This window comes from Tachypleus tridentatus, chromosome 10 (assembly GCF_004210375.1).
Source record: "Tachypleus tridentatus isolate NWPU-2018 chromosome 10, ASM421037v1, whole genome shotgun sequence".
NCBI classification, from domain to species: Eukaryota; Metazoa; Arthropoda; class Merostomata; order Xiphosura; family Limulidae; genus Tachypleus; species Tachypleus tridentatus.
Window position 1 is genome coordinate 185362640 of NC_134834.1, and position 120450 is coordinate 185483089.

Below are 120450 nucleotides of genomic sequence, written 5' to 3' on the forward strand. Positions count from 1 at the left end.
TTATTTTTAGAAGAATCATTAATTTTGCAAAATTTTAATTTCAAAAAAATTAATCGTTCTGTGGTCGTTTGATAATTATTTTGCCCATTGTTAGAGTATAAATATTTGTATGCTACATGTACAGTCTAGTATCATTTTTATTCATGATATTAGGCCTAAGAATATTTTTCTCTACTTTAGTTGATATATTAATATTACTGATACTAGGCATGCGCATGGGTAAATTATCAAAATATTTCTGCACAGTTGCTATGCGCCTCCATCATTTTTGTTAAAATTTTATCAGCTAGAATAAATTTTCTTCGAAACTCAAATATTAATCGCAAATTTAATTTTTACAACAGAAACAGTTATTTCTGAGTATCTTCTTTAAAGTGTTTACTGTCTTAGGTATGTGTATTTTATTGTTTTTGTATATCTGTATTCCAACGGTTGCTACCATGCACATTTTAACTTGTATAATAATCTATTTTGTTTCACGTGAAGTATTTGATAAATGTGCCATAACTAAACCAACAATGTACGAATTTTAAACCAACTACGTCTTATTTCATTGTTTCAAAGTAGCACGTAGGTGCATATCTAAGTTATTGCTTATTTGTCTGTTTAAGAAATAAAACTTGATACCCAATGAATCCTGCGTTGTTTTATATATTTGTGTATATTTTCTTAGTAATAAAAGTTTTAAAAAATTGTTATAGTATATTTGGACAATTTTAACTATGTCCATTTTCGTATAATTTTAGAGACAACTCGTTTCGAAAACATTATAGAATTGCAATCATATTATTAAAATATTTATTAAGACTAACAGCATTATCGTTACACGAATAACTTTATCGAGCCTCAATTCCTTTAGAAAGGATAATTACTTTTTAAAATATGTGAACATCAATTCCTCCCCCCCCCCCCCCCCCAAATCAATTTATGCTATTGTCTGTTGATTTTTCTATAAAACTATTACAAGGCAACTGCTCTAGACGCTCCAAATTTTGAAACGATAGAAAGTAACTAACTAGTCAATAACACCCACCGTCAACTCGTTTATAATGGTGTTTTACCACCACTTTTATAACGCACCCACAGCCAGGATTGCGAACACAGAATCTAGTCCGCAACGTGATCTGTCCCAGTTTATTCATTATTTGACTAGATTGTCACTGACTGATATTTAATAACGATATAATGCATAATAAGTAACACTTATGAATATTTATTCAGTGGATCAAACTGGGAAATTAGTTCTGCTGTTGTGCCACGTGATGAGTCAGCGTTAATTTAACAAATTTATGACGAGGATTCTACTTTGAAACTCTTAAGGTTTAAAGACGGCTTGATTGGGTAACAAAGATAACTTTATTGTGTGCTTAACGCTGAAACGTTATGCATTTATTACTGTAATAATTTTTTCTTTACCCCTTCAAACCGTCTTAAACTTTATTAAAACGCTAAAGTCCAAGGCTCAATTCCTCTCGGTAGATAGACAAAGATAGATAGCCTTTTGGATAGTTTTGCTCTAAAAAACAAAACAACAAAGTATCCTCAATAGCCGCAGCACTAGAAATTATTTAAGATAGTATTAGAGTAAATTAATCAGATTTTTGGCATAGCCGAATACATCGATCGAAAGAGTTTGATCTCCTGAGTCCAAATTTGTAATTGGATCTCAAATAGGTCAATAGATGACGAAGCTATAAGTTCAAAGTTTATACTTCAAAAACTGAGCCATTCTGTGAGCCGCTACACCACAGCTAAGAACATACTGTTAATAAACGCTTCGTAGGCTTAACTCGCTTTAAACATAGATTGCACTTTTTACTATGCTATAAATATTGTTCATTGTTCTTATTGACACCGTCCACTTTTAATGTAATTATGTGGTTTTCGTTACACTTATTTTGATCTATTATAGCTATTTGTCGAAGTGTGTGGAGCAGAAACTAATAGGATATTTTTCTCATGTAATATGTCTGATAATTAACTATCTTATCTACATCGTAGTTAATATTAAATTATCTTTTAAATTACTGATTAGAAAATAAAATATTTCTAACGTAGAACAATGAAATTTATTGTTTGTGTTTTTCTTGTTCTGTTCGAATTTCATTTTTCAGGTCTGTTCAGGAGCGTAGATCCTAGGGGTATGGGGGTATACATCCCCTCCTTCATTTTAGGTGGGGGATATGGTGAATACAATCATCCCCCCCTACAGTTTGGTCTGTTGAATTGTTTTATTGCATCACAGGCCTACAAATTGTGTGTTTGTTCTTGTGATTCTCGTGTTCTTACCAATCGAATTACATAATTAGGCCTAGATGTAGGCTTTTTCAGTTGCCGAAATGTACATCTTTAATATAGGCGTGCTTCTAAGCTTTTCGATCAAAGTTATAGTTCGTAACTTCGTAGGTATCAGTCAGTAGGCCTAAGTATACATGCAAGTGTCGTGGCAACAAGATTACTCTGTGACTGCATGTTTACAGCTTTCAGGTTCACGTAATCAGATATCACCAATTTGCAAATTGAACAGTCCACATAAGTGGTTGCAAAAATCATCCCCTTCCATCGGGTGTAAAAAATCTACGCCCCTGGGTCTGTTACTCCTAAGTTAGGAACGTGTAGTTTAAAGCGAAACTCAACAACGACTTTGTCCTTTCTTTTTACATGATGGTTAATGAAACTTAACTCCCAAGGAATATTTTTTTACTCTTATTACTTTGGTACGTACTTTGTGAATACGTTTTCCTTTACGTAACTTATTGCAAGTGATCAAAACATACGCAATGTGGCGTGGAATTTTGGTTCGTCTTTATTCAATATATTCTATTATCTTCTCTCTCATATACAAATTGTTAGGATCGTAAAATCCACGTGTGATCTTGATGATAAGTCATAGGATGTAATTCCTGAATCAAATATTTTTATAGTTTCTCATGCCATCAATCATTTCACGTGCGATGAATCTGAAAACACAAAACCACGCATGCTCAACTTCATCCGTCATCTTCTCTTGTAAAGCTTCCTTTAACGAGCCTCTCAGTGATCTCCACAGTTTCTGTAAAAATTACAGTAAAAGTACAGTCATCCAAACATCCTACATAATCACTATTTTAATACTTTCGATAACAACAAGCCATTGTACTGGAAGTAATATTCCAAATCCAGTTAGTACATTCACATTGTTGCATTATTATAATCCAGTTAGAGTTCACACTGTTTCCAACCTATAACCCAGTTAACACTTTCAGCCTGTTGCAAACTTATAACACAGATAACACATTCTTACTGTTTCAAAATTATTTGAAAGGTGTCTCACAACAAGGAACTTAAGGTAAGAACGGTGTTAACATAAACTAAACTGTAAAAATAACCAATACTAAATGTTTTTTTAGAAAAGAAACAATTTGATATATCGTAATTTTAAAAAAGAACGAGTTTTTCGGAACTATTTCTTTCACCTTGATTGTTATTTAAATATTTGTTTCTTTGTTGTTAAACACAAAGCTACACAATTAGTTGTTTGCCTCGATTTTTAGCGTTATAAGAGACACGTGTGTATTTTTGTAACAGTAAAACAATTAACACACGCATACACACATACATATATGTATATATATATGTATCAATTACATGTTACGATTTTCTGTTGATGTTAATAGAACGGAACCGTTATAATAAACTGTAAAACCTTAACGTCCTCAGACGGAATTTCCTTGACAATTATTAGTAATTTTTATCTCTTTAGCCGTCGACAACAAATAGTTGAAGTAACAGTAAATTATAATTATTTTATCTAATTTTCTTTCTCTGAAGCAACTGTTTAAAATACTTCATGAAAAACAACTGTTTCTGAAAGCTTGATGTAAAGGAACTACAGTCTTGCACAGAAATTTTGAAATAAACCAGATGAAAGGGTTAGCTTTGTCAACAACACTATGTAACACAAATTTTGTTCCTAGATAGTATATGTTATTTCTTAATTGCTTATGTTGTAAAAGTACAGAAAATGGCCATTATTTTCTTCAAACTTTGTTTTTGTGACCTGGATAATGAAATTTAGAAATTAACCTATTTTCTATGTAAAAACGGGCAAATTTGCACATTTTCATTTACATAAGGTCTGAATAAAACAACATATGAATCAAGATTTACATGTATTTATACGAAGTTACACAAAAATGGACAAAAATGTTTGGAAGTGAGTAGTTTTTCGAGATTTGCGACTGAAATATAATTCACTTTCACCAATCAGCCCCCAAATATAGTCTCCTATCATGTTTTCGTTATACGCTCCTTGGTAGCGGCGTTCAAAGTTCGGTATATCTTGGCGGAAGCGCTCGCCTTACTCCTCTGAGTATAATCCCCTGTTCTTCTTGAATTTATCAAGATGAGCGTCAGGGATATGGACTTTCAGGAACATCCTGCAGTCCATTTTTCCGTAGTTCTTCACCAGAGCCTCCACCATCGCACATAAAATTGGGTCTTATGAAACAATTTGTCACAGCTATTGATAAGGAGTCTGCAGCCTTCAAGTACCTTTGAGACTTATTTCCTAAGCTGCCTGAGGCAAAGGTCAAAGCTGGTGTCTTCGTTGGACCACAAACAAAGAAGATTCTGGACTGCACAGAATTCCCCCAGAAGCTCAGTAAAAAGGAAAGAAAAGCTTGAGACAGCTTTGTCGCAGAGGTTCGAGGCCAGTGCTTCCTGTTGTAGTGGGCTGCGGTATCTCTGCTGTCCCAAAGTCAAAGATAACAGGGAAACTTGGTAAAGCTCCTTGGAGACCCATCAAGAATGAAATTGTAATCTGGATCTTCAACGTCTATCTCCTCTTCTGATTTGCTTCTCTTTTCTGAGGATGGCTGTTTTCTCTCTGGCAGAGTGAGTACAGGGTGCTCAGGGTAGTGTGGCACTGAGGCGATGGATGATGGAAGGTCCGGATACTTGATAGCAGATGCATTCTTGCCACCCCGACGTTTGGAAGGGTCCACCATGCAGAAATAGCAATTGCTTGAGTGGTCAGTGGGTTCACGCCAAATTCTTGGAATAGCGAACTTCATGGCTCTCTTTTCTCCTCTGTACCATCCTCTAAAAGAGCAAAATAAAATTGTTATTATGAAAAATAAATTTATTTCATCCACAACTAATGTGTAAAAGGTTCATGCAAAATATTTTGTGATATTTTTTCTATACTATTGAAAATTAAAGAAAAATATATTTAAACTTTCAAAGGTCTAAAATTCGTATAATCTAAAATCTTACTATTCAAGCAAGCAAAAATTGTCTGTCTTACCTTCTAGAGTTTTTTTTCAGTGCTCCCAGGTAAAACGAGGTGCCCAGGGTTTGTCTTGATCCCCGACATGCATGCCGAAATATACCTTGTAGGCTTCACACATTTTAGCAGATGCTGTCACAGTGTACTTTTTCGCTCTTATCTTGATAAATTGGCCACATACATAGCAGAATGTGTCTGGAGAATTCTTGCAACTTTTTGACGCCATTTCTGATAAAATGAGACAGGTCGATGTGTTCACTTAGACAGCTAGAACTAAACTGGAGTGGTAAGTGGTGAGCCCCTGTATATATATTACTATGGAAAGTTCTAGAAATTTTTAAAAGGTTCTTGAAAATTATCATAAGTTGTACAACATTCCAGAAAGTTTTTGAACATTTTTTTAAAATTCTCTATCAGCTACTCAGCACTGAATATACCTGGACTGTTCTGTAAAATGGGTAACTTTGAAAATTTCATTACATAGGTCACAAAAGCAAAGTTTGAAGAGAAACATGGGTCTTTTCCATTTACTTTAGGCATAAGCAATTGGGAAATAACACTTTCTCCCCAGGAACATGAAAAAGTAAAAAGTTTGTTACATAGTGTAATCATATTGAAATTTAATTATACTAACGTGCTGCCATCTATTTACAGGCTGTATCATTGATAAGAAGTAAAGCGGTTTTGTTAAACTTAACTTACTAACTGGCAAACAAAATCGTAAAAATAACTTTTGGTATTCATCCTACATATTCATTTTAATTGTCTCGAAACTAAAGTTGCTGAATTCTGGAGTTATATATTCCATGAGTTTACATTAATAATCTTGTATTAAATTATATAAATTAATTACATAAATTTAACTTAACTAAAAACATAATACACCAGTTGAATAATTACCTGTTTGTTTACATAAACCAAAGAAGAACCAAGGGCTCTACCTTTAACAGATAATCATTACGATACTGGTGTCAACATTAAAACTATGTGTAAATTATTTACTGAAAAGTATCCCAGAAGAATAGAACATGTTAACATGTTATTTTAGTAGTCCATAAATGTACATGTGTGATATCCAATGATTGAAATATCTAATATATTATTGTTGTAGAGAGTTATTTAAATTGCTAAATACCATGAATGTATATAGAACAGTACTTTACTACAATAAAACATATCTATGATAATTTATATCTAGCTTCCCCTTACACTGTTACAACAGAATGATGACTTGAAGGTTTTTCATTGGATGTTTGTGGATTTTATGTGAACAGTCATGGGATTGTTTAAGCTATATTTCATCTAAGCAGTCATCGGATTGTTTAAGCTATATTTCATGTAAACTTGCTTCCAGATTTAATCTCACAGCACCTATTCTTTGTAAATTGTGTGGGGAACATGACCCAAGACCTCGTAGTATTAGTATGCTTTGCATGTTGATTGTGTTTTGTTCAATGTCTGTTGGTTTTTCATCTCACAAATTAGAACCCCGCTTTCAAACATTCTGCATATGGGCCTGAATGTATGCTGTTTTTAATCTATCTGAACATAATAAAATAAGACAGTTATAGTACTGCCGTCTTCTACGAAACACAATAGTTGTTTCTTTGATCATACAATGTAACACAAATTTTGTTCCTGGATTGTGTGTGTTATTTCTTAATTGCTTGTGTTGTAAAAGTACAGAAAATGGCCATTATTCCCTTCAAACTTTGCTTTTGTGACCTAGATAATGAAGTTTAGAAATTATGTAAAACGTATTTTCTATGAAAAAACGGGCAAATTTGCACATTTTCATTTACATAAGGTCTGAATAAAACAACATATGAATCAAGATTTACATGTATTTATAAAAATGTTTAGAAGTGAGTAGTTTCTCGAGATTTGCGACTGTAATGTAAATCACTTTCACGTATCAGCCTCCAAATATAGTCTTACATCATGTTTTCGTTATACGCTTTCAAGTCACAAAAGCAAAGTTTGAAGAGAAAAATAGGTCTTTTCCATTTACTTTAGGCATAAGCAACTGGGAAATAACACTTTCTGCCCAGGAACAATAAAAAGTAAAAAAATTGTGTTATATAGTGTTATTGAAAACAAGAGAAACAGTTCAAAATGGAATTTTGATGGTTTATTTACAAAATTGGTCAACTAACAATGAAAGGATTTCACACAGTGTCACTTAAGCTGTAGTTGTTTGTAATTAAGTGAGTACAAAGCTACATAATGGGCTATTTATGCTCTGCTCACGACCGGTATCGAAACCTATTACACGTTTCTAGATAGCACAGTGATTCTTAACCTTGTTGGAGGTACTGAACCAGACCAGTGGTTCTTAACCTTGTTGGAAGTACTGAACCAGATCAGTGGTTCTTAACCTTGTTGGAGGTACTGAACCAGACCAGTGGTTCTTAACCTTGTTGGAGGTACTGAACCAGACCAGTGGTTCTTAACCTTGTTGGAGGTACTGAACCAGACCAGTGGTTCTTAACCTTGTTTCGTACTTTCATTCACTGAACCCTTCGTAACTGGAAAAATAAAATAAGATTTTTTTCAACTTCAAAACATCAGTAGTCATTTTATTAGTGCACAAAATGAACCATGCATCAGTTGCACACAATATCACTATGTTCAAAGAACAAAACCAACAAAACATGAATTTCACACAAAAACAAAAACATAACTCAATGAATATTTACTACAAATTAATGTGACTTTTGTTGTTGCCTTTCAGAGACAAGTTCAGAAATGCGCGGCTTCACCTTGGCAAGTGCCATTCTCATATCATTTTCGCAACAAAGTCTGTTCCTTTTCTTCGTTTTTATGTCTACCATCCTCGAAAAGTATTGCTCGCAAAGATACGTTGTAGCAAACGGTAAGAGTATCTCAAGGGCTTTCTTAGCAATAAGAGGGTACGCTACGATTTGGTGACACCAAAACGTTGGGAGCGTTGTTGTTCTGAAAAGTTGCTGTTGAACCTGGCTCTGCTGAAGTTCAATGGTTTCGTCAAGGTATTCATCATTGACATCTGCTGTCGCAACACTAAACGTGAACAGCTGTCTCACCCATGCTGGATATGACTCTCTGGTGAGGAAGTATCCATCGAGAGACTTTGCTTGCTTCAGTTCCCCGGGTACAGAAATGTCTCCGATTTCAGACACATCTTCGATCTTACTTACACAGTCTCCAGCGGAGGAAAGTTTGCGAAGTTATCATTTTCTGTTCGTCGTTTCCATAACGGTAGCTTTGTTTGAAAAGCCTTCAGGTTTTCTTCCGCTTCGATGATGTTGACTCCACCGCCCTGCATCTGTTGATTGAGATGATTGAGAGCATTGAAGATATCGGCCATGTACGCCAAAATGAGAATGAACTCAGATTTTTCGAAGCAATCTGCATGACAATGTTGGTGCTCTCGCAAAAAACAGGGGTTATTCCACACGCATGACAAAAACACGATTCAGCACCTTCCTTCGGGATAACCACCGAACGTTAGAATGGTACAGAAGTACCTCGAATTCAGAGCCCATTTCATTACACAGCTCTTTGAAGATGTGGTGCTATTTCGCACAAAGTTCACACATTCCACTACAATTTTTAATACTTCTGCCAGTTTTGAAGGCAAGGTTTTTGTTGCCAACGCATGCCTGTGCAAAACACAGTGTGTTACAATGATGTGTGGTGCATCGGCTTTTACCAACGCACCAAAACCAGAGTTTCGTCCCAGCATGACTGGAGCTCCGTCCGAACAAACTGCAGAAACCATATCCCACGAAAGATCGTTGTTTCTGAAGAAGTCATCCACAAGTTTCTTCACATCGGCTGCCTTAGTTGTTGTTGTTGTAAGAGGCTTACAAAATAAAAAAATCTTCTTTTATCTTGTCGTTCTTCACATAGCGCACGAATACAACAAGCTGACTTAGATTGGAAATGTCGGTGGTCTCGTCGAGTTGAAGGCTGAATTTTGCTTGGCTTAAAATCAGATCTGCAACTACTTGAGCCAAGATGTCATCGCTCATGTCATCTATTCTGCTGCTGATGGTGTCATTTGAAAGAGGAATTTGGGATAACTTATTTTCAGCAGCTTTTCCCAGCGTGATATTCGCTATCTTAAACGCAGCTGGTTTTACGAGTGCTTCACCAATGGTGTGTGGTTTGCCCTGCTTTGCGATCAAGTACGTAACTTCATACGATGCTGTGAGGATCGGTTTGTCGATGGGTACAAAGCCGAGAACAGACAAAGTAACCTTTACATCGAACCTGGCTCTCTTTACCTTGAATTCAGCAAGCGTTGTGTTCTTGTATTTCCCATCTCCGTACAGCTTTAGGGAGAGTTCTCTTAGTTTTGCCGGTGCTAGACTAGAATTGCTCAACTTGGCATTGCAAATCATGCATTGAGGACGCTGACTCCCATCATGTTCCGTTATACACGTGAATCCATATTGTACGTATTCGTTCGACCACTTTCTGTTTTTGCTCGACATAATTAGTGTGAAGGGATTGAAAGATTAGGGAAAAAATCACAAATGATGCAAGATTACTACAGTCACAAGTCTACTACTAAGCGCACGAAGTTCTCTACAGCACAGATATTAAGGCCAAGTGATGTGACGTGATCAGCCGCAGCTAATGATGGCCAAGTGAAGCATGACGTCACGAATCATACGAGTGGGATGAACGGAACGGACACACACACAGTGTGTGTGTCTTGACCTCCGCCAAACCCCTGAGACTAACTCACCGAACCCCTGGGGTAGGATTGAACCCAGGTTAAGAACCACTGAGATAGCGCAATATTTATTATACACTATTAATATGACACATTTTTGCAAGTTGACAAACTGTTAATCTGCACATTAAACAACTTAAGCCACAAAGTACATGGAATACAGTGTTATTATTCTGAAATAACCTTATTTCTTCATGGCTGAACTAAACTCATATTTTTCATTCCCACGTGTAGTATTATTGCATAAAATAACTTCGTAGTAGTTTAAATGTAAAGCTATACAATGGGAATATTTGTTTTGTTTATCGATTGTTTCTTTTATAAACATCCCAAATTTAAAAAAAAAAAGGTTCGTAACTGTTTCTAACTGATAAGTAATTGAACTTGCAGGACCTTTTCAACGAACTCCAGAACATGATAAGACATCGAGCTGGTTATGAACCAGTTGTTAGAAATGCGCATCTCGATACAGTGTCTAAACAGAAATGGTTTCCACACATAAAATTATGTATAAAACCTACAGATCGTTAAGATATATAAACCACTCTATAAAGTACAGGGGCTTAAGCTGATGGATTATTAACGTTTTTATCGTCACAAAACAAAGGGTTTATCTGACAGATTATTAACGTTTTTATCATCACAGTACAAAGGGTTTATCTGACAAATTATTAACGTTTTTATCATCACAGAACAAAGGGTTTATCTGACAGATTATTAACGTTTTTATCATCACAGAACAAAGGGTTTATCTGACAAATTATTAACGTTTTTATCATCACAGAACAAAGGGTTTATCTGACAGATTATTAACGTTTTTATCAACACAGAACAAAGGGTTTATCTGACAGATTATTAACGTTTTTATCATCACAGAACAAAGGGTTTATCTGACAGATTATTAACGTTTTTATCATCACAGAACAAAGGGTTTATCTGACAGGTTATTTTCCCAACAGGTACCTGTCTCTAATAATACAACTGATTAAAGATAAGACAGCTATTTCACAGGTTTTACTATCATATCCTGTACTACTTTAATGGAATGGTAGGATTTGACGATCACTCTTGTAACGCGCTCACAACATCAAAGTGCGAAGAGCGATTTTTTTATTGTTTTTGTTGTTGTTGGTAACTGGACGTGAGCTACGGACCCTTTGAATTTACAGTGCAGCTCGCTAACCATTAGGGCTGCTTCCCCCAACACAATATATATACTTGAAAATTGTAAATGAATACAATTAGTCCCAAAATGTGTTTTGAACGTTGTTAAACACGTGCCCTTCTACCCTTACTTTTAAATCGCGCAACAAACTCGAGTTTAGCGTTCCAAACCGGAATAAATTGAGTTTATAGATAAGATTGGTAGTCCTGACAGCAGTATTTGTTGAGTCGATAACAGGGTAAAGCAGTCATTGTGATCAGGGTACTTCTACGGTAAGTAAAATGAAAATTAGTAACAAACCCTTTAGTGCTTGCTAGAAAGGGACCACCCCAGTGGCTCAGCGGTATGTCTGCGGACATCCAAGGCTCAAAACCGGGTTTCGATACCCGTGGTGGGCAGAGCATAAATAGCCCATTGTGTTGCTTTGTGCTTAATTCGAAACAACAACAACAGCTAGAAATGAAGATTTTTTATTTCGCCATTTTATAATATAAACAGCAAAGACCAGCAAAACATCTGTAGTCAGATCAGTATCTTTATTTCAAAAGTACTTTTTTTTAATACAGGTTTTCTAGAAAACAAAATAATTCTGATTGTAGATACCGAAATCTAGTTAGTTAGGCCTATATTCGGATTATATTCGATAAAGAGATAAATTAACACTGTAACTTTTTGATATGAAATCTATAACATTTTATTTGAGTTTAGTTGGGACATAACTTTACCGTACCTTCTACTATTAATAAACTCTATAATGTTATTCTACGACGTAACTTTGGACGTTTCTTTTCTGTAGTTTTCATACGTTTTTTTTTTTTTTATATATATTGTTGTACAAAATGTCTCCTAAATTACATTTACATACGAATTTTGTTTAAACCTGTTGATATGAGATGCGTGCATACATGCATTTAGATAGCAAAGTAGCGCGCGCACTTTCAGGACAGACAAAACTCGGTATCATTATGACAGACGTTTCTGACTCGCACACGACAGAAATATATGAAAACAAGCGCTACACTGATAATAAACCCCAATCGTATGTCGTAATACATAATTAGTTCGATTTAGGTTAGATCTGTTAGGATTAGGCAGGCCTAGTATGGCCTAATGGTTAGGGCACTCGAACACCAAAATGTGGGTCGCGGCTTCAAATAGCGTCTCCTAACATGCTTGTCCTTTCAAGGCGTTATAATGTCATTTATCATGATAATTTCTTTTGTTGCTAAAGATTAGTCCAAAAGTTGGCAATAGATGGTGCTTACTTCCCTCTAATCTACCAATTTTAAATTGAGAATGGTTAGTGTAGATAGTGCTAGAGATGCTTTTTTGCGAAATTCACCAAACAAAACAAAAACTGTCAGGACTATTACGTAACAGAGAAACGTGCTTCTAAATTGAGCACGTGAATGCACGACGAAGATTAATTTGATTCACGTAATTTCGTTAAATCCTATAATTGTGTAAATGTGAAACAAATTTAATAATTAAAAAAGTATAATTCAAATTATGTTATTAGGAGCATCTTGGGTGTTGTCTTGTTTGTTCACAAATGTTTAGAGTACAGTAAAAACATATTTTTTTATGTAATATATTAAGTAATTGTTATATTTATATAAAATTAGGTTTCTCTGAAATAACAGTGGTAAGTCCATTCCCCAGGGTGGATACAGCAAGTAGCCCAAACAAACAAGCAGTCTAAAGTTAATTACTTAGGACAACTTTACAATAACTTAAACCAGCGTATAATATTTACAGAATTAGTCCATATAACTAAGATAAAGTGAATTCCTTACATCAAGCATTGGCTCTTGAACGTTGTAGCGAGCGTGTTTCTGTCCCAAGTCAAACAAGATGGTGGACAAAAGTTGTGTATTTTCCAGGTTGTTTACAGCTCCCTCTATAGCTTGCATGACACCTAATGCATGGCGCTGCAGCCCTTGGTCTTCCCAAACATACCTTCCGTCATTAGCTATATCCACGAAAGGAAATAAATGACACAGTTCCGGATACTCCGTCAGAAATCTGTGATAAATAAAGACGCAAATCCTTTCATTTGTTTTTCTACCAAACTTATCACAATACATAGCACTCACTGTCAATTATTTGCTACTTTAATCGAATATTGGGGTTTTACCGTAACTCTTATAACGCACTAACAGCCTGACAGTGTGGAACGTGATTTTGTTAAGCGCGAAGATGCCCAACTATTATTAAACGTATTTTAATTATTATAAACCTCCGTTTGATTTATTCGTAACAGTAAATATTTCTTTTCGTTTTGCTACACTGCATTGTTTTCATTAATGAATACGTTTTTTTCTTTTAAATTGTTTTAATTCTAACTTATATAGTTATCTTGCCCTTGATCACGAGTTATTAATAATAATACGTCTTAACTATGTGTATAAAATATTTGATGTGATTGCTAATAACTATATATTTAAGAACTATTAATAATATGACAGTAATTCACCTGTTAAAAATGAATATTCCAGTTGCTGTCATATCTACAGATAATAATGTCCACGTTTCTCTCACTAGCTTCATCTGTCGAGGAGTTAAGTCTTCACTTAACTGAGTTCCGCTGTTTCTTCCCAGCACCGATGTACCACTGACAATGCATCCCATGTTGAACGTATCTTTAAATTCTTTTCTTAAAGTGAATTTTAATTCTAGTTTTCTTTTTTTGTCGTGATTTCTAAGCAGTTGAAACAATTTTGATGTGAAAACAAAGATTGGTGGCGCTTCTCACTATAATATTCCTGGAACGATAATATAGTTCAAATAACTAAAAGAAACGTTTTTGTCAACTTTACCCTAACATATTCAGTTCATGTCGGACTGTACAGAACTTATTTTAAAGCTAAATTTTTATGAACAATATTTCTCTGTGGGAACAGGTCTCAAGCTTCGAAAATTTTGACGACAAGTGTTACAAACTATCAAACTTCTGTAGGCTAGAAGAATAGCTTTATAAATTGTTGTTGGTGAAGTCAGCCTTTCGCAGTCGTTAAAACTCCGTCTGAAACTATTAAAACATTTTTAAAACTTATTAGATAAACATAAGATGTGGAAGGCGTCTATCAAGAAAAATACAAAAACCATAAACAAAGATACATCGTTTATTCTTCACAAGTCGCTTGTTACATGAGGAAGGAAATTTATTTATTACAAGCTCATTAATGAATCATAAACACTAAACAACCTATTGCACTTTCTTTACACTGAGTTTTGTTTGAATCATAAACACGAAACAACCTATTGCACTTTCTTTATACTGAGTTTTGTTTGAATCATAAACACGAAACAACCTATTGCACTTTCTTTATACTGAGTTTTGTTTGAATCATAAACACTAAACAACCTATTGCACTTTCTTTACACTGAGTTTTGTTTGAATCATAAACACGAAACAACCTATTGCACTTTCTTTATACTGAGTTTTGTTTGAATCATAAACACGAAACAACCTATTGCACTTTCTTTATACTGAGTTTTGTTTGAATCATAAACACGAAACAACCTATTGCACTTTCTTTATGCTGAGTTTCGTTCGAAACCTTATCGACCTCTATTAAAATATTGCGTTTTTTGAGATTATAATTACATTTATGAAGCATAATTTGCATTATGAATTTACTATACGAATTTAGGATTAACCCCAGTTTTCTAAACTGGCTAAATCTAATAATGATATTGTTAGAATTATGGCCAAAAATATTATTAACAACGAGAACACTTAACTTATTATTAAGTGTATCTTAATTACTATAGGTTTTCGTTTTGATATCTTTCTAATGTTAGTTATTTTGTTATACTGAATTGTTTTTATTAATGTAAATGAGAAACCTAATCCTCACTTGTCTGCATTAATTATACTGTAAGTACATAATATAGCGATTTCAAAGTATTTCATCACACACGTAAACAATAACCAAACCCGCTACAAGCTGTCCAATTACTTACAGTTTAAAGCAGCCACTGTCACGTGAATCACGCAACAATAACTGTTCGATTTGTAATCTCGCTAAGAGCATTGATTTCCATGTTTTTGAAAACATGTTTCCATGACAATTCTTGTTTATCCCGAACACGTGTGTAAGAAGAAAACCATTTTATTTAGTTGTACATGTTATATACTGATTTGTACTTTCAGCCCCTTCCTGATAGCTGATCAATAAGTCCAAGGGCTCCTTTCGCTAACTATCGGGTTTCGATACCCGCAATGGATAAAGTACAGATAGCCCATTACTTAGCTTTGTGATTAATAACAAACTTATACAATAGGAATACATGTAAATAAATAAATATTTTAGGAATAAATATAAATAGATAGCAGACATAGCTATGGAATTAGGAAAATAACTTTCAAGAAATTGACATAGAGCATAGAACGTGTCACATTTTCTTCTAACGTTTCATCTTTCCGGGAAACTGAAACCGAAAGATACAGATTGACACATCAAAAAACACCTCAACTGTATCACAAAACAGCGAGAACTTTTCTGTCGCCTTGGAGCTAGCCTCTTCCTTTGTTTTGTTTAAAAGGAAGGATAAATAGATGGTGGAAATGACAAAACTGGCTCTAAAGAAGGTTTTGGTTCATGCCATTAAACATTAGCACGAAGTACCTCAACTTCTGAGCACAGATAACAGATGTATTAATTTACTTTCCACATCTACCTATCTAATCACATTGCATCCTGTCTAGAAAAAGTGGCACGTGTGAAATATGCTTACAAAATAAAGTATGCAGTGTAGAATGTTTTAAACGAAGTCGAACGTGTTTTAAGAACTTAAGACGTTTCACTCTAAGGTCATATATCCAACACGTAGGACATACTGCATTATATAAATTTATGCCAAGTCCGTATGTTGCATTTAAGAAATAAATGTGATACATTTCCTGATCAACCCTCCAGTTATTTGTGGATACCACCCGAATAGTAAATCAATAAACCTGAGGGTTTTTGTTGTTGTTTTCGAATTTCTCGCAAAGCTACTCGAGGGCTATCTGCGCAAACCTGAGGGTACCACACAATATTGACATTACATATTTGTATGAAATTGTTCTCTATTCTTTCTAGACTGGGAATTGCAAAACGTAATAATGTTTATGCAAGTTATAAACTGAAAATGTAAGAGGATTTTGACTTCTGGGATGTCTGTTTTATATCATCTATTTACAGGAGCGAAGACTTTTTACACCCGATGGGGAGGGATGATTTTTGCAACCACTTATGTGAACTGTTCAATTTTCAAATTGGTAATCTCTGAACCTGAAAGCTGTAAACATGCAGCCACTGAGTAATCTTGTTGCCACGATATTTGGATGTATACTTAGGCCTACTGACTGATACTTACGAAGTTACGAACTATAACTTTGATCGAAAAGCTTAGAAGCACGCCTATATTAAAGATGTACATTTCGGCAACTGAAAAAGCCTACATCTAGGCCTAATTATGTAATTCGATTGGTAAGAACACGAGAATCACAAGAACAAACACACAATTTGTAGGGCTGTGATGCAACAAAACAATTCAAAAGACCAACCAGAGGGGGGATGATTGTATGCACAATACCCCCCACCTAAAATGAAGGGGGAATGTATACCCTCCATCCCCCCAGGATCTACGCCCCTGTCTATTTAACACAAAGTCACTGTTACAAAAGTGAACAAAGCGTAGGCTTATACATTTTTGTTCGTTTAGCAAAAGCTAAAAAAAATTAAGGTAGCCCCTGTAAAACAGTCTTACCGGTTGAACTACTGAGTTCAGGACAAAAACTAATTGTTCCCGAGAGTCATAAAATAACGTAATCTAGATCAAACTTTTACTGATAAAAAAAACAATTATAAACTATCCTAAACAAGCTTATTCGTTCTAGGAAAAGAACTTGAAAAATCAATAACATATTTATTGTAATTTAAAATTAAATACAATATTTTCCGTTACCAGTTTTATATGAATATATAGATGGAAACCTTCATATGTATGTATTATTAAAAAGACATTAGAACCGGCGTTCTAAACCGCTAAAAATTCTAGTTTGAGAGTTTAAAAAAAAATTAAAGCAATTTGACAAGGAAAACTTAGCTAGAAGTTTCTCTTCCTAGAACAGTGGTTCCCAAGCAGGGGTGCTCGCACCCTTTGGGTGTGCGAGATTTCATTCATGCATGGATGAAAATTTATTTTTTTATAGGCCATGTAGGGTTTATGCAACTTTTAGTTTGCTGTAATATTTTTTCTTTTCCAAATGCTTCGGTTTTGTTTATATGTCATTAAAAACTAATTATAAAAATTTGTTTTGGCCACCTTCACCTTTATTCTTAAATAAATAATTACTGTGAGGGGTGCGAGAACATATTAAAATTGTTTAGGGGTGCGGGGCATGAAAAAGGTTGGGAACCACTGCACTAGAACATCTGAAACACAAATACTGGAATCCATATTAGTTAAATGTCGTTTGGATCATTAATGGACTGTTGTGGCTAATAGTTCGATAGGCTTATTCACCAAAGAAAGAAATCTCAGGAGATACTTAAAACGATTTTCCATTTCAGTTATTTTTTATTCATTCCTTAAATGTAATACAGTAAAATATCAAAGACGAAAATTATCATCTTAATGGTTTACGCGTAAGATTTGGAGTGAAACCATAGGTTTCTAACACCAGATCTCTGCTAAATAAAACTAGAATTGTCAGCAGAATTATAAACAAAATAATGTGAATAAAAACTTTGGAACTAGTTAATAACTAGCAGGAATGTATTTTTGACGTCGTTCCAAGTGTTTATTGATAATAGAATAATATATAATTTATAAAACGTAATCATTGCAGTGAAAAAGACATCTATAGAAAGTTCAGCACGTTACATTAAAATAATTTAAATATACAAACCAGAAAGTCACGTGACAACTGCAACCTATATATACCCTTGTGCAAATTGATTAAAACAAATGGTCATTTTACAATATTTTCAGCATGGCGGCCGGTGTAAGCTCCCTGGACCCGCTAATTTTCTTTAATAGTCATTTTTAAAAAAAAGACGGCGTCATTAGCCGTGTTTTGCAGTACGGTTGATCTATTTTTGGGATATATGACAAAATTTTGAGGAATATTATGTCATTCAAAATTGCGTTAGAAAGACAAGGAGACCAGTCAAAAAACAACTTCTTACCAACTCAATGAAGAAAAAACGGTATCAATGGGGTCTGAAATACAAGAACTGGATGCAAGAACAATGAAGGAAGGTGTTATTCAGTGACGAGACTAATTTCTTCGTACAGGGTCAAAGAAGTCTGCATGTTTTCAGATCTCCAGGTGAGAAACTTCGAGAATCTTACATAAATCAGTTCGTAACACATCCCTTGAAAACAAATGTTTTGGGGCTTTTTCAGCTACTATGGCGTCAAAGGCTTACATATCGTAGAAGGTATGATGCGAGGACCACAGTACATCGAAGTTTTACAGGGAAGAGTCGTTCCAAAATTGATAAAGAGATTTCCAGATGTATCTGGCATTTTTCAGCAAGATCTGGCTCCGTGCTACCGATCAAAACTTGTGAAGAATTTTATGACTACAACGCGAATAAAGGTGCTGGACTGGCCTGGAAACTCTCCGGACTTAAATCCTATTGAAAATCTTTGGGCGATTTGTAAAGAAAGACTTCGGGGAAAAGATTGTACTACGAAAGATAAGCTAATTGAGGACACAACTGAGGTGTGGTACCGCGATCCAAAAATTAGTAAAGATTGCAGTCAACTCGTGGACTCGATGCCAAAGCGGATTAATGATCTTCTGAAAAATAAATGCGGTCATATCATGTGTTAATTTGTGAGTAATTTTTTGGATTCTCAGAAATAAAACGTAAAAAATTGAAAAAATCGTAATTTTCCGTCTTGTTTAAATTGATTTGCACAAGGGTGTAATGTCGCGGTGGAACTGAATGTATTAAAACTGACTACTAACATTGGTCTCTTGTCCGTAGTATAATTCCACCGAAAACTGATCGCTTTTGATAATGGTGTAGAACAGTTCTTTCCATTGATTCAAATCATTAGATCATAAAGATGTGTTCACATCAGAAACCTAGAATATCCTTGTAGTCAAATGCATTCGAAAATAAAATTTTTGGAGCACCAGGATTACCCACAGAGAAGCATGTGAAAAATTATATTCCATCCGTGGTGGGCGTCTGGCATCGCCATCTGGTTAAAATGCTCGACTACTAATGTGGGAGTCGCGAGTTCGAATCCCAATCACACAAAAACGCTCGCCCTTTCAGCCGCGAGGGCGTTATAATGTGACGGTTATTCCCGCTATTCATCGGTAAAAGAGTAGCCCAAGAGTTGTTGGTGAATGGTAATGACTAGCTGCTTTCCCTCTAATCTTATACTGCTAAATTAGGGACGCCTAGCGCAGGTAGCCCTCGTGTAGCTGTGCATGAAATTAAAAAAAAAAAAAACATTCCAGCATTTGTAAGCAAAGTATGGCATTTTCTAACAGATGAGACTCTAAGAATGCTAAAGATGGGGGCAAAAGGCTGTTGACGTGCTCCAGGGAACGATAGACAACACTATTAAAAAACGACATCTCCTGGTAAAAGTCAACTTTATATAAGTTGCTTCCACGACACTTCCACTCAACTGTAGCACAACTGAAGAATGAAAAGAATATCCATGTTATTACATTTCAGACGATCCCTATCAAGTACCCAGACGGATTTATGTGTGTTCGAATTGATAAAATGTGAAACCATTTTCCTCATACACTAGATGGCGGACCCGGCATGGTCACGTCGGTTAAGGCACTCGACTCGTAATCTGAGGGTCGCGGGTTCGAATTCCCGTTACACCAAACATGTCCGCCCTTTCAGCCGTGGGGGTGCTATAATATGACGGTCAATCCCACTATTTGTTGGTAAAGAGTTGGCGATGGGTGGTGATGATTAGCTGCCTTCCCTCTAGTCTTACACTGCCAAAATTAGGGATGGCTAGCGCAGATAGTCCTTGTGTAGCTTTGCAGGAAATTCAAAAACAAACAAACACTAGATGGCTTAAGGAAAGCATGCAGGGAGGTGTATGTTTACCAGACAACTTTACAACTGAGCCCTTTGCAATGAAAATTACTATGTAGGGTTATTGTCAGGATGCACGGGCGTCGGATAGGTCATGCCTGATGTAACTATATGAAGTGTAACGACGTGACGAGGATATGATCCGTTTTAATATGACGTACTCAACCACTGGTTAATCATTGAAGTTAAAATTGAATTAATATGTAATGCACAAACAAGTAATCATTGATATAGTGGAGACATAAATAATCATACAAATTAAACCTAAACTACTTCATAACATACAAACAAGTGATTACTTAGATATTAAAGTTATATATATATATATAACCATAGAAGTTAAGCCTAGACTAACTCATAACATACAAATAAGTGATTACTGATATAGTAAAGATATATATATAACCATATAAGTTAAACCTGGACTAACCCATAACATATAAATAAGTGTATTTTCCAACGGTGGCTCAGCGGTACATCTGCGATGGGCTGAGCACAGATAGTCAATTGTGTATTTCTCTGCTTCTCAGTAAACAAATAAACATTGTAACGTGTCTCAGAACGGCTGGTATGGATATTAACCCTTTATTGATAAGCAGAGAACAATGTTTTGACCTTCCGAGGTCATCTTCAGTTTAATCAACCGTTTTTCATCAAGTAAAATTATAACGGGTATATATTTTTTGTTTTATAATATTTAACCTTTCTTTACTTGTTTGAAGTTGAGCGCAACGGGCCATCTGTACTGTACTCACCACAGGTATCGACACCTGGTTTCTAGCGTTGTAAGTCCGAAGATATACCGCTCTGCCACTGGAGGGGGGGATATTTATACTTATCACAAAATTAAACAGGCTATTTTCCGCTGGCCATAATTCTGAACTACTGGACAGAAGACAGGACAGTCAATGAGTAGCATTCTACTATTCATGCTAAAAACTGACTGTCACTCTTATAACGTGCCTACAGTTAGAAGTGCTAGAATATTTTGTGGTATCGTACAGATTACTCGCTAGCACCAAAATTCAGAGCTTTACCACAGGGCAAAACCCCACCCCTATTATTCTTTTCTCATTACTTTAGAAGAACCGTGTATTCATAGTTACTATACAAACAAATGTACTAAACCTAATTTCTGGAATACTTATCGCCGCCTTTAGAACTTCAGACCAAGGTCGGTTAACATCTTCAGCCAAATAAACTGATGCTTTGTATTGATATTATCAGAAAAAAACAAGTGAGTTTCCGTCCCCTGATTTTAAATAACAACGAACACCATAAATTTATCTATTTCAGCTAAAAAACAAATAAAAATTATTTCACTGCCTTAGTATTTCCTTTGTACACATTTGTACTGAAGTAAAACTTGATAATTTTCAAATCTTATGCGATTTAGCTCAACTGTACAGTTCGTATGATTAAAACAAGCAAAGATTCGCAGTAATGCTCTTTAAATGTGTTTTCTTTTTAATTTTAAAGATGACAAACACTAGTAAGTCATGCTTTAATATTTGAGGTTTAACTTTACCTGATAAATAAAACCTGTAAAGTGGAAGTTAAGAACAGCGTCTCAACGTCTCGTGAACAGAAGTGTAGCTCGTGCGGATCTGGTGAGAGATTTAACAAGTATGAAAGGTATGCAAACCACGAAACTGGTAAATCTATACCATCTGGCTGTTTACACTGCCAGTGGACATGTTGTAAATTGAGAACATCAGCTGCGAACGCCTATCCTTCAATCTATTAAGTAAACTATGAGACACCTATCCTGTAACATCTATATATTTACCGAGGTATAACGAAACTCACGTTTTCTTCTATAGCAGTTAACTTACCGTGTGCCAATGTGTAATGGTATACGCATCTCACTTTTAAGGAATTCTGCGCATGAGCCCCATCAACCAATCACCTTCATAAATCATGATTTTAACAAAAAAAAACATGTACTTAGCATAAAAGGTAGGTAAAGCGCTCTACAGTTGTAGAACTAGTTATTCCAAAAATTGTCTGTTAAGTATGGAGCACGATACAGAGACTAAACCAAGTGTCTCCTGTCTGTTAAACATGAGAAACTAAAACGCTGAGCTTATTAAGTATTGAATACGACACAGAGACGAAACCAAATGTCTCCTGTTTGTTAAACATGAGAGAGACTAAAACACCGTTTCAATTAAGTATTAAACACGAGGCAAAGACTAAAACAGATGTCTCCTGTTTGTTAAACATGAGAGAGAGATTTAAGCACAGTTTGTACTAAGTATAAAATTCGTATTAAAGTATCAAACGGAAAATCAGATAACCCTACTAGTCAGACGTTTTTCTAGACCTCGGCACAAATAACAGTTTCTTCAATATGTGTGATTTTTGTTTCCTTCGTAATACTATGGTAAGAAAGGTAATAAATTCATCCAGTCATTATTGGTACAGGAGAAGCAACACCAACTAACAGTACTGTGTGTGTATTTGGTACAAAGCATAAAGGAAGGTGTCATTTTCACTAATATGGGAAACAAACATACAAGCCACGCGCGAGAAAGCGAAATTTGAATATACTTATAAAACGAATCACACTTTCTCTTTGTGGTTCTTTTTTTTTATTTTTACATAAGCTTTAAATATAATCATTTGGAATATTCTAAAACAACGACATAAGTAAACATATGGATATGTTTGAAGTGCAACTTCAGCTGTGATTTTCTGGGTCAGCTCCATTTCAGTCATAGGTGTCTTAAGTGACTGAACACCTACTGAAGGACCCTTTATATGTTGCTTTCTTACTGTGTTAGTGTAACACTGATCTCAATACCACATTATCTAGTAAGAAGAACGTGTTATAATATGTAACATTAACCTCAATACCACATTATAAAGTAAGGAGAACGTGTTCTCTTGTGTAACATTAACCTCAGTACTACATTATAAAGTAAAGAGAACGTGTTCTATCGTGTAACATTAACTTCAGTACCACATTATAAAGGGAAGAAAACGTGTTATATCGTGTAACATTAACCTCAGTACCACATTATAAAGTAAAGAGAACGTGTTCTATCGTGTAATATTAACATTAATATCACATTATAAAGTAAGGAGAACGTATTATTTTGTTTAACATTGACCTCAGTACCACAGTATAAAGTAAAGAGAACGTGTTCTATCGTGTAACATTAACCTCAGTACCACATTATAAAATAAGTAGAAAACAAGGAATCATTTTGAGGAAAATGTCTGAACTTCCATATTACATTTTCTGCAAAACAACAGGTTTTTATCCTTGAGTTAAATGTACAAACTTCCTTTGATCCAGTGTTCACGTTTGACCGTATTTCTTGATGATTAAATTTGTATCCGTACTCTACAATATATTTAAAATAATAACAACTTAAAACTGAATATTTTAACAGCATTCATTGACTAGAAAGTTTCTCGCTGGACAAAATTACTTTTTATTGGGTAACAATTTATATTTTCCCTTGGATTTAAAATCAAACATGAAGAGAAACACGCACCATTACAGCTATGTCTGTTCCTACATGTGTTCCTAATTTGTGGGCTTCCTTTAATAGAACCCTATATTATAGTTGGAATACGTGAGACTCTCAATCTAAGCTCAGTAAAGCAGATATACTCTGCGAGTTTGTCACGCCATGTTGCATGACAGTGTATTCTATACTATTACGATTGGCACACTGTATCTCTCAATTTACCTGTCTGTAAATCAATGAATCATTGTTTAATCAATGAAATGTCGTAATGGAAGGCTAAGCTATAATTCTGCACTACCAACACCTAAAGCAGAAATTTGATAACAGTGTTCATGTAATATATGGTAAGAGTGTTTGTGTTATATTTGATAAGAGTGCTGGAGTTATATTTGTTGAGAGTGCTAGTGTTACATTTGATAAGGGTGTTGGTGCTATATTTGGTAAGAGTGTTGGTGTTCTATGTGATAATAGTGTGGATGTTATATTTGATAAGAGTGCTGGTGCTATATTTGGTAAAAGTGTTTATGTTATATTTGATAAGTGTGCTGGAGTTATATTTGTTGAAGTGCTGGTGTTACATTTGATAAGGGTGTTGGTGCTATATTTGGTAAGAGTGTTGGTGTTATATGTGATAAGAGTTTGGGTGTTATATTTGATAAGAGTGCTGGTGCTATATTTTGTAAGAGTGTTTATGTTATATTTAATAAGAGTGCTGGAGTTATATTTGTTGAAGTGCTGGTGTTACATTTGATAAGGGTGTTGGTGCTATATTTGGTAAGAGTGTTGGTGTTATATGTGATAAGAGTTTGGGTGTTATATTTGATAAGAGTGCTGGTGCTATATTTGGTAAGAGAGCTGGTGTTATTTTTGGTGTTATATTTGGTAAGGGTGTTGGTGTTATATGTGATAAGAGTGTTGGTGTTAAATTATACGAACAATTTTCTCGTTAAAAGAAAATACTTAAACGATCAAAACTGTTTCGGTACATTATTCTATATATATATTTACTGTTTATTTAAAGTTAGTTTGGAAAACACGATTTTATATTTTAATATGGAGAATACCTTTGTATTAACATTGTTTTCATTGAATTCTTGAGAGAAAAATCCAGCAATTAAAGAACGTGTTTTATTGTGCAACATCAACCTCAGTATCACATTCAAAATATTAGAAGAACGTGTTATACTGTGCAGCATTATCACAGAATTAATATACGACAACTGACTTACCAAACCGTTAAACTAATCATTAACTGAGTTGGAAAAAGAGTTTATAGAGTTATCGTGTCAACAAATGGTTGTACAAATCGTTTTCAAATCAAACAACAACAAAACAAATAAAGGCGTAGAAGGAACGTATGAGATTCGAATACTTATTAGAGCATTGTATGTACGTGTGCTAGAGTAAACTCTAACAGCCCTGACACAAAGACAACAATTCAGAAGACCGAAAATTCGGTCAATTAGCGTTTTGTTAGTAACAATTCCCTAACTTGTTCTTGCAGGATTGGTTTTACGTATTTACCTGATTCGAAAACCTACTTCACCGTAAACGTTAACATAATAATACTTATTATCTGTTCGAACCTTATCGAGAGAAATTCATAATTAAGTAAAGAATATGACAATAACGATTTCTTAAGTTTTATCTTTCCTTTCAATATTTACATTAAGAATCACCGCGATCACTAAGCTTCACGGCAATAATTTCGAACATCTTCAATGACACAGTGCACGTGAAGCTCCGATTATGGTTAAGTACTGTCAGATATAGAGTAAATTCATAGCTGTTATTCGGAGAAGTTGGAGAAAATGGGAGAACTCTAGGTGCTGAAGGAAGAAGACCTGCCACATTTATATAAGAACTTAGACGGTCATCTAAGTGAATTACACTCCATGGTTACTAGATCCAAACAAAGAGGTCTGCCTGATACACTTATTCACATTGCTGAACCACCTTCGTACCACAAATATTCATTATTTTACACACTGTGGAACCATGCTGGTGACACAAATATTCATTATTTTACACACTGTGGAACCATGCTGGTGACACAAATATTCATTAGTTTACACACTGTGGAATCATGCTGGTGACACAAATATTCATTAGTTTACACACTGTGGAATCATGCTAGTGACACAAATATTTATTATTTTACACACTGTGGAACCATGTTGATGACACAAATATTCATTATTTTACACACTGTGGAACCATGCTGGTGACACAAATATCCATTATTTTACATATTGTATAACCACATTGGTGACACAAATATTCATTATTTTACACAGTGTAGAACCATATTGTAGCATAAATCATCATTATTTCGCATACTATAGAACCATGTTGTAACATAAATCTTCATTATTTCGCACACAAAAGAATCATATTGTAACATAAATCTTCATTATTTCGCACACTGTAGAACCATGTTGTAACATAAATCTTCATTATTTCACACACTATAGAACCACATTGTAGCAAAAATCATCATTATTTCGCACACTATAGAACTATATTGTAACATAAATCATTATTATTTCGCATACTATAGAACCATGTTGTAACATAAATATTCATTATTTCATACACTGTAGAACCATGTTGTAACATAATTTATCATTATTTCACACACCATAGAACCATGTTGTAACATAATTTATCATTATTTCACACACTGTAGAACCATGTTGTAACATAGATCTTCATTTCCAAAAACATTATTTTTATATTAAATAAGTAAATACAAGATGGTTTTAACCCTGGAGCTGTTAACAAAATATCATTTGCAGTAAACGTAAGGGTTTATAACACTGGAATTCGGAATTCGTTTGTTTTTACACAATGGACTATTTGTGTTCTGCCCAATAGAGGTTCTCCAAGCCCGGTTTTTAGCGTCTTAAGTTCGCAGATACACTGCTATGACATTGGTGAGCTACTCGATTCGAAGACACAAATAGTCCACTTTGCAGCTTTGTCTCAAACCAACGAACCGAACAAATTTGTGGTTTTACGTTTGTCCTGAAAACAAAAACAAAATTACATTTAACTTTTCAAATTTATTTGTGCTGTGCCTGCCACAGGTATCGAAATCCGGTTTTTAGCATTATAAGTCTTACTTACCGTTGAGCTATTGAGGGATTAATTTTTAAGGGAACAAGTCGGGGTAAACAAATATGTTTCAGTTGATGATACTGACGTCTTACCAAAACGAGGCTCTCTCAGCCACCTATAATTTGGAACGTATAGACCAAAAGAAAAGAGTTTATAGACCTGGTCCTCCGACAGGTAGGGCAGCTGGCCAAGAGCCAGGACGAATGAAACCTGGTTATATCGTAAATCCTGCAAGTCACCTTTAAGCTATAGCTTCATGTAGTCATAAAAAGCACAGCTTTTGGCTTTTATTTGTATATAGACGTTTGCTACATTAAAAATGATTGATATAGTAATAAACGTAATAATTAATATACAGTCATGTGAAAAAGTTAGGACACCCTATGAAAGCCTGTGTATTTTTGTAACATTTTTGGATATATAGATATTTAATCTAAATTTTAACAATACTGAGAAATTATAGCAATATATCTAAACAATTAAAACTGAAGAAAAAACTTTTCTAGATTTTATGTAAATGTAATTCTACAAAAATGCACATGTAATTAGTCCTTGTTTGTCAGTTCCTTGCTCTCTCAGTTTAGAACCTGCTTTTTGAAAAGTTCTTTAAACTGTTAAAAAGGTAGAGAGAAAAAGGGGGCTGGAGAGAATGTTTGCCCTGGGGCCCGTGTAGAGAGAAAAAGGGGGTTGAGAGGATGTTTGCCCTGGGGCCCGTGATGACCTTGTCGCTCCTGTCGCCAACTCATGCATTACTTTTATCTGGACATTTAGTGGGATTTGGTCATCACTGTTTTAGCGCTGCCGTTGCTCTAAAGTAATGATTTCTAACCACAACGAGACGCGAACTCTTAATACGTATGTTTATATTGCGGGCACATTAACTACTACGCACGTCTAACCCTATCAAATAACAACTTATTCTTCCTATTGGAAACCACATCAAAATAGTAATGGAATTTGTGGGTGACATTATAAGCCCACGTAGAGATAAAGTGTCCATGTTTCATACATTTACAATTTGAAATATTTCAATTATTGTAGTTAGAAGACCTCAACATCCAAACTAATTCAACAGCATTTCACTATAAACAGTCTGTGCCATCTATTAACAGTTATACGAACAAGCAATAGGTCTGCACACCTTCTTTGCGTAATCCTCCGGTGGGAAAGTGGTAAGTTTACAGAGTTACAACACTAAAATCAATAGTTCAATTCTTCGTGGTAGAAATCAAATTGTCCAATCTGGCTTTACTCTAAAGCAAACATCACTTCAATATTGTAGCATTTTGATTTCTAATAATCAAGTTTGTTATATTGAAAGAAATAAAAATACAAACGATTAAAATGTAACATAAAAATTTTCAAACCAGAATTTAAGACGAATTATTTTTTCACTCTCTTTGGCTTATCCCTCATTTGAATCTCTCCTTTTCATGTCTTATTTACCATCAGCGTAATTTAATTTTTTTTCTATTAAATGTTGAAAAAATTTATAGTCAGAATAACGATATTTCAGACTGTTAGTGAAAATTAATGGTTTTTTGTTAACCGATTATGGCTGTTAAGACTTGTTCACAAGTTTAAATTCAATGCTATTACCTTACGGGTAATTTGCGTTAGTTTATTGTTTGAAAATTGCTTCACACGTCAAAAGTAGCAATAATATTGCAGGTTATCGTAAAAAAGCATAAAAAGAAGACCATTTTTAAATGGAATAAATAGGAGAAAAAATAAAATTTTAACGGAACTGTAATCCGCATGGCTATATTTAGAAGTCAAATTTGTCAACTAATGTAGAGACGAAAAACCGTTCTAAAATACATCCAATTAGTATTACTTGACTTGTTGTGTACTTTTTATCGCATCATTTATTTTGTTTTAGATTTTTCTTATAGAAATTCTACAAATAATCAACCATCTTTACTTTCTGTTAGAATCTTTAAGTTTTTGTTTCCTATTTATTTGTTCAGTTTTATAACATTTATAAATCTTCAGTATATTCTTGTCACTGATAGATATAACGTTTACCATAATCAAAGCTCCAATCCCAAATGTGTGTGTTCTTATAGCAAAGCGACAGCAAGCTATCTTCTGAATCCACGGAATGGAATCGAACCCCTAATTTTAGTGTTGTAAATCCGTAGACTTACTGCTGTTCTAGCAGGTGATTATTCACAAATTTATAAAATGTAATCACTACTAAATTAGGGACGGCTAGCAGAGATAGCTCTCGAGTAGCTTTGTGCGAAATTCAAACAAACAAACAAACCTTTCTTTGGACCTACAGATAATTGTATAAAGTTGCCAAAGTGGCGAATTTGTGAATCTGGTTTCAATACTTGTTACATTCCCTTTTGAAGCAGAATTCCTACCTCACTTTAAAATACATAATTTTTAATACTCTGGTTTCTTTACTTTTTATGTTATACCTGTACGTACTTTACCTTTAGAAACTGTCGCGTATGTATCCAACGATATGTAACGCGATCTGTTGTTGTGAACTGGGTTTAAAAGATATTTAAGTACATGCATGATATGTTTACCATTTATAAAAAACTTTGTGTATATTTATCGGAATATTAAAAGTGAATGCCCACAGACTAGTCAAATAAGCTGAAGAAATCTTATAATGATGCTTCGAACCTTCTAGGGGCTAGCCCCGCTGACGTAATCAAGCAGGTAATTAGAAGAAATTTTTGAATTATTCTCCCGAATAGCGGCCTTTTTAGTGTAATATTAGTTTGTTTTAAATTTCGCGCAACGTTACACGAGGGCTATTTGCGCTAACCGCCCCTAATTTAGCAGTGTAATACTAGAGGGAATGCAGCTAGTCATCCAACCACCAACTGCCAACTCTTGGGCTACTCTTTATCAGCAAATATCTTTGACCGTCACATTATAACGCCCCCACGACTAAAAATATGAGCATGTTTGGTGTGAAGGGAATTCGAACCCGCGACCCTCGGATTACGAGTCTAGTGCCTTAACCACCGGGCCATGCTGGGCCCGTATTATTAGGATATATGCGTATAATATATTGTAAGAAATTCCTTAAAATGTCTGTTTTCGCTTGTGAGTTCAATAATATGTTGTTTTTTTGGGGTTTTTTTTCGGTGTGTGAATTATCTGGAAACTTTGCTCATCCATACTTTTCAATATTACTGTATTTAATTATATATAAAAATGCTGTTGCCAAAATCGATCCTAAGTAAAAGTGTGGCCCATGCAAACTTTGTATTCGGCATCCCTTCCCATTTACAATTGACAAGAACTGGTGATTGCATTGTCGATTTTGATGAACACATCAACCACACCAAGGGCCGACCCTGCCTGCTGTTAATAAGGCACTTGATAAGAAAGTCTTAAAAAGATACTAAAATCTTGAATGCCAAGATTTAACTATACAGAAATTATTTTTTTAAATATATTTTATCGCCCTGCAGAGGACACTAAAGACCTTGACATAAAATTTGAAGAGATATATAAGATGGCGGTTGTTTTCTGATGGTATATAGTCAAATCAGTAGTCGATATTATATTTGTTTTGTAACCAACCGCAAGGCTCGTTAATCCGTTCCTGAAGAAATACATAGTGTTCTTTTAAATTATGAACGGATTGATTCTTGAAAATAATAATTAATCATTTATGATGCTAACATAAATCATGTAATGTTAAATAATACGTATTCTGATTGTGGTCCCCTGGAGGAATAAATGTTAAGGCTACGAATTTACAACGCTAAAATTGTAGGTTTGATTCCTGTTAGTAACACTGTAAGAAGTCGATAATATATATAGTGTCTCAGCAAATATAATGTATTTCTCAGCTAGCTTAAATAATCCTGGAATTGGATGAAAGACCCCTTCTGCTCAGATATAGTATGATTAACGTTATTATTATACATTCTTCCTTACTTTCACTTTAAAAACATTTAATAGTGCACAGGATACTGCACCATTATTTTATATGCTACTTCTCTAACTGTTCTGTAGTGCACAAGGTACTGCACCATTATTTTATCTCTAACTGTTCTGTAATAAAGATGACCAAAACCTACTAGTCTTTTTGTTGCAGTTATTTCTTAAAAGTATTTTTAAAGAAACTGAACCAGTATAAAATATTTGTGGTTTAGCACGTGTTCCTTAGACAACGATACACTTTCTATTGATGTCCACTAAAAGTTATAAGTTTGTTAACTTCATCAAAAAATACTCAAAATTATAAAAAAATAGTTTGATTTTAAAAACTTATAAATACTTCTTTACTCAAAATAAACCAGAACATAAAGCAATTTCACAAATGGGAAGTGTTTCCCGAAAACTAATAAAGTAGATGTCAACAGTTCAGTCAACAAAATTAAAATTTGGCAATAAATATAATTTAACAACTAAACGAACATAATAATCTTGTAAAATACAAACACCGAATTTAGTTCTCCTGTAACTCAACAGTAAGTCTGAGGGCTTATAACACTATAAATCAGACTTAAATACCTGCAGTGTGCAGAGTACAGATCGCCTGTCATGTAGATTTGTACCAAACAACAGATACTGGACTTATTTGTACAAGAACTTTATAGGACATTTTTGTAAGGTTGTCCTGGCTAAGACTAATGTGATGATTTTCATATTTAGTACTTTGGTTTGGTATTACATTTTTTTTTTATTAATACGCACTCGGGTCCCATTATTCATAACCTGACTTTTAAAAAAGGAGGAAAATCACCTTAAACTTGTAAATATGCAATCAACTATTTAAAATTTACAAATACTTCTAAATTACATTTTGCAATTCTGTGTATGGCAATGGAACCCAATTATCGATTAATTATCCTTTACTTTTTTAGCTTGAATTGAAAATAAATTCAACTCATTTATAAACATCAAATAAAACAACTGTTTCAAATGAACACGAATTCCTAGTAAAATAAAACTCAGGGCCGGCATGATCAGGTGGTTAACGCACTCGACTCGTAATCTGAGGGTGGCAGGCTCTAATCTCTGTCCCACCCAACATGCCTTTCCTTTCAGCTGTGGAAGCGTTATAATGGATGGTCAATCCCACTATTCGTTGATAAAAGAGTAGCCCAAGAGTTGACGGTGGGTGGTGATGACTAGCTGCCTTCCCTCTAGTCTGACACTGCTAAATTAGGGACGAATAGAGCAGATAGCTCTCGTGTAGTTTTGCACGAAATTCAAAAACAAACAAACAACTATCCGTGATGACGAGAAAATTCACTTATAGAGAAAATAATATATGTAAAAACGGGTGGTATGAGTAGAGAAAGCACTATATAGGTGAAACTGACGACGACCGAAGAAGGTAGAAACGTTGTTTGCTCCACTACATAATGCTTTTTCCAACCATACCAGCCGTTTTTACATATATAAACAAACAACTAAAACTCATAATAATAAAAAACAAAGTATGTGGGTAGTTTATCGACATTAAAAACAAGTAATTATTGATAAATGCGGGCATAAAAAATCAGTAAACTACTTAATAATGTTCAATTATTTTTCTTCAAAAAGCATAATAATAGTATAAAACTAATCGCAATCCAACATACTTATATTTAACTCATTTTTATGTTACAGGCCCTCTACGAAGTGACTCTTAAAAATGTGTAATGAAACTTCAAAGTGCTATATCTGGAACATGTGAAGATACATATATATGAGGTTTTATTGTATTAATATTTGGTCACGTATTGCAGTGTTGATGTAATACTTTAAAACTGTATAGGAAGAACAGACATATATTTCTCTGGCCCCTTTTTTTACCTATGTAAGTAAATTCTATGTACATGATGTGAACTTTTGAGAGTTCTGTTAAGTGTCAAGTTTAATTAGTTAAGCTAACACTGTTAATGTTTACGGTTGCAATTAGTTGAATTACTAAAAGTTAAAATAATATACCTATTTTTATCTAAAGACTAAAGTAAAGTTAAAAAAGTAAAAGATAAACATACGGAGTCCTGTATATAATAAAATATAATCCAATTGCTTTCAAAAGGTGGACCTTTCTCTATCAAACTGTAGCAACCGGATATCTGAGTTAGTAATACTAATAGTAGTAATAATAGTAATTAATTTAACCTAACATTTTGGGACAGCATGGGACCTTTTGGTCCATCTCAGCAGTACCATCTTCTAAACTAAATGTATTTATTTTTAAATCTTAAAGCTAGTCCTTATCATTCATATACTTATCAAGCATTTTCTTAAACTCAGTTAAACCTCCTACCTCTAAAACATCAGAAAGCAACTCATTCCAAAGGTCAACTACTCTGTTAGTAAAATGAACCTATCTTAGCTGAAGATGACTCCCACCCTGTCAAAATTTATACTTGTGCCCCCAGTCCTACTGTTCTAACTGTTAAGTATGAAAAACAATTATGCATGAGCATTATCAGTTCTCTTTACAATCTTAAACACCTCAGTCAGGTCCTTCTCAATCATCTTTTTTGATGAGAAAACAATTTGAGATATTTCAAGCTTTCCTTGTATGACAACCCTTCATCCCAGGCAACATTCTCTGAACCCTTTCTGAGAGTTTGGTGTCTTTCCTAAGATAAAGAGCCCAAAACTAAACATAATATTCTAAATGTGGCCTAACCAGTGGCCTGTACAATGAAATTACAACCCCTTTAGACTTGTATTGAATAGTTTTGTAGATATAACATACAATTCTATTTGCCCTACCACTAACAACAGAACACTACTTGGATGTAGTTAGAGACCAATCAGTTATTACACCAAAATCAATTTCTTTTATAACACTGATAAGGTTATACTTATCCAAATGATACTTATAATTCAAATTATAATAACATGCATGCAATATCTTGCATTTATTATAATTAAAACCCATCTACCATTTATTCACCCAACTCACTAAATGATCCAAATCCTTTTGTAAATCAGGAGCATCCTCTTCAGAGTCAGCAACACCCAAGATTTTAATATCATCAGCAAACTTATAATTTATTGACTATTCCTTCTTCTGTGTACTTGAAGTAAAAAAAGAGCAAAGGTCCTAATACTGAGCCCTGAGGTACTCCACTTATGATATTAGTCTAGTCTGACTGAATTCCATTTGTAACAACCCTCTGCTTTATTCCATCCAACCATTCTTCTATCCAATTTCCTAACTTATCCTCTACACCTATATAAATAATGTTAATACAAGCTTTTCATGTGGCACCTTGTCAGTTGCTTTCTAAAAATCCAGATACACCAAATCTATGCCCTTACCCTCATCTACAAATGCAGAAACCTATTCAGAGAATGTCAAAAGATTTGTAAGGTAATATTTTCTCTTAGTGAAACCATGTTAACTATCCAATAAAATTTTAAACTTTGTTATATGAATTTGGAAAGTAGCTCTTAACACTTACCAAACCTTTTCCCATAACTCACGTAAGACTAATTACTAAGACATTTTTATCACCTTCCTTGAAAAGAGGAATTACATTAATTTCCAATCCTCTGGTACCTGGCCACTTTTCAAGGACTAACAAAAGTAATAGTAAGTGGCTTACATATCCAATCTTCAACCTCCTCCTAAACTCTTGAGGAATTATTATATCAACCGTTCAAGATGTGGAACACTGCTTAGATTTTCTCTCGTAAAAACCAAAGAAAATAGCAAAATTTAATAATCTAACCATCAAATACTATCCTTCCTTTATCAACCCTCAAGGATCCTACCACCATTTTAACATTTTCTTTACCCTTAATGTATTTAAAGAAGTCCTCACTGTTATATTTTAAATTTCCAACTTTTCTTGTACATCTTTTTTAATGTCCTAATTTCCTGTTTCACCAATATTTTTGATATTTTATAATCTTATATATTTCCTGTCGTACCAGTCAATTTAAATTTATAATACTTTTATCTCTTAAATTCTTTGCAAGCCAACTTGGTTTTTTACTTGCAACTACCCTATTCTTTCAAAATAGTACAAGGAATTTGTTTCCCTTGAATATTTAAAACCAAACAGTGCCTCCAAATAATGCAGTTCAACACAGATATTTCTTGTTGTACCTCTTAAACATTTGCTTTTTTTAAAATTCGTAACCAAAATATGATTTTTTATCTCCATATGTAACAAAACATTGAACCTAATACAACAAGGATCACTTACAACCAAAGGTTCCCCACTTTCCACCCTTTCAATAATTTCTACATTAGAAGTTAACAAAAACCATCTAGAACAGTTTCCAAAAACCTTTCTCCCTCATTGTTTAGCCCTTAACATTTAATACTACTGCTAATATAAATACTGTTGGTGTTAGCAAATGGAAATATTAATAGTGTAAATACTGTTAGTGTTAGCAAGTAGAAATATTAATAGTATAAATACTGTTAGTGTTAGCAAATGGAAATATTAATAGTATAAATACTGTTAGCGTTAGCAAATGGAAATATTAATAGTATAAATACTGTTAGCGTTAGCAAATGGAAATATTAATAGTATAAATACTGTTAGCGTTAGCAAATGGAAATATTAATAGTATAAATACTGTTAGCGTTAGCAAATGGAAATATTAATAGTATAAATACTGTTAGCATTAGCAAATGGAAATATTAATAGTATAAATACTGTTAGCGTTAGCAAATGGAAATATTAATAGTATAAATACTGTTAGCATTAGCAAATGGAAATATTAATAGTATAAATACTGTTAATGTTAGCAAATGGTAATATTAATAGTAGAAATACTTAATCTAACTCTTAACTTAAGTATTAAGTAAGAATCAGATTCAAGTCTTACCCTTAACATTTTCCATACCACTTAACCTAGAATAGTCCAGAATTCCAATTTACACTTTACAGGTTTGAAAAGCTGGTTGAATAAATCATTTTGCATAACCAAATAATATAACATTAAAAATAGTGTTACTACTTGACAGGGCTCAGTATATGTTCATATTTCCACCTTTCTTATAATGCCAGCATCTTGCTACTTTTTAAATATTTTTACGTAATGGCCACAATACACCTACATCCTTGATTGATATAAGCATAAAAGAACATAATTTTCTCTGTGATTGTTTTCCTTAATTTAACTCATAGTATGTATATGCACTGCTGGCCAAAATCTTAAGGCCAATGAACATAAATAAAAAATATACAAATATACATTTTGCATTGTTAGACTCAACCACTTATTTGAGTAGAGCTTCGAAAGATGAAAATAAGAAAAGGAAAAATAAAAATAAAAAAATTTTTTAGCATTTAATAGGGAAAATGTAAACACTATGAAATTAGCCTAAATACTAGCTGGTCAAAAGTTTAAGACCATACTGAAATGAAGCATTAATCGGTGAACACATAACAAAATTTAGTCATTTGTGTTCAAGCATTAGTGTTGTCAACATCTTCCACTGACATCTCCTGTGTTATATTGGATAAAAACATGGTAAAGGCTAAAAAGTCGACAGAGTTTCAACATGGCAGAATTGTTGAGCTGCAAAAGCAAAATCTCTCTCAATGTGCCATCGCTGATGAGATTGGGTATAGTAAAAGTGCTGTTGCAAGTTTCCTAAAAGACCGGAATGAGGCCAGCGTTGAACAGGAGGATTCAATGGGTTATCTGGCAAGAAATCAGCCGATCATCAAACCAGATTAAGGCCCTTACAGACACAAAATGCAGCTCAAGAACAATAAGACTACATCTACAAGAGAAAGGCTTTATAAACCATAAATGTGTTCAAAGGCCAAGCTTCCTTCCACACCACGAAACAGCTCGGTTAAACTTTGCTGAGAAGCACTAAACATGGGATGTAGAAAAGTGGACGAAGGTCGTGTTTTCTGAAGAGAAAAAATTTAACCTGGATGGTTCAGATGGTTTCCAACATTACTGGCACGATAAGGATATCTCATCGGAGACATTTTCTACATGAAACAGTGGAGAAGGTTCCATCATGATCTGGAGTGCTTTCTCCTTCCATGGAACAATGGAGCTTCAGGTTATACAGGAGCATCAAACAGCAGCTGGCTACATTGGCATGTTAGATAGAGCATCCTTATAGACTGAAGGCCCTTGCTTGTTTGGAAATAACTGGATCTTTCAGCAGGACAATGCTTCAGTCCACAATGCCTGTAGGACAAAGAACTTTTTCATGGCAAATAATGTGATTCTTTTAGACCATCCAGCGTGTTTGCCAGAACTGAACCCCATTGAAAATGTTTGGGGTGGATGGCAAGGAAAGTCTGTAGAAATGGACGTGAATTCCAAACAGTGCATGATCTTTGTGAAGCCATCTTCACCACTTGGAATAACATTCCAGCCAGCCTTCTGCAAACGCTTATATCGACCACGCCAAAGCAAATGTTTGAAGATATTCTCAATGACAGCTGTGCACTTACTACTAAGACCTTGTTGGTCATTTCTTACCCTGTTTAGGACTTCCTTTTGGTATGGTCTTAAACTTTTGACCAGCTAGTATTTAGGCTAATTTCATAGTGTTAACATTTTACCTATTAAATGCTAAAAAAATTTTTATTTTCCTTATTTTCATCTTTCGAAGCTCTACTCAAATAAGTGGTTGAATCTAACAATGCAAAGTGCATATTTTTTCTTTATGTTCATTGGCCTTAAAATTTTGGCCAGCAGTGTGTGTGTGTGTGTGTGTATATATATAATCTAAAACAGTGGTTCCAAACCTGGGGTCTATGAAGATAATATAATCTCATTAAACAAGAAAGTATTTAATAATGTCTTTTTTTAATTATGCACTCAGTTGTATATATTTTTTATTTGATAGTGAAAAATTTGAAAATGATTTAATTATTAATAAGAAGAAAAACAGTGTGTTTGGTAGATGGAATCTTTCAAAACATGGGATTTGTAGGGAAAAAATAACAATAAAAGGGGTCTTTGATGGTGAAAAGTTTGGGAACTACTGGTCTATAAACTTGTGAAACTAATATTAAAATCTATTCAGTGGACATTTATGAGAAAATGTGTTTAGACCTAATCATGATAGTTTGTTCAATGTCTAACAACTTGTTTTTTCAGATTTTGTTTATTGTGTCACATGATCCTGTAGGTTAAAAACAACATTAAAATGTCTCATGCTTTTAAGGTACATGTTTATTTTCTAAACAAAAAAGTTATTTTGGTATAACAAGAATTGATTTTTCCATCCAATGATTTCTGATACTTCCATAGATGTTTGAGTTCATCTATGTCTTCTGTGACTTTACGTAATACATTGATCTTTATTTTAAAAACACAAAAGGCAAACCCAGCATTTCTTCTGTCCTCTGGGTCCAAAGCACAAAAATAGAAGGACTTCAGACTGGTATTCCACACATTTTTATGGAAAGAGAAAGTCCATCATTTCTGTTTCTTTTCACTATAAAATAAGATCTAAAGTAATTTTCACTGGATCATTCATCTTATGAAACTAAGTTATAGTTGTTATAATAATGTGATTAATTTCATTTTTATGCATGCACTAATAAATATAACCTTCATACAGTCAGTGTGAGACAAAATACCAGCTACTTAATTATGTTTAAATGGATAAAAAACATTTACACAAAGAAATTATTTAAATTGTGTTTATTCATTTTTATACAGAGTGAATTATAGCAAACCCTCCATAAAAGGAAATGAAACTTCATCTAATTTTCATCTAATTCTTACAACAAGTAAGATATGTCTGATGCACAGGTGTGACCACTGAATCAATCTAACTTTACATAAAATTCATAATGTTCACCTCTATTATTCTCACAGGAACTGTTTTATCTTTAATATCTCTGTTGAGGTATTTGTTTATGGCCCACTCTGTATTATTTTGGAAATTATTTAAAATATATCTGAAGTACAAAACAAGTCATTATCTCCACAACCTTCAAAAAAATCATGTAATTTTTCTACTGTTATAAATTAAACTTTAACAAGAAAGTTCACACATTTTTTGTGGGTTAATTTGTTTTTTGTGCATTTATTATTTTATGAAGAGTGCAGATGAATAACTTACTATCACCTTGATTTCCAAAGTAACTTGTATTTTCACTCTGTGGTTAGAGCTGAGCATCTTGGGTAGTTGACTTGGGCACTGCAAAGGGGCTCTCAGATAGCATTATGTGTTAGAAATGTAACAAATGAAAATAAATATGTAACAACAGTATCAAAATCATTTTAGTGTGGTTTTTTCTGATATCATGCAAATAGAGATAAAAAAACAAATTTTGGAAGGAGGGGAGAAGGTCTCACCCCACTGATGGGGCTACTGACATATTGTGGCTTCATTTGTGTTGTTGAAAAACAAATTTGGTGTTGTCAAGAAAGATTGGTTATGTCACGACTATTTATCCTGCTTGTTGTGGACCTGGAAAAACTACAAGTATCTTTATTTAAATGTTGATTAGGTATAAATAATGTGTAATAAAAGATATGATTTAAGACCTGACTTACCTTCCATTTAATTAATAACCCTTTTTTTTCTTTTAACGGCTTCCAATATTGTTGACAAAATGAATAAGTTCATGAATCTACTAAACTCTAACCCTCTTTGGATATCAGAGGACCTATTAGAATTTTGTTTTTTAATTCTTTTGTTTGCCACAGAGGCCAAATGGTGGTTTTTAAGCCAGATGTAAGTATTAAAAACTACTATAGTTTTATGGTTAATTTCCTAATATTCATTCCTTTTCATTTATCCAGTTACCATTTCATATTATTCCAAAAATACTTTTAGCACTATGCCACAAAAATCCTCAGATACAGAATAATTCTTTTGTTTGTGTCCACTTCTTTCATGGATATTTAAATTCAATGTTTTATTTGGTTCCTTTCACCCAAGCTCTCCATGGTAACTATATTAGTTATGTCATCATTTAGCTTGTGCATCCCCCTCCCCTTTTGTTTTGTTTTTGTAAGGTCAGAGTGTTTAAGAAAGAGAATACAGAATCTGTATATTTGTGCTAGTGATGTTCCTGTGTATGTATTTAAAAGTGACATTATACATGTTTGGTTTCCTATATACCAACATGATCTGCATAGTAAAGTAAAGCTATGTGTGTACTTTGCATAAAGTAACCTATCATATTGATATGGTATATTGACACACAAGTTCACATTGCAATACAGGATAAAGATCTAGTAAGTTGGTTAAATTAGCTTCAGTGAAGTAACTAGTTGAATGATTCTACAACAAGTGTCCTCACATACTTAATACAAAAAAATGCTGTTAAACACATGACAACATCTAAGCTTCATTGTTCATCAGTTCAGTATTAATTTGCATCAAAGACCAAAATATCTCTTTATTACAAAAACAACTGTAAATCCTTAATGTGCCTCATGGAGGTTTTGATAAAAATGTTTCTTTTCCTTTCATCACTGAGCATGAAGAGACTTGACAAAAGATTTTCTCATTAAAAACCAGAATGTTGGTGTTCCCTGAGGACACACACTTGGATGGTCACATAGTGGGCAGTTGTGTTTTGTACTGAGGACACATTACCATAAGGCAGGTAACCAAAAGTTATCCAAGCCCAAGACAGTTTACCCAACTGCAACACCTTCCCTCGAATATAGGCAGCATTGGTTATCTCCAGAGATATTTGTTCTATGAAATTACAGTAATGTGTTCATTTTGTCCTGGAACTGTTTTCATCGAGTGAACTTACTTTATAACTTTTCTTGGCTGAAGATATTGTATATCACTTTATTTAATAGAAGTTGTTTTTCTTACACTTAAAATCAAAAAGTAGATAGTTCTCTGAGTTTCTTTATTTAGAATTAAGTAGAATGTTCTTTCTTCAGGAATGGATTTTACATGTCATGCCCTGGATATCCTACCTTGGAGTAATTATGTAAGTTTTTACACAAACAAGACAATAAACTTGACCTGCACAGTTTGTGTATTACCATTTTCTCAAACTGGTACTAAACTTGCGGATAGTTGATATTTCATAAGATATAGGATAAAGTTGATCCAGACAGTTATTCAAATGTCAGTTTAGTAGTGTTCGTCCTTTCTTATCTTGTTGATTAGAAATTGTATCTTAGATTTTACTGTGGATGTGTGAAGATTCTTGAATATCTCATGTGGAAGTGCAGTAAAATGAGCCCTGGTATAGGATTGCACTATACATTTACACCATACAAAGTGCAAATATAAATGTGGTACTTAAATGTGGAGTTCTAAACATTTGAAGGACCACACACACACACACACACAAGCTTGGCATCTCTCATGTTGGTAATCAAACAGGATTGGGTGCATACAGTAATATTTGTATTCATTGTAATCCGTACAGTAAAATTGTGGTATAAATGATGATAAAGTGCATATTTTGTTTTTAATGTATACGCGCACACAGTTGCTTACGTAGAGGTTTAGTAGGAAACTTGTTATTAGATTAAAGAAACGGTCAATTAAAATGCCTTGCGAGTTAAGTTGAGAGAGGAAACGTGGCAGGTATTTCGGTTTAAGATTTAACAGGCCCCTAGGAGGAGATCTGGGTCAGAATCAACCGGGGGCGCTCAGAAATTCACTTTCTCTTCGCCCCTTTCGTGATTGGATGTTAGGTCAAGCCACGTGAAGAAAAAAAAATGTACATACATATATAAATACCCACGTACATCACTGGCACATGCATTAATAACCAAACTGTGGTTATGGACGGCAAGTAAGCGGCGAAGAAGTCCTACAACAGGCATCTGTTGTATCTTAATCGGAGATTTATATATGAAGCTGGGCGTGACCGAATGGTTAGCGTGCTCGAGTATGAATCCTAGTGTAAGTAGCTCATATCCCTTTTCCATAAAAACACGATCTACGTTATAGAGGGCGTACCATTGGAGTGATGTTCCGATCCCATACTTTAAGATCAGCCACGAATTCAACCCAAGTGTTAGCGGTGGGTGTTATTGACTACTCGCAGTTAGACGACTACTGTGCAGATGATTTTTCACGTAGCTCTACGTAACATTTTAAAACAAACTTAAGTTTCAATGTACAGTTTCGAGAGTATGGAATAGTGAGATGTTTCAGATTCGAGTTGGCGTCAGTGACGACCAGAAAGTAAACAATATTCGTTTTACGAGTTCGCCTTCTTTATCGTGTTTTTGGTCTTAATGACCAGGAAGGGTCAGGCTTACTTGGACCTCTCCTCCTGTCATTGCTATCAATTTGTTTGCTGTATGATGTTGGTGTTGAAACTAACTGCAGGTCAGAATATATTGTACTTGCTCCGACCCCTTTCAGGGTGAATGTCCACGTATGTTTTACCTTTTTACTTAATAGTATCGTTTTACTAGTAAAACACATAACACCACATGTTAATTTGCCTCCTAAAGTTAAGTTGTTTGCGAATGGGGAATAAATATATCATGATTTAGCTATACGTAAATAATAATAATAGATCTGCTTCTCATCGCAACGAAAACTGAAAGTTTAAAAACTTCTCTGAAAAAGTCAAACGCACAGATTCGATTAGAAAAAAATGGAAGTTACCATTATTATTTGGAGAGCGCACGCCATTCATTACTGGTAGTACTATTTTCGCGATTTTAGCGCGAAAATTAAAACTAGGAAAATGAAACCGTTTGGTACATGCGAACTAAATATCGAAATACTTCAAGACACAAGGGCTGACACTTTTGGACATTTTAAAGGACGCTATGTTTTCAAACTATGTTGGGCGTAACGAAACACAATTTTAGACTCACAACCTATACAAACATTGAACATGTAATGGTAATTTTAAGCAGTCAAGGTTGTAGAAAGTCAGGAAAATCTTCGGTTTTATGTGTTGTAATGACGTGTTTTATTGATCGAACGTACCGTACCGTCCACGTTGTCTAAGCCACGTTGGCACTACTATTGATCATTTCAGGCGTCCAATGTCCACCTGTTTCGGTACCACACGATCTTATCAGTCAGTTGTTGGGGGAAGGTTTTGTCTTCCACCGTTTCACAATTGAATTAATGAAATTTCTTTCTGCTCTGGTCTGTTGTGGCTCAAGGTGTCGTATATGATCATTTTTGTCAATATACCTGTTTTTCCACTTCAGTTAAGATTCACATTTTAGCAGACCAATACAAGTAGCGAATCCTGGGAACTGTTACAGGTAAGGGGTTTTCACGTTAATTCATATCGGTGTCATCGGGGACATTGGCTGTTCGTACCTCAGTAGCGTATTTAGGTAAGGGCTAGAGGGGGCTCAGCCCCAGGATCCATTGATAATTTTATTCTATGTAAAATTACATGGGATATAGGGCCCACAACAAGTATTATTCCCTGGGCCTACATAACCTTAAATCTGCCACTGGTTGCACGTGCTTTCTCAAGCATTGAAAGAAGCTACCCTCCCCAAAAAAAAAAAAAAAAAAAGTGGCGCAGCGGCAAGTATAAGGCTTATAACGCTAAAAACAGGGTGTCGATACCCGTGTTGCAGAAAGCACATATGGCCCATTATGTTGTTTTGAGCATAGGAACAGACATTGTAAGAAAATCTTAATATGCGTTTATCTCACGGCAACACAAATATTTACACCACCGGGTGGCGTTGACACGTATATCTCTAGGACACGAAACCTGGAAAATGAACAACAAATACATATCACAGAAAGATCTGTCAGTGGCCAGGAAATACACTCCCAGTCAGAGATGTGTGGTTTGTTGTATCGATATTTAAATCTAATGTTTAGTCGTTATATAATCTTTATATTATAAATTAACTCGATACTTGTAGTTTTACAAATGTTTTCAAGCAGTGGTTACTTTTTATTCGTAATGATTGTAAGTAGAATATTTATATTTTAAGTGTAACATTTAGCCCTTAAATTAACGACTACTTTTTGATGCTGTTCAATATTAGTGAAGTCTGCGTATTGAGTAAATTATTCTTTCTGGATGGTGTTTTTAGTTGTACTTACCACGGTGGGCCTGTATTTATATATAGTTTGAAGACTGTTCAGGGTTGATGCTACCTAGTTATTATTGTAACACTAAATTATTTAGCTGGAGGTCAAGCCGACACTAGATTAACCACTTGTCAATCAATTACTTGTGTTGGATTCAGGAAGTAACTCCCCATCAATACCAACACTCGTTATGAAGAACTGACCAAACAAATGTCCAGTTGCTTAGGGTGGTCGACTCGGGTGTCGCGAGTTCGAATCCCTGTCACACCAAACATTTTCGCCCTTTCATCCATGGGGCGTTATAAATTAACAGTCAATCCCACTATTTGTTAGTAAAAGAGTAGCTCAAGAGTTGGTGATGGGTTGTGATGACTAGCTACTTTCCCTCTAGTCTTACACTGCTAAATTAGGGACGGCTAGCGCAGATAGGCATCGTTTAGCTATAAGCAAAATTCTGAAACAAACCAACCAAAAAGTATAGTAAGAATCGTTTTAAGTATATTGTTAGAGGGCGTTTCTTTATGGCTGAGGGAATGTCTCACGCTCTTACAAATTACAACTCCTCCCCACATGGAAAGGGTACTGGACTCGCCCTGTTTAAAGTTATGGGTCTTATCGTTAATATTTGCATTAGAAGTTTCACAACGAAAGACTATAAAAGTTATGATTTTATTTTAAAAAATTTTCTGTAGTATTTATCTGTGTGGTCGTCACTAAATACAGCCTATAAATGTTGTACACTCATATTAAAATAGTTCGTGTTGTATTTTCTCAGTGATTAGTAAATATAACAGCATTGTTAAAATTAAACTTTGGAAACATAAAGATGTTTTAAGTTTAATTGACGTCAAACTTAACACCATAAAAACTGACTTTACGTTAAGTTGTAGCTTATACCAGGGGTTACCAGATTAGAAGGAAATGCTAGTACTAAAAATACCAGCTGTGTTTCTGTGGGGTCTCCGAAAGTGTTTTTCAAAAGTAAATAAAAACCAAATTAAGAGTAACAAATATTATTTCTTGCTTTTGAAGTTCATATGTCATGTTGTGTTATAACCTGGAGAGTGCATAATTATTCTCTTGGATTATGGCATGCGCACGTTTCACTGAAAACACAACACTACAAATTGCAATGTTAAGCGTCCGGTATGTGAGGTCATTTTATTGTCTACTGACTGCCTGAAAGACAACACACTACTGTATCGTGATGCGATTGGTTAAAACAGGTATAACTCCTCCTAAAAACCTTTGGCCCCTTTTTGGAGAAACAGTATTATGGTACTATATATTTTTTCTCTACATGTGGGTTTTCTCGTCATCACTGATTAATATTATGGTACTCAGTATCTGTAGACATACTTAAGGTCTCTGTAAGGCAATGGAATGTTCCGGGGGCCTCATGTGAGAAATTATGAAACCCATCGCTCGGACAATACGTTTTATGCCAAACTGGAATTTTATTTGTGTTGTATATGTGTACCCAAAGTGTAAAATTTTGCATTTCGTTAAACCTACAAATTTTTCTGACATATATATTGTGGTAGAGAATTATTAATCATGTTAGGTTATTTGTTATAATGATTTATAATAAACTGTTGCGATTAACATTGGTAAAAACATAAATAAATGGAAAACTATGAATACAGCTGTGTGACGTTTAACCTTCTAGAAATGTTCGTTTAGCCGTGATATCAGAGTGTTTGGAACAATGGAATAAAATAATTCGAATATGTCAAAATATGGAGATAAAATGTTTAAGTGATTCTCTATCGATGCTGGGCATGGTCTGTTGGTTTCTATGCCCGGACTTTTAATCCGATAATTCTGTTTTCAGTTATACATAAACGCGCTCCGTGCTGTGTGTACCTAATAAGAATGACTGTCAAATCCTCTATTCGATCACACAATGATTCGCTACCTGTATAAATCACGGTTTAGGGCTGGCTGTACACAAATAACTCCTGTATCTCTTCGCGCGAAAAGTAATATTTATACCACCTTTTATATTTGTATGCCTATATTATTCGTGAGTAATGTGAGTATAAATTATAGTAATTAACTGATAACAAAGGTTTGCAGCAATAAACTCTTGAATAGTGTGTGCGTTTATTATAAAAGTACAACTATGTTCAATAAAAATGTAAATGTTAATAAAATTTTGAGATTTTGAAAGTATCGGATGAAAAATATACTTTTAAATGTGATCGTTAAACCTAATTTAGTATTCACTCGTTTTTTATTGGTTGAAAGAAATTAAATTTAGAATATTTAATATCAGATTGCTATCAGATTATTTAATTAACCTTAACACAGGTATGTAGGCCATACCTGCTGAAAAGGAATTTCAAATTTTACTATTTAATTAAGTAGTAGCATGGCTGACTCCAGTTTTTGGTGCGTCCTAAGACTTCGAATCTGAGAACGTGAATGTCTGCAAGTGTTTGGGTAAGAAAAGTTCATACCTTGGAGGGTCAGGTTCTCAATGACCTCTTCCTCCCCGTACTTATGTTCTTGACGGATTGGTATTTATAATTGTAGAACTGAATATTATTTTGATCCTTTTCAGGGCAATGTCCATGTATTGTGGCTCGTATATAGTGATTATTTTATTATATCAGCAGAATGTCAAGTTTGTTGGTGGTATTTTTTTTATTATTATTATTTAATACATATATATATATATATATATATATAATTTATTATTATTATTTATTATTTAATATATATTTTTATTATTATTTATTTTTATATTTAAAATATAAGTTAACTGGAGAAAGATATTTAGGACTAGCTTCATCATGTATGAGGTATTTGTCTAGTTCGCATAGTAATTCGTTTTTCATCCAATTCTTATTAAAGTACATTATTGTACTATGTAGGAGTCTATCTGGTATGGTTAGTATGTTTGAGTATTTGTGAATGAACTGAGATGATATAGTTCTTGGAACTCTGTATGCAGTTGTGAGGAGTGTGTTTTGGATTGTTTATAATTTGGTTTCAATTATTTTATTGCTTACAGTTATCCATGCTGGAGCTGCATAATCTATTACTGGTCTAATATATGTTTTATAGATTTTTAGTATATTGTCTATAGATGCTCCACTGTTTTTACCAGTTAGACTCCAAGCATAGTTAGTTCTTCGCCAGACTTTATTTTTAATTTCGTTCACATGATTGATCCAAGTTAGTTTTGAATCATAGGTCAGACCTAAAAATTTTGCCGATGGGGCAATCTGGAGTAGTGTGCCATTCATATATAATTCTGGTTGTTGTTTTTTGTGTTTTGTCAATTTTGTAAAGACTACGAGTTGTGTTTTTGGTGTGTTTTTATTCTTATTCTATATTTTTGACAGTATTCGCTTATTCTATTTAGTTGCGGTTGTATGTTGGTGGCTGCTATTATTGGTTGATTGATTTGATTGATTGATTTAGTGTTTTATGGCACAAAGCAGCGAGGCTATCTGCGCCAACTATTATTGGTGTTGTGGCACTTTTCCAGACTGCCACATCATCTGTGAACTGTGAAGAGAATCCATGATCAGGATCCCTCAGTGGCATATTGTTTACATACATGAAGAGTATAGGGCTAACCACCCCTCCCTGAGGGACACCAGCTTCTGGAGTAAAGTATTCAGAAAATGTACCCTCAACATTCACTCTACACTTTCTATTTTCCAACAAGTTAGATAACCAGCAAATAATCCCTCGTGGTAGTTCCATTTCATTCATTCTGAAACTTAGACCATCATGCCATACAGTGTCGAATGCTTTCTCGATATCAAGGAAGCAAGCGACAGTACATTCTTTTTTATTGAAGCTATCTATTATGGTTTTGGTTAATCTGATTAGGTGGTCTGTCGTTTGTCTAAATTTCCTGAATCCATTTTGTTCTTTTGGTAATTTTGATGTTATCTCCAAGAATGTGGAGGGTCTATTACTGATTATTCTTTCAAGAATTTTGCCTACACAGCTGGTCAGGGTGATTGGTCGGTAGCTATTAGGCTTATTTGCTGGCTTTCCTTCCTTATGGAACATTAATATATTTGCAAGTTCCAAGAAACTAAGATGTATCCTGAGGATAGAAATAGGTTAAAAAGTGAATATAGGTGGTCAAACAATTTCGGAGTGCCCTTTTTCAGAAGGATAGCTTGACATTTCATCATCACCTGGTGCTTTGTTTTTTGTGTTTTTTATTGCTTCGAGTAGTTCTTGAAGGGATATTTCATTTGTTAGTAATGTGCTTGCATAATCTGTGTTGGAACTTGTATCAGTTATGTTTATTGGAAAAATTGGTTCAAATTGATGTTTATTGTTTAATATGTGATTAGTGACTTTATTGTAGAAATATGTATCCATATCTGGATCAGTGTGAGTTTTAAAAACATTTTGAAGTTGATCTTTGAAAGCTTCGGCTATTTCTTTATTTGTGTGTGCTATAGTATTATTATGTTCAAGTGAAGGATATTTCTTTGTGTCTGTATTTTCATTGGTGAGTCTTTTGAGATGTGACCAGAATTTTTTTGGGTCAGTTTTATCATTTAGTTTTGAGCAGTAGTTGTCCCATTTATCTTGTTTTTGTTGTTTTATTTGTGTTCTGATGTGATTTCTAATGTTGTTTATTTACGTTTTGGTTTCTCTGTCTCTTGTAATCATGTACTGTCTTCTTAATTGTCTTTGTTTTTTGATTAGATTGATTATTTCTGTGGTGGGTTTCCATGTGTTGTTTGTTGTTTTGGTATTGTTAACTTGGCTGCTTTCTTAAGGCACTCCATAATTGTTTGACAGTAGTTATCCATTTCAATATGGGTTTTAACTTCATTTATAACTTTATTAGGTAATAGGTTGTCTAATTCCTGTTTGTAGTTTTGCCAATCTGCTTTTCTGTTATTAAATTTTTCTTTCCTAAATGTTATATTTTTGTGGGGGGCGAGATCGAAGACACAATATATTGGAAGGTGATCACTGTCAACATCCTTTCCCACTTGAAATTTTATTATTTTTTGGCTCAGATTATATGTACACATACACAGGTCTAGTATGTCACTGGAGTTAGTGGCATACGCTGTATGTGTAGGGGTGGTATCATTTAATAAGACTATATTGTTATCATCTATGAATTGTAATAGACTTCTACCATTGTAGTTTGAGCTCCGGCATCTGAAGGTAATGTTTTTACTATTTAAGTCGCCCATAACAATGGAGTTTTGGTTGTGGGAAAAGATGTTGCTGAGTAATGCTATATCTAGTTGTTTATTAGGTGAGCAGTAAATTTTTGCTACGGTTACTTTTGTTTTATTTCTGTGCAGGATATCGACAGTAACATGTTCATTGTTACTGCTCAATTTAATTCCTATAACTGATAGCTCCATTTTGTAGAGCAGCATAATGCCTCTGTTTTCATCATTTTTATTTATTCTGTCTTTCCTTATTGTTGAATAATTTGGTATTTTAAATCTATTGTTATTGTATATCAGAGTTTCACTTACTATGATAATATGGGGGTTAGTTTCATGTATTAGGTCTTCGATCTCATGTTTCTTGGAAGCTATTGCACCTCGGATGTTGATATATACTACTGTGAACATTATGCTGTGAGCATGTAACCAGTAAGTGTTGATATTATGTAGGATGTGTGGGTGTGATGTGTTTTTGGAGATATTAATCAGTAATTCGAAGCAGTTGTTTGGTACGGTTTTGTGTATTCTGTTACAAATTCTGTAAATATGTTTTTGATTATGGTTGTGAAAAGGCTTGTTTTATCTGGTGTGTTAGTATTCGTTTCTTGGAAGGTGGTGCTGTTTTCTTGTGGCTTTTGTGTTTGTGTTAAGGTGTTCTTATCCTGAGTTATAATGTTCTGTTCTTGCTGTTTGTGGGGTTCTTTTCCTTTTAACATTTCTGCATATGTGGTTTTAGTTTTATTAAATTCTGTTGATATGTCTGTTTTTGATTGTCTGTTTGTATTTGGTTGATTTTGTTCTGATGATGGTGTTCTTATCTGATAAATACGTTGTTTTATTTGTTTGTATTTATCACATCCTTTATAGTTGACTGTGTGGGTTTGACCACAGTTACAACATTTCGTGTTTCTTTATCTTTTCTGCACTGGTTAATATGATATTCCCCGCCACAGCTGCAGCACCTCGGTGTTGCTAAGCAGGCTGCAGAAACATGTCCATATCTTTGAAAATTGTAATATTGTGTTACTACAATTGCCGGCGTTTTTAGCTGTTTTAGTTGGTATTTTTGATACCAAAGCATTATTCCATTATTTATTAGTTTTAGAATGTTGTAACTGTTGTCTATGTCTATACGTATAAGATTAGTGGGTGCCTGTGTTTTTTTTTTTAGATTATTCGCTGTATATTAGTATGTGGAATGCCTTGTTCGTCTACAGCTTGAAAAATTGATTCAAGGTTAATGGTTTGGTGAACCCCTCTTGCTACAATGGCTTTAGGCTGCAGCTTACTTCCTGGCAGGTGGATTTTAACTGGTTTGAAAGCATCTGCTGGCCACTCTTTTACTAATCTGTTTAACCTCTGTTGCAAGTTGGGTTGGTTGTACTGGCCTGGAATACCTTTTATAATGATTGAGAATTATGGTGGTTTTGTTTTTTGTGCCATATTGTTACTTATTTTCTGTTCTTTCTGTAATGTTTTTTTTTTTCTTCTTGATGTGACTGTAATAAAGCCTTCTTTATCTTCGGTGTCTGGCTCACTGTCTGTGGTATTTTTCACAATATTATTTTGAGTGTTTTTGGTAGATCTATCAACATCCATGGCATTTATTTTTACTTTATTTCTTTTACATTGTTAGTTATTTTAATGTTACTTGCAGGGGAAGCGACCTCTACCTCGGTATTAGTAACAACTGCTTCTTCTTCATTTTCGGAATTTTCCGTAGAGTTAGTTTAATAATTTTTCTTTTGACTTTTCTTCTTTTTCTCACATTATTTTCGTTTGTTTTTTCTGCTGTACTAAGTTCCTTTTTAGCTATAGTACATAGCACTAATAATGGTGAATTAGTTAAATTACTTTTCGATTTGCCACCAACAAGACTTGACTTACTGTGACTACTACTCATCTGACCGAATAATGTAAAATGACCATCATTCTTATAATGTTCTCACAATCAAGATATTTTTTTTTTTCATTTCACAAATGGGACATGAAAAAAGAGGTATTTCCTACACACCTTTTGAACAAGGAAAATCACTATTCTTAAATACTTAAATATTCATAAATAACTTAAATTTGGGTAAGATGCATGTTGCCCACAAAATATAAAAGGAGAGCAGAAAACTATGCAACATGAAGCTTTTGCAGTATTAAAATAAAATATGTTGCAGTTCTATTATGAATGCATGTAAACGTTTTTGTTGTCTTTCAAAATTTCTAATGCATATTGGAAGGCTATACGAGGTCTGTTAAAAAAATACGTGGACTGACGTCATAAAACAAAATGTACTTTATTTAGAAGTTACAGGTCTGGGACCCCTTCAAAGTACTCTCCTCCCCAACGCACACACTTATCCCAACGGTGTTTCCACTTGTTGAAACAGTCCTGGTACGCTTTTTTTGTAATGTCCTCCAGCTCCTTCGTCGCATTTGCCTCAATCTTAGGAATCGTCTTAAATCTTCTTCCTTTCAAGGGTCTTTTGAGTTTGGGGAACAAGAAAAAATTGCAAGGAGCAAGGTCAGGTGAGTAGGGGGGGTGGGGAAGAACAGTGATCGAGTGTTTGGCCAAAAACTCACGAGTTCTGAGGCACAAATTTCGCAGCAGCGGTGCATCTTCAATTTTTCGGTCAAAATCTGTAACAAGATCCAACTGATATCCCACACTCTTCAGCAAGCTCCTGACAGTCAGGCGTCGATTTGCCGCACCAGGGTGTTGATTTTGTCGGCGTGTGGGTCGTCAGTTGGCGTGGAAGGACGTCCAGGGCGGTCATCATCTTCAATGGACTGTCGACCATCCTTAAAGCGTTCATGCCATTTGAAACATGCCGTACGCTTCATAGCAACATCACCGTAAGCTGTGTTAAGCATAGCAAAAGTTTCAGTCGCAGATTTTCCAAGTTTAACACAAAATTTCACAGCAAGTCGTTGCTCCTTCAGGTCATTCATTCTGAAATTCGCCAAACGAAAAAATCGCACTTCACTTAAAACCGCGTAGCTAATACACAAATGAAGATATCTGCAATCGGGAAATGGCGTCGTAATCAGCTGATCTGTGCAAACCTAGCGACACCAAGCGGGTTCCCCTGGAACCAACTGGAGCCGCACAATTCAAACAGTTTGCGTATTTTTTTGAACAGCCCTCGTACACATTTTGATAAAAGTTAAAAGCGACCCTTACATTCCAGATAAAAAATAAAATATTTTTATTTATGTAGATTAACCCTGAAGAAGCCACAAGAGTTAAATATTGAATTAAATAAACATATTTTATATTTATCTGAAATGTAAAAGTAATTTTTCATAACTTTTATGAAAATGATTTTACAGCCCTTCTGACATTACTTTAGAATGACCACTTAACTTGGGTAAAAATACACATCTTTTCAGAAGTTATTATACTATAATTTTTCTTTATATTTTAAAGTATTTGTTGGCACGTATTATTTAACAAAATTTAATAATAATGCTTTACTGATAAATCCTATATTTTATCAACATTTTTTGTCATATCATGAAATTTTGGTTAACTTATAATAACTTACATTTGTCAAGATTTATTCTACTCAAATATGAATTAAATGAACTGAAATATATCTATATCTGTATTTATTTTGGAGAGCGAGTCAATTTGTAGATTAACCATATTTACAGATTGTATACATTGTATATTGCATTCCAGTAACATAAAAGAAGTGTTGGCTACAGATTGTTTTATATAGAAAAGTTTATCTCTGTCATTATTTATTCATCAGTAACTATACACACGTTAATTTTATAATTGTGCATGTAATTGTATAGATAGCACTGAGATTTCATCACTCTTTCAAATTACAAACGAACCATGTTGTGTTATTATAATTACTCAGGTATAAATTACTCAGAATATCAGTCCTATGACTTTTTCACAACAGAGATACTAAAGCAATTATTTTATCTTCTCAAAGATTCTCTTGATCAGAAACTGGTTGACTTTAAGTTTACTCTGAGTGACATTCTGTGATTGAGAGTGACTCGCTCTAAACTTTACAGTAATAAGCAAACAGAACAGTGTAAACAGTTTGTAATGTGTTACAACTAAAAATATAAACAGTAAGGGCAACGATGCACCTGTGTATTTATGTTTGTCTGATCTATCATTGCTGTTACAGACACCTTGATACCCAACCATGTATTCATATTTGTTTCATGTATCATTGCTGTTACAGACACCTTTAATACGTAATCATGTATTCATGTTTATCTGATGTATCATTGCTGTTACAGACACCTTTAATACCTAATCATGTATTTGTGTTTATCTGATGTATCATTGCTATTCCACATCTTTTAACTATTTAGTTACAGAAGAAAATCCTGAATGAAATATTTCATGTAATTTTATAAATTGAAGATTTTCTGTGATAATGTTGCTTCTTTTTGTACATTAATAGACAGTTGAATACAATCCACACTACTATTTTCTGGTAGTTTCATTTGACTTGAAGATATATCTAGGCTGACATGTTTAAAAACTTCAACACACATCTGCACTTAATATTCACAAAATTCAAGTTAACTGTAATTAATGACAGTGTGTTTACATGTTTAGTTATGAGAACAGCTTAGAGAGGTACTTTTCCAATGTAATTCCCCAGAAGTGTCAATTATTGACATAGAATTACCTTGTATCAGAGAATTTCAAAGCCTTTATCATATATTAGCATATAAGAGGAAATATACACAGACAGACACAGACACCATAATTTCTGATAATCAGTGATAAGTGTAACAAATGTAACACACAAGTAACTCACCTATAAAGTAATTAAATCAGTACCAAAACAGAGAATTAAAGTTTGTCACCACGTGCTCAGTCAACTGAGACAATTAAACATCCAGGTTTGACACTGTAGAACACATGGCAGCACACTTGCAGTTTTGGTGGTTGTTTCAAGTAGAGGAGGATATTCCCCCATGTCATAGATGGAAACTTTCATTTTTATGGCCACCCATGGGGTAACTCTGCATTTTGCAGTTAGTGTATATAAGTGTTTATTCAGATATATCCAAACTATGTAGCAAAAGGGTTTATCTTGTTTGTTTTAAGAGTTTAGCTTCTCTTGAACTGCAAACAACACATATTCAAAGTCTTTATTAAAGATCAGATCTGATATTTGTTGAATTGTTTCACATCATAGGTGTAACTGAAGAACTGTTGTTATGTCAACTTTGAGTCAGAGCTCTGTCCTGCAGAATCTTTCACTCCCTTATTGTCAAGCAGACAGTCCTCTGACTTTATGTAGAGAAGGAAAGTCAGGAGGAGAAAAAAGTGTAAATTATTATGGAACATTTGAGAAAGAGAAGTCAGCTCGAGGAAGTCCTTTCTCAAAGGATGAATTCTGGGAAGCTCTTCAGTCCAATTATGACTACTTGATGGATGATGAGCTTATAGCTACATGTAAGGTGAGTGTTGCATGATGGGAGAATTATGGTGGCAGTAAGTGTAATGTGGTCATGTAAGGTGAGTGTTGCATGATAGGAGAATTATGGTGACAGTAAGTGTAATGTGGTCATGTAAGGTGAGTGTTGCATGATAGGAGAATTATGGTGGCAGTAAGTGTAATGTGGTCATGTAAGGTGAGTGTTGTATGATGGGAGAATTATGGTGGCAGTAAGTGTAATGTGGTCATGTAAGGTGAGTGTTGTATGATAGGAGAATTATGGTGGCAGTAAGTGTAATGTGGTCATGTAAGGTGAGTGTTGTATGATAGGAGAATTATGGTGGCAGTAAGTGTAATGTGGTCATGTAAGGTGAGTGTTGCATGATAGGAGAATTATGGTGGCAGTAAGTGTAATGTGGTCATGTAAGGTGAGTGTTGTATGATGGGAGAATTATGGTGGCAGTAAGTGTAATGTGGTCATGTAGGTGAGTGTTGCATGATGGGAGTATATGGTGGCAGTAAAGTGTAATATGGTCATGTAAGGTGAGTGTTGCATGATAGGAGAATTATGGCGGTGGCAGTAAGTGTAATGTATGGTCATGTAAGGTGAGTGTTGCATGATAGGAGAATTATAGTGGCAGTAAGTGTAATGTGGTCATGTAAGGTGAGTGTTGCAGTAATGATGGAGAATTGTATGGTGGCAGTAAGTGTAATGGTCATGTAAGGTGAGTGTTGCATGATAGGAGAATTATGGTGGCAGTAAGTGTAATGTGGTCATGTAAGGTGAGTGTTGTATGATAGGAGAATTATGGTGGCAGTAAGTGTAATGTGGTCATGTAAGGTGAGTGTTGTATGATAGGAGAATTATGGTGGCAGTAAAGTGTAATAATGTAGTCATGTAAGGTGAGTGTTGCATGATAGGAGAATTATGGTGGCAGTAAGTGTAATGTAGTCATAAGGTGAGTGTTGTATGATGGGAGAATATATGGTGGCAGTAAGTGTAATGTAGTCATATAAGGTGAGTGTTGCATGATAGGAGAATATGGTGGCAGTAAGTGTAATGTGGTCATGTAAGGTGAGTGTTGCATGATAGGAGAATTATGGTGGCAGTAAGTGTAATGTGGTCATGTAAGGTGAGTGTTGCATGATAGGAGAATTATGGTGGCAGTAAGTGTAATGTGGTCATGTAAGGTGAGTGTTGCATGATAGGAGAATTATGGCAAGCGCAGTGTAATGTCAATAAGGTGAGTGTTGCATGATAGAGGAGAGTATGGTGCAATAAGTGCAATGAGTCGTATAAGGTAGTGTTACATGATAGGAGAATTATGGTGGCAGTAAGTGTAATGTGGTCATGTAAGGAGTGTTGTATGATAGGAGAATATGGTGGCAGTAAGTGTAATGTGGTCATGTAAGGTGAGTGTTGTATGATAGGAGAATTATGGTGGCAGTAAGTGTAAATGGTCATGTAGGTGAGTGTTGCATGATAGGAGAATTATGGTGGCAGTAAGTGTAATGTGGTCATGTAAGGTGAGTGTTGTATGATGGGAGAATTATGGTGGCAGTAAGTGTAATGTGGTCATGTAAGGTGAGTGTTGCATGATAGGAGAATTATGGTGGCAGTAAGTGTAATGTGGTCATGTAAGGTGAGTGTTGCATGATAGGAGAATTATGGTGGCAGTAAGTGTAATGTGGTCATGTAAGGTGAGTGTTGCATGATAGGAGAATTATGGTGGCAGTAAGTGTAATGTGGTTATAAAAGTATGGTGGTTGATGTATCAGTTAATGTCGTGTGGTGGTTGGCATATAAATGAGCATTGTGTGGTGGTAGAAGTATAGTGGTTGATGTATCAGTTAGTGTCATGTGGTGGTTGACGTGTAAATGAGTGTCGTGTGGTGGTTCATGAGTGTTACATATTAACCATGTTTAGTTACATGTAGGTGATTGTTATTTAGGTTGTATCATATATGGAGTAATTAGATTAGTATATTGTTTCTATTTTACAAGATCTAAATATAGTTGAGAATAATGTAAGTTTAGTTTTTAAAAAAATGAAATAACTATAAATAGAATAATGGGAATTGAGATATGACCAGAGAGCATAATTATAATAATAATTTGTTTGTTTACTGAATTAGAAAATAACCTTTTCAACTAAGTACAGAAGTTGTGGGTATATATATATATATATATATATATATATAAAAGATGGGTTTTTTAGAATCAACATTTTAATGTTAGTTTTTCAGATGTTTTGTAATGCAGATTCTAAAAACCCCATCTTTTTAAAAGATAAGTGTTTTTGAGAAAAACTTGTGCCTTCTTTATGCATATAAGTTTTTTCAAAAACATTTCCGAAACTTTATGAAATGTTTAACTTTAGTTTGCTTTCTCTTTTTTGTAATATACAAGCTGCTTATTTGCAATTAAACACAATTTTACGTATATAAAAATTATTGTTAAAGGAAACCTTTAACATTTGTTCACATTATGGGATAAGAGAGAGTAAGTTTTACTATAGTAAGCAATAAACACTTTATATTCAAGCATCTTAAGAATTAAACAAAACTTTATGTATATAAAAAAGTAGTTATACAAATATGAAATGTAATTATTCCAAATACAGAACTTGTGTACAGAGAAAGCAATTGTATGAAATGTAGTTACACAGATATAGAACTTGTATAAAGAAAATAGTTATACAGATATGGAGAAACAAGATAAAACATTGTCAACTACAAATGGATAAAAACGTTTGACGCCATAAACCAGTACAGAACAATAAACATATATTTAAAGTGTCCAGTACAACATAAACAGATAAGATAAATTATACTATTTGCCAAAAACTGCAAAAGGTATATTTCCAGAAAGCTAACCATGACATCCCATCTCTTGTCCCTTTGATTCATATTGTAATCCACAATAAATTTATTGTCTAATTTTATATTATTTATATTATATTATAATAAAGATTATTGTCTAATCTTTATTGTCCTTTTCATTCACATAAGAGAAAGAACCAAGCCATTTAATTGTTTGAACCAACTTTGGTAATTCAGTTAAAACAATGTTATTAGAAAGATCTTAACTTTTATCAAATGTTAATTATTATTTTTTTAATTTATTTATCACAAACTTATGTTGTTGTATTTTCTGTTAGGAAGCCACTGGAGATTTGGGTCAAGATGATAAAATCTGGTATTCTGTCACTTGGTCCTTCACAGAGTTCATAAAGCACTTCAATCTTCTACATGATGGATTACATAAACTCCAGTTTCTTATACCTGAATGTGAGAATGAAGAGAACCGATCTGTTTTGACAAAGGTAGGTAACAAAACACAAGACTAACAGTGTACCTGTGCTTTATCAAAATGTCTAAAATGTTATGAACTGCTAAGAAAATATATGTAAAATATAGACTATAAGCCCATATTTAAAAGTATACAGCCTATAGATGTAGACTAGATAGATATTGTGACAACAAACTGACACAGCCTGAATATAAGAGAATAAAATGTTAAAACATATTTGTTTGTTTATTGTATGTATGCAGCATTTTACGAATAGATTCAACTTACCTTCCATTTAGGCTTGAAAAACACTGTGTGTGAAATAAATAATAATAATTCCATACATTTAAGTGAACTAATACACATCACTGGTAGAATAAACAAAGTTTGCATTACACAGAATGCACTGGGTTATTACTGTTTATGTTATTGTAGAACACACCTACATCACAGCCAATTAGTTTTACAATAGCAAAGGTGGATTATATTTTAAAGATGTCTTCTGAACTGAAATATTAATATTTTAAAACATTTGTTTAAATTCCAGTTTCTTGTTCATTTTGACTATTTTCTTTTTGGTTTTCATGAACTGAAAAAACTGGCAGAGGTATATTATTTTTCGATAATTTTCAATTGCTATTGAAATGGTGTAGTGTGTTCCAGCACTTCTCTTTGTGAGCACTAGTCATATCTGAAATCCCAGCCACACAAAGATGTATGAACAGGAAATGAAGCAGAAGTTCCATTGTATTTTCTCCCAGAACTGGATATTTAGACCTTAGTTTGGTACAAAATGCCACAAGTGATGCTTCACTTAGAAATGGCATTTTTAGTCTTTTGTCACTCCACAGTTTTATGAGTTTGTCATCCAGAAACGGTTAAATTACTTTCTCAAACTGTAAAATTCAAGTCGTACTATCCAAAAGCATAAGAACTTACTAGTAATGTCCTTCAAACTTATTATTTCAAGTTGTTTGTGAATGTTGTTGATAGTTGATGATAGATACAAGAACATGTTGAAATACGCTTTGTGAGTACTCAGTTCCTTTATACCTGTACCATCTTTTTAAATTTGTCAACCCTACCAGTCATACAAAAAACTGTAGAAATTCTATCTAGCAGTGAAATATTTAGCATTAAGAACATCTCAAATAGACCAGCTTGGCAATCCATTTGGCCTCTTGGAAGAGTTTTGCCCAATCCTAATTTTATTCTATCATATTTAACTAAGCTTACTATAAAGCAGGTTGACACTTACCCACAGACCAATGGTTGAAATAAACTGTTGTACTGTGATTTTTTTAAACTAAATATAGCTGTAAAACACAATTGTTCATTTCATCATTAGGAAACAAATTTGTAATAATTTCCTTACAATCAAGAAGCTTCACCATAAATTTATTGTGATTAAATCAGATTAATAATCAGTTATTCATTTTTCATAAGTTAAACATTATGTAGTTTAACAGCACTGAAGTGATTATCATCTGTGTCCAATAGAAAGTTTCATGGCTTTTACGTTTGTGACATTTTTGTTTTATAGTCAGTGCAAGAAGAACTTGAAAAGAAAGGTCTAAAGCTAAAACTGTTCAACGACCAAGCCCAACAGCTCGGCAGCCGTTATCCAAACATGAAAGATGAAATCCATCGTAGGGTGAACCTACTACATAATAAGTGGGAAGCTGTCGAGCAGACGGTAAACCCCCACAAACCACAACAATCTCAGGATGGGATATTTCAAGGTAGGAAAACTAAGTGAAAAAAACGTGTTGATAGAAGATAAGATAAAAGGTTTGCTATTCATATTATCACAAGGGCAACAGTTTATTTTCCTTTCTTCATACTGATTGCAGTGAGACCTAAGGAAGCCTCCAACAGGAGAGGTGAAAGTTTACCAATCAAAAATAGTTTGTCCATTTGTTGTGAGGTAGCTTTTGATATTTTGAGACTAAAGCAAAAATGAAAGTTTATGTTTGAATAGTGATATATAGGTAATTATAACGATGATGGCAGAAAAAGTTAATGTAATCTACTGGGATTTAAAATAAGAAACTTGATTTATACACAGAGGTGGCTCACCAAATGAAATGCTTGCGTCGTTGGTTGAGAGAAGTGGAGAATAAACTTTGGTCTCCAGCTGTTGGTCTTAAATGGACATTATCAGACATTGAAAATAAATACAAGGAGCAGCAGGTTAGTATGGGTTGTTTATGTTCCTGGTATGTTACTCAAGTTTAATTTCCATAATAGTTGAAACTGTTTCCTTGAAAGTGAAAATACAAAATTCCCTAAGTTCTGTGGTATGATAAATCTGTTTGCATTTGTATAAAGCACATTATTCAGTCCTTGCACTTGTTGTAAACTATAAAATTTTACTTGTTGTAAAATTCAACAGTACATAAAGCATATGTCATAAACACATTTGTTTTTCACCTTACCCACAGTGATGGTGACCGTTCACGTTCACAGACATAAATAATATCTTTGTTTTTCTTCAAATCTTAGTCCTTTCAAGCCTTTATGTCATTTGTTTGATCCTTCTTCTTGGGCCCTCCTGTTAGTACAGTGGTATGTTTACAGATTTACAATGCTAATATCGGGGGTTTGATTCCCCTTGATGGGCTCAGCAGATAGCCCCATGCGTTTTGCTATAAGAAAACAACTAGCGTGTTGTTGTTTAAAGATACATCAGAAGACACAACAAAAAGAGCTTGGACTGATGGGGAAAGATATTTTTGTTGATAAAAATGATTATACCTCCCACCTGTTTCCAACAACATCACGTGTGTAAGAGAAAATTTACAAAAATAGGGCTTTACAGACAAACATTTGAGGCACGTGTGCTGGCTCTCCCCTTTGTCAAGAATTTTCATTAACCATTGGTAAGGTTGGTTTAAACATATCTTCTTCTTGGTTTTCACCAGTTGATATCTGGAAGCAACTGTTACATGCAGAATAAGTTGAGATGATAAGATGAATAGCCTTAAAATAACATATGGCAAGTCCCCGTAATAACAGTTGTGGGACAAAAAACAATATTGTAATTCTTAATAGCATTAAATCATGTCATATCCTTGTCACTTCTCTCATGCGAAATACTTACTGTTGTAACAATATACAGTTATTTATTTCAGTTGTGAATGTAGTTTTTATTTATGGATTTTTGTATGTTATAGATGGCCCATTATCTATTTTTATCTTGGAGTGTTTTTTTATTTATTTATCCCAATAGATGGCGATACTAAACTAGATTTGTTCAGTGCAGGTGAAAGTATGTAATTTTACACAAATTTTGGTAAGTATATAACACCACAAAATATACAGAAATGATTAGCTTTTGATTCACAAATCGCACTGAAGTAATTGTAAACAAAACATTGACAAACTGGTCAGAAGTTATGTATTCAAAAAATATTAAATGAAAATTAATAATCCTTTTTTGAAAATCTAACTGAACTACAAACCACCAAGTAAAGCCATAAAATAGATTTAATATTGTACATCAAAGGATGTTCTAAACAGGTAAAACATATTCTTTCAAAAATGGATATCTGGATTACTTTAAACCACAAAAAAAAATGTACAATTTCCCCACTACTAGGTGAAATGTGGCACTATCCATTGCTACGCAATGAGTAAGTATTATCTAAGACTATTTCAAGTGATAAATGTGAAAAGAAATAAAAAATCAATGATTTGGAATGGTAAGTTCTAAAGATTATCATACTTTAAATGAAAGCCCTACACTTACTGGGAGATTTTGTCAATTGTTTAAGAATCTAATTAATCTGAATAAAAGAGTGAATGTTATTCTACAATAACATCGTGTTCAAGGTTCATGCATGTATTTCCAAAATGAAGCCCAACATTAACGTGCCATAATTCAACAAAATAAAATCGATAAATTCAAAAGGAAAGCACAGTTTCTTAAATTTACAGTTACCAAAGTCAGATAATACTTATAAGAAGATTTAAAATATTGTAATATTACCATATGTAAAAGATGTAATTTGTCAAATAACCAATGAATTCAGCTAACAAAACTTCCTTTTTTTTTGTTCAACGAAAAATAAAAATATACTTCCTAATTCTTAAGATAATACGGTAAAATTTTGAATTGCATGTCAATTTGATATTGAATACATCAGTCAAACTAAAGGTAAATCAAAATATTCACTTAACATAAACAGTAGTAGAATGTAGTAGAAGAGATATCAACTTCTCTTGTTGAATGTGCTGTCAGAATGGGACACTTGCTAAGGTAGCACAAAATTAAAAGTTTTATTAACTTTTTATTCACATTGAAGGTAATACAAGAAAATCTTTTGAAGTTTTATATTGTAAATTATTAAATTTATTGTTGAATAAGGATACTAATGCGCATTTACGAGATGAAATGTTAGTTTCCTGTATAGAATATTTCTATCCTTAAAGCTTATGATGAGTTAAACCCATGGATTGGATTTTCTTCTATTTCCAGTCAGTGTCTCAGAACTTAAAGATTTATAAGTTAAAAAGTAAAACACTTTTTCCATGGTTTGTTTGTTTCAGTTTAAATTTTATGTGTTTAATTTGATTGGTTGTTCATAGCTTGAGCTGTTTTCCTGTGGTTTTATTAAATGACTGTAGCTGAGTGATAATTACGTGATTGTAATAGAGGATTAATGCTTATTATGATATTCTATAAGGTTTTTTTTCCTTGTATCTGATTGTATTTATTTTTTCTGTAGTTTATCAAGAGATTGGATGTAGAATTTCTGTGCTCTTATTTGATTGGCTATTTGTAATTTCATTATACTTTAAACAGCTAGTTGGAGGTGAAATGAGTTCATCCAATGCCTCATTTTAACATTGTCAAACATTTGACCTGAAGGATACAATTACTTACACAGACTCAACAGCTTTTAGTAACCTAAAATCAATTAACCTTTAACAAGTAGTTGTATGCAACTGTTGCATTTGATTTTGAAAGAATAAGTTTCTGATTCTGTTGGCTTAGCTTGAAATGACACACTGTGTACACCAAAGATTCTTAATTTTTTTATATTTAAATTTGTTATTTTGCTGCTAAGCCTAAGGGGAGATGTGTCTCGTGAATGTACAGTTCATAGATACTTAATTCACTCCTGTTCCTGATCATACCAAATTGCGAAGGATTCGTTAGGAACTGGAGAGTTTTCTGTAAGATGCGACATTAAAACCAATGCTTAAATTAACTAAAAAAATAATGTAAAAAAATGTTGTACAAAAGTCCTTATATAAAAAAAATTGGTATTTGGACTTCAACGCATTGTACTTTTGACTTGATGTGAACAATTTTTGCAAGCACATATAGTTTCACTGGAAGCTTTATTGAAAAAATGATTTCATTTGTGAACATTTGGTTTGCCATGTACTTGCTAGAGAAAATTAGCTGAAAAAAAGAGAAGTTTGTTTTCCAGGGTTTATTAAAGACATTTATAAGATTAGTCAAATCACTGCTATTCATGTGAAATCTTCTTTGGGTTAATAACTTGCTGTTTGTATGTGTATTAATTAAGTTATGATGTGGTGTTGATGTTTTTGGATTTCCACAAAGTTAGTAGAAATGTCAAATAAAACATAGTTCCTGGCAAAATATTAAATATTGTTGTTAAAACTGTTAAGTATTGTTGGTAAGTGTTAAAACATTGTTGACATATTTGTGCATATATATATATATATATACACACACACACACACACATCATGTATCAAGGTTTGTTTCACTGTCCATTGTACTAACAAATATGTATAAAATATTACTCAAACTATTTCCTTTGTGCAATATTGACACATTAAACTTCCAAATTTGATGGCCTAGGAAAAAGTAGGTCGAGTTCTGAATATCCAGAATTCTGCATGACCTGATGACGTACAGAAGCTAGAGTTTCAAGTTTTTCAGAATTTCCAGAAATGTCACTGACCTTTGAATAAAATCTCCATTTTGATTCATTCTGGAACACGTTTATGTATTCAGAAACACCTGACTAAACTTATTTATTACTCATATCACACATTCAATTCATTAACAGTATTTGCTGTTATTCACAAGTAGTTTAACAGTATTTGTTGTTTACTTACAAGTAATTTAAGAGTATTTGCTGTTAGTTACAAGTAGTTTAACAGTAATTGCTGTTACCTACAAGTAGTTTAACAGTATTTGCTCTTACTTACAAGTAGTTTAACAGTAATTGCTGTTACTTAATGTAGTTTAACAGTAATTGCTGTTACTTAATGTAGTTTAACAGTAATTGCTGTTACTTACAAGTAGTTTAACGGTATTTATTGTCACTTACAAGTAGTTTAACAGTATTTGCTGTTACTTACAAGTGGTTTAACAGTATTTGCTGTTAGTTACAAGTAGTTTAAAATTCCTGACTTTTCTGGAACAGCACTTTTGCTGGTTGTTACTGCCAGTAAGCAGGTAGCAGCTAGAACTAATCAGATCAGCATCTGTCTGACTGAAACATATATAGTAAAAGTCTGAGGTCAATGAATTGTACAACTGTATCAGATCAGTACTTTAACATACCACACCACCTTGTTGTTGTGTTTGGTTCTTTACTTTAAGCCTGTTAAATTTGGAATAGTACCCAATCTAAATGTCTTTATTTCAAGATTAACACTTCAGTACACTGATCAAAGTTCAGTTTTAGTCTGAAACCAAAGCTTGAGTAGTCATAAACTTGTGTCAATGATAAGGGACTCCTGGTAGTGGTCAAACAACGTTTTCTTTGTGGATACCTTGTTAGTGGGTCCAAATCTGACAGTAAACCATTTCAATATGGAGAAATCCATCCTTGACAACATTTTACCTGTTATTAACCATTTTAATGTTCTGTACGTCAAAACTTTTGACGTAGGTGTACACTGACCTGTCTTTTGTGACATATTAATACTGAACAGTATGCTAAGATATTCAGATGTGTATATATGTATATATCAGTTGCAATCCTAGCAGACTTACCCTTTTCAAAAAATTATGTAAACTGTGTTACAATAAAGTTTAAAATCAATGCTAACAGAAAAATACCATTTTCCTTTTTTTTTAATTAGTGCATGTTTAATCTTTGTTGTAAATTAGTTCATGCAGTATTGTATATTCACCATAATTATATAAAGTATATTATTGTGGATTTCTTGAGAGAAGTTCCAGTAATTACTAACATACTTCTATATGAAGTGATGTGGAAATGAAAATTTATTTTTTTCGTTTTAGATTTGTTATAATTTTCAAACAGGTAATCAGCAATCTGTTGTTGTTGTTTTTTAAATATGGGTCTTCTTGAGAAAAGACATGCTTTATTATTGTTTTGAACATGACTACTGTATGAAGCTGATTAATAAATACCCCCTTCGTTTTTATAAACGTTATTTTTTTCGCCTAACTCTGTAGCAGAATTATTGTCCCGTTTATTTAATGAACCATTACATTAATCGAAACATTAGGCATTGTTCGCCGTGGAGAGTCCACTTGTAAGATTAGTATTTTAATTTTATAGAAGAAAATTCTTGGTATGACCGATTTATATCTAGGGTTCTGTTTTTGATTTTTATGCCTGAACACTGTTGCTTTATTTTTATTTTTTTCGTAGCCGATTTTCCCGCAATGCCTTGGGACAGGTTTTGTCGGTTCTTCCGCCAAAACTTGCACCAGGTGAGGGACAACAATAGCAGTTGGACTGGATGCTTCCTGTTGAATGGTCACGTGGCTATGCTTGTCGTATAACCACTAGAATCGAAAGTTTTTATATATCCTCTTGTGAGGAATGACTGGTGCTACCGTTGTTGTAATACTGAAATGTGTTTTGTTTTAATGCAAAACTTACAATAGTCTCGAATTTCAGAAGTAAAAAGTTAAAAAAAAATCTAAAGATTGCCCAACACCCGTCACGTGGCTTGCTGGTCGCGAGTTATTAACGCGTGAGTGAGTTTCACGTTAATTCGTCGCTGACCGTGTTAATAAAGTAAGTTTTCAGTTTTATAACGAGCCTGCCTAGTCTTACCATCTTTCTGTCGGTTGGCCGTGTAAGTACGAAGTAAGGTCCGTTATCAGTTTTGTAACGAACACGCCTAATTTTGCTGTCTGCGGCAGCTTTGACTTGCATTTACCGTTCACATCCAATAGGTAAGTTAATACATTTTACGAGACAAATGTTTTCAGTTGTTTTGGTCTATTAGCGTTGATTATTGATTGTGATAAAGGGCAACGAAAATACATTATAATGTCAACATATCTCGCAGATCAAATGGTTAATCTAGTATAAGAAAACTCGAAAACAAATTCATCGCATCCACCAAACGACAAGAATCTGTACAACAAAACCGTTGAACCAGATAAATGACAACTGCTAACGAACCTTAAACGACACGGTTTCAACGTTTTTTAAAATGTTCTGAGTGAAGGTTTTGTATGTCTAATACTTCGTTTTTTATTGTCGAGATGATTGTTTATCTATCGTGATTATTAGAAAGTAGCTTAATATATTAACCTTAGTATATACTAAAGAAACTATCTATTTTTTTGGAAATACGTGTGTGAAACAGAGGTAAAGGTAATAAAGGGTAGAAAGAATAAATTATACTACAGGATCCTTGAGGTCATAAGGCTTACCTCGTGGTAGTAATGTATTGTTGTAGGCTGTATTTTTAATATTTAATTTGGGCATTTGCATTAGAGGAAGTCTTTATTTCGATTATGTCAAGAATCCAATAACTTCGGGCGGTATTTAGAAACAGGAAGACATTGTTTGTAAATATGAGTAACCAGTATGTATAAATATTGTGTTCAATGCGTCAGTTGTCACAAAAGTCATGTTAAAAGTGAAATTAATATATTGTATAAGTAAGAAAATTCGATAATTAAGCATATTTGTGAGTAAGGATATATTGCGAGTAACTATATATTAAAGTCTGTATGGAATAAAAACCGCTCTTAGGGGATACTAGAGCGAGCTGTAATTGTTGGAAATTTGGTCATTACAACCAAGACTGTAAGGAATCAACAGGTATTACAGAACCAAGAAAATATCCTGATATGTCAGAACATAAACAGATCAAAGGGATAGACGGATATATATAACAAAAAGAGACGAGGACTAGGTTGATTTATGGGGTGAAATACAACTGGAAATACTCCATGTACCTCAGATGAGAAGTTTGTTATTTCAGAAAAGGTGTCCATCAGTTTATTGGTGGAAACTTTGCAGTGGATTGTTTGACATTGGTTCTACATCTACAGTTGTTCTTCCTGATTTCTTAATGAGAGATGGAACATTGCCTCCAGAGATGAAGGAAGAAGAGCCATAAGTGTGAAAAACAACTCGACATCAAGCTTTAGCAAAGAAAGTTGAAAGTTACCCATGCTGTGTGAAATGTATGTACAACTTGAGATGCGTGGTTAATTAACACTAAGAAATATATAGAGAGAACTGACTTCACGGAAGGCATGGGTACGAGGTTAGGCTAGCTTCAAATGGTTTTGCAGTCTGTGACTAAGAAATCCCAATGTACTACATGGCATTTACTACGCCAGAGACTAACGTTCCTGTGACAACAGGTGGGGTGATCGTGATTCGAACAAGAAGTGAAATACTCGAACTAGGAATAATTAGCAATGGTTCTACTTCTATTGAATGAAGTGTACTAGAATAAAACAGTCTAGCATGTCGCATTAGATTAATGATTGGAAAGACTCTCATCGATATGAAAAATAAAGATTTCGTACATAACTTTAGCCGAGAAAGACTTCGCTTTTGATAAATTTAAAAGTTGCCATGATGTTAATGGTTCTAAGATCAAAGAAATGGGTGCTGAAGAGGGTCGTATGTTAGTTTATAAATAACCAGTGATGGGTTTACAGAATCCAGACCAAGCCATCATCCACTGAAGTTGTCTTTTGAAAGTATATTCGTGTGAAAACAGCAAACTGAATAAGTGTAGAAAATATTAACGCGTGGAAAGACAAACTGCCATGGATCCCAAATATTCTGTCGAGATCACTTCTAAAGGATCACAAAGATAGAACCACCAGTGGAGTTTTTTGTCCATCTGCACAGAGAGAACTCTCCTAGTGACAAGGGTTATACATAAAAGTAGGTGGCAGTCTCCATACCATATAACCCTCGAAGAAGAAAACCGTCAAAAAGACTTGGTGAATGGAAAGTGTAGTGAACTCTTCCGTTTCGGTATTAAGATTGCTCAAGGGACTTAACAGTTCACGAAGGGTATTGTATTTTGTCTGTTTGTTTTTTAATTTCGCGCAAAGCTACACGAGGGCTATTTGCGCTAGCCGCCCCTAATTTAGCAGTATAAGACTAGAGGGAAGGCAGCTAGTCATCACCATCCATCGCCAACTCTTGGGCTACTCTTTTACCAACGAATAGTGGGATTGACCGTAACATTATAACGCCTCCACGGCTGAAAAGGTGGGCATGTTTACTGTGACGGGGATTCGAACCCGCGACCCTCAGATTACGAGTCAAGCGCCTTAACCACCTGGTCACGCCGGGCTGGGACTGAATGAAGGTTTAAACCGGTTGCACAATTTGTAATATCTACGCTTCAAGAAAAATTTAAAATTATAGCATTTTGAGAGTACGAAGGGAAATTCAAGTAATTCGACACCTGCAATGCTCTATATAATATATAATAGTACTGTCTGTTGTATGTACAAAGTTTAAGGGGTTTACATTCCAGAATTTTGCTAGATTAAATATTTGTATCAAGATGTGTTTAGGGAACGTTTGTTGTGCTTTAGGCAATACAGTCTATCCTTTAAGCACTTAAACTTCAAACTATCTAGTATATATACTGTTGTTTGTTTTAGTATATGATTTTGTGATTGATTTATATGGCGTTTATAAAAACAAGGTAGCTAGTGAACTGCGAAGCACTTTAAGTAGGAATGTATGGCAAAATATTATAAACGTATAGTATTGTTTAACATGCAAGAAAATAACATTTCAGTTACCTTTGTTTTAATAGGTCTCTGGCAACTAGGCCTATTTAGTCTTATATTGCACATTGTAACGTACATGTAACACTTGCATCTGTTGCTTAAAACACATAATAAATAATAGCGTAAATAAATAAATCATGGAATTATTTTTTGTTGATTCGTCAATTTAACAGTGTAACTTTAGATAACTTGCCTTCTTTCTATTTTGTGTGTGTGTGTGTGTTTGTATGATGTAGGCCTACTTAAGAAATTAAATATTTCTACCGTATTTGTATTATGCACGCAATAGTGGCAGTATCAACAGTTAGGCTTGTTTATTCGCTATACTTATACATAGTGTAAAAGATGTTATAACACACAATTCAGCAAAATATAAATTATTTTGTGCCGAAAAATGAAGTGTACTGTAATAATTTTACCGGTGTATTTTAAACTTTTGCGATTTAAATAGACAAAAACAAATGCGTCGTTACAAATATATAGGTGGAACTTTATGCGCACAATGTATTAAAAATCGTGTTAAATTGACTAATGAACAACGTAATTATTAGAAATATCGCAATACTATGGATTTATCGGGTTTTATTTGTGATGTTTTATTAATTACGTAAATACAATAAATAAAAAATGAATATCATATACATAGATAACACCAATAGTTTCATAAACACTGAATATTTACTTAACGTGTTGGGCCCGGCATGGCCAGGTGGGTTAAGGCGTTCGACTCGTAATCTGAGGGTCGCGGGTTCGAATGCCCGTCGCACCAAACATGCTCGCCCTTTAAGCCGTGGGGGCGTTATAACGTAACGGTCATTCCCACTATTCGTTGATAAAAGAGTAGCCCAAGAGTTGGCGGTGGGTGGTTATGACTAGCTCCCTTCCCTGTAGTCTTACACTGCTAAATTATGGACGGCTAGCGCGGATAGCCCTTGTGTAGCTTTGCGCGAAAACAAACAAAAAACTTAACGTGTTTTAATAGTGTTAGAAAATTATACGGGACGAAAGAGTTAGACCTAAATTTAACATATCGGTTCCCGCGACGCTACGATCAAATGGAATGTTTCTGAATTTTAGCATTTGATGACAAATATGGTAAAATATTTTTTTTTTAGTTTCTGCTCGGAACCACTTGATTATCTGTTGTAATTACGGTGGTGATTGTACGTAGATATGAAGTTCTTTCTTATATCTATTATTACTAAGGGACGGTACAGTTTTCTTGTAAAGCTTGGCAAGAGATATGATCACGTGACTAACCAAAAGCTGGCCTTGAAAGAAAAGTTGCGTTGTCATGACTTGGGTCATTAAAATAGGGTTGGAATGTTAGATCTTTTGAATAGAAGGGTGAAGTTCTTGTGAATTAGGGTTATTAGCTGAATTGAAAGACAGCTCTAGAACAAAACTATACCTAAGTCGTGTAAAAAAACATTCTAAAAGACCTCCGGTATGGAAGAAATATCCTTGTTCGTGTTGATGTAGTCTCTAGTTCTGTTGTTGGAAATCGTATCACATATAATGTTTAAAAAAAAACAAATACTGTCTACACAGATACTTAGTGTTAATAGAATTCAAGGAAGAAACGAAAGAAAAGTCTAATTCGTCTTCAAAAATGCATGCAACTTAGGTAAGAGTTATAATCAAAGTAAACTGTTTAATAAACGTTATAACTCTTACAGCAAGGCCCGACAGAATAATTTCAGGCTTAGACACTGTCTTCCCATTCTCATATGCTTCCATTCGACCAGTTGTTTTTCTTTTTCAAATATTGCCCCTTACTAACCTAAACTTCGATACCTTTTAACATTACAAACGTGTTTTTCTTTATAGTTTTCCTTACCATCCTAAGCCTTGATGCTTTCGTACCAGGTGAGCTCCACGTGGCTTGCATTACATCTAGTACTGTGTTACAAATTTTGTTGTTCTCAGATTCCGGTGAATTTTGGTACTACGCCTACTGTGGTATATCGGTGTTCAGTATTTGTTTACCTTTGCATTGTTTTTTCATTCCACTACATCTTAATAGGAGTAAGGGTTACGCATTATCGGCACTGCAAACGGAAATTACGTTATTATACACTTTCCTACGTGTTAATTGTTAATACGAATGCACTTAAGTGTACAATGTATCTCACAAGTATATTTTGATATACATATAGATGTACGTAGTTCTAAACTACGTGGTTAATTCTATAAACACTACAGCGGAAAACATTTATTTTAGAATTATGAACTTGAAAAATCTTTATTTTAATTTACTTAAAACTGTTTTTTAAAAAATATGTATAATACGAGAAACTAATTGTTTGTGGATGAAGAAACATAAATATATACCTATAATGACTTAAATTTCCATAAATACAACGTGTTTTTTGTGTGTTAATTGGCTAAAATTCTTAACAGTAAAAACACTGGTTTTTATTGTAAATTAAAAGCTTATTTTTAGCAGGAAGAACGAAGGTAAGGTAGCACCGGGTTGCACTGCACAGGGAGGAAACCCCACAGTTTACCCTGCGGCTCCAGTTCTGGTTTGTTCATTTGAAATATTTTCGTTTTGTTCATGTGATTCACGGACTGACTTGTCGCTAGGTTCGTGAACTGAGGAATGGGAAAGACCGTTCTTTATGGCTAGAGTATAGAAGGCTACACGCCTGTTTCAGCATCGTAACGTGTGATCTTAAGTATGGGGCTAATGGCAAAGTTGCGTGATTGAATTAAGTTTTTAAGATCGCTGTTTTCGTCGGGTGTATGTACAGCGAATGCTCTTAAGAGAGGAAGTTCTAGCTGATGACAATTCGTCATTTCTATGTTAGCATTTCGTAACAGTCAGGTAATACCAACTTTTTTCAGAGTCAAAAAACAAAACCCTTAATATTTAAAGTTCACACAAATGTTTAACGTAGATTCTTTATTTACAAAATAAATGATTTTCTATAAGCGTGTTTATATTTCTATATTACGTAAAACAGCTAGTGTACTTTTATTTTTAACGATTATTCGATGCCTCGCGAAGAATAATTTGGACCCGAAACGTCAAGAAAGTTGACATCACATGTTGAGTTGTTTTTAATACGATTTGATGCTACTGGGTATACTTTAAATGTTAAATACTAGCATGGACGTGTGTCAACAGTCATCCAAGTACTAAGTCAACGATAAGTTTACGGAATTACAAGTTAAAACTCGGAATTTGACCTGCTCACCACTACAGACACCTCCAACGCTAGAAATCGGGTTTCTGTAACCGTGGTGGACATAACATAGGTAGCCCATTGTGTAACTTTTTGCTTAATTGCAAACAAACAGCTTGATTCTTTATGTTCTGTTACTAGTCACTTGGCTGTAATTTAAATTGTAAGACACCTTGATTCAGTGTGTTCTATTACTAGCGACTTGGCTGTAATTTAAATTGTAAGACACCTTGATTTAGTGTGTTCTATTACTAGCCACTTGGCTGTAATTTAAACTGTAAGACACCTTGATTCAGTGTGTTCTGTTACTAGCTACTTGGCTATAATTTAAACTGTAAGACACCTTGATTCAGTGTGTTCTGTTACTAGCCACTTGGCTGTAATTTAAACTCTAAGACGGTTTGATTCGGTGTGTTCTGTTGTTAGCCACATGGCTGTAAGTTAAAGTGTAAGACAGCTTGATTGAGTTTTATGAGCTAAGCCTAAGTCACAGCAGCAATCTGTTGGAACAGTGGGAAGAAATGTCAGTTCTTTGTGATTGGCTGCCACTTATAACCTACTGCTTTCGTTATTATTCTTGTTGTTGTTGTTTTGAATTAAGCACAAAGCTACACAGTGGGATATCTGTGCTTTGCCCACCACGAGTATCGAAACCCGGTTTTTAGCGTTGTAAGTCCACATACCACTGAGTCACTGGGGAGCTATTATTCTTGAAAAATACGTTGTGATTATCACTATGACTTGTATAGGTATATGTTTGGATGGTTTAGTCAACTCGTCAAAGATTGTTAGTGCTCTTGAAACGTTTTTAAAAGAATGTCATGTAATTTTTTCATCCAGTAATCTCTGACTTTTGACTGTAATCTGATATAAAGCGGACGTTTTAACGATTACTCATTTTTTTCTGTATCGTCTGCGTTTTTGTGTACGTTATTTGTGAGAACAACTACTGTTTGTCTTTATTTTCAATGAATGTGACACAAAAGATAGAAAGTCGAAGTGGGTGTACTGAGGTCTAACGAACGAGTCACGATATGCTCTAGTATTTCAGCTCTAGACCGCCAGGTCAAAGAACCCAAAGATCATACGTACCCCTTCTTATTTAGGATCCGTTTTCTGGGAGACATTCATCTATCTACCAACTTCCCGCTACCACCATCAATTTTCGTGGTTACTCTAACAGAAGAGTAGGGTGTTTGTGGATAGCTCCGAAACGCTGATGAGCATGTAGTTCTCTCACCTGTCTGTTTAACCTTCATGTCCATAAGCAACTATCCAAGTTGAAAGCAGCTACCAAAACATGCGGTTCTGTAGATTTGTAATAAATATGTTTCCTTGAAATCTGTGTAAAAAAAGTCTAATCTTTATACACCAGATATAGGTTTTGAAAACCAGTTGTTTACTTTTTCAACGTAATAAGTACTTTCCGGTTTGATATTGTATATGCGTACATTTTACCTGATGTTCTTGACTAAAGTGGTACTTCTGTAATCAGTCGTCACGAGGTCCCATTATTCTTAATTTCACTGTTTTGTTCCATTTGGAATGAACTAATCTCTTGTGTAACGTACCACGTTTTGCGATGTCTTGAAATGAACCAATCAAAGTCTTTAATCATAGATTTGGGAATATTTTTTTCTGTGTTATATCACCATGTTCGTTGACAAAATAATTTTAATGAAAATCAGTAGTACCACGTTTATTTGTAAGTCATGGGCCAGTGAGGTTATTGGGGTATTGAGTACGTCAAGATGTAAAGAAATGGCGGATTGGTCAGTACAATCGAAGTCATTAAACAGAGAACACTGACCATAGCAATGAATGGTTCAGACAGGAAAGGCGTGACTGCGTGGAGGAACATGTGAAAAGATTGAGGTGTCGTGTTTGATATTAAAATTGTCGAATTTACAGGGGAAACCTGGCATTGAAAAATTAAAGTATTTATCGTAAAGATAATAGATATAAAGTAATTGATAATGTATTAGAAGTATCAGAAACTCGCAAAATATTTGCGATTAACTTAGTATCTTAATTTCAACAGTGCTTTTATAACTGCAAAATTTCTATAATAATAGAGGAATTGTGATTGTAGATACTTAAATCCACGAGTCTACATGTCTTATGCATAACATTAGAACAATTATCAAAGAATATGGCCTATATTTGAGAGGAAGAAAGAGATCAACACTGTAACTTGTGTACGTTTTTTGATTTAGTTTAATTAGGGCTAAACTTTACCTTCCATAATACTATCAGAAAATGAGTTTATAGTGTTATTCTACGACCCAACTTTAGATTTTTTTAAAAACTTTGATATATTTTCCACTAAAGTATACTTCCATCTTCCTTCTGGTTATATTCCGTTGAAATTAAATGCATGCGCATGCAGGTAGTAAGGTGCGCGCGCATTTTGAGGACAGGCGGAAACTGAGTATTAATGCTATAGCTCAAATTAAAGTTTGTTAGAATTTATGGTCAGTGCCATACTACCTGGTCAAGAACTGAGAAATGGTGGCTGTTGGTAACATCCTCAGCACGTACATAATTAAAACAGCCCTCAAGTGTCTGTAACGATTATGTTTTTAACGAAAAAACTTACGTAACTAGGAAATGTATAATTTTTCAGTTTCGAAATACCCTAACAATTATTATCTTGAATACTTTCATTTCTAGATACGTATTAACGTAGGTTCTTATACTTGTTACAAACCTAGTAACTAGCGTATCAAACTGTTGACATATTATGGTCCATGGTTCGAGTCCAGTTCCTCCAGAAGAGTGCGCTCAGCACTTTGAGATCATTGGTGCATTATGAGAGTAAGCAGATCTCACTATTTGATCTGAAAAGAGTTGGTAATAGGTGGTGTTAACTTGTCTCTAATGTTATCATCTAAACTTAAGATGACATGTCTCAATAGCTGTCGTGCAGATTTGCGTGAAATCTAACAAATAGTTTCTTGTTTTGGTTATTTGTATATGTGACAAATCTACTAAGTTTATCTGCCACTGTCACTAATTTTTAAACTACTGGCCAGAGAAGAAGCGATCGATTAGTAGTACCCTAATATCCACGGTAACAGGTTGAATGAGTAAGTGGGTTGGGATACTTTTTTGGTATCACACAAATTCGAACTCGACTCTCCAGCTAAAATTCCAATGCTACGTCACAGGGCTTTAAGTGTAAATAAAACTTACCGTATGTCATTGTTATTAATGTAAAAACAATAAATAACCCTGTATTTCACGTTGTAACGTGCGAGTAACAAGTCTTTGTTATTTTAACACACGTACAAGAGCCTTAAATCTAGGTGGCTTACCAATTTGTAAGTTACTAAAATAAATTTCGCAAAAAACGTTTTTGTGCAACGTGGATATATTTAAGTAAGAAACTTAAAACATTTTACCCGACCGTATTATGATAATACATGCAGCAGAAGATTAAATGAATACAGAGGAAGTTAGAATTCATAAATTGTTACCAGATATTTTTCGGCCGTATCGTAATTAATATAGTAAGTATACGAAACTATAAGCAATTTCAACAAAACTGACAACGGTAAATGTGCGTTTACAAAGTCTTGTTAAGCTATTTCAGTATAGCGTTCACACGTAAAAAAGTAAAAATTCGGTTGCATCTGTTCTTCTTTCATGTAGATATATTATTGACTGTTATTCACTATTTGAAAAACACGATTGTGGTTCGTTGCGTAAATAGTTTTGAAATTGATTCTGCTACACAGTAACTGCGCGTGAATGTTACGTATGCTCGATTAGTTCCGAATTTTCCCTTCCTTATTCTGCCAGCGTCTTATGGCTTAAAAAAAAAAAAAAAGTCTTCCTTTCTTCCTTACAGCATAAACAATTCTTTCTCCATGGAAACAAACGTTTGTGTTCAGGTTCCTGCACTATATCATCAACTGTATTGTGATTATTTGTATATTTTTCTCCTTGTATACGTAACGCGACGCCTAGCGATTTGGTTACTTTTCTGTCAGTAGCCAATCAGGAGTGTAGCTTTCAAGAGTCAAGTACAGATCCTGATTCCAGACTGTTATTTGTAAAAAAAAACCTGAAATGTCACGTGTAAAGGTATTTACTTTTGACGTCACAAAACTGTTGTGTTCGTGTTACAAATACACTAATCTTTTTGTATGCTTATATTACATTAAACAATAGTTAATAAATATGTAAATATAGGGGGTTATTAGGGATCAAACAAAATTTAGGGGGGTATTAGGAGACACAGTAAAATACCTAACTATAGGGAGGTTATTAGAAGGCATAATAAAATTCCTGATTGTGTGGATTGTTAGAAGATAGAATAAAGAACCTAGCCTTGAGGTGGGGTTTACTAAAAATGAAAACAAAGGCCATAAGGAGGCGAGATGTAATCGGTTCTAACCACCGATATTTTTTGTTTCTCTATCTGTGAATATCTAGAAACTTTTTAATGTTCAGTGATCTCGTATTGTTAGAAGAATGGTCAAGTTAAACGCATAAAGTACTATCACTCCCTTGTCTTTATACACAGAGTTGATAGTGTGAACAAAGTGGTTACGTGTGTCTATTATTTTTGTTTCGGATATGAAGATAAAAGGATGTGTGAATAATTATGGATAATTGAAATCTTCGCTTGTAAAGTTATCGGAGTTTAGTTAAAAAAACAATAATTCTGATTCAGTCTCCATCACCATGTACAAGAGGATGTTGACGTCACGTTTGCATTCTGTGTAGCCATGTGTAACTTAACAGGGAGTTGGGTGACCTGTTTGAATCATGAAATTACTCAGAAATGTGTAGTTGGAAAAACTGGAAATTCGGCTTTGTGTTAATGCGCACCAAAACTACAGCTAATCTGGATGAAAATATTAGAAACAAGGCTTTCGCAATGCGGGCTAATCAAGGATAGTTCCTGCTAACTTCACGTGAACTTCTCTCTTGTTGATAAATGTTTGGACAAAAAAATTCAACCTTTAGAACATTTTTGATGTTCGGTTCTATGACCTGGGATGAATGTTCTTGACAGGATTTTACTTTATGGTTGGGAAAATTTAACGTAAAAACAACGCAATTTGTTAAACTATGTAGAATCATGGGCAGGTAGGTGGTTAAGACACTTGACTCGTAATCTGAGGGTCGCGTGTTCGAATCCCCATTAAACCAAACGTGCTCGCCATTTCAGTCGTGTGGGCGTTATAAGTAACGATCAATCCTACTATTCATTGATAAAAGAGTAACCCAAGAGTTAGCGGTGAGGGTTGATGACTAGCTGTTTTCCCTCTAGTCTTACACTGCTAAATTAGGAACGGCTAGCGCAGATAGCCCTCGTGTAGTTTTGCGCATAATTCAAAACAACTCAAACCAAACCTTTTCTGATTCAACGAATTGTTAATCACACGTCAACGTAGACAATTTTTTGTTGAGATGTCAGCTAGATCTCCGTTTCTCCAACGCTTGTGTAGAAGATTACATTGAAATATTGAAGGCTTGTTTTGTACTGAAAGCAACAGGGCGTTGTTTATAGCCTTCTCATGCAAAATTAAACAAGTCTCTCTAAACCACCCCCTAATTTTAAACGTATATACGGGCAGCGAACCTTGAATTATCGAATTCACAGGTCGGGCACTCAGAACAAAAGGCCACGTTTGATCCGAGAGAAAGCTCGGACTTCCCGACTTGGGTGAGTTTAAGTACAACTGTTATCGACTTCTATAAATATTTGTAGAAGTAATAACGAAATAAGAACATAGACGATTGCCTTGTGTGACGTAAGCATCTGCTGTTTGTTGGCTTCATTGCGCATGGGTATAACTAACTGACCTACAGTAACCCAGAAAGAAGGAAACAAGATGAATATATATATATATATGTGTATAATATATATTCATTCCACAAAGTAAATCAACTCGTCTTTCGATATGCGTTGTAACACAAACATCCATGTTTGTTTTGTTTGGCCTATTCGTTGTGTTTTATCAACTATGAGATAAACTCGAGTATTGAAAGGTGTCGTTTTACTTCGTAACGATAAAAATAACGTGCACAGCCACAAAATTGTTCATTGTTCTATTCTGGTTGTTACATAAAAAGCACTTTGTGAATTTCTGTTACCACATGCTCAATTTTTCATTGACAAAACGTGTATTCTAGTGGCGCATATCAACTACGTAGCATTTAACAAGAAGGAACCCTCAGTAGCCGTGGCACTTGAAATGCTTTTAGCAGGATTAGAATAAATTAATCTGCGAGACTTTTATTTTAATTAACTAAATTGTTTTGCGTCAGTAATAACAAGCGTGGCGCTCATGTATACCTGATTCGATTTTAATCGTCGTCAGGATCTTTACCAGACTACTCTCAAATAGAAATTATTTTAGGCAGGATTAGAGTGAATTAATCTATGAGATCTTGAGTGTGGTCAAAACATCTGTTGAAATGGTTTGACCTCCTGAGTACAAAACTGTAATTATATCTCAAATCGGTCAAGAGATGACGGGGCTATGAGCTAAGAGTTTGTACATGAAAAAAGCGATGTAGGCTTAACTCACTTTAAAACTAGATTGCACTTGCTATTATGATATTGATACTGTTAATTTGTAATAGTTTTCTTCGTTACCCATTCAGTCCACCTCCAAACTATTATCACAAAGCTAAAATCCAAGGTTCTACCCCTCCCCCAGTAGATAGATAACAGATAAACTTCAGTATAGCTTTGTGCTAAGAAAATCATGTGAACCAACACAAATTAGGCTTAACTCGCTTCAAATCTAGCTTCAACTCGTTCTCTTCTAATGTAATTATATCAGTTTCATGTTACTACTTTTGATCTACAAATTGAAAAAACTTTTAACAGTCTACTGGAGGTTTCTTTGTATTTGATGCAGTAGTTGTTGTTCTGGTTGTTATTATATATGTTAAGTTCAGCTTTTTATTTAACGCAACATGTTCTGCATAGGTTGACGACTGCGGGTGTGGAAATGTTTTATTATTAGTGTTATAAAGTTACTTTGTTGTTTGTTGTAAGCAAGTTTTAGAAACGTTCCATTCCTTTGTGAGACAGTTCACACATTTCTCTTAGTTATACAGGTTTTAGTTTTGAAACTATAACTGAATGATATATTAATTCGGGTATTTTCTCGTGTGTATAGTCACGTGATTTACCTTGCTTATGTCATGACTACAAGGTAGGTGTTTGAAGTAACTCGAGTGTTTAGTAGAGGTTCGCTTCATAACAGACTGTGACGAGATTTTCATACGAAAGGTTCAACACAGAAATTAACAGGTGTTGTTTTTCCAGGTATAGGGTTTGACTCTAAAGATTAATTTATATACACTGTGTCTCCAGTTTCACACTGAATAACACTGGAGACATGTTTTCGTGTTTAGTGTGTCCCCAGTTTAACACTGAATAACACTGGAAATGTCCTTCTATAGAAAGTGTTCTGGTTAGTAGTAACTCCATGTTAACTATAAAATTGGCTGGATACATGTACAGTGCATCGAAGCTCAGATTAGAGATCTCCTTTCATTCATAGTCTATCTGGTTTAACAGTAATACAGACTGGATCCTGATTAATGCTGGCACTGAAAACAGTCACACAGTCTTACTTATTACTGGATCAAAATACTTTTTGTTTTTTTCTTAAGTAGATGACCTCTCGCGCGAGGTTTCTGTCTTTTGTGGCAGTGTTTAGTTTTGTTATTTGTGCTAAACAAGTAATACTGTGGTCCGTATTTTAAATTGTATGATGTATATTCATACACTCCTTAGGTTGTGCAGAAAGAAATTGAATCTCGAGGAAAGTATGTGTCTTCGATACAGAAACTCTGTGAAAGGCTGGGTGCAGGGTCGTCAGAGGGAGTGTTAGTCTGGGATGGTCAACGAGTCCGGAGAGTGGCCGCAACTTTAGAACGTCGGTGGCACGCCTTGTGGCTGCGATCCTTGGAGTGGCAATGTGTCTTAGAAGAACTGATTGACAAGTATAAATCTGTAAGTTTTCGTGTGATTGTAATTATTTTAGTTCGAATTTGAAAGTAGTGGTAAAAACTTATGTTACTGAGTAGAAACGTCTGTAGTGACAGACGTGTACAGTTGAATATAAAAAACTATATCTTAATGGTTAAATCAGAGGTCACTTCAGTGATAAATATTTGTTCAAACAGAGACTACGTCACCAAATGTACAATCTTTTGAACCATCTAAATACAAATGAAGTGTATCAAACAACAGTTTTGGTGACTCAGTTTCCCACTAAATTATATGTTTAAAAAATCGTGGATGGTTTTTATAAAGTGAAGTTTCACGTGTAACAGTTACGTCACATATTATGTTATCAGCAGATATTACAGTAACTAAAAGATCTTGAAAAAATGTTAAATGATTTCGCTGAAACTTTCATTATATCCATGGGATATCTTCGTAGTTTTCTCGATTGCTTAGAAAACAAAACAAAACTTATTGATACTTAAAGTACAGTTTTGTTTTCCTAAAAGGTAAAATTTCCAATTTGTTTTTTTTATCAGGAAAACTTGTAGGAGTTATAAGTAAATCCAATTTCTTCAGCCTGTTTCTCTTTTAAGTTGATGGATTTGGTGGTAGATTTTAAAGTAGCTATCCGACAGCCTTACTGGGTTCGAACAGTTAACACTGATACTTAAATTTGTGAATTAAAAGTTACCGTCTGTAATCTGACAGGAAATTTCAGTTTCTGAAACGTATCTAAAGGGCGACATTCGAACCGATAAAAACAACTCGGTAAATGCATAAATAAGTATTTATTGTTGCTTGATGATTAACATCGCAATTTTACACGAGTTTGTTTATTGTTTGTTTTTTCTTACCCAAAATTTTCACAGTAAAAATGACCTGATATTTTTGTAACGCTGTAAACAAATAACAACATTGCTGGAATCACCAGTTTTGTAAGATATGGGACAGCAATGAAGAATTTAAAACTCGAACTGTTAGAAAGCGTAACGACAAACCAAACATCATCTTCTGTTTAGCAATTAGGGGAAGAAAAATAGTTTTGTCATAATTTTACTGTACTTGTAACGATTACAGTCATTGGTCTGTTATAAGATTCGATGACCTATTCTTTACGTAGTTTATGGAATTCCAAACCAGTTGTTTTTCAACCCGATTTTATATAGAGTGCGACGAAGTTTTTCCAGATAAGTTTTTTTGTTTCTTATTTGTGATGTTTTTGTAATAGGTTATTACTTTCAACAGTAGTAGAAACTCAGGGTGGTAAGAACAAATAAGATAGTACATACTGGATGTATTTCCACAGGGTCTCTGAAACCGTTCCTTTTCAAGAATAAATAAAACCAAAATTAAGATAAGTAACAAGTTCGTATGTCATACAGTATGTGTGTAATTCTTCTCGTGATTCATGGCATGCGCACGATTTATCGACGTCACAGCAGTACAGATTGAAAATGTTGAGCGTGCCTTATGTGACGTCATTTTGGGATCGACTGACTGTGTGACAGACAACACACTACTGTATTGTAGTACGAATGGTTAAAATGGCTGAACTTCCCAAAAGACTGAAGCAACCAACTTCGAATAAAGAGTTATGTGTCTAACTTCCATTCCTATGTTTACATTGGTTAATTACTTTTACAAGAGTGGTATTTAATCCATATATATTGTACAGGGTGTTCGGAAAGTCACTGTGCAGTTTTGTCTGTTAATAAATATATAAGTGCACAGTGACTTTCCGAACACCCTGTATAACTCATGAAGTGCGTAAATTAATTTATTCTACTTAACAACCAATTACTCTGAGTTAAACCAAACAGCGTTACAATATATACATGTATGGTTTACGTAGCAAGACTTCAAAAGTGCAGGTTTATGCCCTTACCTTGTTTATACTACTATTTAGTGGTTTTATAGCTAGTTCATGAGTGAAACAAGCCAGTCACACCACGCTCTCTGTCACGTACACGAATCAGCAAGCTGTTTTATTGGTAATACTTCTATAGGGTAAGGAGACACGTCCTTGTCTTGAATAAGCAGAGTGCTTTATATGTTTATATATGAAGGTATTGTTGAATCGCCAAAGGATATGAAATAGAATTATTCTTATTGGTCCTTCATTTTGTGAATTTAGAGTGTCTGTTGTTGAACCGCCACACGTCTCCAGGATACCAAATAAAATTAATTGCACAGTTTTTATTACTACCTACTACTCGAGTAGCTTTCCCCGGGAAAGTTTAACAAATACTACCCACAATAGTGAGGTTTGTTTTTTGCTTATCTTAATGTATTCCTATTCTTACACAATAAACGTTCGTGTTGCAACGCGGTGCAGCCAGCGTCTTTATATTTATTATGATGGTATAGATTTGTTAACAGAAGCGCTGTAGCATAAGTCAGTATGGCCTTTCAGGGGTCGAGTTTTGAAGGGTATTTTTTTTTAACAGGATGTATGAAGTTTTAAATCAGCCTTATTGTTAGTCAATGTCGTGACACTCGTGTGGGGAACCGCTTGAAGCTAACATCAGGGTTTTGTGTTCTCGTGGGTCCTAATTACATAGGAACAAAAGTAAACCTGACGAAGTAACCATATCTCAAGTGAAGGAAGGTGGTGCCTCTGTGGAAAATCTATTAAAGCACCAGTTTTCGTAAGTTTGTTTTGAATTTCGCGCAAAGCTACGCAAGTGGGAAGGAAGCTGGTCAACACGACCCACCGCCAACATTTTGGCTATTCTTTTACCGACGATTTCGTAAGTATTCTAAGCAGTTGAAGTCGGTTTTTATCAACCTTCTTCAAACGATTCAGTTGGCTTATTTTTATTTAACATGATAGCGACCCTTTTTAAATATTTAGTGTTTAATTGAAGCGGCCCCTTAAGATAGATTTAAAACAAACAAACAAGGTGGCTGGCTGCTTTGTTTCTTATTTATTACCCGTGAACTTTCCTTGTACTCTCAAATACATCAATACAAGTTAAAGACAAGAAGGGCATCGCAGTTTTATCTGATTGCCACGATAATTTCGACGATTGTAAATAATAATTATTGGTGGGAAAATTGAGGAGTCAGAAACGCCCACTTGATGGGCGCTTTGTATTTTGCAATAAATGGTTGGTAATGAACGTAAATACTTTGTACAGACAGGTATATTTTTATTACTTCTAAGTATAGAAAGTACTTAATATGATGATTTAAAGATGTAAGTCTGATTTAGGATTTACTTCATTCACAAGCCCCCAGTGGCATAGCGGTATGTCTGCAGACTTACCACGCTAGAAACCGAGTTTCGATATCCATGCTGAGCAGAATACAGATAGCCCGTTGTGTAGTTTTGTGCTTAATTCCAAACATCCAAACAATTACGTTCACAAGGCCCGGCATGGCCAAGCGTGTTAAGGCGTGCGACTCGTAATCTAAGGGTCGCGGGTTCGCATCCCCATCGCGCCAAACATGTTCGCCCTTTCAGCCGTGGGGGCGTTATAATGTGACGGTCAATCCCACTATTCGTTGGTAAAAGAGTAGCCCAAGAGTTGGCGGTGGGTGGTGATTACTAGCTACCTTCCCTCTAGTCTTACACTGCTAAATTAGGGACGGCTAGCACAGATAGCCCTCGAGTAGCTTTGTGCGAAATTCGAAAACAAATTACGTTCACAAATTGGGACCCCTTTAAAGGGGGAAGAGGGTAAAGTAAGAAATGCTGACTGCATTTCCCGTCTGGTCTTTGGAATTAAACTGGAATAAATGTTCCGTTCCTGTCAACATGTTGTTTCGTTGTCTAATAATGTAACAAAAAAAATGTAATATTGGATCTCAAGAATGGAAAATACTGTTTAATTTAACGTGGTGATTCTCAACCGACAGTACATTAGGAACACGGAATGTATATAAAAAAATTAAGATATTTTTTAGAACTACCGTTAGGGGTGTATCTGGTCGGCTTGTAAACCCTTTTCCGAACATTATCTACTAAATTGCATATGGACCAATGACTGTTTTTGGTTAGAATACACACAAGGCGCATAAATTAATGTGAACAAAAATGTCATTAAAATTGCAATTGATTTAAATTTCTTTTAGGGTTTGTAGGTAAACACCTTAAATTATATTGTTGTTATTAACTTTAAATTGTTTTATTCTTTGCATTTCAAAAACAATGAAAAGTATTGAAGGATATTTATATATATCGTAAAGTCGTATAGGCCTATACAACACAAAATATTAGACCTGGACAGGTATAGATTGTGTTTTGAAAACCCTACTTATGGATATAACATGTTTCAGCACATAATGTTTTTTTATTATTTGTAAAATAAAATACAATTTGTTTTTGGCTATTGCGATAGGTTTTGTCTCTTTTTTAAGTGGTGCATTTGAAAGGTTATGTAATTGCGGAAAGGAAACGATTATAAACAAAGATGTTTGAAAAGCATCGGTTTATAACATTTTTCTAAGTTCTTACTTCACCAGTAATAATACCAAGAATTGCACCACTTATGTATTTAAAAATACATTGTTATTTACATTACGTAATCTGTGTACTTATATTTTCTGCGATAAGAAGAATGACTCGCAACAATATTAAGGATAGATTCTGTAATGTTTAATGTTGCCTCTAGGTGGCTACGTGACCTTTGTGATGAGATAGCTGATAATACACTTCAATTAAATATTATATAGCTGTAGTTGCAAGCGTCACAAAATAGAACCCGTTTAATAAGGAGCATGTGTATTCGCGCAGGCGCAGCTGTTGTATCCAGCATGTAGCAACTCTCAGCAACGATAAAGTAAAATAAATCTAAAATAAGAGGTGTTAGTTCTTGTGAAGGATGGTAAAATTAATTCAAAATAAAATTAATACTTAAATACTAAATACATTTTGTGTTGTTAATTCTTATCTTTAGATCTAATTTAGAAATGACTTTTATAATTTTGAAAATAATTATAATGAACTTTAGTAATCATATTTATACCCTAAAATTTGTTCTTCAAATTTGGTAACGTATGTAGCACCTAAACCGTCAATATACATGTTGTGTTATTCCTAGCCTGATTGTTTCTGGTGTTAACGAAATGCGTCGTTGGTAATAGATATATATCGTGGTTGATGTATCTTTTTTACTTTCAATCATGGGTTTTAGAATGATTTACCAAAGATAGATTTATATACAATTACAACTTACAATATTTACGTTACTTTCTCATTAGATAGTGATTTAAGTTTGTTTTTACATCGTGTCAAGTGTAACCTTGTTACATCTTTCTGTCGGTGAATGTTGGAATTCCCAGTAACTGGTATAACTAAGTAACAAGTGGTGAAACTGATAATGTATATTAGGTTTGATGTGTAATTGTTTGACCATCCGTGTTGTTGCTTTCAAAATAACACTTTGAATAGCCCCAAAATATTGTAGGTATCAAATATATAAATATGAACTGATTTTAGCTTTATGGCCTAAAATTGAGCGTAAGTAAATCACTGTGAATGTTTACAGAAGTGTTGCGCTGTTTGTTTTGTGTGTAAAATTAATATAAAGAATGACAAGTGCCTTGTAAAGTTGTACAGTACAAAACAAAAAGTTGTTTCCCATATGTGTATACAGGAGGTTTACCGATCAAGGCTAGCACTATACAAATCCCCACCAAGGATCGTGTTCTCATTAGAAAAACCTCTTATTAAAGTCTTAGATCAGGTTTAGGTGGTTTTAATAAAGGAGAAAATTCAGGTGAACGCTATGTGGAATAAATTTATTTAAGGTAAGGCTGGATGTGTTGACAATAGTAAAATAAAACCAGCTTATATTGGTTTTATTGTAATAAGACCAAACTTGTTCAGTCAAATCTATTTATTCGTATTATATTTAAAAATATTTCTTCTGCAGTGTTAATTTCCGTTATCATGATTTCAGCCTTTAATATAGTATGTTCGTTCATATTTTCTCTTTATTATCTGGTATCTTGGATTTGTTACTGAAGTTAATCACCTTAAACATTAAGTGTTAAATTTGTTAATTTTGTGTTGTTTTTTTTAGAATTACAATATTTGCAAAGTAATTATTAGTTAAGTTTAGGATGATTAATGTTTTCCTCAATAATTCTGTTTTTGTGTTATGTAATTTGCATTATAACAATAGCAATAGTTTGTAACTTGTTTTTTCCATTAAGTTACCTGATTTATTTATAGGGTTTTGTGTCAAGTGATGTTCCAATATCACTAAATATTGATGAAGAGCCACTTACCAAGTATCCAAGACTAGCTTCTGATAGGGATGAATGGTTATTCCAGCCACTCTTGACCATGGAAAATGAGTCAGTCAACAGTGAGTTTAAATGTCCAGAGGAAAGTGATGAAAATTTGGATGGTTCTTTGAATAATGATAAAGGTGTCATGGTGGGGTGTACAGGGATTCCAGAATTGAAGTCAATGTGTGGTGGGAGCTTTAATCACTTTGAAATTGTACAAGATGTTGGTTACTCCAGTGAGAGCTCTACACACTTATCCAATGATGAGAGACAAGACTTCATTAGGATTTACAGTTATAGTCCTGTTCCTAAAGAGAAGTCAAAATCAGATCAGGCATGTCATCATTCTCTCTTGCCTTCACCCATTGAAACTTTTGGCCACTTCAGAGGGCATCACAGTAACACCACTCGTACATTGTTATCTGAAATCACTTTGCTCCAAAACAAAACTCTGGAGCAATTTCCCTATTTCCAAAAACAAGAAATAAGAGATAACCAAAAACATTCAACATGGCATGTCCAGGAAGTTAATAATGACTGTTTTCTCTCGGAAGAAATGGAGATGAACTCTTCAGCCTTAAGCAGTAGTCATTTAGACACTAATAGCTCTTTTCAGATCATGCCTGAACTGGAGATTTTCTCTTTACCTGCAGTGACATCCAGCCCACGAAATAATAGTGATGCTGTCAGGCAGCTGGTAATAGAAGCTGAGGGTTTGGTCAGAGGATCATCTGGTACAAATAACAAGTCTGCAAATATCCATGCATGGCTGCAGCAATGTGAATTCAAAGAAGGTTTAGGAGTTGTATCAGAGGCAGTTGAAAGTTCTTGTGATGCAAGTGGAGAATGTACCACAAATGATTCTGAATGTGAAGACTCATTTGAATCAAATGAAATGAATTGTAGCTTGGATCTAAGTCGATCAGGTACGGGAAGTGTTGAAACCGTGGTACCAGCAAAGGTGGAGGAGCTCATTGAATATAAAAACCACACAGTGGGTACAGATTTGTCACCTAAAGTTGCCAGGAGTAAGATGCAGTCTGCTGAATATCCCCCATGTAATGGAGTAGAGTATGACCAGCATAATTCATGGAACTTTTCATCATTTTCACCTAAAATTACATATGATAGAACAACTAATGTGACATCCTCACCTGTTCAGACAAGGAAACATTTAAAGTGAGTTATATGATTTTTAACATTTGGTCTAAAAGAACAAGTGAAACATTTAACTGCAGAGTTATTATAAATAATTTAACATGAAAAGGAGTTTCCAGGAATAGTGTGTGTCTGGTTTAAATAACAATTTACTATCATAATTTGTAATACACTAAGATGAAACCTTTATTCTTAGTAAACATAGCATAACCAGTATCTCAGAATGGTTGGTATGGTTTGATCGACAAGGAGAGAACTCTAGTTCCTAGGATTTTTTTTCCTTTGAACCTGGTTTTGACTCTCTATTTTTCACACAGTATTCTTACAATAAAATTGAATTTAATAATTATTTTTATGTACTTTTAAAAGGTGAAAAGTTGTTAGGAAACTGGACAAAATTGAAAAAACACTGTTCTATTTTAACTTAGAATAAATAAAAATGGTTTGATTAAAACAAGGTTCACATAACTAGAATTAAGGAATAGTGTTCTTCCTCCATTGGAACATGTCCCTTATTTAATTAGATGACTTTATGTCATAGTCTGTAGTCTTATCTCTAATAAAAGTGAGAGAAATTGGGACTTGAAGTTAGAAAATAGTACCTAAAATTAATTTTGTTTATTTATGCTATGAAAATTATTTTGGATGGGAAGGTCACCCAGTATCATTTGTTTTGTAGAACTAAAGTCCAGGTCAACACACTGCCAATTAGAAAAATAAATAGGCAGTATAGTCAAGGCAGTTATTCCTCTGTTGTCCAACAGTCAGACTCGGGGTCCAGTTCTTTCTCACCTAGTTCTAAGAATACATCTTTTAGTTCAGGATGTATATGCTGTTTTGATGAAGCTCAGAGAGGTTATAGCTGTGAAAGTAGTCCTAAACGGGGCAAGAATTCTTCACGCTGTTGGAAACGAGCTTCACGCTCCTCCAGGAAGTCCAGGTCTCCTAAATCTGGTAGTGCATCTTCAGTCTTCAAGTTAAACCAGGTAGACCAAAACATCTTTACTTGTAATATATTTTGTACTTCATATTTAAGAATTTTCAAGAAAATCATTTCAAGTGAAACATATATAGAGAGCCTAGTGATAGATTCAGTTATTATTTAATATCAATAACAATTTATATAATGAAGTAAAATATTAAATATTAGTTACTTCTTGTACATGTTACAAACCATGGTGTACATTCAAGCAGTTGTCTGTCTCCCATTTGAAAAGCTGTGCACGGGGGACATAAATAAAAATGTAGATTTACCATATGTTATTGTTGAGTGTCTCTTAGCATGACAGAAATGTTCAACAATTACTTTTGTGGTGGTCAGTATAAATAGCTCTGAGTGAAACAAAGAGTGAAATACAATTAACATTTCTAAAGTCAATGGAATAATTTATTAAACTGGTAGATTAACTTAAACTTTTGCTGTCACTAGGAGACAAGTAGTAGTCAACTGAGAATAATTGAAAGGTTTAACTGGTGTTGGAAAACTCAAAATTCATAAAAACAAGTTTTTACTGACGTATCAGAATATACTCTTCTTAAAGCAGTGTGATTCACAAGCCTGGAACAAGTTAGTGAAGAATAAGATTGAATGACTCATCATAACCAAGAGATGTTTCTGTTAAAATATGCTTGTGATGCTACTACTAACTAAAGAATAGCAGTATCTGAATAATAATTTTTAACATTTTAAACTATTTAGTTATGTCTATGTAGTATTGTAAATTGCAGTAGCTATCAAACTGCACTTGAAGATATTCAATATAACCATATTGTAGACCTATAAATAATTAAAACATAACAGAAGAGAAATAACTTGGTTATAACTTTTATTGTATTAGTTTATCTAGTTAAAGTTTTCTCAGTATCTCTCTCCATATTTTGATTTAAGTTAATATCTTTTATTGTGTTAATGTAATGTTAAATCTTTGCTAAGTCTACTGGATACCGAAAATATGAACATTTTCTACAATTTTGTTACTGCCAGAAATATTGACATGTCACAGAAGGTTTACTCTATGCTAGAAATATTAAAATTTTGATTTTTAACAATGTAAAATGTATCCACAGATTTATGATTCCCATGGTATCAACGTAAGTGACATCTCTCTTGGTGTTAACAAAGAGTTGATTACAGGAAAATACGGCAGCGACAAGGTAACACGGTCCGTCAAGCCAACAGAAGAACAAGGGTTTCAATCTGATCAAGCATGGGATAACTTTCAGGTTTCTTCAGTGTTATAGGATTTAACACTAGCTTAAGTCAGATCAAATGAGGTACAATATTTAGTGTAATAAGATATAAAACTGGCTTGAGTCAGATCAGATGTGGGATAACTTTCAGATTTATTCAGTGTAATATAACACAAGCTTGAGTCAGATCCAACTTTCAGGTATGTTCGGCATTAGGGGATATAATATCAAATCAGATCAAACAAGAGGTACATTTTTGCTATTCTAAATGTAACATACCACAACATTAGTCTGAGCTAGCTTTACGTTATTGATAAATTGTGGTGAATGTAGCTTCAAGAAATAATACTAGCTTGAGTCAGGTAAAGTGGAAGATCTCTTGAATGTAACTAAAAGGGCTTAACACTAGTTTGATTATGGTCAAAGGGGTCATTTTTAGATTTACTAGCTGCTATGTTAACTTGGATTAAGTGATATATAAATTCTATTAAAACATATTGAATATAACTGAGAGGGCATACCATTAGCTGGGTTATGACGTGAGGAATACTTCTAGAGTGCTAATATAACATAAGATTTAGTTAACTAAGAGGTTTTCAATGTATGAAATGTTTCTAACAAGACATAATACTAGCTTCAATCAAGTCTTATGTGGATTAACTTTCAATTATTTCATATTGAATAAACAGATCACATAAAGTAAGCAACAGTAGAGTAATGGTTGTAGTAGTAACTAGTAAAATAATTACTACTTGACAGTAAGCAGTAAAATAATAATTTTATTACTTGACAATAACTAGTAAACTCACAATTACCCCTTGACAGGAAACTAACTCAGAACAAAAAATGTATATTAGGAGATACTAACTAGTAGGGTATTGATTACTCTGTGACTGGAACAATAAATATTGTATATTAGGAGGTACTAACTAGTAGGGTATTGATTACTCTGTGACTGGAACAATAAATATTGTATATTAGGAGGTACTAACTAGTAGGGTATTGATTACTCTGTGACTGGAACAATAAATATTGTATATTAGGAGGTACTATTTAGTAGGGTATTGATTACTCTGTGACTGGAACAATAAATATTGTATATTAGGAGGTACTATCTAGTAGGGTATTGATTACTCTGTGACTGGAACAATAAATATTGTATATTAGGAGGTACTAACTAGTAGGGTATTGACTACTCTGTGACTGGAACAAAAATATTGTATATTAGGAGGTACTAACTAGTAGGGTATTGATTACTCTGTGACTGGAACAATAAATATTGTATATTAGGAGGTACTAACTAGTAGGGTATTGATTACTCTGTGACTGGAACAATAAATATTGTATATTAGGAGGTACTAACTAGTAGGGTATTGATTACTCTGTGACTGGAACAATAAATATTGTATATTAGGAGGTACTAACTAGTAGGGTATTGATTACTCTGTGACTGGAACAATAAATATTGTATATTAGGAGGTACTATTTAGTAGGGTATTGATTACTCTGTGACTGGAACAATAAATATTGTATATTAGGAGGTACTATCTAGTAGGGTATTGATTACTCTGTGACTGGAACAATAAATATTGTATATTAGGAGGTACTAACTAGTAGGGTATTGATTATTCTGTGACTGGAACAATAAATATTGTATATTAGGAGGTACTAACTAGTAGGGTATTGATTACTCTGTGACTGGAACAATAAATATTGTATATTAGGAGGTACTAACTAGTAGGGTATTGATTACTCTGTGACTGGAACAATAAATATTGTATATTAGGAGGTACTATTTAGTAGGGTATTGATTACTCTGTGACTGGAACAATAAATATTGTATATTAGGAGGTACTAACTAGTAGGGTATTGACTACTCTGTGACTGGAACAAAAATATTGTATATTAGGAGGTACTAACTAGTAGGGTATTGATTATTCTGTGACTGGAACAATAAATATTGTATATTAGGAGGTACTAACTAGTAGGGTATTGATTACTCTGTGACTGGAACAATAAATATTGTATATTAGGAGGTACTAACTAGTAGGGTATTGATTACTCTGTGACTGGAACAATAAATATTGTATATCAGAAGGTACTAACTAGTAGGGTATTGATTACTCTGTGACTGGAACAATAAATATTGTATATTAGGAGGTACTAACTAGTAGGGTATTGATTATTCTCTGACTGGATCAATAAATATTGTATATTAGGAGGTACTAACTAGTAGGGTATTGATTACTCTGTGACTGGAACAATAAATATTGTATATTAGGAGGTACTACCTAGTAGGGTATTGATTAATCTGTGACTGGAACAATAAATATTGTATATCAGAAGGTACTAACTAGTAGGGTATTGATTACTTTGTAGTAGAAGTTTTCTGAACAATTATACATTTTTTTGGTTGAAGCTTAAATGTTTAGTGAAGTTGTTCTATCAATTATTTTGTGTGTTAAAATAATTATACATGTAGCTGATATGACAGTATGTCCAGTAATTTATTGCTATAAATAGTTTGTACTCTTTGTTATGAAAACACCTCTATAGTATTAAAAGTTCTTGAATATCAGTTGGTTTTTCTGATATATTAAATATCAGAGAGATTACTTTTCCAGTTAGACATATTCAAGACACGTGCATAGAAAAAGTTGTACTATATGTCAATATATAAGTATGGAACATGTAAACCATCTGCAATTGTAGGTATAAAGATCTATATAGTAGCTAAGGGTAAAAAGTATTGTAACATGAATCTAACTAGCTGAAATTTCTTCTATTAATACTTTTAATAAAGTATCTGATTTTAGAGGGAAAACAGGATTATTTAATCTTGTTAGAAACAACTTGTTGGTTTTTTACCTCGTCCCCAAACACATACTCTTTAACCTTTTTAAAATTCTCGTTTATCCTCTATATAAACTAACTGGTTACAACTTACATAGGAACCCGCTTATTTGAGTGAACCCTACTCGGAGTCAAATGCAGAAGATGCTGTTCGAAAACTAGAGGATTATGGAGAGGATTACCATGCTTTCTTAGGGTGCCAGTCAGACAGCTCTATGGTGAGTAGACTCGTAGACCAAAATCACGTGTTGTCAGATTATCACATCAGCAAAAGTTTTGGATCTTGTGAGAAGTGATAACTTTATGATAATTGAAACTAATGTCTTTTATTGAAACAATATATTATTATATCTGTAAGGAAGTTACTGTTATACATTTATATTAATACTTATGTTTGTTTTAGTTTTATGCATTTGAAATATCTTGTTGGATGTGTGTTGCACAAGTCCCACCTGTTCTTTAAATTTGTAGAAGATTCTCGAGAATCAACAATATTCATTTTACAAAAAGGCTAGCATGCATTCGAACATTGTTGAACATTCAAGGCTCTTGCCTTAAACTATATAGACTGACACACCAAGAGACAATTTTATATTATTATTGGTCAGCTACAGTCTGTATACTATAAGCTTTGGAAACTGTAATTGTGATTAACACTTATTAATCCGAAAACTACAGGATTTGACCAGGAATGCTTATAGGTTTTGGACATTACAAACCGTTCAACTTTATAGAATTAACCTTGAACATTAATATTTTTATGAGGATATTAAATGTCTGTCTTCCCCTGTGACAAGTATGCTTGTAAACCATGTTAGGTCAAACAAGAATAGAGCTATCTAGCATTCCCACTACATCTATGCATCAACATAAAAGTAATTTGTGCCTTGTGGATCTGAAATGTTGATAAAATATTAAGTTCCAGACCAGATAGAAAGCTAAATATTGTTTGTGAGTTTGTGAAACTCTTGTATATAAACCATTATTATAAAATGTATTGTTATTTGTTTATTGTGTGTATCAATCTTGTGGGCAAATGTCATAAATTTCTTGGCTATTTGAAATTGTAATATGTAACGTGTGTAACGTAATAAATCTGAGACTTGTCTGAAATAAATTATAGTATATTAACATATGTAATGTAATATATCTTGCATGTATCTTATGTAATTTAGCCCCTATCAATAGTTATTACAAAGCTGAAAACGTACCTCAACTTTAAAATATGCAAGAGGACTTTTATGTCAATGATTATGGAACTTGCAACATTTTTATAGGCATGCAATAACACGACATCATTAGACAGGTGTTTACCAGTAGAAGTAGAGTCGGACTCAGACGTTGATGATTTTCACTACATTTTGGAAGAGAGTGAAAGAGCTCTGCACTTCTCCACCAAGCTTTACCAAAGCCATACTGTTTCCATCTTTGATGCAGAATTTGTAAGTATTTACAATGTAACTGTCTACCATGGCTTTAGTTATAACTAAAGTTGTTGGACATGTAGAGAGAGAGGTGTTTTTTTTTTTGCAACTCTTTTTAAAAGTCTTGTTGTGACTGTAATGTAACTTGACTTTAGGAAGTGTCTGGTTAATATTTTTTATAACAAAAATCAAAATCAGATAAGTTGTTGAACTTTTAGAGCTCATATAACTTTTATGAACTTTGTAATAATTTACTATCATAAAACAAGCCTACTTCATAATGAATTATATAACCAATGAACAACATAATAGACTTTTAACTAGAGATTTGGGAAGTAAACATTTTTAGGCTTACTTTGTTTCCATTCATACTTGCTTTAGACCACGTGAATATGTCATGAACAGGTTAGTGTTTTGTGAAAATATTATCATTAAACAATTATTCACTTCTCACCCCTGACTTGTTAAAACCTGTGTTTGGTATTTGTTATACTCAAGTATGCTTTGTACAGGTCGGTTTGTCATTCAACAAATATATTATGCCTGTTTCTTTTTTTGTTTAATAAAATTGGAATTTGTAAGCTGGGCTAAACACAACTAAAATGTGTGTGTGAAGTTTCTTATTTGTTTACCTGAGTGTTTGAATATACTCTCTCTACTGTAGGCAGAACTGATGGTCACCTGCAGAACATATCTAAAGTCTCTGCATGAAGTGCAAGAACAAGTGAATACCAACGGTCATCGTCGTCGTACTGTGCTTTCTGTTGTAGATCTTAAAAAACTAGAAGGTAATCAATCAATAAGCAACGTATTTTTGTCAAAAAATGGTGGCCTAATAAGACTTTAAGCAGTTATCTCTAACTAAGAACATTTTCTTTAAATGTTTCATGGTGAAATGGAGGGGCATGCAAGATCAGTCTTCTGTACCCCTTCTTCCTCCCACCCTTCAAGCTGTTTACAAAATCACGTTTCTGCTTGAATTATTTTTCAATAAGAGACTGAGAGTCATAACTCTTACTTTATCTCTCCCGTATGAATCATATAATCTTTTCACTTCATGTACTGGTGATGTTATGTTCCAAATATATTGACGTTTTTTTTTTTTTTGGTTTTATCTTTTTACATACCAGATTTTGGATCCAGACAAATCAAAACCTAACAAAGAGTAAACAGATGCAGGTTTATATCAAAATATTCTGGCTTTTCAGTGATAAGTTAGTAAATCCAGTTAGAAATAAAATGAACAACTTTCCATGGCCCTCTGAATATCCAAGTACCGTGGTAGTGTTACCTTGGTATGTCAGACAGCATTTACTTTACACATACATGTCAAGATACTAATTTTATCAGTCTTCTGTTAAACTGTTACCATGTAAAAAAAACAACTTTCTTTTGAATGAAACATTTGACAAAATCACGAATGTAGTTTATTTACTATTATGTTACTAGACAGCTGTTTACCAAAACCACTTGAAATAGTAATGGTTGTTCATGAGAAGTTTAACAAGGCAACTTTTTGTGTCTTGTAGATTAACACATGTCAGTCTGTTTGTTTTAGACAACTGTATTTTCAGTATTAAATGGAAAGGGAGGAAAAAATATTTCAACACATTTGAGAACCAGCAGTTAACTCTATGTGCTCTAACAGTTATGTTTTGATATAATCTCAGATTTTTGTAATGTGTTTCTTTCTAGCAATTATATAAATAATAATGAGCAGTGCAGTTATTCTTTTCAGTCAAATTAATGTTAACTGATTAAAGCTAGCTGATGTAGCTATCATTGGTTGTTATTTGTTTTTTTCAATTATGTATCCATGAATCAGGTTTAGGAAAATCGAAAGTAAATTCTTCCTACACTTGAAGATAGAAAGAGAGCTACAGCCACAAACGGTACTAGGTTTGCGAGCAGCTAATTAAAATATTTTTCTTGAATGATAAAAGATTGTTATATTAAGATATAATTAAGTCTTAATACTTTTCCTTTCTAGGTAAATGTTAATATTTATTTGTTTGTTTTTAGACCACATCTCTCAGTGGAAGGTGTTTTATCATCAGCTGTTTGAAAGTCATCCTTTGGAGCAGAAAGTTTGTTTTAAGAAACTGGAAGAAGTGAAGAATGAACTGGCAAAACTTTCTCTCATTGCAAATGAGACCAAGTGGCCAAAGTGTCTGGAAGACTTGGAGGAGAGGATGATGTCATTAAAGGTCATCTGTTTCTAACTTGACACTTGCTTGTGACAGTTCAGGTTTAGAATGTTTAATGTTGACTTAAGGAAGAATAAGATAATTTTATTTAAAGAAACTAAAGAATATCTGAAATGAAATACCTCTGGAATACCATGACTCACTAACTCTACGTAACCACTTATTTTTGTCTTAAGATTTCACCTCATGTGATAGTTTCAAGGAAAAGGTTGAGAGCTATAAAGTTTGTTTAAGTTTGGTGGTTGTAAGTCAGAGACAGGATTTGTCGTTATGCTGTTACACACGTGAGAAGAACCATCAAGCATGTTAGCTATTCTGCTGTTTAACCATATATGACATCTGGAGAATATGTCACGACCTTTTACAGAGTTCCATCCAAAGTTTAATTAAACAATTTTATTATCAATTTATGTCAAACTTGGTATCAAAAAGTAGCTTACAAATCAAAGAAGGAAACATTTGAATATTCTTAACTTTAACTTCTCTGTGTAATGTGATTCCTTTCTACTGTGAATTCATTTTAGATCTTTATTCTCTTACATGAGTTTCAGAACATCCATCTATTAGAAACATCTACTACGTGTACTGACTGGCCAGAAATTAAGAACATCCCACTTAATTTTTGAGATGTCTGTAAATTTGTTACACCCACCAGAGAAGCATCTCCCAATTTTTCATGCTTTAGAAATTACTTATGCTTATTTATCAATAGTACATGTTTATAACTGACAGGAAGGTCATTTTGTGAACTTTATGATTACAAAATATCTTTTAACTTGTTTTGGTGAAAGATACAAATTTTTAAACAGGTTTTATTGAGATAAAGCAAAAGTCTGTGCTCTAGTAAGTAGTGAAAGTTTTTAAAATATTTTTATACGTCAGTTAGAAATCCATATAAATTGCAGTAGTTTTTAGTGCATTTTGTTTTACTGTTTGAATTGTTGTTTTAAAAAGCACATTTGAAAGTTACATGAATTATTTTTAGACCACTGTCTAAAGAAAACATGCAAACTGGCTTACCAGAGCAAAATACTTTTTCTGAAGTACATCATTGGTGCATGTATTTTAAAAAAGTAACTGAAATTGAAAGGGTAAAACCCTATTAGCTATGTAAAAAAATTGATAAAAGAATTTTGCTTTGTGTGACACACAGGAATGTAAATAGTTAGACAGTGCAAGAGGTAATGTGAAATTATGTTTATCATTAATTCTCACTAACACTTGGTGATTTATTGTTATTTGCAGTAGTTCAAAGAGCACTAAACCAATCAAATGAAAGTAGTTGTGAAAAGTTAAGAGGTCCTATGAATAATTATAGTTTACTGTTAGAATTTCCAGTCATTCTAGAGAGAAGAAAGGGGTGGTTATTTTGGAATTTATTTCATATTTTGCAACTTTCACTACAAATTATTTTCTACAGTTAGCAGAGAAAGTATTAGTTAAAAAACTCTTCATTTAGGCAATTCCAGAAGTTATGAACATGAAACTGTAAAATGACAAAATTATTTTTTATTTTCTAAGTGAAAATTAAAAATTCTGATTTTACAATATACTTGTAATGTTTACTAAAAGCTTACCAAACTTTGTGAAGATGCAATTTGTAGTTCTGGAGATATAGGAAGTAATTTTACAGTACAGGGTCAGTCCAATGGACATAAGATGATAAACACATGTAGAGGGAGTTGCTGGTGTTGTTGAAATGGTAGAAATGTCTGAAGCTGTCTTTATTTCTATAGTTATGATATAAATTCATGGTAAAGTTTTCATTAGTACACAAAAACAAACCTGAGAGTATAAATTTCTGATTTTGTATGGTATTTAAAAGTGAAGAGTGGGAAAACTTCTCCAGTGGTTGAATTACACAACCAAGTTTATGTGAGATAAGATTCCTCTACTTAACTGTGTTGCTGTCTTTGTCAGCAGAATCATTAGGTACTTAACAGATTTAGGGCTCAGGCCCAAACTTGTAGTAATTTCAGTATGATTTTGAGCTTGGTTTTCTCTTCTGATTTTTCAAGTGCATCAAATGAATTTGTGTGCCAGTGTCTGTCAAATGCCTCTGGACTTTGGGTTGCACTTGTCTTCAAATCAGATTAATGACTTTAATTTACTTGCATTTAATATTACTCTTCCATGTTGATAAAGGTAAATAAACAGTTATATCTTATCAAATAATAGATATTTTACCATGGGACAAAATAGAAGCTTAACTTTCAACACACAAATTGTGAAATAAATAAAGAAGTTTATACTTAAAATATTGCTGAGAATACCTTGATAACTTCAATGAACAGTTTGCAGGATAGAAAGCCAATCTTTTTTTACAACTGACTTTCTTGTGCTGAACATTGCACGCTACACAAAAATAGTTAACTTTTGATCAAAGTATGAGATGGCAAACAGTTGTTGTCGCTTATCTTTAATTCTTTGTAGTTTACATCTGAAAATATAGGAAAAAAGAAGACTGTATTTATAATGTAACTCATGAAAATATTTAATATGCATCATGTCATTGATAAGAGTCTGTAGAATTGGGGTATATAATATTTGGCTAAAGTAAAATGTTACAGATTATAACATGTTAATATGAATCTGTTGTGTGACCAACTTACTTTTCACTTGATACACAGTATAGTGACGAGTTGTCCAAACTCTGTGGAAAAAGAAATGGGATCTTAATAACAATTAACATGGGTTTTGTTGAAAGTCAGATCACAGTTTTCATCTTGTGATAAAATAAAGTATGCAAGAAAATAAACAAAATGGAATATAAAGTAGTAACAATAAACTTACCAAATTAAGTAACTTTTCTAATAAAACAAGAAAATGACAATTTGGGCAACAGTCCTTCAGGTTATCAGTGACAGTTGAACTTAATGACGGTTAAGTTTGAAAGACCAAAATAGCACATGGCTTGAAGGCTGGAGAACATGTTCCTTGAAGTTACAAGTGAGCTAAGGGGAATAACATAGAATAATAATAGAAGTATAAATATAATTAACTGTAGTAAATAAACTAATTTTAAGAAATTGAAGTGTAGAGCAAACATACCAGCAAAAATATAAAAGAATGAAGAAACACATGCAAGGGCCTAGTATGGCCAGGGGAGTTAAGGCATTTGACTCGTAATCTGAGGGTCGGGGTTTGAATCCCTGTCACACCAAACATGTTTACCCTTTCAACCATGGGGGCATTACAATGTAACGATCAATCCCACTATTCATTGGTAAAAGAGTAACCCAAGAGTTGGCGGTGGGGGTGATAACTAGCTGCCTTCCCTCTAGTCTTACACTGCTAAATTAGGAACGGCCAGTACAGATAGCCCTCATGTAGCTCTGCGTAAAATTCTGAAAACAAACACGTGCATTGGGGTAATATTGTTCAAAAGGAAAGAACAATAAAAAGGGGTTAGGAATGAATGTAACTAAAGTGAATGATTTAGAAATTAAAAGAGTGTGAACCTTGAACAAAAGGTTGAAGACACTAAATGTCAGTGTTAGAAACTATAGATAAAGTGTAAGGTAAAGAAATGGAAAGGATAAAAGTTAAAGGAGAGAGACTCTTCATTTAATCCAAAGGGATTATGGTGTCTAATCTAAAAATCAAACATTTTTTGAGGCATTCTCTTTGCATTACAGTGGATGGAGTGAATCTGAGTCCATATATATAGGAGCTGGACATGGCTTATGAATTGTTGTTAAAGTGTCTACCTTCGAGTTTTGTAGTGTCATTATTACTTATATATGAGAGAGAGTCACGTGAAAGACTCCATGTTTTTAGATTACTTTAACCTTACATAGTTTTCTCACTGGAAATAGTTGTTTTTAATGGGAGTTTGTTTCTTAGTTCAACATTCAATTCCAGTTTTTAATTTCTGCATTTGAAGTACACATTCTGGATATTTGGTATTTCCTAAAAAGTGGTAAAATGATGGATGGACATTTCAAGAAAAATTTCAAACCTTTTCATTTTATTTTATTTTCCAACATTATATAATTATGTGTTTTATAAACAACAAACCCCTCTCTTTTTTTTTTTCATATTTAGAATTCATTGTCAAGATTACATGACACTAAAACTGCTCTTTTGGAAGTGAACCTATTGGTGTGTCGGTTACTGACAGACTCGGAGTTGATACCACCACATACAAAGGAAGTTGTTACGGAGCTGTACCAGTTGTGGGATGAGACCTTTGAACTGTGAGTACTACTTTAAAGTTGACAGTAATGCTAGAAAACTTAGAAGGAGATTATAATACACTGAATACTTACACTAAAATGTGTTAGCCATGATCACAATATATCCAAATCAATTGTTCTTCATATATAAGATGAAATAAGTGGCAGGTGATTATATGTTTCACATGGTTTTCATTCTAGACATGAAAAACTTACTTATGGGACAAAAGATATCGAAAACAATTAGAGCAATAAATGTAACTGGTTTTTGATAGTTAAATCCTAAGTGAAATTAATTTCTGTACCAAGAAAAAACTGTTTAAAGAGGAATGCCACATTTGATCTATCAAAGCTTCTGGTCAATGAGAAAACTTTGCAATTTTGTTTTCTTAACCCCATTCATTACAGTGACATCTATTTTACTTCTTACACCTTATGCTATTTATCATTCAGTTTTAACAGAACACGTAACAAATTAGAATTACGCTTGTATTGTTCTTGTAATTTTAAACCGTAGTTATGATCCCAAAATAAAAACAAAACTAAACACACAAACCTCTCACCAGGACTGGCACTGAGCTAACAAAAATGCAAGGTATGAAGCAGAAATGGAAAGTTAACAACAAAAGCCAAAGACAACATATTGAAGAACAGTTTTCCCATCCCAGTATCACTGAAATGCAGCAGGAAGCTATCAAAACCCAGGTTTGTTGTTGTATTTCATATACACTCAACTAAAAGGTTCAGTAAAGCTGTCCTGTGCTTCTGGTATAATAGTAGTCAAAGTTTATATTGGAGAAGCTCTTGTACTTTCTACAGTTAATATTACAAAATTATGAGATGGGTAGAACTTGTTTGAACAATATTTTCACTATTTTTATTGTTATTTAGAGATGCCCAATAGAATTCATGTGAGACCTTACCTGTTATGAACCACATCACAGTCTATGAAATAACGTTTTACTTAATTTTAGGTGTTGAGCATGTTTGAATTATAACAATGTGAAACTTTTATTTTTCCAATCATGATATATGTGACTTGGTGGATTTTTATTTTAAATGTGTCAAGTAAGTGTTATAAAAAATAATTCAAATTTCTCTATACATGAACGATAACTCCATCCAATTAACATCTGTAAATTGACTGTTGAATGGGAAATGAAATCATAATAAACTTCATCTGTAATTAGATAAGGACACTAAGAGGTTGTTTTTTTGCCTAAATAATCCAAAACTTTATTTTTTCCCAGCTGTATAGGTTTTTAATCCTTATTTATTATAGATTCGATTGTTTTAAGACTTGAGAAAAATTTTGTATTCAAAACATATACATGATTCTGACAAACACTGGACTGTTAAAGTCGTATATGGTCCTTGAAGACAAAAACAGTGTAAATATTACCTTGTAGTTGTTGTGGAGTGAACCACTTTGTTTTAGTAGCAAAATATAAAACAAACCATTTGAACTGTATTTTAATGTGATAACAGGATTTGCCTACCAAGCAGTTTATTAAAAAGTATGGGATGCTGGAAGATGATTCAGTAGAGCTACAGGAATTCTTACCAGAAGTGAATCAGACTTTTTCTGATGATCAGAGTAAGACGGACCTCGGTGCACGTCAAGTTGGAAGCTGCCGTAAGATTGAAGTACAAGGAAAAGGTGTTTGGTAAGCATGTTTACTTTCAGATGTTCATTGTGTCTGAAGTTTACTGTTATTAGAAGCAATGTGCTATTTTTGATTTAATATTGCACTAAGCCTAAATAGTAAAGTAGTAAATTAAAGTATTAACCCTTTCACGGCAGGTCAAAGACCATGTCATCACGTTTCTTGACTTGCATTTCATTGAACTACTGTTTTATAAATTTAAGTCAGTAAGTTCAGAATTAAATTGTAGATTATAAATCAAACTTTAATATGTATTAATTACGAGTTAATTTCTTAATTTAATTTAAAAGAACACCTGAATAGAGATCCTAGTGAGTCATGTGGTATGTTGAAGGAAACACTGTTTACAGTAAGATATTTGTGATGTCAAAATGCTATGTTTGTAGATTTGTACAAATTAGGAACTCAAATTACCAATCTTGACAAACTAGAATATAAAATAAGAACCTCATATCTTTTTATTTTGCTGAGATATGGTTTATGTACTGAAGCAAACAGTTGCCCCATTCACCTCTTTCTATTTTTGAAAATGGTCTCTAGTAAACTCTTATTACAGTATGACACATGAATAACCAGTCAACAGCTTAGAATATCCCCAGGGTGGTTTTCTCAGCCATTTTAATCTGTGAAAAGGTTACATTTATCTGTTCCAAAATTTTAAGGTAGGTTGTTCTTTAGTCTTAGTTTCTAAACTTAATAAATTGTAGTGTAATTCTATGGTATCAGCATAGTTATTTATGGTTCTTTGGTTATTAAACTGTACATATAAAACCTAAAATTAATATTGTTTGATATCCTACATGTGCAAAACTTTAAAAGGCTCAGCAACCTATGTCCAGCAGCAACTAATTGCAAGAGTTGTAGCGAGAAGATAATTTTTTGTTTACTTATTAATTTATTGGTCTGTATTTTAGGGAAAATAAGTTTAATAATTTATTCCTACATAGATTATTACTATATAGAATTAAATGCCAGCTTGCCTAGGGCTTTCCAGTTCATTGCAGTACAGTTTTAGGATTTTTCATGGCTGAATAAATCAAAATGATATTTTTGTTTGAATTTTTTCAAGCAAATCTATGACATTAACTGAAAAGAGTTCTTTTTTCTGGATGAGTTGGCCTTGAATGACCTATATTACAAAATACTAGTTAACTAAAACTCAACCAAGACTGGGAATACTGAAGGTCAGTTTTATGTTATTGAATATGTAACACTGCACGTGTACAGTGTCAACACAAGTTATGTAATGTTAGTTAGGTATGACTGGAAGGTAAGTATAATAAATAAATATAGTGTTATGAGACTTACGTTCTTAGAATAAACATTTATATTTACATGTCATATATGTAGTCATTCTAGCACAAAAAAAAACAATTTATATTTATTTCCTTTTTTATGATGGTTTCAAGGTTGGTAAAGTGGTTAGGATATAGAAAATGACATGAAATATGAAGTCTTACTGAAAACAAATGTTTGAAATGTATTTAGAGGTTTTAGTGATTACCGAGTACTATTTGAGATGTTTGGAATGAAGATTAGTTTATTTTTTAATCTTAACATGAAATCACCTTGCATTCAGATCAGTAACGAATCAGTCTCAATATGTTTACAAACAAATCTTTAGTAAAAAATATTTCATTAAAAAAATCTAATTTTAAGCATACAAAAATTGTAACCTTTACTGAAAGTCTACCAAAGTTTGTGACAATGCATATGTTGTATTAAAAGTTACAATGCAAATACTTAACTGTAGACAAATTTGTGTATACTAAAACATGCCCAATGCAAAAAGGTCAGAGTGTTTGTATTAATGTGGTAATTGTTGTTACACTAACTAGTTTGTTTAGCATAAGTCTACTGTAGGAAGTTGTTTACATTTAATGTTAGAGTTTTACTGTGGTAGTTTTATATTAACCCTATGTATACAGACATGATCCTTTTTACTGACTTCATGTCGTAAGCTTTTACATTCAACATTTAATAAACAACTTTATAAATGTATGTTACTGAACTTTATCAAAGTTTAGTTTAGAACACAAACTTTATCAAGTTTTTAGTTTATAATTCAAACTTTCACAAGTTTTAGTTTTAAATATATAAATATATTCTTAATTTACCATTTATCACATCAAACATCTCCAATCCAAATTACCCATTTTAGATTTTCTTTATACACAAACTTATAAATATTTTCAAACTGAAATATAAATTTCTGCTCTGACCTCCTTGCTTCATTGAGATATGTAGAATAAAGTGAAACCATCATGAGTTATTTATATCCCATAGAAAGTAAACTTTAGTCTACTGAACTTCTCTAAGGTTAAGGGTCATTCAAATGAAATGGTTTGAACAATTTCGCTTCAGTTTCATTGTTTTCTATTCATGGAACAGTGCTCAACCAGCCTTTGGAACTTGTAGTATACAGTGACTTTAGGGCATTCCATTTTTTATGAATGATAATATTTAGGGTTCTAGGTTGCATATTTGAATTTTGAAAAAGCAATGGTTAGCAAACACTTTTGATACTAGAAAAATAGTATACGTCAAGGCTCCGATTTTTTTTTTGAGTTAAAATATTGAAGAACATTAAATTTCTTGTTGTTTATTTAATTAAGATATATTGAATATTTTTAGTTTAAAAAACAAACAAAAATAAGAAAGTTACTACATTGGATAAAATAAATTACTCAATACAAATTGTGGTTGTATTATCACAATGTATCTTTTGTTATGAATGGCTTTAACCACGCTCTGAAAGAGTCTAAACACTCAGTGTTGTGAACACATTTGGAGGAATAACAACCAGTGTTGTACAAGGAACTCACCCCACATGATTTAAATATGGGGATAATTGAAGATTTTTTTGTTTTAATTTTATATATTATCATCCCCTTAAGTTTTGAAAGAAATTTGTATTGTCATTGGTGTTTTAATAAAAACTAGCTTAAGAAGATAAGTTTTTAATGTATGACTATGTTGGTAGTAATTGAAGTGACTAAGAGAGTATTACAGTTTTTACTTATCACCCATTGTAATAATTATAGAGAAACTTGCATCATATTCTTTGGTAACATTGGCTTTGTATGAAACAATCTGTGAAGTCATTTCTTATGTAAAGTGTAGTGTTTTTATACGTGTATTGAAAGTTTTAATAAGAGGTGGGTCCCAACTTTATTAACTTTTATTTCTATGTTGATAAAGATGAATAATGAACCAGTTTGATATCATCCATGTTAGATCTCTTCAATTAACAGGTAAATAAAAAAAGATTTCTTTCTTTATTTTAGGGTCAATGAGGTGAAACCCCCTGCTCTTACTTTTAGATCTGTGGCGACCTCTCCAGATCCAAGCAACAGAAAGTTGGAATTACCTTGCAAACCAAACCAGAAAGTTCAGCTGTGGCAGCGAATCGTACGCTTTGCAGTACCCATCCAAGTAACACTTGTCCTACTCTCCTGTCTGGGGAGCTTGTTGGAGCCTCACTGTTGTGATATCATGAACAACTTCAGCTCCTCCTTGACTCCTCAGCTGAGGTACATCAATGGGCCTCCTCCAGTGTGATGAGATAAACCTACTGACCAAGGTTTAAATTCATAATTACATGTAGCTGTATGATTGCCACAGGAATGAGTGGTCCTCTTTAGCTTTCAGTACTACACTGGCACTTAGGCTAATTATCCAATTCTCTTCCAGATCAGGATGATTAAGGCAGATATTTGATCCTCAGAATCTTTACATGACCCTGACATAATTGTAAACGGTACATCAATGTTGTAGAAGGTCATGTTGTTGATATAAATCTATAAAAGTTTCTTGAAGATAAAGATAACAGTAAATATATGTGTTACTGTTGAGGTGTTCAGTGTTTGGTACTTTCAGGCTGGATAAATTTCCATCATTATGCTTGTAACCATTAAAAAAAATGGGGTTAGTGCTTGTTAACAGAAGCATATGAAATTATTTCGAGTCCAGTTTATAGATCAATACATGAAGGTGATTACTTTCTCTCTGAAGTCTGGAAATTATAGATATATCTACATTGAGAAAGTTACAAGCAAAAAATTTAGAATTGTGATCTCTTGTTAAGGCTGTTTAAAATTAGAACTAACACTGTTACAAAGTTAATAATGCAGAAACCGTATTTTTTGTCGGCTAGTTTATAATCACAAAATATTAGTTATGAGGTATGATATCAAATCCAGACTAAGTGTTTGTATTACAAGCCATAAATTAACTCATGATGTTATCATGGGAACTGTTCAAATTGGAGCAAAACGTGACTTCTAAATTCTTAATTATCACTATTACCAACTGACTTTACTGTAGTCACAGTAGGTAAAATAATATGTTATTGTATGAAGTAAGTGTTTAATCTACGTACTTTATTTTTTGACAGTTTTAGACGGTGGCAACCGTGAGACAGGTGAATTAGCCTTTCTTCTATAGCTGTCTTCATAATAATGCATCAAAGTTAAGTTTTTCAGTGCATGGTAAAGACAAACTACTTATCAGTTCTGTAAAGTACTTATGTGCAGGGGCAATGTTACAGGGTAAAAAGGATACAATCACACAAGTACCCTACCACAAAAAATTAAAGAAAATGTTAAGCGTCTCTAGAAACCTCAGAATGCAACTTTTTGTGATGCCCCAAGTTAACTAATGCAGCCCCTGTTGAATGAAATATTTCCAGTTCTTCAGATTTCTGTAAAGTTTTCTGACTCAACACAGTGTTGATTAAAAGAACATCACATGTACTATGAATTCTTTGTTTTTTTGTTGTTGAATTTTGAGTGATTCCTTGTGTTTGACAGGGTTCTAGTTATTTACATATTTTTAATTCTGGTCTTAGAACCTGCATCAGAGTTTTCCTCCATCATTAAACAATGCTGTTGTTAGATAGTATTACAGCTGTTTGAGTGTTCTTATTTTGTGTCTGTGTGCGAGTAAAATTACAATACAAAAGATCCCACATAGTTGAGGAATGTTGTGGTCCTCGAAAAAAAAAAAAAAATCTAGTTAAAGATTTATAAGTTGATCTACCCCAAAAGGTGATCCTAGTGGTCCATAATGTTTATAAGAAAGTAGATCTGTACCAGAAAGTGTTCCTAGTGGTCCTTGATGTCTGCAACAGATTAACTTGATCTGCACCAGAAGGTGATCCTAGTGGTCTTTAATGTTTACAACAGACTAAGTTGATCTGCACCAAAAGGTGATCATAGTGGTCCTTAATGTCTGCAACAGAATAAGTTGATCTGCACCACAAGGTGATGCTAGTGGTCCTTAATGTCTGTAACAGACTAAGTTGATCTGCACCAAAAGGTTATTGTAGTGGTCCTTAATGTCTGCAATAGATTAACTTGATCTGCACCACAAGGTGATGCTAGTGATTCTTAATGTCTGCAACAGACTAAGTTGATCTGCACCAAAAGATTATTGTAGTGGTCTTAAATGTTTACAACAGATTAAGTTGATCTGCACCAGAAGGTGATCATAGTGGTCCTTAATGTCTGCAACAGCTTAAGTTGACCTGCACCAGAAGGTGATTGTAGTAGTACTTCTGAGCACTTACAAAAGACATGACATTCCTACTGAATGTCTGCTCCCACTGTTACATACTTATTATGTGAAAGAACTGTGTACTGAACATGAAGTCGTTAGTGCTGGTTACATCTGGATACATCTGGATTTAGATGTGCAAGCCCTTTGGTATTTCAACAAAGCTGGTGGTGTTAGATGCATATGATATGTGAATATTAAATGTTTAGAAAGATGTGTGTTAATAACATAAACCTATAAAAAAATTCATGTTTACACTATTTTGTATGTGTGTGGAATATGTCTTGGCATGTTAGGCGTATAAGCATTTTTTTTATTAATGTCTAGCTAACGATAATTTTGGGATTTCTTTTTGTTTTACAATGAATAAATAGTACTCATTTTTCTTGTGAGGTTTGTGTAATTATTGTAACCTTAGAGCATGGACACACCACATAAATATTTTGAAGGGGGATAAAACATGCATGTGGGGGGTCAGTTTTTACAGTGCAAGTCAACAGCCTAAAATTATGTGTTATATGTGCTTAAACACAAATTTACAGTTTTAATAAAAATTATTAAAATTATTTAACTACAAAATTTGTCATAATACATGCTTTGGGGGGGGGGCACAAACCCCTCCTCTTTTCCCTTCCTGCGGGCAACCATGCATTAGAATGAATAAGTAGTGAAGTTGTTGTTGGTGTTAATCATAATGTATCCAAGATCCTTGTCATATGTCCTATTTATTGTTAAGTATCTTAATTTGAAACCACTAATCAAGTCCATGTCTTGGCAGACTGTAAGTCTAAAACTATTTTTTGCAGACATAAAAAATTTGTTATACTTAACTGATAAATGAAAATAAATCATGGAATACACCAAAAATAATTCAATGTTATAACTTTTTATTTAGATATGGCTGTTGTCTCTTTATTTCTTCCAGTTTATAATACTTTAGTCCTTCTAGTAAATAAGTAAAGTGTATGGTAAGAAGACAATTTATTAGATTACAGTAATCAACTTAGGCAACTTTAAGAACTGCTGACCTGGATATAGCTTTAAAATCAAATATTTTCATGTTCTAACACTTCAGATTTGTAATCACTTTCTCTATTAAGAATTGAGTGTCCATTATTTATTTATACCTTTATTATTGTAAAAATTTGTTTAAAATGATATTGGTGTTAATCCAAAATGGGAAAAAAAAAATCTGAATATGAAATTCAACATTCTTACATTTATTTAGTAATTATTTTTAAGTCTTAATTTTACACAGCGAGTTCAGCCAACTCATCCAAATTTACTTCAGTGTTTGACTTTAAACAATGTATCGCCTCTTCTTTAAGTGGAGTTCATAAGAGGTATGAAATCTTGCTTAAAGATAAGACAAAATTTGACCCACCCCCGAATACAGAACTGAGTTAGGGTAATAATAAAGTATTATTTTTATTGATAATACCACATTTTAACGTCAAGTTATTTGAACCACAAAGAAAATAAAAATCTTCTAATTAGTGAAATTTGTACAGAACAGCACAGAAGCAAGTAACTGTCTTGGTGCTTAAGAAATATGAATAAATGTGCTTGCAAAAGTAAGAAATGGAAGTAGTCTTGTATTTTAAGATCTTTTTGGCACCAAATAGGTGTGAATAACTTAAGTAGTTACAGTAAGGTTGTAGTGATTTAACATGAATATTTGTCAAAGTAGATAGTATCCTATATGGTCACCCAACTTTTTTATTATAAATATTACTGATTGACAAATAGTTTGTATACCTTTTTTGTAGCCTGGTATGGCCTAGCAGTTTGGGCACTGGACTTTCAATCTGAGGATCGTGGGTTCATATCCCTGTCACCCCCTTGAGCCGTGGCAGCATTATAATGTGACGATTAATAATATAGTAGCCAAAGACATGGGTGGTGTCGACCCCTAAATTAGAAACAGATTAGAACGTGATAGAAAAGCAACGAGACCCATAATAGATACTTGGTTCCTGCTACACGTATAGCCTTACTTGTGACTACTAAAACAATGGTGGCTAGAACATAGGCTATAAATTAATTAGTGTTTAGAACTTAGCGTTAAGTGGCTGTATAGGTTAGTATAAGAACTATGTCAAAACTTTACACTAAAGTTTCAGAATCTATGATTAACACATTGAGCAGAATACGTTAATTATTGTACACTTCTGAATTTGGGATAAAATTCCGAAAAATCTATGAAATTGTCATAAGCTGTTTAGGTTCTGTGAAGAACAAAAACAATTTAATATACCATTTTGTGGAATGAGTCATCTGGCTTAGTTTCAAAATCAGCTAGATGTGTTTTTATTAATATTTGATGAATCTTTAGTTAGGCCTAAATGTTTGTGTAGGTCGGAACTACGAGCTTATATGGGTTGCGACACTGAACTGAAAGATAAAAGTGGTATGAGGGAAATGGAGTAAGTTTATACAACCTTATATAATTACCATTGTATACGGATTGTGACAGTTAGAAAATAATTTTAGGCAAATTAAATGCTCAACCGATTGTTCTAGTTTTATTTTGAACACAAAAAAGGGTAAAAAGAAAATCTCTCACAAAATTGGTAGATGATAAATAGTTGTACTATTTAACGTTTCGGGTTGAGACGCCTTTGGCCCGGCATGGCCAAGCGTGTTAAGGCGTGCGACTTGTAATCTGAGGGTCGGGGGTTTGAATCCCTGTCACACCAAACATGCTCGCTCTCCCAGCCGTGGGGGCGTTATAATGTGACGGTCAATCCCACTATTCGTTGGTAAAAGAGTAGCCCAAGAGTTGGCGGTGGGTGGTGATTACTAGCTGCCTTCCCTCTAGTCTTACACTGCTAAATTAGGGACGGCTAGCACAGATAGCCCTCGAGTAGCTTTGTGCGAAAATTCAAAACAAAATTTGAGACGCCTTTCCTCCGATTGATCAAAGGTTTCGTACCACAAAAAAGTATATAATTTGTGGTACCAAACCTTTTTACCCTTTCAGAGTTGTCCATTGGTGTCTCAGTGACAAAAGTAAGGGTTTATAGAACTCCCTTCGATACTTTCTATGGACAGATAACCAGTTTACTTCTTTTGTGTGTGTGGTATAATTTCTCCCCTTTTTTGTATCTCGATTTAATTGTACCACAGCTGTGTTATTGTGTTGATAGTCTAACAAAATTAGTACAGATATAATTAAAATGTCCAAAATTAGGGCCGTATAATTAATTACGGGTATTATCTAAATCAAATGGATCATTCTAAAAATAAATTAGTTCCTAGTAGTTGCCGTCATATGGCGAAATTTTATGCCGAAAAGTGAAATATTTGCATGTTTACGTACACGAGAATTTTTATCAAATTTGTGAATCTAAGTGCGACAAGTGAAACCTCTTTAAAAAGCAAATTGTTAAATTAATTATTTTAAAAAGATGTGTAACCAATGGTTATAAATATTAAGGAATACGCTACCGAAGTTTAAAATATTGCTTATAGTTTCAGTTCCTAAAAGGCAAATTAATATTTGGGGTATTCCTTTGAAAAAACATCAGTGTTAGAACATTTTTGTATTATTCGTTCAATGAAATAAAACGAGATTATATTGAAAAAACGATGTCTTTTTATTGTTCACATATAGAGAGAAAAATTTTATATCGCAGAAAACTGGTTATGAAACTTAATCAAGCAACATGTGGTGCACCTATTAGATCTTTAAATGACCTTGGGGACGTACAATGAGAAATATCCGAGTTGAATCAGTAAAAATCTATACCGAAAGTTTGGTTTGTTTTTGAATTTCGCACAAAGCTACTCGAGAGCTATCTGTGCTAGCCGTCCCTAATTTAGCAGTGTAAGACTAGAGGGAAGGCAGCTAGTCATCACCACCCACCGCCAACTCTTGGGCTACACTTTTACCAACGAATAGTGGGATTGACCGTAACTTTATACACCCCCACGACTGGGAGGGCGAGCATGTTTAGCGGGCGCGAACCTCGGATTACGAGTCGCACGCCTTACGCGCTTGGCCATGCCAGGCCACTATACCGAAAGCAATTCAATATTAGTTTTTGATACACGTGTTTATTATAAATTTAAATATATTGAACGCGTTCTATCGTTGGGCGAGTTATTTAATAAAAAATAGTTAAAAGTCGACTTAACGTAACGATTATAAACTTTCTTTACTCTTGTTTTTACTTCTGCAAATTTGTAAGTGGTCAGGCAGTTTACGCACTCGACTCGTAATCCGAAGGTTACTGGTTTAAATCCCTGTCACACTACACATGCTCGCCCTTTCAGCCATGTGGGCGGTATAATGTTACGTCAATCCCACTATTCGTTGGTAAAAGAGTTGACAGTGAATGGGTGGCGATGACTAGCTGCCTTCCCTCTAGTTTTACATTCCTAAATTAGGAACGGATATCCCTCGTGTTGCTTTGCGCGAAATTCAATCCAAACCAAATCGTAAGTAAATAAATTAAGCTTCGCAATTATATACAGGCGTAACTTCAACGTTACCAGACGAACTCACGAAGTATTTAATGGTAAAAAAGACGTGATAAATCTTGTTATTAATGGTGAACTCTCGTGCTAAACACATCACAAATATTTCGGTCATCATTAGCAACTACTTCTAACTTGGGCCTCACATGGAAATCTGTGGGTTTCGAACTGAAATCCCATTAATCGAACATGATCGACCTATCAGCCATTGGTAAAAAGAGTTAGCAATGGGTGGTGATGACTAGCTGCCTTCCTCTCTAGTCTTACTCTGCTAAATTAAGGATAGCTGACGCTGATAGCCCTTATATAATTTTGCTCGAAATTAAAAAAAAAAAAGGCATGGCTGGTGTAGATAGTTCTTGTGTAACTTTCTGCGAAAGTAAAACTAAATTCTTCTGACTAATATTTCAAATAAAACACTGAAATAAAATTTTAAAAGGTTCATTTATCTAACATGATCAAATCTGAATTTATTAATCTGAAAAGCTAAGTCATATTTGAATTCTAAAGCCATATATTACTTTTTGAAGTATGGTGAGATGCCAGCCTGCTACTTTTTCTTTAGTAGATCGTAAGGTTCTCATAAAGAAAAGGTTTAATAGCCTACACAATAAATATGAACAATGGCAAAACTATGTATTCCGCGCCCCCTAAAATGTCGTGTAAGTGTGTGACAGGAATGTGATGAAGTAGCATTGGGATGCAGCACATGAACCCTTTCGCTAGCGATCGATGTAACCGATTCCGTAACCACCAGAGTTTCCACGCTATAACTTATAACAGTGTGCCCGGCATGGCCGAGCGCGTAAGGCGTGCGACTCATAATCTGAGGGTCGCGGGTTCGCATCCGCGTCGCGCTAAACATGCTCGCCCTCCCAGCCGTGGGGGCGTTATAATGTTACGGTCAATCCCACTATTCGTTGGTAAAAGAGTAGCTGCCTTCCCTATAGTCTTACATTGCAAAATTAGGAACGTCTAAGGTTTCTCCTCCTGGTTGGGGGTTGTTCAGTAGGCTAACAATCTGTTCACTTAAAAAACCAGCCTGTTAATGAATCCGCAAGTGATTGCGGCCCTATGTTTCTTCATAGAATCGAGAGGCATAATAATAATAACTTATAACAGTATACATTTTTTATATTTAATTTTATTGTTTTATTGTCCCTTCATACATGTTCAACTAAATATTCCGCCACACAAGTTGTAAATTATTGGGCGAATGTGCATTTCGCGTCACCGTATTGAAATTGATTGCAAGTGTATCTCGTGAAAACTTTTAATTATTATTACTATTTTCATTATCTTATCTAATATGTCTATAATTTTTATATTTCAGTTATTCTGATTACAAAAATGGATAAATACAGCTTTTTTTCCCCACTTCAAATAATAACAATAGGAGACAAACCATCGTCTTTGAAATGTTATAAAACCATATTTAATCTTCACCTTGCCGAGAAGTCCTTATTTATGTTTTTGCTTGACGAACCAATGAAAACCTTGCAGATCCTTATACTTAAATAGATCTATCTATGGCCCGGCATGGCCTAGCGCGTAAGGCGTGCGACTCGTAATCCGAGGGTCGCGGGTTCGCGCCCGCGTCGCGCTAAACATGCTCGCCCTCCCAGCCGTGGGGGTGTATAATGTGACGGTCAATCCCACTATTCGTTGGTAAAAGAGTAGCCCAAGAGTTGGCGGTGGGTGGTGATGACTAGCTGCCTTCCCTCTAGTCTTACACTGCTAAATTAGGGACGGCTAGCACAGATAGCCCTCGAGTAGCTTTGTGCGAAATTCCCAAACAAACAAACAAACAAAAGATCTATCTATAATGTATAAAAACGTCACCAAAAGAAATATGCAATATTTTTAAATACATTTTCATGTAATATAATATAGAATCATTTCTTGGTTTTAACTATAACATATAAACTCTAGCTTTATTACTGAGGACCCCATTTATAACACAACAGACAAGAGAAAGAGCAAGTAATTAACAACTCCTAGACCACTTTTGGCCTAATCGAATAACGCGATTTTATAATAATTATTTTTGCCCCTCCGCCCCCTACCTCAAAGTGTGGGGCGTGAGTTTTGTAACGAGAAGTGAAACATAAGTCCACTGATTCACATTCTGGGAACCCTAATCCATAAACCACATCACCTCCACAAATAGATAGACTTACTGACAACGAAATTATCATTTCCTTTGCGCATGCTTCAACTGGTCAAAACAATTTTGTACATCCTAATATAACCCTAAGTTGTTTTCTGAAAACAGTTGTATATATCCCACTACAACCTTAAACTGCTTTCAAGAAACAGTTTTACACATTCACCGCATTACGTCCTTATTGTTCTGTGGTGTCAGTATAAGCGTATATATTGATAACTGCTTGAACTAAACTAGCAAATAATAACCATATAGTGCTACAGTATTATACGATTATGGTAACAATCTGAATAATATTAGTCGCGGTAAGAAGACCAGGTGATAATAATTTAAATATATGTCTACCACAATAAAGAAGACAAGGAACAAGTTTTGTTATTTTTACACGGCGAAACTTGTAGCAGAAATAAAATACATTTGGTTTGTTTTGTTTCTGTGAATTTCACGCAAAGCTACACGAGGACTATCTGCGCTAGCCTTCCCTAATTTAGCAGTGTAAGAATAGAGGGAAGGCAACTAGTCATCACCACCCATCGCTAACTCTTTTACCAACGAATAGTGGGATTCACTGTCACATTATAACACCCCCACGGCTGAAAGGGCGAGCGTGTTTGGTGTGACGGGGATTCGAATCCGCGACCCTCGGATTACGACCGAGTGCCTTAACCACCTGGCCATGCTGTGCCCAATACATTTTGAATTAAGATAGTGTATTTGGGTATATTACTTGATTTTATAAAGATAGTAAGTACAATTGAAAACCAACATTTTAGTTGTGGTTGATTGGAATAACAGAGTTTTATTACCATCGAAAATGTTTGTCTGGTTTATTTGTTTAGAATTAAGCACAAAGCTAAACTTAATGTTATGTTCGGTTTGAATTAACAAGTCTGATAACCGTATGTTCTTACTGTTGTGTTCAGTTAGAATTAATGTGTTATTACTGTTATTATTCTCGTTATTATATTTGGAAGGAATTAAAATATTAAATTTACTTTTTTAAAAACATGTTCAATATTTTAAAGAACTAGACCTAAGGCTTTACATATTATAATGAATTTACTGTTATACATTTATTTTAATATCTGCGTTTACTTCAATTTGAAGCATGTGACGTATATTGTAGGATGCGTATTGTGGAAGTCCCGCCAGTTCTCTAAATTTGTAGAAAATTCTCGAAAGCAAAAATCAACAATACATATTTTACGAAAACGCTAGCGTGTCTTAGAATATTGTTGAACATTCGTGAATCTTGCCTAACGAGTTTATAAACCAATGCACAATAAGACAGAATACCGTTTTGTAGCTACAGCCAGTATGCTAAGCCTCAGAAGTTATAATTGTAATAAACAAACTGCAGTTAGACGTCCCTTATGTGATGTCTTTTTACTGTCTACTGACTGAATTACAGGCGACACACTGTATACTGGCGCAAGTGGTTAAAACTGGTTACCCCAACAGGCGATTTTCAGCTCTCTTTCGTAGAAATAAAGATAAGTTTGGTCAATGTGTAAAACAAAATATATAAAATCATGAAAAATGCTAACGACAGTCTATATTTCTTCAAGTGCTTTAAAGTTTTAATAAAACATCTTGCTATAATATATAATACGTCAATGCCTTTCCTTCTTTAAAACAAACTTTTCAGCTCAACTAACTGGAGAAAGTAAAAAACCTTGAATGAATAAGGGAAAGAAAAACATAAGTGGGTCTACACATGGTTGATAATTTTTACATAATGGAAAATCGTTTTTTGTCACTACACTAACAAAGAACCCTGCTAATTGGTAAAAATGAAGCACTTATAAATCATTGTTTATTTGTTTTAGAATTTTGAATAAATATTTACATCGAAAGACCATCTGAAATAGAAACTGTAGACAATGATACAGTTCGTTTGTTTCAGATATTCACACAAAGCTACACAACCGTTAAAGCAAGTTGGTAAGGGCGCTCGACTCGTACCCTGATGGTCGCAAGTTCAAATCCATATCACACCAAACATGCTCACCCTTTCAGACGTGGGGGTGTTATATTGTGGCATTCAATCTCACTATTCGTTGTTAAAAGAGTAATCCAAGAGTTGACAGTGGGTGGGGATAACTAGATGCCTTCCCTCAAGTCTTACACTGCTAAATTAGAGGCAGCTAATGCAGATAGCCTTCGAGTAGCTTTGCACAAAATTCAAAACAAATCAAACACAACCGTTATATGGCCATAGTCATCTCCAGCTGTCTACTGGTAGGCTTACAGAGAAGGTAGCTAGACAAACGCCTCACTGCTAGTTTTTAGCTATTCCTGTTAGATTAAACAGTACAACTCTTCTAATGCATCTAGAATCCTAAGGTGTGGGTTGAGTTTTTGAGACAAGGAGCCATGAGTTATGAATCCTCAAAGTCATATTCTAGACACACTAACAACTATTACCAACTAATTTGATATTGTTTAATCACCTAGCAAATCAGTGGTAAGTTTACAAACCTATAATTCCAAAATCCAGGACTTGATTCCCTGTGGTGGACAGAGTGAAGATTGCTTATTGTATGGCTTCATACTAAAACCAAGAACATACATTGTTTAATACATTTATTAGGCTTAGCTCACATACAAGAATCTCACAACTATCATTTTATGATGGGAGGAATTTTTTATTACAATCAAAATTTCTTCTTTCATAAGCATTGTTTATAACTGTTGTACCTTTCACTCAGTGCTGTAAAATTCCATCTTAACTTGTTTTATACAGATGGTAAATCTTCTAGAAGTTAATGTTTAGCTTTTCATTTATCTGCTTTAAGTTTACATACTTTTGTATCTGTTTTGTGCACAATCAGCTATCTGCACTGTGCCTTACACAATGATCAAACCCCAAATTTTAGTCTTGTAACTTCCAAGAGATGAAAGCTAAAGTTCATGCAGTCAAGCTATCTGTTTAAATTTTGTGAAGAACACCTACAACTTGCATTAAATTTGTATTGTTTCTTCCAATACAATCTCGGGTATTTTACAGGAATTGTCAAAAGTATTTTTACCCATTTGATTTATGTCAGTTTATGCCGTAGAAAATATTTTGTTGAGCCCTGACTAAGTGAGAATCCTATTTTTAAACAAATGTGTATTACTTACTATATTGTTCCTTCAGTAATAAGACCAAAAGCTCAAAATTGAAAGTATTTAAATAAAGAGAACAGTTCATGTATTTTTATAAACTCCCAGATACTGTTAAAACTTCTCTTATAGTATACGTTTATCAGTTACTGTTCACAGTACCATAATGCTTCGGTATTATACACCAAACTTGAGGCAGCTATAGCATGCAAAACTGTCAAGATTAATTTTGTGGGAACTCTGATATCTGTATGACGTGTAAGTACAATGTGAATACATTATAAGTTCATTGAAGATGGTTGTTCTTTTGTTGGGCTTCTGTAAGTGTCAACCAAACTAGATAATCTATTCTTTAAAATATATGTAAAACATGGTTTTATTCTAGAAAAAGTGGGATACCACACAGTTCACAAGATGAATTTTGATTCAGTTTGAAATAATCTACTAATGTGTTTAAAGTGTTCCAGAAATACCAGTGTTTAGAAGTAACAGAATATATCAGCTGTTACAAGATAATGAGAGCATGTTAAATACGACTGAAAACGTGCACAGCCGTAAACATCAGAGCAGTATCATTTACTTCTTTCACTTGTCAGCAACTGACGAAATGTAAGAACAACACCCAACAACTAAATATTTGCAGCAAACTGTCATAAGTTTACACCATCTGGTCTCATTTGGATCAAAATATACTGAAGACAAATAAAGAAAGTTCCTGATCACTTATGTAGAGTGAAAAATACTGCTTGACCTTCAGAATGTATATCATATAAATAGATCTTTCTTTCAAATATCCTGTTTAACACTGGATTGACATGAAACTAGTTTACAGTCCATTTGGTTAAATTGTTTTCACAATCCCAGTTGTTTCTTAAAACACATCATAAGACTGCACCTTTACAATCAGAAAATAAGATTCTTTGACTTTGGGTTGTTTTTTGTTGTTGTTTCTTTTTAACTGCTGTGACTAATTTCTGAACTACAATAAACTTACACGTGCAAGTAACAGAAGTTTTTTAAAATTTATTTCAAGTAATAACATGTGCAAAACTTCTATTTAAAATTTGTATTCCATAAGCAACTCATTATTTCAATATTCCAAAAACTGTTTCTTTTTGTTAATAGTTTAGTATCACTAGTATTATGCTATTGTAAGTTACAACTTTCACAATGAGGAAGAACCATTTAAAATGGGTACTATATTTTGATCATTCTAAGAAAAATTAGGTACCTGAAAGTGACTGTACCAGTGATATAATCTCATACCAATTTTTACAGTATTTTTCCTTATTGTAAAAGCTGTAACTTATAGTAAAATAATATTTATATAGAGTATTCACTGCCAATACTTAGGAGCATGGACCACTCACAAAGACTTGTTTTTAATTCAAGTACATAAGACAGTTAGCAACAAAATGTTATAGACTAAAAATAAGCACAATGAGAGAAACATTCATATATCTAAATAAAAAAGATATTTCATATTTTATCAACCAGTCTGACGTGTAACTTATGTTAATATGTTATCTACTGTATAGTACCATACAATTACTATCCTAGTTAGTATTTGTTGTCATGCCATCTGGTTGACATGATAACATATATATATTGGGGTGTAATATTATATATCATAATGCCCTATCTGATGTATATTATTACATATGTTGTTATTCTATATGATATATATGTTAACAAATTATATAGAATCTATTGTATGATATCATCCTATCTCGAGTATTATATATATATATATATGTTATCATATCTGATGTATGGTATCACATGTGTTGTCATCCTTTCTGGTAGTTATTGTAGTTGAAATATTGAAATACAGTTTGGTTTAACAGAAAGAAACACTACAAGGACTGTATTTATGTTGACATTTTCTCCACAGATATGGTAGATGATACGGTACTCTACTGTAAAACGTTCACACATATTCTACAACTTACTGCATTTATGAGGATTTACATTGCTGAGTTTTACAATGACAAAGATTTTTACATGACTAAAAAGTTATATTAAAAAATAGAAAGATGTTATTCATACATAAAACCAGATCACAAAGTAAGAAAAATATATGAAAAATTCCTTCAACAAATTATGTGAACAATTAGACTAATATTACTGTCAGTAATATCACAATGGTAACAAGTGTTGAGTGTTTTTAGTTACAGGTAAACAAATGTTTGGTAGGTCTATAGTGAAACTTGTGTGACATACATACATAATGGTACACTTCTGAAAGCTATACATGTATAACTATCACAAAATGAAGAAACCATTTTATGGATTTTATGTTTACCAAAACTTCTTTACAAAATATCATCTCATTTTTTTATAATACACTTTTATAACAAAGAATAAAACAAAGGAAAAACAAATGTTTCAGTAACTAGTATGTTACACTTTCAACTTGTAGGGGGGGTGTCTAAATATAAAATCAATGTTATCACATTATGTGCCAGTTAACAATTTTAACCTCTTTGTCTCTCGTCAGTATAATTTACCTCTTTTGTAAGTTATATGCACTGTAAATGGTTCTGATAAGTATACATATTAATAGAGTAAAATAATAAAAAACGTTTAAGACCTCTACTGGAAGGTTCTGTATTCAGTTACACCTCACTTTTAAACACACTACTGCAGTTTAGCTACTGAAATTTAAGCAACCACTTCCTGATATTTTCAATACCTATTCCAGAAAAGGCACTCACTTCAACAGTGCCTATACTCTGTTTAGCATGTTGCTTCACTTGTTCTAAGCGAAGAACATCCTTAATTTCCATAATACTAGTTGTAACTGGCACATCAATTTTATTTAAAATAATTAAAATCTGAGCAGTTTGTAATGATTCATGGGCAACTATTTCAAGTAACTGAATGCAGGCAGCACTTATCTGCATGGCATTGCTTGCATCTATTACAAACATCAATCCTCGGCACTGTAAAAAGTGACAAGGCCAAATAGGTGCCATTGCTCCACCAAGTTCACAAACTGTAATATCAACTTTCTTTGATAGTTTTATTGTAGTTATGTTAATTCCAACTGTAGGGACAGTGGTAGGAATGATTTCTTCAGAGGTGATTTCATTTTTTGGAAAACACTCCAACTGCAACCTCTTCAGAAGAAGAGTTTTCCCACATCCTTTAGGTCCAACACACAGAATCATTTCACAAACCAGACACACAAATATACTTTGTTTAATCTTACTAACAGGAAATTTTTATTCTGTAGAATGACAACAACTGTGACCATAAAGAAGTTTGAATGCAACAGAAACTTTTTCTTTTTTTGAAAAAAATATTCCGATACACTGTTACAGTTCCAAGTTCTTACATTTATTACTAAATTAGAAGATTACCACACTATAAATGATTAGATTTTCTTATCACATTCCCAAGAAATTTCCCATAATGATTTATTA

At 33.8% G+C, this 120450-nt stretch overlaps 4 protein-coding genes across 9 annotated transcripts in view; 1 reads left to right on the forward strand and 3 right to left on the reverse strand.

Moving 5' to 3' along the window:
• Positions 1–2790: 2790 nt before the first annotated feature.
• On the reverse strand, positions 2791–22090 carry LOC143228288 (neuroglobin-like). Its single transcript, XM_076459568.1, has 4 exons — positions 21772–22090; positions 13637–13925; positions 12957–13185; positions 2791–3052 (listed from the first exon to the last, which is right to left on the reverse strand). The coding sequence occupies exons 2-4, from the start codon at positions 13789–13791 to the stop codon at positions 2909–2911; spliced, it is 528 nt and encodes a 175-aa protein (XP_076315683.1). The 5' UTR covers positions 13792–13925; positions 21772–22090; the 3' UTR covers positions 2791–2908.
• Positions 22091–32438: 10348 nt separating this feature from the next.
• On the forward strand, positions 32439–110854 carry LOC143231114 (uncharacterized). Of its 6 annotated transcripts, none has more exons than XM_076465719.1 (17): positions 32439–32633; positions 54100–54364; positions 57504–57668; positions 59178–59376; positions 59703–59827; positions 79577–79795; positions 85974–87211; positions 87870–88176; positions 89258–89413; positions 92332–92451; positions 93511–93675; positions 94322–94445; positions 95680–95864; positions 99912–100063; positions 100609–100747; positions 101531–101709; positions 104997–110854. In XM_076465719.1, exons 2-17 carry the CDS (start codon positions 54122–54124, stop codon positions 105268–105270), a joined length of 3990 nt encoding a protein of 1329 aa, XP_076321834.1. In that variant the 5' UTR covers positions 32439–32633; positions 54100–54121; the 3' UTR covers positions 105271–110854. The 6 variants fall into 6 exon arrangements, with proteins under 6 accessions (XP_076321834.1, XP_076321835.1, XP_076321836.1 ...); XM_076465720.1 differs by lacking the exon at positions 32439–32633 and adding an exon at positions 41491–41618; XM_076465721.1 differs by lacking the exon at positions 32439–32633 and adding an exon at positions 42802–42952.
• Positions 110855–118030: 7176 nt separating this feature from the next.
• On the reverse strand, positions 118031–120195 carry LOC143231115 (ADP-ribosylation factor-like protein 16). Its single transcript, XM_076465725.1, has one exon. The coding sequence runs from the start codon at positions 120193–120195 to the stop codon at positions 119677–119679; it is 519 nt and encodes a 172-aa protein (XP_076321840.1). The 3' UTR covers positions 118031–119676.
• Positions 118031–120450, reverse strand: part of LOC143231116 (uncharacterized) — a 5961-nt gene continuing 3541 nt past the window's right edge. The window contains exon 3 of the mRNA XM_076465726.1: positions 118031–120450. This exon is cut by the window's right edge and continues 280 nt beyond it. The gene's annotated coding sequence lies outside the window, so the exon portion shown is untranslated.

Excerpts from the sequence above, each read along its gene's own strand:
- LOC143231115 (XM_076465725.1), bottom strand. The coding sequence starts at position 120,195 with ATGATTCTGTGTGTTGGACCTAAAGGATGTGGGAAAACTCTTCTTCTG.
- LOC143228288 (XM_076459568.1), bottom strand. The coding sequence starts at position 13,791 with ATGGGATGCATTGTCAGTGGTACATCGGTGCTGGGAAGAAACAGCGGA. Across the intron at positions 13,186-13,636 it reads GGAATATTCATTTTTAACAG|ATTTCTGACGGAGTATCCGG; the intron begins GTGAATTACTGT and ends TATTTATCACAG. Across the intron at positions 3,053-12,956 it reads TTCAAGAGCCAATGCTTGAT|AAACTGTGGAGATCACTGAG; the intron begins GTAAGGAATTCA and ends TAATTTTTACAG.
- LOC143231114 (XM_076465719.1), top strand. The coding sequence starts at position 54,122 with ATGTCAACTTTGAGTCAGAGCTCTGTCCTGCAGAATCTTTCACTCCCT. Across the intron at positions 54,365-57,503 it reads AGCTTATAGCTACATGTAAG|GAAGCCACTGGAGATTTGGG; the intron begins GTGAGTGTTGCA and ends ATTTTCTGTTAG. Across the intron at positions 59,828-79,576 it reads ATAAATACAAGGAGCAGCAG|GTTGTGCAGAAAGAAATTGA; the intron begins GTTAGTATGGGT and ends TACACTCCTTAG.